This window comes from Pinus tabuliformis, chromosome 1_1 (assembly GCF_031772625.1).
Source record: "Pinus tabuliformis cultivar Carrire ecotype Pingquan chromosome 1_1, CPIR1, whole genome shotgun sequence".
In the NCBI taxonomy this organism is placed as follows: domain Eukaryota; kingdom Viridiplantae; phylum Streptophyta; class Pinopsida; order Pinales; family Pinaceae; genus Pinus; species Pinus tabuliformis.
This window is the reverse complement of record NC_142297.1, coordinates 130,708,841-130,853,019: the sequence shown is the minus strand read 5'-3', so window position 1 is coordinate 130,853,019 and position 144,179 is coordinate 130,708,841. Positions and strand designations below refer to the sequence as shown.

General features: G+C 39.4%; 1 protein-coding gene and 1 pseudogene across 2 annotated transcripts; both read right to left on the bottom strand.

Moving 5' to 3' along the window:
• Window positions 1–36,922: 36,922 nt before the first annotated feature.
• On the bottom strand, window positions 36,923–75,260 carry LOC149211986 (beta-amylase 1, chloroplastic-like; annotated as a pseudogene). The gene is made up of 4 exons (XR_016250734.1): window positions 74,475–75,260; window positions 39,795–40,005; window positions 38,384–38,494; window positions 36,923–38,281 (listed from the first exon to the last, which is right to left on the bottom strand). The product of XR_016250734.1 is annotated as a beta-amylase 1, chloroplastic-like (transcript).
• A 32,849-nt stretch (window positions 75,261–108,109) lies between these two features.
• LOC149211985 (calcium uniporter protein 5, mitochondrial-like) lies at window positions 108,110–109,067 on the bottom strand. Its single transcript, XM_089388526.1, has 2 exons — window positions 108,588–109,067; window positions 108,110–108,478 (listed from the first exon to the last, which is right to left on the bottom strand). The coding sequence occupies exons 1-2, from the start codon at window positions 109,065–109,067 to the stop codon at window positions 108,110–108,112; spliced, it is 849 nt and encodes a 282-aa protein (XP_089244652.1).
• Between the last annotated feature and the right edge of the window lie 35,112 nt (window positions 109,068–144,179).

The following is a 144,179-nucleotide window of genomic DNA, read 5'->3' as shown; positions in this document are numbered from 1 at the left end:
TAAATGGGGACCTGGTCATGTTGGGAGAACAGGCCCCAAGATCTAATGAATCAATCATAAAAAGAGGGGCCACATCACATTATTAAAATATTTTAGAAAAATTGGACCAGCATGTTTAACACAACAATCCAAAGGGATGTCAAACAACTCCCCAAAAACATCAATGTTCTTGGTGGCATATTTCACCTCCTTCCAAGTATATGGTCCTCTAAACTCCAACCTCCTAATCCTATGTATGTTATATAGGAGTTTTATTTGTGAACCCACCCTCTGGTACCTCTTGATCAACCTATTTATGTTATCCAGCATTATAGATAAACTACACCTAATGAGAAAACTAGCAGAGATTTTGTCCAGCACTCATGGGATCAATGTTTGTTGGGCCCAAACATCCTTAATTGTGATACTGATTATATCATCGTTCCATGGAGGGATCGACACTATGCTTTTATCCTCGTCTTCACCCTATTGAGGGTTTGCAAATCATAAACACAGTTTAATATATATATATATATATTATATATAGATATATATATATATATATATATATATATATATATATATATATATATATATATATATATCTACATATATAGATATATATATATATATATATATATATATATATATATATATATATATATATATATATATATAAACTAGAAGCATAATAACATATACATTAAATTCAAACACATCAATTGAAGACAATTTAAAAACTAAAGTCAATTTCAAGACATAAACACATAAATTTTAAAGAGGATTTAGAATGAAAGATGTATACCTGCAATAGGTGAAGAAGGTCCATTATCTGTAGCAAGATCATCAACAGAGACATAAACATTGCCTCTGACACTCCAACTGGTGTCAGAGGGAGGATCTATGAGTGGAAAAAACACTCTCGTATGGCTATATTATCTAGCCCGACCATGTATAATAAATCCCCCAACACTCTGATGGGATGCAGTTGGGGGGCGTATGGGATATGGCTCTGAAAATACATATAAACAAATCCAAGAAGAAAATGTTGACATAGAAATATTGATGACAAGAAAACTATTTATAAACTCAAGTATAATAATCTAGGCTGAAGTCTAAACTAAATAGAGTGTATTTTTCGATAAATTATCAACCAAAGTATTGAGTTCCATGTAAACACAATAAAAAAATGTGATCAAATCGAACTTACACGTTCTCTCATTTATAAATAATGCATTTTATTCATAAAGCAAAAATATGTAAATATATGTAAAAAAAAATTGAAATAAACCTATTTGCAAAATTAATAAAATTCATGTCAACCAAATACTCCATAAGACAATTTCTTATAATGTTTGATTTTGACACAAGACATGTACTGGGTGCAAGCACATGAAGACAATGTTTTTGGTACGACACACTAGATAATGAAACAATATGGCATAAATTAGAAAATACTCAAAATGCTAATATATTCACTTTAAATTCACTTTTAATGTATGTATCAATGATCCATTGTTGAAATTTGAACATATATATGTATATGATATGTTGTGTTATATAGTTAAATAAATATATAGGAAGTGTAAGTTACAAAATCATTACTCAACTAGAAATTTTAATAAGGGTGGGAACTAAGAGATATATAGTTATAATTGAATTTAGGCTTGTATGATCCATATCTTTTTTTCCACTGGAAAAATCTGTAATTTTTCATTAAGATTGGAAAAATTACATATTGTAGATGCTTTACGCATATGCGATTCCCACTGTGTGTATGGCAGTGTTCCATATTTACATAAATATATCAAGCAGAGCACTGTGTAGCTCTCCGAGAGATAGATCTGTCATTATAAGACTGTTCAAATTTTGCCTTAATGGCACAAAATTATGCAATTTTCTGATCATCGTAGGTAGATACTGTCTGCATGACAAAAAACAAAAATCCTTTCAGTAATTAAGATTTTGGTGCATGCTGGTATTCTTGGTCTATGTATGGCTGGTGAAAATATCTGTATTCGTTTCGTCCCTTCACCTCTGCGATCTCCCATATGCCTCTGTCCATCAGCGCAGCCTCCTTGGATAGTTTGTCAGCATGTCCGTTATGTTCCCTGTAGATATGGGAGCACGAGATGTTGTTAAAAGCTGCCTTGAAAACTAAAACTTCATTTAGGATGATGCTGAGTGTGTGTATGTGACAGTCTGATATGCCATTGAACCAATTTATTACAGTCTTTGAATCCCCAAAAATATTAATGCTGGTGCAATGGTGGTGTAGAGCAAAATGGAGTAGATGTCTCAAGGTTATGAGCTCAGCAAAATTATTAGATCCTGTACCCAGGCTCGATTTTACAGTGAAATAATGATGCTCATTTAAATGTATTATGAAACCAAAATATGATCCATATCATATGTGTTAAGAAATCATTTGGTGATAATCGCATTAGATTTCATAAAAATATTTCTTAACCCATAAGATATATAGTTGCCATATCATTATATTAAATAATTCTACAAATATTAATAGTGAGAATTTTAAGGAAAATTATAGTTTATAGATCAACTCGAGTCTTAAAAAATTGTTGAGCATCACCCATCTTATGTTATTATCAAGAGAACAGTATGCTAAATAATTATAAAACTATGTTAAATGTTTGATATATATTTGTGTGTCACTATAATTATGTTATAAATAATATATGTTACATGTTATGTTATGTTATGTTATGTTATATATATATATATATATATATATATATATATATATATATATATATATATATATATATATATCCACGTTAACAAAATTTAATAGAATAAAAATAAAATAAAATAAAACATTTTGGATTTTTAATATAGTTGACATTTTATTTAAGTACAATTAGTTTTTTAAAACAAATTACTATATTTATTATTAAAAAATATTTAAAATATAAATTTAAAATAAAAAATGAAATAAAATTTCTTATTTGATTTAATAGAGGTTCACCATGAGCAACCATATTCATTATGTCAATTTAAAGCTCCTAATTTATTTATTTATTGGTTATAGTTTAATTGTTTTCTGTTTTGAAATTTTTTTGGGCATATTTCTGGTCAAATTTGTTTGAAATTTAAAATGCATTTTTAATAACAAAAAATCATTTTTTTTGAAAAATTATTTCATTAAATTCCTAAAAACAAATCATAAAACTTAAAATAATTAAAAAATAAAGTTTTATCATAGAAAATATTTATAATAAACATGCTACCATTGCAAATAACTTATACAATGAAATTAAAAATAATAATAATAATAATAAATAAATAAATAATAATAATAATAATACAAACCTAAATTATAGTTTTTTTTGTTCTTTTCAATGGTTTTCTTAGTGGTTTTATAAGTTATTTTTTGTCATTGAAGGTTTTCTTGGTGGTTTTCTAGGTTGATTTTTGTGGTTTTCAAGAGTTTTCTTAGTTGTTTTTGGTGGTTTTCATGGTGGCTTTCGTGATTGTTTTTTGTAGTTTTGTGGTAAGTTTTTTTTCAAATTAATTTATTTTATTTTGCAAAAAAAAATTAAATAAAAGAGACAAAAATGATAGGAAACCTACCTTGGCTTGAGCCTTTGGGTCATTGGCGAGGTTGATGGGTAGTTGGATTGAGTTTCTCTATCGGCACAGAGATCTTTGCGCGGAGCCCTTCCAACTCTGCTCAAATTGCGGCAAGGTCGACAGCGCACTAAGCTGCTGCCTGCTGGATCTGCTACATGCGTTGTTCCAAGACCACTATGTCGAAAGTGCTTCTCTGCATCTGTGCATGTATCCCTTGCATGTGTGTGAGCTTGCCTTTAATTTCAGCTATGATGGTAAAGGCCTCATCGATCAGTTGGGTGTTGGCGCTTCAACTGTGTTGACGCGGTTTGTGATTCCGTGCCTCCCTTTCTTCCTCTGTTTCCTGCCCATGTGAAGGCGACGTTTGGCCCTCGTGCGCCTTCGCGGCTACCTCCTGCACTGCTACTGTTGCTGCGGCCTTTTCCTGTTCAGTTGTTGTCTGTGCAGCGTCCCATGCCACCTACGCTTCTGCTGTCGCTGCCTCCTTCCTTCTCTTTTCTTCCAACTGTGCGATGCGCAGTTTGGCCTCTTCTTTATTTCTCTGTGCCGCTAACTTCTCTATCTCCGCGATGTCTGGGCGCGCCACTCCGACGACCATGTCTCTAGGATGTTAAAAATGACATCATTTGTGGCTACAAAGGGTAGCTTCCTCCATTGTTTGGTCGGGTCCTTGCACGCTCTAATGTATATGCTATGGATGTCTACTTTAAATTCTGCAAAAGTCTGCAGGTTGTTGTAGACAGTGGGCGACAACTGTAGCTTGCAGTTGATCCCCATTCTGAGGTTCATCTCCATGAACACCCAGAATATTTTATTGTCGTGAATATTATTGGCATCCTTTGTGGCCCATAGTGAAACGTACTTCGCGGCCTCTGGCAGATCCCAATCAATTGTGGGGAATTGACTATCGTCCAGCAATTCCCCTGCCACAAGCACTATGGACAACATAAGTCATGCATAGTGGAATGTTTTTCCCTATTCCTAAGCTTCGCAACAATTCTCCAGAAATTCCTTGCAGAGGAACTCAGACCAGTTAAACTGGACCCCCTCTACACACTGTTCAGCCAGTGCTACCACCAACACGGGTACCTCGTTTGCCCGGCATTTGCACATAACTTTACCAACCAGTATTTGGGTCACCAGTTTCACTGCTTTTTCATTGATGTTGGATATGGCGTAGCCCCTCTTCTTCTTTTCTAGCTTGTACTTCTTCTTCATGGCCTCCGTGATGGCATCACTACTCTTCCCCTCCGAGATGTCTGCGAGGTCCTCTCCTTTACGCAGTAGCCGGGTAATGCGGTGAATCAAGTCTTCTGTGATGGGGATGGGCTCCTCCCACCACAAACATCCATCATGCACCAAGCATAGCAGCTGCTTGATGACGAAAATGGTTATTGGGGCGTGGTGGAAATGCGGCACCCAGAGCAGGTTAAGTAGCCCAGCCTTTTCCACTCTGCACAACCACTTCCGCAGCTCTAATTCTGTAACCCCCGCCACGGTGTTCTGCTTGGGCTTCATGAGGTGCAAGGTCTCAAGGTGAGGGAAGTTCTCGTGGTTAGTGAGGTCCCAATCTTCGAATTTTAAGCTCGACACCCGTCCCACGTGCATGCCCTAAAAAATAATGTTGTCTGGGAGGAGCGGGGTCTGGAGTGAGCTCTTGGTATCATCAAGGTCCTTGGGCACTTTAGCCTTCCCCTTCCGCAGGGGGACATAGGCGGGCAGCCTTGTCGGGGGGTGCACAGGCTCAGTTTCCTCCTCCATGCCTTCGTCCTCATCCTCTTTGATAATAAGGTCCTCCAGGTCTTCTTCTTCTTCATCAATCTCTATGGTGACGGCTTTCCTCTTGTCCTCCATTGACAGCTTGGTGCATAGCAGGTTCCATGGGGACACACGTATGGGAACCATCTCTTGTTTTTCCTTCTTTGGTCTTGGCATGCACAGTGATTTCGGGATTTCTGCCACAATCCCGACACCTTCCAGAGCATCCCCCGTAGTTAGGGCATGTGCAGCCTCTTTGGTGTTCAATTCGGTTATTTCCATAACTTCCTCTGTTGTTGACATCGTGTCTATCCAGAAATCTATCACTCGTGAACTTAGGGGCTCAATCGACACTTGGCACAAAACAAACAGGGCTTTGTTCAATCGCTCAATTCACAAATGACCAAGTGTTGTTTGCTTGGAAGCCCCTTGTAATTTATAGCATTTTTTAAATTTCAATTCGACCGCTCCCCCCAAATTCAGTTCATTAATGCTCCCTTGGCAGTAGATTTTCCCAAATATTACCCATAAATCGCATCTTAAATGTCTGATACCCGCTCCATTTGGTCTCAAATCGAGCATCCCATTGTGAATAGTGACTTCAACGATCACTTTCTGGCCAACCCGCATGGCAGCACATCCCCCCATGCACGGTCATGGTCTTTGTGACTGTTTTCTTCTACGTGCAGCTCCCAGGCAAAATAGTTTATAGTCTCATACTTCCTTTCAATTGCCTGGAGCGCTAGGACTATACTTACCTTGGCTAGTCAGGTGGTTGCACCACCTGTGTAAAGGTTCGTCCTGTCATCCATCATGTTTCCTTGAAAATACCCACCTTTTATTGTTACTGGCGGCATTGCGCACTTTATCATTGGCAATGCACTACCCTGGTCGACTCGCTCAGTAATGTGCATTCCAAGCCAAGCTATCAGACTAATCAATTCGCGGTGATAGGCCTCAAATTTCTCCTCGTGATCACGCGCATCCTGCCTTATCACCTTGGTATTTTTACCAAGAAAATTTTCCTTTATCTCATCCTCCAGCTTCTTGACTTCTGCATCTACGAGAGCGTTTTTCTTCCTTAATTGTACCCTTTCTTCTTCAAGTTCTTGAAGCCTAGAGTTTCCCTGTTGGATTTCTTCTTCCAAGGTTTCGAGAACCGTCATATCTACTAGTGCTGTCATGCATGGTCTAAGATTTTCATGTGTAGGAATTTACAAGGTAAGTTCCTCAGAAAGAATACCAAAAGGACACCGCTCACAACCAGATCTCAAATCAATACACCAGTATTTTTGACGTGGTTAAAACCCTCAAAGTGCAAGGAGGGAAATAGTCCACGGCCTGTCCCAACGTGGGTACTACAGGCAATTTATTAATCAAAGAATGAAAATTTACATAAGCTTCTCTCATGCACGGATTACCCGAACAATGACCCTCCATGCGCTTTAAATAGAACTCATGGACCAATCGGGTGTCAAGCCACGGATCAAGTGTCGGTAATACCGAGGTGAGAGTGAACCGTCGGATCACTACATATCGTGACCGTCGGATTGTAAGTTACAAAATGTACAACGGTAAAGAAACACACTTTACCTAACTCTAACCTAACTCTATACTAGACCAAGTTGAACTTAACTATATCCTATGTGTCGGAATATCCTAACATCCCCCCTTAAGAACAACTTGGGATAGGATTGAAGGATTTACAAATATGACACAATAGGAGAAGGAAGGAGGCACTAGAGCCTATCCCCCCTTAGTAACAACTTCCTGAACTCCAAGCATATATCGAAGTTTAGTGAACTTCGCCTCTGTGAGAGCCTTTGTGAAGATGTTGCAACCTGATCATCTGTTGGACAATATTGCACTTCAAGAACATGGTCATGAATGAGCTTTCTGATGAAGTGCATGTGTAGTTCAATGTGTTTGCTGCGCTGATGCTGAACTGGATCTTTGCATAGCTGAATGGCACTTTGATTATCACACCAAAGTGTGGTTGGATGCTGCTGCTCAAAGCCAAACTCCGATAGGATCTGACGAAGCCACAAGGCTTCCTTACTAGCTTCGACGGCACCACGATACTCTGCTTCTGCTGATGAAAGAGAAATGGCAGCCTGTTTCTTACAAGCCCATGTAATAGGTCCTGAACCAAGAGTGAAGACATAACCGGCAGTAGACTTCCGATCATCAGGGTCACCAGCCCAATCAGAATCAGTGAAACCAACTAACAGAGGAGCTGCTTTGGCACTGTAATGAATCCCAAACTGTATTGTACCTCGAACATAACGAAGTATTCTTTTAGCTGCTTTCCAATGACTTTCACGGGGGTTTTGCATAAAACGAGCAACAAGGCCAACAGCAAAGGAAAGATCAGGACGAGTATGGGTTAAATACAAGAGTTTTCCGACAAGTTGACGGTATAAGGTAGCATCAACTTCAGGAGAAGTACAAGAGACTGAAAGTTTGACTCCAGACTGAAAGGGAGAAGGGGCTGGCTTACAGTCTTCCATGTGAAAATGACGAAGAATATCACAAGCATACTTGGACTGGGAAAGGAAAATACCCTCCTGGGATTGCAAGACTTGAAGACTGAGAAAATAGTGTAAGTGTCCTAAGTCTGTCATTTCGAATTTCTTTTTAAGGCTGGTCTTCACATGGTTTATAAGGTTGGGATCACTACCAGTAAGAATAAGATCATCAACATAAAGAACAAGGATGATAAGAGAGTTGCCCACTTTCTTGGTGTAGACAGTATTGTCAGAATGACACCTAGAAAAGCCAGATTCTAAAAGAAAGCTATCCATTTTGGCATACCAAGCCCGAGGAGCTTGCTTGAGGCCATAAAGGGATTTCTTAAGTCGACAAACAAGGCTGGAGTCTGTTTGTATGAAGCCAATGGGTTGTTCCATATAGATTTCTTCCTGCAAGTCCCCATGCAAGAAGGCAGATTTAACATCCATCTGATGGACTTCCCATTTTAAAGAGGCAGCAAGGGAAAGAACAAGGCGAATAGAGTTCATTTTGGCAACAGGGGAGAAGGTTTCAGTGTAGTCAATGCCTTCAACCTGTGAAAAGCCCTTAGCAACGAGACGAGCTTTATGTTTATCAACTTTCCCATCTGGTCCATACTTGGTTCTGTAAACCCATTTACATCTAACAAGTTTGCGTCCCTTTGGTAGAGGAACAAGATCCCATGTATCATTTGTCATCAATGAATGATATTCTTCATTCATAGCTGCTTCCCAATGTGGATGGCCTGAAGCTTCTGCAAAAGTGTCAGGGTCATGATTTACTGGAGCTTGAGCCAGTAAAGAAGTGGCTCTTTTAAACTGAGAACGTGTACGTCGCTGATCTGTAGGATCACCGGCAAGATCACCTGCTGCATCCCGAGTAGCACGGACCCATCTTGGAAGTTGAGGATCCTGAGAAGGTGGGGGAGGATTATCATCCTCGCTTTCATCATCTGAAGAAGAAATGTTTTCAAAAGTAGAAGAGATAGGAAGAGGTGGCACATCCGCCGGACTAGGCTCGCAGGCCGATTTATTTTCATCAAACTTTACATCTCTTCTAATGATAACATTTTTGGACTTAAATGGAATAAGTCTATAACCTTTTACATCTTCAGAATATCCAACAAAATTACATTTCTCACTCTTAGGTTCTAAAGCTTTATGCTTTTCATCTGGAATATGGGCCCATGCTTCACTTCCAAACACACGAAAGTGACTTACATCTGGTTTAATGGAACTCCAAGCTTCTTCTGGAGTGATATTCTCTAGAACCTTAGTAGGAGTGCGATTGATTATATAATTTGCACAATTAATTGCTTCGGCCCAAAAACTAAGACTGAGTCCTTTAGATTGCAGCATACAATTAGCCATTTCCTTTAAGGTGCGATTTTTCCTTTCAGCTACACCATTTTGTTGTGGAGTGTATGGAACAGTATGTTGCATTTGAATTCCATTTTCGGTGCAAAATTTGATGAATGTGTTTTTAACATATTCTCCACCATTATCAGTTCTTAGCTTAAGAATTTGATGTCCAGATTGTTTTTCAACAAAGGCTTTGAAGGCCAAAAAAGTGTTAAATACTTCGCTCTTGAGTTTTAAGAAGTATACCCAAGTGCGTCTGGAGAAATCATCAATGAAAGTTAAGAAGTACTTGCAGCCAGAGAATGAAGCAACAGGAAGAGGACCACATAAATCACTGTGCACAAGCTGTAAAGGGGCTGAGGTGTGCCAAGAGGCACATTTGTCAAAACTGTCTCGATGATGTTTTCCGAATACACATCCGGAACAAACACCATCTCTGCAAGATACCATAGGAAGACCTGTCACCATATTTTCTTTACATAGATGCTGAAGGGAGCGATAGTTTAAGTGACCAAATCGCTCATGCCAAAGTTTGCTCACTTCATCATTATGAGCAACAAATACTGAGGGAAGTTTTGATGACCCAAAGTTGTGAAAATTATACAACCTTTTGGAATCATCAGCAAGACCAGTAGCTAGAATTTGTTTAGGATCTTTTAGATCCTTGATTACAACATCATGAGGTGAAAACTCAACAATTTTACCTTCACCTGAATGAGTTATTTGATAGACAGATAGAAGGTTGCAGGATAAGGTTGGAACACATAATACATCATTAAACTGACCATTGTCTAGATGAACAGTTCCAGTCCCTACAACATTAAGAGATCTATCATCACCAATATATATATATTTGGTGTTACAATCATTTAAAGAAGAAAACATGGCTTGGTTTTTGGCCATGTGACAAGAGGCTCCAGAATCAATGAGCCACTCATGAGAAGGAGAAGAAGAAGAAGATACATTTAATGCATAACCAGACTGAGATGATTGACAATGACATGCAGAAAGTGCCATTCCGGAAGTTGAAGTTGAAGTAGGCTCCACATGGATGTTATGTTTCTTCATTGCGGCTTCCAAGGCTTCCATCTTCTTAAAGCATTTAGATTCTAAGTGGCCATCTCGATTACAAAAGTTACAATCTCTATCAGTCTTCTTCCATTTGTTTTTATTGGTCTTATCATTTTGCTGAAATGATCTTTCATTTTGAGGCTGAGATGGTTTAGGACCATTCTTTTGAGGATATGACTTCTTAGGATTCTTTGAATTTGGTTGCTGCTGGGCGGCTAACGCTTTCGTGGAAGAGTTTCCAAGATTAAGAAGACCAAGGTGTAAGAGTTTTTCTTGTTCTCTTATTAAGGAATCACAAAAGGAGTCAAATGAAGGGGCCTTGTAGTCTTTTCCTTGACAAATGAAAGCTTCTCTTGTAGAATGGAAAGTGGAAACAAATACAGAGTAGGATGGTCCCAATTTAGTAAGGATGGAATAAATAAGGTTACCATCGTCTTTCTTAACTTTAACACCTTCCAGGAGATATCTAAGGTTCTTGAATTTGGACAAGAAATCTTCAATGCAAGAAAAATTATTAGGATCCAAAGTAAGCAGCTCATTTTCAAGTTGATGGGCTCTAATTTCATTTTTAATCCCAAAAACTTTAGCAAGTTTTTCTAATGCTTCATGAGGAGTCTCAAGTTCTGCAATGTGGAATCTAAGATCAGGAGAAATAGACATCCCTATCAAACCACGTGCTTGATCTTGTCTGTTTTCCCATTTTGCCGCCTTGTCTTCATCTTTTGGTTTCTTCTCTTGGTCTGTGGCTATTCTGAAGAGACCTTTACTTCTAAGTAAATCTTTGATGTAGGCTACCCATTGGAAGTAGTTAGTGCTGTCAAGAATGACTAGACATGGGCTTTCCATTTTAAAAAAAAACTGAAGCTGAAGATGATGAAAGTAAGTGTTCCAATGGATAGATCTCGGAAAAAATAGGCGGTTTTAAAAAAAACGGCTCTGAAAAAGGCTTCCGGATGAAGAAGTTATGGCTTTTTGAAAAATAATTGTTGAAGTTGTCGGCAAAGTGCGGGAATGAAAAAAAATCCGCCCCCACAAAATGGAGACTTGAACCCAAGACCTCTACTCTCTTAAAATAGCTTTGAACCAATTGATCTATACAAAAAATTTGAGAGAGAGAGAGAGAGAGAGAGAGAGGGGGGGGGCCTTGGTTTGCGTGCTTGCCTTGAGAAACCTCTTTTTCCCTACAAAACACAAAACACAAAACCCAACACGAATATGCAAAGAAAAACGAACCTTGCGGCTCGAAGTTAGCTTTAGCCAAAAAACTAGAAATTTAAAAAAAAAAATCTCAAAGTTAGCTTTAGCCGAAAAACTAAATATTTTTCTCAATGTTTCTGATTTTCCGAGATCACACTAAGGTGCAGGGAAAAGAGCATACGCATGAGAAAAATCCTTCCTTTCTGTTTCTGATTTGCCCAGATCGCACAGAGTCGCAGGGCAAAGAGCATACGCAGAAATGAAAGGTATAGATCCGGTTAAAAAAAAGGCTAAATAAACCGAAACCGAAATAAGCAAAGAGAAAATAACAGTAAACTGCAAAAAAACAGTGTATACCTCCCGATCTGAAAAATGACGCAGCTAGGGCTACCGGAAACCTTTTCGCGTGAAACGAAAGGGGTTCCTCACTGGAACAGATGCTCCGAACGCAACAGAGCAGTCCTCTCGGCCCGAAAGCAGTCAGAAACAGCAGATCTAGGAAACGACAGCCGCATGCAGTTCTACCGGCTTCAGATTTGGATCACCAACGGACGCGGCCCTCAAATAGCTCTGATACCATGTAGGAATTTACAGGGTAAGTTCCTCAGAAAGAATACCAAAAGGACACCGCTCACAACCAGATCTCAAATCAATACACCAGTATTTTTGACGTGGTTAAAACCCTCAAAGTGCAAGGAGGGAAACAGTCCACGGCCTGTCCCAACGTGGGTACTACAGGCAATTTATTAATCAAAGAATGAAAATTTACATAAGCTTCTCTCATGCACGGATTACCCGAACAATGACCCTCCATGCGCTTTAAATAGAACTCATGGACCAATCGGGTGTCAAGCCACGGATCAAGTGTCGGTAATACTGAGGTGAGAGTGAACCGTCGGATCACTACATATCGTGACCGTCGGATTGTAAGTTACAAAATGTACAACGGTAAAGAAACACACTTTACCTAACTCTAACCTAACTCTATACTAGACCAAGTTGAACTTAACTATATCCTATGTGTCGGAATATCCTAACATCATGTACTATACGGCTTACAGTGTTAGCTTTATACTCCAACCTTAGTGACGCCTGCACGGCCAAGTTCTTGCACACGGTCCTATAAGCCCATAGAACCGCTAGTACGCATAGGTCCTAGTCAATTTGATTCGCATTGTGGACCTTGTTCAGTTCTTCGCGTAGTTTGTTAAAGGCTTCTACATGGATATCCTTCTACACACTCGGTCTTTCCATACTTCATGGTCCCAACCAGAGGGGTTGTTCGCGCCATTGACTTACCCGCACTTGCTTACTGATCGTGTCTCCTACCATGAGCACTATGTGCATTCATGTAGGTTTCGCACCATTTTCCTGTATCCACCTGGATAGGTGGGTGTGCGGGTCGTTTCATCCAACCATCTTGTCTCTTAATTGCATCGGAGGCTTCCCAAATCATGTGTGCATTATTCTTTGGCAGTTGCGCCAATCCTCAAAACTCCTTTGGTGCATACCCCACCACCTCGCGGGCATAGCACGCAGTACCCACTTTAGAGCGTTGAAGTGTTTATGTTTCGGCACTTCTCTTTCAAATCTCTTCAGAAAGTCATCCACCTCACTTAACCCATCATACATAGGTAGATCTCTTATCTTTGTTGCTATGCAGCGTAGCGACCTCGTCATCATGTTATAGTTGAGCGTGGTTAACTCGTGTAACCGGTTCTGCCATCATTCTATCTCCTCATCAAAATATGATGTGCGGGAGCTTTTCCGGCCATCCACAGTGGGATTTACCTAGTCTTTCTCCCGCGCGGTTATCCTGTAGATGTAGTTCAAATCATCGTCAATGTCATAGTCGTGCACTAGCTATGTGTAGCGCGATCCTTATACAGGGTCTAAAGGTACCACTACGTGTAGAGACTTTTTCTCAAAGATAATCTTGCACTTCTTTAGATTTATTGCTCCATTCATGTCAGTGACCCAATCTATTCCCAATAGTGCGGGGTAGAGATTGTTGTCATCAACAATCTCTATCACTTTGAAATATGCTAGTGCACTTGCTCCTTCGATATCTACTATGATTCCTTGCAATCTCCCCATAGGTAGGATCTTTTTCTAGTTTGTCATTCGTAGTTGGATAGGAGACATTGCAATGTAGGCCTACCCATGCACTCCCATGTCTGCTTTGGTAGGATGTTCGCATCCGATCATAGATCCAGAATCACTTGGTCCATCTCATATTCCCCAAACTGTGCGGTCAATCGCATCTCTCTTCCTGTTCATGTCGTGTTCCTCTCGAGCTTCCGGACTACGAACGGTTCTCCTAGCTCGATCCTAACGCATATAGTTATGAGTTCTTGCAGCCCCTTTATAGCCTTGTTGTCGTGCAATAGCTTCATGCATGTCTCCAAGAACGTAGTGAGCATCGATGGGTCCATTTCTAGCTCTAGTCTGTCTTTACTTTCTAAAGTGGAGGCATCAGTGAAACTCCTCATAGCTTCCATGAAAGTCTCCTTAGCACACTCCAAATCAAATTTTGGTTCCTTCGTTGGAGCCTTGCGAACCTAGGTACTTTCTTCAGGCTTCTTTCCTTTGTCATCCCCTATTTTAACTCCACTTCGGAGCACGATTTTTACGTTAAGGTCTTCCTCATGTGGCTCAAAGCTCATAATTTGCAGGTTCCGAGTTAGGGGAGGTTGGAGTGCTCATTTATCACGCAACCTCGCTATCAGTGTGCGGTAGTCCTCCATCTCATGATAAAACAACATACAATACAAGCATGATGGTCGCGTTGGATTCATACAATTGTGGGCATAATGCCCTCGCCCTCCGCAATTGTAACATATCAACTGTTCACGACCTCTTCCCGGTCCCCCTCCACCTCGGCCTCGTCCACGCCCCTCAAATCTAGTGTGTGCCATTCCTGTATTTTGATTAAGGGGCCATGTTTCAGCCTGAACTCTATAGGAAATCCATCAACAACTCATAACTTCTACATGTACGCTCATCATGTCCTACTGACCTACTAAAATTACAGAACAACTGCTGTGAATTCTGCGTATACTTCTGTAATAGATGGCAGTTATCTGTAGCATGCTTTCCTCCTATCTGACAAATCGTGCACCATAGTGCAGGCGCCACGCTTGGTCCTTCTTGTGCCTCCGGTCTTAGTGGCATTGGCCCTCCTCCCCCAAGGTAATTCGCAAACACCAGGTAGTGGTCCTTGTCGTGCCCCTAGACCTTGCATTTTATGCACCATACCTTATTGTGCATCTCTTGGTGGGCTGTCATGTCTTGTTTCAAACTCTGCATCTCCAGGAACAAGGTTTTCAACTGTGCATGAATTTTTTGCACTCCCAGGTTAGGATCTTGTATCGGGGTCTCGTGCAATCTCATCGCGACTTCTAATGCCTCAGCCTGAGTGCTTACCCTCTGTTGTGACAGTGCGTTCCGTAGATGCGGTTTTAATGATGCTACAAACCATTCATGGTGTTTCCCATCTATCAACGTCATGTTCGCTTCGTGAATTGTGCACTTTAGTCTTTGATCCAATTCCCACAGAGTCTCACCTGGTAGCATTATGATTTCCTCGAACCCAATGATTGACTGTGCCTCCAACTTTGGCCTGCTAAATTCTTTGTTTAACACCACTTGGATATCCATGATCCCCACATTCGAATTGTCATTTGAATGCTTAATGTACCAGGTCAGCACGTGATCCTGCAGAGCACTGACCAGCATTTCCTTCTTTATATTTTCATCCATGACTCCCTGTGCTTCCCATAACACTTTTATCACAAACCAAAACTGATCCGGATCTTCAACGCCTACTCCCTTTAACACTGGTAGCTTTATCGTGCTTGCCATATTGCTTTGCGGTGGTGGCGGAGGTGGTATGGGCGAAGACAGGGGTGAAGACGGTGAAACTGGTGATGGTGTGGGTGGGGGTGTTATGCGCGGAATTCTCTGTCTTATCATATTGATCGCACTTCCTGGCGAGACCTCTGCAAATGCTTCTTCGCCCCTTTGTGGAGGTGAAATCAAGGGGCTAGTTTCTAGTTTTGTGCTACCTTCGCTTCTATAGATTCTCCCACTTTGCATAGCCCCAAACATCAATTTATTCGCATAACCCGCTTTTCACACAGTAGCATTTTAATCTAAGTATTTAAAGATTTAACGTACTTACCTCGCAGTCCTTTGAGGAAGCGTCATTCTACCTCGCTATAACTGACTGAAGTATCTACTGTGAATTCTGTGATGAATCCTCCTATGATTCGATCGAGCCAGTGATCGACAACACGCGCGATCTTATCTTCCAATGCTTCCAGTGTGCACACCAATTCTTGAGTCCACACAATAGGTTTGTCGAGTTTACACCTTCCTTGGCTAACTACTAGCTTCGTGATCCACTCGTACAATTCAATGGGGAAGGATGCAAAGAAAATTTTGTGGATCTCTATATATAAGTAGTAGTCTAACCACTTTTCATTTGATAGTCATGGATTCCTATTTTCCTACACTACGAACTCGTGAATATTTTTGTCCACCAATCTTCAATTCCTTTCTTTGTCGGATTCCAGTGATACATATCAGACATCTCTATGCAGATCCCAGTCTCGATAGGGCTTTAATTGGCTGCCATTCACTTTTCCTAGGAAAGGCTCTCCTTTTAGTTTGACTAGATGTATCACACCTCTGTCTATAACCTCCTTAACAACATATGCTCCCAGCCAATGCATTCTGAACTTTCCCGGAAATTTATCAAACTTACTGTCATATAGTAGCACTAAATCATTTACCTTGAAGGTGCGCAACTTAATATGACGATCGTGCCAAGCCTTCTCATGTTGCTTTTGCACCTGTTGATCAAATCTAGCCAAGAACCGTTCCTCCTCAAGTTCTTCCAACTACGCGAGCCTTTCTTCCAGGGCTTCACAGTTCGTCATACCTATGAGCGTTGATAGGTGCAAACTAGGTACAATATACTCCATTGGCATGGCAGCTTCCATGCCATAAACCAACCAGAAAGGTGTCTATCCCATCAGTTTCTTACACATTGTCCTATAAGCCCATGGTACTACGGGTACGCGCAGGACCCAATCACTCCGATGCACGTTGCAGACTTTGGTTAGCGCAGTTTCTAGTATTTTTTTGAATGATTATACTGTCCCATTTCCTTGTGGGTGATACGGTGTGCTTCTTTGATGATACACCTTAAAATCTTATGTTAGCGCATTGATGGTTTCATTCAAGAAATGTGTACCGCGATTGCTCATCAAGATTTTTGGGCATCCAAATCGAGTCAACATGTGTTCAAACAAAAAATTCATATCCATGGTGATCGTGCACTCTTTGACCAGCTGTGCTTCTACCCAATGAGTTAGGTACTCTTTCGCGGTGATGATGTATCTCACACCCGTTTTTCCATGAGGTTTGATATGTCCTACAAAGTCGATTGCCCATTTCTCGAAGGCCTGCAGTGTCATTTGTGGATTCAAAGGCATCTCATTCCTCTGCAATGGTTTACTTGTCCTTTGAAATATATCACAGGCCTTACAGTGTGCTTTTAAATCCTGGTGAAGGGTTGGCCACCATAACCCTACATGGAGAATATTTTGTGCAGTCGCTCATCCTACATAGTGTCCTCCTGCAGCACCCCCATGCGCTTCCGCGAGGATCTAACTTCGTTCAAATTCAGGTACGTACCTTCGCAATATCTCATCATTGCCCATTTTGTATAGGTGCCCTATGATGATAGAAAAATCAACCGCGCACACCACCAGCTCCTTCTTCTGCTAGATGGAGTATTCCTTCGGCGCAGTTCCTGTTGTCAAAAAGTGGATTATATCTTCAAAGTGTTTGTCCGCTACTCGCACAGCAAAGAGTTGTACGTCAGGTAATCCTTCCTCCAAACTAGTAGGTTCCTCTCCCATCTCAGTACGCGACAAGTGATATGGCCCCGCGTTTAGGAGTCCAAGCTTCACCACGACATCAAAGTCATATTCTTGGAACAATAGGAGCCACCTGCATATGCACCCCCCCAACATAGGCTTGTTGACTAATTATTTTAGTGCGGAATGGTCTGTATACATCTTGAAATGTCCCCCTAGCAAATAGTGTCAGTATTTTTGGAGTGCATACACCATAGCCAAGCCCTCGCGTTCGGTTGTGGAATAGTTCTTTTCTGCTTTAGACAATCTATGACTTGCGAACATGATAGGGTGGTCCAAACCCTCTCCACCTTCTTGAGTTAGGACTGCTCCCACTGCTATACATGATGTGTCAACATGGACATGAAACTCCACATCCCATTTTGGGAAGACCAAGATTGGGGCAAAGGCCAATTTCTCTTTTAGTACATCTAGGCTCTTCATGCAATCATCATTCCAGCAGAACATGAAATCCTTTTTCAACATATTTTCCATTGGCGTGGTGATCTGGGCATAGCTTTTGATGAAGTTCATGTAGTACCCCGTATGTCCTAAGGTAGCGCGCAACTGTTTAATACTTCGTGGTGCTTCCAAATTCAGAATTACTGCAATCTTCATGGGGTCTACCATTAGTCCCTATTTACAGACCACATGTCCCAACAGGTTCCTAAAGGGAACGAGGAATGTACACTTTTTGAGGTTCAGCATGATTTGGTGTCATCAGCAAGTACCTAGCATCAAGCGTAAGCTCGCTACATGGTGCTTAACTAATCCAAATACAGTCTAATCATCCATATAGACCTCCATGAATTTGTGGATATACTCTTTGAAGGCTGCAACAACTATGCGCGAAAAGATGGCCTGTGCGTTCTTCAACCCAAACGACATAATGGTGTATTGAAAGTAGACCCACTCAGTTGCAAAGGTGGTCTTTCTCCTATCTTCTAGTGCGATTTTGATCTGGTGGTATCCTAAGGACCCATTAGTAAAAGAATATGCTTCTTGCCCGCTGACATTTTCTAATACTTCATCTGTGAACAGAGTTAGGAATGGGTCATGCACACAGGCATCATTCAATTTCCTGAGGTCCACACATATTCTTATCTCTCCCTTCTGCTTCTTCTCTTGCACTACCATAGGGATTACCTAGTTGGATTCTTCCACGGGCTCAATGATTCCGGTTGTGAGCATTTTGTCTAGTTCTACACAGACATTTTCCTTGTACTTCGGATTCAAGTGGTAAGGCCTCTACTTAACTGGCTTCATGTCGGGTCTTAGGGTGATCTTCATCATACCTAAATCACCAAAGATCCCTTTTAAGTTCGTGATCTTGGTCAGGAATAAGTCTTTGTACTCACAGAGTAACTTAGCGACCTTATCCACTATCGCATCATCCCAGTAGTCGCCAAGCATTGCATACTTCAGTTTAGCCTCTGTACCAATGTTTACCTACTTTGTCTTTATCGACACGGTTAGGTCAGGGTCTCAATCAATGGCCCTTGAACCTTGCAGTAGCCTTCAGTTTCTGGAATGTTAACTTTTCGCAGAATTTCATCATCTTCTTCCATATTTACATTGTAACACTCCAACGCGTAGCTCAGCTAGGTCGCCCATTTAGGCTAAATTACTTCCATTGGTTCCTGTGGTACTTTAAAGATAGTTGCTTTTACTGCTTGTAGCGTATCATCAACAGTATCCCACCAACAATCCTCAAATGTGAAGGTTAACAAGAATCCTTCATGCAGGATATCCCATTTGCTTGTGCGATGGTAGAGCTCCATCTCTATATACCAATTCATGTGTATAATATCCAGGGTATGACAGAACAAGTGCACCCACTCAGGTTGTGGCTCTTCCCCATAGATCTTTGTCCATTTTGCGAGGTGTGCACATGGATTATCCCTTCCATCATACTTACCTTTTAATCGCATTTGAGGCCTCCCAAACCACATGCGCATCATCCTTCAGTAGTCGCGCCAGTCCTCAAAACTTCTTTGGTGCATACCCCACCATCTTGCAGGCATATCTCGCAGTACCAATTTCAGAGCTTCGAAACGCTACTGTTCCAGCACTTTTCTTTGAAATTTGCTGAGAAAGTCATCCACCTCGCTTAACCCATCATACATAGGAAGATCTCTTACCTCTATTGCTACGCATCGCATCAACCTCGTCATCATGTTACAGTTGAGCGTGGTTACCTCGTGTAACCGGTTCTGCCATCGTTCTATCTCCTCGTCAGAATCTGATGTGCAAGAGCTTTCATGCTCCCATGAGATTTGGCCATCCATGGTGGGATTTACCCAATCTTGCTCCCGCGCAGTTATCTTTTAGATGCAGTCAAGATCATCGTCATTGTCATAGTCGCACACTGGCTCTATGTAGCGCGATCCTTCTGCAGGGTCTAAAGGTACCACTACACGTAGAGACTTTTTCTCAAAGATCATCTTGCGCTTCTTTAGATTTATCACTCCATTCATGTCAGTGGCCCAATCTATTCCCAATAGTGCGGGGTAGATATTGTTGTCATCAACAATCTCTATCACTTTGGAATCTGCTAGCGCGCTTGCTCCTTCGATAGCTACTGTGATTCCCTACAATCTCCCCATAGGTAGGATCTTTCGCTGGTTCACCATTCATAGTTGGATAGGAGACCATTGCAACGCAGGGCTGCCCATGCGCTTCCATGTCTACTTTGGCAGAACATTTGTGTCTGATCCTATCCAGAATCACTTGGTCCATCTCATATTCCCCAATTTGCGCGGTTAATCGCATCTCTCTTCATGTTCGCGTCGTGTGCTTCCCAAGATCCAGACTACGCACAGTTCTCCTCGCGCAGTCCCAGCACATCTAGTTATGAGTTCTTGTAGCCCCTTTATAGCCTTGCTGTCACGCAATAGCTTCATGCATGTCTCTAGTCTATCTCCAGCTTGAGCATCGATGGGTCCATTTCTGACTCCAGTCTGTCTTTACTTTCTGAAGTGGAGGCATTAGCAAAGCTCCTCTTAGCTTCCATGAAAGTCTCCTTAGCGCGCTCCAAATCAAATTTTGGTTCCTTCATTGGAGCCTTGCGAACCCAGGTACTTTCTTCAGGTTGCTTGCCTTTGTCATCCCCTGTTGTAATTCCACTCCAAAGCATGATGGTTACGTTAGGGTCTTCCTCCCATGGCTTAGACCTCTTCATTTGCAGGTTCTGAGTCGAGGGAGGTAGGAGCACTCCTTTATCGTGCAACCTCGTTATCAGTGTGGGGCAGTCCTCCGTCTCATGATCAAACAACGTACAATACAAGAATGATGGTCATGTTGGATTCATACAATCGCGGGCATAATGCCCTGGCCCTCCGAAATTATAACATATCAGCTATTTGTGACCTATTCCTGGTCCCCCTCCACCTTGGCCTCGTTCGCGCCCCTGAAATTCGGTGCGTGCCATTCTTGCGTTTTGATCAAGGGGCCATGTTTCATCCTAAACTCTGTAGGTAGGAGTTCGATCCAACATCAACTCATAACTTCTACAGGTGTGCTCATCATGTCCTACTGACCTATAGAAATTACAAAACAACTGTTGTAAATTCTGTGTATACTTCTGTAATAGATGACAGTTATATATAGCATGCTTCCTCCTATCTGAAAAATCGCGCACCATAGTGTTGGCGTCACGCTTGGTCCTGCTTGTGCCTCCAGTCTTAGTGGCATTGGCCCTCCTCCCGCAAGGTAATTCACGAACACTAGGTAGTGGTACTTGTCATGCCCTTGGCCCTTGCATTTTACACACCATACCTCATCGCGCATCTCTGGGTAAGCTGTCCTGTCTTGTTTCAAACTCTACATCTCCAGGCACAAGCTTTTCAACAACGCGTGAATCTGCTACACTCCCAGGTTAGGATCTTATATCGAGGTGTCATGTAATCTCATTGTGACTTCTAAGGCCTCGACCTGAGTGCTTAGCCTCTGTTACGACAGCGCGTTCTATAGATGCGGTGTTAATGATGCTACAAACCATTTGTGGTGTTGCCCATCTGTCAATGTCATGTTCACTTCACGAATTGTGCACTTCAGTCTTTGATCCAATTCCCATGGGTTGCCTGGTAGCATTGTGATTACCTTGAACCCAATGATTGACTATGCCTTCGACTTTGGCCTGCTAAATTATTTGTTTAACGCCACTTCAATATCCGCGATCCCCGCATTCAGATTGTCATTTGAATGCTTTATTTACCAGTTCAATGCGTGATCTGGCAGAGTACTGACCAGCGTTGCCTTCTTTATATTGTCATCCATGACTCCCTGTGCTTCCCATGTCGCTTTTATCACAAACCATAACTAATCTGGATCTTCATTCCCTACTCCCTTGAACACTAGTTGCTTTATCGTGATTGCCATATTGCTTCATGGTGGTGGCGGAGGTGGTATGGGCGAAGACGGGGGTGAAGACTATGAAACTAGCAATGGTGTGGGTGGGGGTGGTATGCACGGAATTCTCTATCTTATCAGATTGATCACACTTCCTGGCGAGATCTTTGGAGCTCTTCTTTGCCCCCTTGTAGAGGTGAAATCAAGGGGCTAGTTTCTAGTTCTGTGCTACCTTCTTTTCTATAGATTCTCCCACTTTGTGTAGCCCCAAACATCAATTTATTCACATAACCCGCTTTTCACACAGTAGCATTTTAATCCAAGTATTTAAATATTTAATTTATTTACCTCGCGGTCCTTTGAGGAAGCGTCATTCTGCCTCACTATAACTGACTGCAGTATCTACCACGAATTTGGTGATGAATCCTCCTATGATTTGATCGAGCCAGTGATCGACAGCGCGCACGATCTTATCTCTTATGCTTCCAATCTGCACACCAATTCTAGAGTCCACACAATAGGTTTGTCGAGTTTACACCTTCCTTGGCTATCTATTAGCTTCGTGATCCACTCATACAATTCAGTGGGGAAGGATGTAAAGAAAATTTCATGGATCTTTGTATATAAGTAGCAATCTAACCACTCTTCCTTTAATAGTCGTGGATTCCTATTTTCCTGCGCTATGAACTCGTGAATCTTTCTGTCCAACCAATCTTCAATTCCTTTATTTGTCTGATTCAAGTGATGGGACATCAGACATCTCTATGCAGATCACGGTCCCAGTAATGGAACCATTTGTTGGCTTGCTGGGGCCTGACCCAGTTTCGGAGTTAATTAGCCAAACAAATCCCTGTACAACTGGAAATTTTGGCAACAGTCCATGGAGCGCGGACTCAGGTCTCACTCGAAGTAGTATGGGGGGGTGCTAGAACCAGGTTTCCGCACCCTTGAGATGTCTTAGAGGTTCAATTGGTCGCATTGTTTGTCCCTGCATGTAGGTCACTTCACGCACTTCCTTATTCCTCATGCCCTCATACATTGACTTCGCACAACCCTAGCCAGGGATTGTGGGGCTTCTGCGCTGCTAGAGCCACACTCTGCGCTATTACCCGAGATCTTACTTATCTTCCTATACCAGTTAATTACCTTCACGTGTTTGGATGTATTATGTTATAATTAGTTATACACAACATTCATATAAGTTCACGCAGTAAATAAACAGTATACTTGCAAATTATATCCAATCATGCATTAAATTAGGAAAAGATTACACAAAAATATAGTAAAACTTCTCTTTATTTATTCTTTCAATGGTTATAGACTCGACCTGCCCTGCGCACTTAGGTGCAGGGGTCTGTGCACTCAGCTGCGGACTACTAGGCCTTTGCGCACTCAGCTGCAGAGCCTTTCCCTACTCTACGACCCAAAGACACACTTTACACTTTCAGTCAATCACTTAGACTTCTCTTCCTCTCTTCTATTCCATATTATCTATATGTTATCTTATACACTTAGTGCCTCGCTCTATTTATACAATCCCATGGTTTGTGGACCATGGGTAGGTCTATCCAGCCAATATTACATTAAAAAAATTAGGGCGGACAACCCTATGACTCTATTATTATTTCGCGCCCCATGCCTGCAATTCGCAGAGCTTTTACAAAAAGATTTGGTCAAAACTTGGGCTTTAAGCCCCAAAACCTGCCTTGGGGGGATTCCATGCCCAACAATTGAGATTAGAAATTTCCATATGACTCCTTTTCCTCCCGTGGTCTTAGCAAAATGAATCACGCAGGTTGTGCCTAGTGTTTTTAATAAGAAATAATTCTCGATAAAACAAAATTTCTTGATCCAGCCATAGGCTCAACCGAAAAATATAGCTCAATTGAGCCATAACTCTGATTTAGCCTTTAACTCTGTTTAGGAAACATCTTGACCAAGGCTTTGTTTAAACATTCAATCGAGCTATTTTAAGTGCCTAAACAACTCGATCGAGTGCTTAAACACTTTTGATTGAGTACTTAAAATTATTCAATCGAGCATCTATTTTTCACCAAATTTCACCCTCACTTCGCCAAAAAGTATAGCCAAACTCCATGTTATCACCCATAGTTGAGTTGATATATGTCTCCATTTGCTAGTAGGCTAAGTGTTTCCATTAAGTGTTCCTTGACTCCTCATAGTAGGAACAACTTCAAGGAATTTACAGTTGTGCACTCTTCCATAATTCAATTGAAATCTTTCATCAAAATGTTCAAAAGATTCATCTAATTCTTGATTTATTATGAATATCTTATCTCTAGTGTCTCTTGCTCTGCAATAATCTTGGTACTTCGTGTTGAAGGCTTGTTGTATTTTCTCCCTTGAAGTGATAATATCCCCTTCTAGACTCATGAACCAATGAAGGGTTGCATCCTTAAGAGTGCAAGGAAACAATTTGAGCTTCTTCTCATCATTTGGGTAATCATAATTCCTACAAATTAAAACAAAATCAAACATAAAAGTGACATGATCTTCAATAAACAAACCATATAAGAGTGGAAGGAAAGATGGATTAATGTTCTTCATTTTGAATTCTCCATTTGTTTCTATAATGGGGAATGTGAATGCTTCAAGTTTCCTATTTTCAACCATGGTATGGGTGGGTTGTGAAGGTATTTCTCCTTATACAAGCTCCTTAGATATCCTCACTTGCTCACATAAAAGGGCCTCAACAGTCCCTGAAGACAAGGTTGGAGACTCACAGTCAACAAAAAGAGGTTGATTGTTAGTGGAAGTGGGTATTTTTTATAATTACTTTCATGTTTTATCCCTAACTCTTCAAGGCATAAAAGAAAAAATATATTTTTCCATTTTTTAAATTTCTTTTGGAATGAAAATGCTAATGCAATGCAATTTTTTTGTTTATAAAATGAAGAATACTTAATGCACTTTTTTTTCTTTTTACAGAAAGTGAAATGAGAGAAAGAGTAGATCAACTAGGGAGTAATACAATACATACTTTGACACCTCCCTAGCAACAATGCCAAAAAGTTACCTTAAGTATTACAACAACATTGTTGCAACTCCCAAGGGTCTCAAATTTAATTTTCAATCTAGGGTTCATAAAAAATTAAGGGGGGTCGACACTATGTGTTCAATAAGAAGTATCATTTTCTCTTTTGAAATTTTATAGAGGTGGAAGTACTAAGAATATATTCAGTTACACAAATACCATTCTAATTTTTTTTATGTTATAGGCAAAATTCAAAATTGCACGAAATGAAAGAAATTAAGAAAACCTATGATAATTACAATGAAAGGAGGAAAACCATATCAATTATTATGAAATGGAAAAAAATCTATTCTACTATTCTAAGAAAGAAAACTCACGAATAAAATAAATATTGCAACTAACAAACCCTAATTTTGCAGGAAATAGACAATTTCTACAACAAGATAAGTTGAAGAATCGACTTGGTCTCTTTTCTTCTAAATTCCATATTTAGGGTCCTAGATATTTGTTAAGACGTCAAAGAAGTTTAATCATGAGTTGGATGCAAATTTGGGTTAGTTTCAGAAGAAAAATGCAAACTACTAAAAGAGTCTTTGTTTTGCTACATGAGACAATCCAACAAGCAATAAATTGTGTTAAATACATGGTTGGAAAGAAAAAGGGGCTAAGAAGAGGATAATAAATGATAAAACACTCATATGCATGTCATCACATCAGTGGTTAGTCTCCTGTAGTTGCAGAAGTAGGGGACTATGCAGTCCTAGTAAAACAACAATCATGGACAACATATAAATATTAGCAACAAAAGTGAAATCAAATGCATAAATAAAGGTGATAACTTAAAAATTCAATCACTACCAATGCTATCATATAATTCTCAAATAGTTTCCAAGAAAAGACTATCAAGAAACAAGCTAATTAACCTTGCATAAAAATGATATTCATAAATGAATTGTAGAAATGAAAAAAATGAATAAAGAGTAATGATATGGAAGGGTTCTTGAGCACATGAGGTCGGCCCTAACCAAAGGAAGCTTAGATCCCTAAAGGGGAAATAGACTAAAAAATAAAACCAAAGTTTCCTTTCATTAGTTGAGAATTGCTAATAAATAGTAAAAGGTCGTAGAATTTTAAAACTAGACTTTCTACACTACTATCTTATTGCTTATATGCACTGCTAACGTCCTAATGGGCTACTCAGTCCCTATGTTTATGCAACTTGAATGAGGGGAAGGCTCCTTGAAAGGAGGACATTTTTCCCTCCAAAAATCCTAGAAAATTGAGTCATGCTCCTTGAGTGACCTCACAACTATAGGGAGGATTATTTATTATCTCAAACCAACCAAGTCTGAATCTTCTGTAGTTAGGAACATGTTCCATGAATATCTTTGATTAGATATCCTCATAATATATGAAAAATATTCTCAATATCCTGCAAAATAATCATATTAGGCACATAAAGTATGATAGATCTCTTTAAGCTTCATAAGAAATCATTTAATCTAAAAAAATGGCATTGCATCAAAAGTCCAACATCACAACTCCCCTAATGAATATAATTCCAACCCTCTTCTCCAACTTAGTATATCAATAACTTTGGTTCCCTTGGCTCTAATTTCATTGAATGGAAAGTGAAAAATAAAGGTTTAATACATCCTTTATGTTCTTAGGAAAGGCTAGATTAGCCTTATGCTTTACCTAATTGGGAGGCCCGTTAACTATGTCAACTATATGCTTAGCCAAGTTGAAAAATTGTGTCTTGCCCAATTATCTAACCAATAGAATCCAACATGTTGATTTTATTTTTTAATGCTCAACCAAAATTGGTCCAACATAGGGTAATTATAATGCATGTTCATTTGGTATGTTTCTTTAGGACCTGATTGATTACTAGCCTCTATGGTTTTTTTTGTAATGACGTGTCTTAAAAATTGTATCCATAGAGATGAGTCGCTAGTCTTAGGGTTAATATTTATCTCAAAAGTAATATGCTCATGGTTAATGTATAATAGTGAAGTTACAATGGTACAAGTAGATACAGTTTCCATATGTAATAAAATTCGTAAAATGCCAAAATCAATAATTGTTATAGAAACATTGGTTGTTATAGAAGTGGGCAAGTGTTAAAATTGGTTTAACATTTTTGTGCATAATGGGGGCATATGAAGATGGATGAAGATGAATTCGAAATAAGAAAATTTTAAGGATTCATACTTATCTTAAAGTGTAAAAACCTTGAGAATTATATTAATTATTAAAATCCCAACCCTTTTTTTTGTAGGCAAATAATTTATATTAACAAAAGAGATTTACATAAAGTATAGTCAAGAGTGTAGGAGAAATCATGGCCCAACAGAACCTTAGAAACCTACATAGGGAATTCAATCTACTCCTAGAGGAGGAAACCAGATGACCTATGCATAGAAGGAAAGTCTACTTCCAGGGTTACATATAAAATGGAGACCAAAGTCCAAAATAAGAGAGATGGGTAGTGCGTGAGATCTATCACAACTACCACTAAACTGACATTAATCTGAGAACAAAGTTAACATTGGAACATATTAAAACAAACAACCAAGGGAACCTAGTCAAACTAGGTCAATGTCGTGAAGTCCAGAGTGAGCCTAGGAATTTCGTTGTTGAATACAGTCTTCATTTGAGAGGTCTTCAATGTCTATGATTCCAGAACCTAACGAGATATCATCGATTTTTTCTTCCACAAAGTATAAACCATAAGGACTAGGATGAGGAAGAGACATTATGTCATCTTCAGGTTGTATATCCATTGGACAGAGAAAGGGGTCAAGAGAATCATGAGTTAGGGGATTTCATTTTGCGTTAAATATTGTGGAAGGTGAGGAAGAGCTGAGAGGGATAGAGATGGATGTAGAGGGGTCAGGAGATGAAGAGGAGGGAATTTTTGAGGGGAATCAATGCCCAAGTCATGGGAGAGGAGATGAAGGGAGGAATAGAGATGTATTGAATGAGAATTGGCCTCAAAAATCCATAGAGTTGATCTTTATTTATGAAGGAGTGAAATGAAATATAGATATAATGAGAAACAAAGAGCTACATTGAAAACATAACTTCAATTCATTAATAACAAAGTACTGAAAATTGTTACATGCATAATGGAAATAAACTAGCTCGAGCAATGGTAGCTTATCTTTGAGAAGAGTTGTGGCAATTAAATGCCTTCTAAACTTTGTTACAATGAGGATCAGAGGCATATTTATTATTTAGAAATAATGGAAAACTCTAAACATCCAAATACCTAACCCTAGGAGATGAAGCACCAGATAAATTGGTACGTCAACTTCTCGGGGTCATAACCTTGGCATACGATCTCTTTTTTATGTCTATAATATCTCATTAGGAAGATTTATCCAATGGATACAACTTTTAATTGCAAACCCCTACTACAAGATATGGGTTTGCCCATTTTATAGTGCCTCAAAATGGCTTTAGAAGTTAAGGACCCAAAAAATTCCAAAAATAGTAAATTACGCTACAATTAAGGAAACTGAAAGAAACAATATTGGGGGTCAAAGTGGAAGAAGCAGGTGGCCACCAATATCCACCTGGATCAGTCCCCCCCCTTAGGAATCAATGGTCGCAATTGCATTGAGTGCCTCCATGAGATGGGGAACTTCTTTTGAACTTGGTCCCTCGTGAGCCACTTTCCCTGATGCAGGAGTTGGCTAGCTTTGACAACTCGATACAGTTGGATCTTCTATTGGCAATTCTTCTTAATCTGTGTGTCCATGATCCTATTAGTTGTGGCATGTTCCATGCAGTTTGGGTTGAATTATGTTGGTGTTAGTTGTTCTACAATGTTTGATGTGTCTAGCAATGGTGGAAAGTATGGCCGAAGGCAGTCCACATTGAACACTAGTTGCAGGTCGAGGAATGGGATATGGTTGAGCTCAAAATAATTGTCTCCTACAGCCTTGGTGATGGTGTAAGGCCCATATCGGAGTGGTTTGAGCTTCCAATGGCTTTGAAAAGGCATTCTTTCTGTAAATAACCAAACTTTCTCGCCCACATGAAATTTATGTGGCACCGATGTTGATCATGTCGTTGCATATACTTGACATTGGACTTATCCAAGATTTTGTACACCTACTAGCCGATGTGTTCGATGCATTCTATAAACTTGGTTTCTTTATCAACCTCAGATTGTACATGTGTGGATTCTATCTGTGTAGCTGCATGAGGCATGGTAACATCAATCAGACACAATGATTGAAATCCGAAACCCACTTAAAAGGGATTGTAGCTAGTCAAGCTATGGAGAGGTCTGTTATATGTTAGGGTCCAACCCTAACCCCTTTATTTATGTAATAAGCCCAAGGGGCCTAGTTAGAGTAATAGTTAGTTAGTTGAGTCAATAAAGCATGTAAGCGGTTATTCGCATTAATAAAAAAAATATGTGGTTGACCCGCATTATAGAAAAGGGACCAAAATTAAATATTAATGTACCATAGTTAATAAATAAAGTGGTTAACCTTTATTATCCAAGGGACCACTAGTAGTTAGGATTTTTGATGTCATAAGCTATAAATAGTCATAGATAGAAAGGGAAGAATCATTGAGTCTTATTGTAATTGAGATCTGGTCTGTTGGAGGTTGCCCCCTCGAAGAGGCAAGTGAACATTATATTATGATACTGAATAATAAAATATCTTTGTAGCTTGTCTCATTTCATGTGATATTTCTATATTTCGAGCCATATTGTTTCATATTTCTAGTATTCTAGTTTTCTTGCAAGGAAAGTGCATAACAAGTGGTATCAGAGGACTTTTCAAGTCCATTTGTACCTCCAATTTTCATAGAATTGTTTTTAGGCTACAGATGTGTTATGACATCTTTAAACCATGGGATTTGTCGTTGAGTGCATAAACCTACGAATTTGGGGAGGCATTCACACAAGAACTACAAGAGGTGGTCATGCCTATTGGACACCCTTCTAACCCTTATGGGTACCCCTTCGAGTAGTAGTGCATTAGAAAGAACCAATACAGACTATACCTCCATGTACCCTTGGGTATATCAGAATCCCCCAAGGGTAACCTAAAACCTAACCTTAAAAAATTCCTCGGTCATCTTGTTACTACAATACATTGAGAACAACACTTGAGGAGATTACTCACACGTAAAATAGGGTAGTTGGGTAGTACGAGTAAGGGTATAGATGATCCTCCTTAGTTCCATGAAATATTGGGCAAGTTCTATTGTTGGACCTAGTGTATATTGCGATGTGTAGCACCTGACACTCCTTTGAGAACATAGTACCCTCAACTATCTGAATATCACCCCCTGCCTTTTCATCCATATCAGATCCAGTAGTTGGGGTTCGGTTGTCGTTGTCCATATCAAATCCAGTAGTTTGGTTTCGGTCATCGTTGTCCATATCAGATCCAGTAGTTGGGGTTCTACCACCACCATCTAAATAATATTTAGTAGTTTGGTTGTGCACAACACATATTAGACTCTTTGCAGAGTGAGGGCTTTGGCCACCATATTCCATATCAAATTGTCGTAGCACATTCGGCGGTACCAAGACATTAGGATTTCTGTTACTACAATCCAAGCCTAATTTTCATAGGACATTTGGCAATATCAAGAACTCTCGAATTTGGGTACTGCATGATTGATCAGTTGGGAGTAAAATGTCGTTCATAGGAAAACAAAAATGTCTAGGGCCATCTTAGGGTGCTTGCAAGAGACCTGTCCCATAATATTTAGGACGACGAGTTGATCGCAGTGGTACGATTCACCTATGAGCCACCAATTTTCATGAAGTCCCAATTTTTTCCCGACACAGCTTCAAGTGACCCACATCACTAGAATCATGAGCATTCCCTCTTTCCAATCATACTACTCTTAAGTAAGCTCAAAATTTGACCAGGGTTAGTGTATGTCTAGTACCAGGTCTCAAGTTATGGCTACAGAGAATGCATTAGAGAGAGTCAAAACTCTCAAGCAATGACTCGATAAATTCTAGGCATCCATCAACAACATCACAAAAAAAATTGACTTCTCTGCAAATGTCTTGCGGACCCATAAGGGAAAAACATAGTGTTGATGCACACGTAGAAGGAGAATCTAGCCATCACATTCATTTCCATGGAGGTCACCAATATTCGAGCCACCAGACACCTAAGCTTGACATGTACAAATTTGATGGTTCTAACCCAGTGGTATGGGTGGCACAAAAGGAACATTTTCACCTTAACAATATTGGGGAAGATGAAACTAAAATAAATGTGGGAGCTCTTTACTTGGACTAAGAGCGATGGTAGTGGTGGCAATGGCATCAAAAATACTATCCAGTGAAGCCAACTTGGAACATGTTATCCAAATCCATTTGTGACCGCTTTGATCAGGAATGTCACTTTCTGGATCATCTCACTAAGCTCAGAAAATCAAGTACAATATAGGACTACATTGCAACCTTTGAACAATTGGCCATCCGGATTGAAGGACTAGGAGATGCATTTTACTTGGAAGGTTTCATCAGTGGCTTAGAAGAAGTTATCCAAGCCTATGTCAAAATTCATCACCCATCTATTTGGTCGGAAGCACGCAACAATGCCTTAGAGGTAGAAGTCACTTTAAATGCCCAATCCAATCATCCAATTTCGTAGCATTAGCACGTCCCACCCCAGCTACAGGCCCCACCCAAATACTTTAGTTTCAAAAAGTGTCACAGAGAAATGGCCGAAAGAAGGAAACAAGGACTCTTCTACTATCGTGATGACAAATACTCCTCGGAACATAAATTCAAGGAACCAAAATTCTTTCAAATTGACGTTATTGAAAACAGCATTGCCGATGAAGCTTAGTCCACTAAAGTGACTGAGTAGTAAGAGGGTGAACCCCTAACAGACCCAAACACTGATACTCCAGCTACGCCAGATGAGAAGGTTATCTCACTCCATGCCCTGGTTGGCATTTCCTCTCTCCATACTCTCAAACTCTAAGGTTTTACTAAATATCAGTTGGTAGAGGTGTTGATTGATAGTGGAAACACGTATAACTTTGTCCATAAGAGGGTAGGAGAAGCAGTTCATTTTTTTCTCAGGGTCGTATCTAATTTTCAAGTCCTTATCATTAATGGGGGGACCACGAAATGTGAAGGCCGCTGTGAAAATATTAAGATTAAAATGGGGGATTATCATCTCAAAACCCACATGGTTTCCATTTAAATGAGTGAATGTGACATTGTCCTTGGTGTTGAATGGATCTGCACATTGGGCCCTATCACAAAGGACTTCTAGGAGTTATATATGAGCTTTAAGCAGAACAACCACACTCATACATTACAGGGACTCCAGGCAGGTGCTCCTACTATCATCAGCTCGCATTGAATGGAGAAGCATTTAAAAAAGGGCCATCATGGGATAATAACAAAATTTAATGTCATTCATGCCATTGAGACCACTCCTCCTCCCATTCATTCTGATATGAAACAGGTGTGAAATCGCCACCAACAGGTCTTCAACAAACCTAAGGAGCTCCAACCCTCTAGGGGTGAACAAGTTCATAACATCCCTTTGCTCCTAGGTACCCAACCGCCAAATGCCCACCCCTATCGATATCCTTTTACCCAAAAGAATGAAAATGAAAACATGAAGTTGGTATTTCGACCCAGCACCATCCCTTATTCATCTCTGGTGGTGATGGTTCTAAAGAAATACGGTGAATGGCACATGTGTCCAGACTTTAGGGCCCTTAACTAGCTCACCATCAAGGAGAAATTTCCTATCCCAGTAGTTGGTGATCTACTTGATGAACTGCATGGTGCAAATGTTTTTACCAAATTGGACCTTCGCTCTGGCTATCATCAAATATGAATGAAGGAAGTGGAAATTCCCAAGACAACCTTTTGAACTAATGAAGGCCATTATGAATTCCCAGTCATGCCATTTGGTCTCTATAATGGCCCATCCACTTTTTAGAACCTCTTGAACCACCTTATAAAACCGTATCTCAAAAAATTTGTCTTGGTCTTTTTTTATGACATTCTTATCTACAGTATAACATGGGACAGTCACCTTCAGCTTGTTAATGAGGTATTGCAACTACTCCAAGATCATAGACTATTTTTCAAATTATCAAAGTTCTTTGGCATGGAAGAAGTAGAATATTTCAAACACATTGTGGGTCATAAAGGAGTGAGGGTTGATCTGAAAATGATTCAGGCAATGCAAGACTGGCCCCAACAAAAAACCTTGAAGAGTTTGAGGGGATTATTGGGTCTCACGAGCTACTATCACAATTTTTTCCACAATTATGGACACATTGTCCGACCCCTCACTCATATTCTCAAGAAAAAACCATTTCTTTGGACTGACACAGCTTGTCATGCCTTTTTAGCTCACAAATAGGCCATATTCTCCACTCCAGGATTGGCCCTACCAGACTTTACAAAACCTTTTGTGATTGAATGTGATGGTTCAGGTACATACATTGGTGTAGTATTAATGGAGGAAGGTAGACCATTGGATTTCACGAGTCAACAACTTAGTGGCAATCATCTGGGTCACTCTACATATTAGAAAGAAATGATAGCAATCTTACATGAAATAGACACGTGGCGACCATACTTATTGGGGTGTTGTTTCCAAATCTACATTGACCATCATAGCCTAAAATATTTCCCCAATCAACGTCTATCATCGCCATAATAAAATAAATGGATCGCAAAAATGTTGGGATATTATTATGAGATAATTTACAAGAAGTGGTGTGACAATGTAGTGCCCAATTCCTTATCATGCCAATTTGAGGATGAGGGCACCCTTTAATCCCTTTCTCTACCCATCCCCGATTGGATTGAATAGGCCTATCATGACTGGGTTCCCACCTCTCTCTATGCCATATCATTAATAGATTAAGATAATATCTTAATTCCTCATTGGACTACTCGTGGAAGGATGAGGTTCTTTGCAACAAGGATCCGGTAGTGCTATCCCCAACCTCCACCCTCAAAAATCGCATCTTGGAAGAGTTTCACTCCTCTCCAGTCAAAGGAAATTAAGCTTTTTAGAAGACCTATGCATAAGCATGTCGCTCTTTCTTTTGGACTAGTATGAAGAACAACATTCTTACTTTTTTAGTTGAATGTGATGTATTCCAATGCACCGAAGGGGAAACAACCAAGCTACTAGGAACTTTACAACCATTGCCACTCTCTACTTCCATCTAGATAGATGTTTCCATGGATTTCATTACAAGTCTCCCAAATTTAGGAAACAAGACAATCATCATGGTGGTTGTTGATAAACTTTCCAAATATGCTCATTTTTGCATGCTACCACACCCATTTATCCCAACATTGGTGGCTCAAGTTTTCATGGACCAAATATTCAAACTGCATGGCATGTTGACTTCCATTGTGTTAGATTGAGACCCCACTTTCATTGAAAAATTTTGGCAGGAACATTTTAAGCTAGAGGGCACGCAACTCCAACTAAATATTGCTTATCATCCCCAAACTAATGGTCAAATAGAAGAAGTTAAAAAATATTTGGAGACCTATCTACGGTACTTTACTTCAGACAAGCAACATCAATGGGTATATTGGTTTCCTTTAGTTGAATCATGGTATAATACTAACTATCATAAAGCCACCAAGGTGACTCAAAATGATGTTTGTCAGCCTATTGCTTCATTCTATTCTAAACTTGATGTAGATTATCTTTGTTGAAGGATTGAACAGCCAAATTTTTATCTACTTTATGCATCTATAGCATGTAACGTTTACTATTTCTTATAATGAAAATTACGATTTTTCCTGGGGAAAAAAAATTGTTATTAGTAGTTCTATATATATATATATATATATATAGTGTTGGAGAAATAAAATACATAATTACAATTGAACAAAACAAACTAAAATACTTGTTTGATCAAAGGAAACTGACTAGCTTATGAATGTTCATATATCATCTCATAGTATTTGGAGCAAATAAATCACTTAAAGAAAAAAGAAGGAAAAACATAACCTACTCATAGTGAAACTAGGTTATAAAAACAAGCATCATTGCAATCTGAAAGTATGTTGTTAAAAAAGAAACTATAATATTTTCCCATATAGGAAACCCGAACCTAAAATGATAGTAGAGTTAATAATTGAGTTTAGATAACAAGTAGACTATACCATATAAGAGTGAAACCAAAATCCGTGTCAGAAAAATATGAAATTAGGGTTGAATTCATCCATCAATTGCATCCTTGGAGGAGTGAATTTGAATAGTAGAGTCCTGGGAGAACCCAAGTAACTTAGATGGAAGAACCTCACCATGCTCTTTCACGATCCAAGAGCAAATAGTGTGAACAAGGTGATTTGGCTATTCTAAAGTCTCCACTTGCTTACGAAACTCCTACCTACCCACCTTTTTCGATAACAAAGTATGCACCATGAAGGATTTGATGTGTCGGTAGAGCTCCACAATTCAAAGAACTTGGTGTCTCGACAATGATTGGTTCCTAAATCAAGGACAAACTCTTCCACTAGCAAACCCACATCCTTATCTTCTCTATAAGCTTGTTCAATCTTAACATCTTCAATTTCTTTAATAAACTGCTAAATGTAAGGTAGTGTGTACTAATGGAAGGTTGAGGTTGTTGTAGCAACCAAAATATCCACCTTTGTCCTATAAGTAGGGGTTTTTTTATGATGGGAGGTGCAGGGAAACATTTTTAAGACTAGGCGACTAGAACCAAATAATTGAAAGGATTGTGGGTGAGCCAAAGGCAAAGTATAGACTCGTAAAACCAATACATATGTACCAATTGCAAGAGAAAATTTAATCATCAAGATGCAATATAGGGCTTGGAAAGTTGAACCTCTAGGATAGATCACAGCGTGTCAACATTAACTTCCCTTGTATTACTCATGATTTGCATTGTCACAAGCTTCATCATTCAGCCAACACTCCATCGTAAAACCCAACTTGTTGTCGTAGGCCTATCCTGCTCATTAATATTTCTCACCGAGAATGCATGGCTCAAGGTTCTCTCTTTTGCAACATGTGGTTGGCAACATGGAATGGCTGCTATACCCATGCGTAGGTTTTCCATCCAAACCCTCCCTCAATACACTCGATAAAAAGATATATATATATATGCATACATATATAGGTAAATATGTATATAAGGGTAGGTATATAAAAGTATATGATATATAAGTTTAATGGATTAGTTTAATTGATCACTAATGCTGCTAGGTATTTCATTAATTATGTGTCAATAAGTACTTAAATCAAAAATATTTTTGGCTTAAATATTGATAAGTTTACTAGAAATGCTATCCACTTATGTAGGCAACAAGATTTTCCATACATATATATATATATACATCACCTCAATTTGTTAATGGCACTATTACCAGAATATTGTCAACAATATTTTCAATACTCCAACATGCTATACAGATTCCCAATTCTATTCCCACAAGGTTAGGTTGCATTAAGTCCATGTCCTTTGATTTACACTCAATACCATTGTCAAAATGGGAGGATCCGGATCCATGCATTAAGTCCATATCATTTGATTTACACTTGATATCATTGTCAAAATGGAAGAATCCATGCATTAAGTACATGGTATTTGATTTACACTTGATACCATTGTCAAAATGGGAAAATCCACTTGAGACCATTGTCGGAATAGGAGGAACTATCTGAGAGTTTTTGTAGAAAAACATACACTTATGCACCATCCTCGAAATAAGGGGACCATCCTCGAAATAAGGGGAAGTGGGAAAGTGCTTATGAATTTATCAAGAATTATTTCATACAACTAAACTTGCATTAAGACTATATTATTGATTTTTCAAATAATAGTAAAGCTAGCAAATGAAATGACCCGTGGTGTTGATGAAATGGTAAGCTGGTTTACTCTTTTAAAAAAATGACTAAATTCTTCACATCAACCCAAGCAAGAAGCAACTGCTCTCTTTGAGATTTTCAATAAGGTATTAAGTATCTCATCAACACTGAATACGAATAATTATTCTGCTTGAGTCACACAAATCTTGCACCTGCACCTTGGGCCGATAGCTATCACAAGCACTGGCATGTAACTATCGTCAGCACAAGCATGAGTGTCTAATTGGATAACAATTCATAAAGGTAAAAAGTTCTTTTTTAATTAAAAAAAGCATTCAATGAAACAATTTATAAGGTTTTTCATTACACCTTACTGAATTTTTTGCAGTTCCATTTTACAAAACTTCTATAAAAATGACAAGTTTACAATAATAATCAAGCATGTATTCAATGGTCCATCATTTCGAATTTGAGCAACTGAAGCTTATGGTTCTAGCATAACTCCATGCTTAATCTGCACCTGCCATTTATATAGAGTCTTAACATCAATCTGCACCTGCCATTTATATAGTCTTAACATCAATCTGCACCTGCCATTTATATAGAGGCTTAACATCAAGTAGTTGAGCATTCAGTAGAACCTTAACCTCCAAGGAAATTTGATTGTAGCTCAATGGACGGGAAATCCGTTCTAAAAGCATGGTTTCCATGAGCACATCAAATAGCATATAATAGAATGCCTTAATAGAATAGATTAAAGTAGGATTGTTAATTGGGCAAGTAACTTTGAAAACTTCAAAATTCGGGCAAAGTTCATAAATTTTGGACTGAAAAACTTTAACCACTGCAGTGCAAAACCACTGATTAACTATCATTGCAAAGCAGTCCTGGTTGGATTTCATACTTTTGACTTATTTAATTAGAAGTAGCCTCCTGGATAAGAGGTCTAGTACCTCTCTGCTTTTCATCACTTGAATTCGAGACAGCATTCTGTTGAGACATTCTTTTCACAAAAGATACAAACCTACTCCAATTCTTACTTTGGAACAAATCCTGACTCATCCTCAAATAAGTAAAAGCACACATAGGTTCAACCTTGTCATCTGGGCTATCTTCTTCCAAACGAAGACTGGAAGTATTAAGAACTTGTGTGTATGCAGCTTCATCAAATCTAGGAAGAGCATTTTCCCCAGTCAGAGGAATCCTGGCTTTTCGGGTTGCCTGGATCACTTGCTTTATCAACTTCTCCGGAGAACATTTTGCATCCTCTGGTTGCTCTACATCTTTCATCTCAATACAAGTAAAATTAAAAACTACTCCATGTCTCCCAAACATTTGTGCTATCGGAAGATAACCATCTCGGTCTCTAGTATTGTAATACCCAGCAGTGAGCTCAGGTGCATGAGATCTGGTTAAATAATGCCAATGAATACCTGCCACTTTGCCAGAGACTTTGGTACCGGAGTTGTGAAAAATGGATTCAGCTTCTGCTAGGATCCTTTCCCCATGATTCAGAAGCATGTTAGAATACCACTGCAAAAAAAACTCACCATAAGGTGAGTTCCAACCACCTTCACGACGAAAGAACTCTGTCTCCTCTGGCCAACTGTTGTAGTCACCTGCACCATTTGGCCCTCCATAACCCCATTCTTTCTTACCAGTAGTTTCAGCTGTGGCTTTAAGGTTAGCCAGCATATACTGCAAGGATACATACAGAACAGAATGATCATTAAAGGATCTAAAAACTCAACATAGTATCCATGAGGTTGGAAATGTTATAGTTCCAACTTCCATCCATACCTTGTCATAGCATTGAAAAGCTCCAATCCCAGGAAATTTCCATGTACCATTACTCTCAGGATAAGAAGGATACCGCAGCTCTCCTGCTGGACCCATTCCTACTTGAATTTCCTGCATCATCAAGCATACAATTCCCATACAAAAGTATAAGCACTATGACCATGAAAAGCACATGCACAACTGAAAAAAATAATCAGATAAGACAGTTCAAGCACTAGCTTATTATTGCACCCAGAGAAGTGGTTCTTTACAGCCCAGGTGGGGTAGATATTTACCACGTGACATTTGTGTGACTAAAACTAAAGAAATGAAAGTAAAAAAAGGTGGATGCATTATTTATCTATCTTACCATATTTAAAAAGCGGCAATAAATAAATTGGCATAGATCCATCTTAAACTTGGATTTGGCATGGATCCATCTTAACCTTGGATTTATTACATGTCAATATGTCAAGAGGGCTCAAAATATTAAGATTTGCACCTCCAGTTTTTTAATCCATCTCAGCATTTAATAAATATGTGGCTAAGACAGATCTGTGCTAATATACAGAAATTTCAGACTTGCCTTGGGCCATAAAGTCTAGGTTCCATGCTTAAAACAATCAAGAGGTGTGCAATCAACAACTGGGCCATAAAGTCTAGGTTCCATACATAAAACAAGCAAGAGATGCATAATCAACAACTGGTTGTTATAAAGCACATGCCAATCTAATCTCTTTTTCATAAAGGACATGAGCTCTGGACTCATGCAAATCAAGCATTCAGTCGCAATTTCCTAAAGTCACAATTTGGGTCATAAAAATTTAAATGGATGAAAAAGCTTGGATCCTACTTATTCCATGCTAAAAGTAATGTCTGGATCTTTAAATACAAGCATTGGCCCATACAGAATCCAGATTTATATAAATAGCAGGCCATAGGCCATACAGTCATGAAGGGATCATCATGAAATTCCCCTCACCACTTGGGTCTCACAAGTCCGTTAGAAGACAATTTTGACACCTGGATCAAGGAATTTCATACAAAAAGTACATGCTTAGATCAAAATCCCTAGTCAGAAGAAATGAAATGTTTATATTGCGGTAGTTTCATCTAAAAATTTTAAGCATTGGGTCCTAAAAATCAATTTCTTGACCATGGCAACTCCTTACAATCTGAAGTTACTGACTTCAATCAATCTTCACAGAAGAAAATGGATCCTTGTGCCACAAATTCCATACAGTAATTAAAGTCTTGGATTATCTACATTACCAAGAGATTACATATAAAAGTTCAGACATCATGAGTTAATTTAGGCATCCATCTTACAAGAAGTTAGTTTTGTAACACTAGAGTTAGAAAATCCATGAAAAAAATAATGCCTCTGAAACCCCTTCAATGAGCACAAAAACCAAATTTTGAGAAGCCTTACCACAACAGTTTCACTCATAAGATCATTAAAGCTCTCCTTGAAGCTTCTCATGAAATCAGCATAGCATTGAACAGGGGTTCTCCCTTTTAAGACAGGAAGATTATCACAACCCAATGAAATGTACTCATAGTTTCACCTTTTCCACTGGTCGGTGTAGGCCAGATCATTATCACGGTCTATTTCTTCAACCACCCATTTTGGCAAAGGAATACTGCACATATACAATCCCAAAAATACTAGATCCTTGGTTATGTTAGAAATAAAAAAAAATGATTTGAATACAAAATTTATTGTTTCATTTTTGTTATGTGAGAGGTCTTGGCACCACCAAAAGTCTTGCTTCGTGGTTCTTGTCTGCATGATGCATTTCTTGATTGCATGCTTCACAGAGAAGTTGTGATATATTCCGTGTGAAGGACTCTAACCAACATTTATACCTCTAATTTCAAACCTTCAGCTTAGTGTCTAAAGTCATTCATATACCTTTTCCCCAGACCAACTATTTTTATTATAACACAATAGCTGCTCTTGAAAAACACAAGAAAGTCACCTCCATAAGACCATTGCTGGTGCCAAGCTAGAACTAAATGTTATCTTCAAAATAAAAATATAATAAAGCTCATAAAAATGATGTAATCTACTGAAGCAGTAGATGATGCTAAAAGATTGCTTGAGTATTCTAGATTGGCAAAGATTTTGGTGTGTGCAATACCTTATATACCTCCTTTATCCCAATCTATTAGAGTAAATTTGCCAAGAAATACAAAGTAAATTGAAGAATCTTCAAATATAGGATGTAATCCAAGCTAACAAAATCCTACTATGCTATAGGAGCTAAAGCTAGCCCTCTCCAGCAATTGTTGGAGATCGGAGTCCACATTTTGGTAGCAGACCAGTATGGGGTACCTGCCCTGAAATATGCATTTAACTCAATGGTAGAGTGGCCCATTAGCCAGGGGAGCATCTTGGGTTTGATTTCCAGTATGTCCAACTTTCAACATGATATCAGAGCCAGGGATTGAGTCTGACTGGCAGTCACTAGGAGGCCTAAACCAAAATGTGGCCTGAAGGAGGTGTTGAAAATAGAAATAGGCACCTTGATATTGAACTGGTAAAGATACTTGACATAAAAGGGACATGTATCTGAGTATGATAGAGCAGCCCACCTGCCAGAAGTGGGTGCTGGGATACTCCTAACCTAACCAATTTTCAACATGGCATAGTGCCAGTAGTTGAAGTGGAATAAAAATCTAATAAAGCAAATGGAAATTGTTAATTTTTGTAGCTTTGGTTGGTATTCAAGTCAGCCCAAAAGAAAGAAATTTAAATTTTGAATTTTCGCCTCCAAAATACAAGTTGGCTCCATATTGTTCAAGTGGGCCAGCCCCAAAGGACACACCTATTCGAGCTTATTAGATCACCATATAAAGACAAATCGTCCTCCTCCTCTTGGCACCAATTCAGATCACTCATTCTCATCTTCTTTTCACACTTGGGAGTCTAAAAGTATGATTTCTGAGGCAGAACAAAGTTTCTCTAAGGCAGACCAAAATTATCTGAGGAAAGTGCAGGAGGCCGAATTTATCAAAGTCTGACCAGGTTTGACCTGGGTTTGGTTACTGGTCAGTTTGACTTTATTTGACTGGAAAGTTCAGATTGTATCTCTTGTTGAATTGGACTATTTCTCTAAGAAAAGGTTGCTGGGTTTTTCCCTGGTTAGGGTTTTCCCAAGATAAATTTTGTGTCTCTTGTGTTTGGCTGTCTTTTTATGATTCTACTGCCATTATTGTCTTTACTGTTGAAGATTTTCTACATATAATTGCTTAATGATGAAGTGACACAAGAGAAATAATGAAGAAATCATTGGAAGTAATTATCAGTCTAGGGAATCTTGAAAAATCAACATGGTATCAAAAGCCGAGATTTAAGAGCAGCCATTAAAGAGACTTGCAGAAAGCCAAGCCACTTGCTTGAAGAAGGCTAAATGTTGAAGAAAAAGCTGCCCAGGTTTTATCTTTGTCTACCTAATAATTCGTCCTGTAAGGGCTAAACAATACTTGTGTCGAAGTCTGGAACAGACTATGTTTCATAGGCTCTCATCTGAATTCCATTATGATTGAAAGGAGTAAATGATGATTTTGAGAGCCAAGCCCTGTTTTGTGTTTGAAGAAAGAGGGCCAAAGCCGTAGAAGGAGGCCTAAAGACCTCAGGTTACTATTCTAACTGGACCGAGATAGTAAGAGGCCTTAAGGATTAAGCCACAGGTTAAAAAGAAAGGATTGAAAGGCCTCAAAGGTTTAAGAGCAATTTTGAAATTTGTGCCCCAGAGCTGGCCGAGATTCTGTTGATGACCTCAGCCCTAATTGCAGGAAGGCTGAAGGGCCTGAGTCCAAGATCAAGGTGGCCAAGAAGCCTCAGTTCAGAGGGCAGAAGAAGATCAACTTACCCCAGACATGCAAAGAAGCCAGTGAAGTTATCTTTCTGTCTACTAAAAGGAGGTTTTGAATAGCATGGTTTGTAAATCCTACTTATAAACCTCAAAATTTTGCAAGTCTGCTATGTATACAGGTCACAGAAAAGAATAGTTGACTGATACCTTGAAAATAAGTTATACAACTAAGGTGTCATTACTTAATTCCTGCTAGAATGGACATTGGATACACTTGCTTCAAGCGTCTTGATCTGTTGGGACATTGTTGATTGAATTCAGACTACTAGCCTCATGATTCGAATTGGAAAAGAATTCATGCTTTTCATGCACAGGGACAGTATTCAGTTTTTGAAAGGGCATTCATAAATGAAAAAGAGGCCGAGCTCCTCATCAATTTTGGAGACCAAAATTTTCTTGGAGAATGAGTCACTTTCAGAACTGAAGTTGTCCTTGTAAAGGACAAATTGTTGCTCTTACTACAACTGTTTTGAAGAGACCGAGCTACCTAGTTTGAAAGGGCCGAGAACAATCATCTCTGTGAACAAATCCTGTGGACAGAACTTGCTAATAACTCTGAAGGAAGTCTGGACCTTGCCCATGCCACTTGAAGATTGTTTTATTAAGAGTTGCTTGATCAAGCAAGTTCTCTTATAAGATGCTATAAAGGACATTGGAATGCCTTACCCTCCTTGAAGATTTATATCTATGACTCAACCTGCTACATTTTGTCCTTGATGATAGTTGGAGGATGTTGTTTCTTTACAATACTAAAAGGAGGCAGAATACAAGCCCTACAAAAATGGACCATTAATCTTGATACATTACCAAGATGGAACATCCTTGATTGATTGATGACATGATGGATTTCACCTCATATGCAAAGGCATGGGGACTCTGATTTTGGACATTTGGATATGTAAAGAAAATGTGCATGTTACAAAGACTGTTGGACTTACAAAAGGTGCAGATGAAAACTAGAAATCTAGAGTTTGTAAACCCTAGAAGACTAGAAGTCTTGAATAAGAAAACCCTAGGGTTCGTGGATAAAACCCTTGAGTTGGACCTAAAATCGAAGTTTCCGCTGAAGAAGAAACCCTAGCTCATGAAGGAAAGGAAAGCCACACACTAATGATGAGGACAAGGATGATGAGTTTGCAGATAGATTTCAGCGGTTTATGCAAATAGGCAAGGAGCAAGAGGGAGTTGACAATTCCGTACAATCCTCAAAAGATAAGTACTCTATATCTGCCTTCCTTGATTATGATTGTTTTTCTATTAGTTAGCCTCTTGTCTTTGTTTCTTTTGTTGGGTTATAATCATTCTTCCATGGGCCTCCTAGTGAGGGTTGCAGGTACATCGTGAAGGTTGGCAACGCTCTAGCAATAGGTGGAAATATTAGAAGAAAGAAGTAAAATTTGTGGCAAGAGGATTCTCCCATGGTCAGTAATTCGTGGAGGAAGAAATTGTATTGACATCGTGCCTGATGACCGAAAGACCTCCTAGTTCAGATGAAGTAGGCAAGGCAACAAGTTTGAAGGATGTCATTGTGCTGAGATCTGTGGAAATTCAATAGTGATGGCAACATAGAGAAGTACAAAGCAAGGATTCTCCTAGGAAGAGGGAGAGGACTATGAGGAATCATTTGCTCCATCTACGAGGTACACTTCTATTAGAATGATAATTTTTGTTGCCTCTATTATGATTTGAAAATTACATCAGGTGGATGTGGAGACCATTTTCCTCAATGGAATAATTGAGGAAGAAGTGTGCATGGAAAAACCTCCAGATTTTGAGGTACACGGAAGGAATCTCATGTATGCAAACCCAAGAAGGCTTTGTACAAACCTCGGGCGCAGCGTTTTTGGATGGTATGACTTGTTTTTGATGGACTCACGTGACAGAAGGAGCAGCAGTGGCAGGAAGATTTGCTTTCGTGATAGAGGGAGCAGTCATGACAAAAGGAGTTGATCTCTAGGATCAAGATGAAGGATCTTGGTTGGATATATGACTTCTTGGGACTAGAAGTGTGGCGAAAGTCGGGTGAGATCTTCCTTGGTCAAAGGAAACCCATTATCACGATCCTTCAGAGATTTTGGATGATGGATAACAAGTCCATGGGCGTTTCCCTGGTATCCAATCTGATGAAGCTAAGTGGCAGCGGGAGCAACCTAGATTGTCTCAGCAGAATTTGTTTTAACGTTAGAGGGAACACCTAATCAAGGTGACTGGAAAGCAGTTGTGGTGATGGATTCAAACTAGCTAGTTTATGCTTGAGCCAAGGCATGTGGCACAACATGTGTTGAGGTACCAGCATGGTACATTTGGATATGGATTGAGGTTTGTCTCATATAGTTGTAGGGATTCATGCAAGAGACAACTGTGATGACAGGTCAAAGCATGTGGTACAAAAGGAGCAATGCAGCTCCTATGTATTTTTATGGTTGAGTTGGTTGCTGACATTCTCTCAGAGCCTCTGTCCCTGGATGAAGTTGGTATACTTCTGGGACAAACTTGGAGTGATTGAGAATGCTTCCCTTAGTTGAAGGGAGTGTTGATGTTGTAGCATCAAGGGGCGGATAATCTCCCTTGGGTCATGTGTTTTGAACGGGAACCATGGAGTTTGGCTAGGGAGATTGGCCCAGTAGCATCAAGGCCTGGATTGCTCCCTCGGTCGAGGGTGGTTATCTAACCATATTGCCATGGGTTTTGGCTAGTGGGTTAAGCTTGTGACTTATAGCATCGGGAAAGTATTTTTTATCATTCAATAGCATGTGACAACATGTGGGAATGGTAAATGGAGTTGTCTTTAGTGTGACTTTTTGGACTTTCCGGTTCTAAAATCCGGTGGAAAAATTTGAGGCGAAATCTTGATTTGTGTTATTTAAACTAGCTTTTTGACTGTATATATGGATTCAACACGCTGGAAAACCCCTAGGGCACTTAGATTGCACAGGATTACTCATCAATCTTGTGATTTCAATAAATTCCTGCCGGATTTTAGAGAAATTACACCAAAAAAACCCACCGTAAAAACTTCCAAAAAGTCGCACTAAAGACAACTCCATGGAAAATGGGCCCTAGGTTTCACCATGTATTAAGGGGTGATTGACTCTAAGTAAAGAATTTTTGGATTGGTGAAACAAAGACTAGTCCTATGTTAAGGGGTGCCTACCTGACCAGCGAATGGGTAATTGGCTTGTGAGTGACTAGATACTTTGAAAAGGGGATATGTCTAGTGGGTGACTAGATTCCTTTGCATGATGTTGATGCGGTATGCTTTCCACGTGGTTCTAGTATAGAACATGAGGTGGATGGATTCATCAACATAGCTAGCTCATTCAACCTTTTCTCGGGAATTGGGATAAAGAAACTTTTCAGCAAGAGATCATCTAAAGAAGTCAAAGTGAATACCTCCTAGCTAAGAGGAAGCATTGATTTTATTGTAGCTTCAGTCAGTATTCAAGTCGGCCCAAAAGAAAGAAATTTAAATTTTGAAGTTTTGCCTCCAAAATTCAAGTCAACTCCATATTGTTCAAGTCGACAAACCCCAAAGGACACACCTATTCCGCTCATTAGATCACTATATAGAGACAATTTGTCCATCTCTTTGCACCAATTCAGATCACTCTTTCTCATCTTTTGTTTGCATGTGGGATTCTAGAAGGATGATTTTGAGCCAGACCAAAGTGATTTGAGGCCGAACAAAATTTCTCTAAGGCAGACCAAAATCTTCTGAGGAAAGTGCAGAAGGCCGAAATTTCAAGAGGCCAATATTTCAGGAGGTCGAATTTACTACAATTTGACCTGGTTTGACTTGGGTTTAGTTACTGGTCAGTTTGACTTTATCTGACTAGAAAGTTTAGATTATATCTCTTATTGAGTTGGACTATTTTTCTAAGAAAAGGTTGTTGGGTTTTTCCCAAGTTAGGGTTTTCCCAAGACAAATTTTGGGTCTCTTGTGTTTGGATGTCTCTTCATGATTCTACTATCATTATTGTCTTTATTGTTGAATATTTTCTATGTCTAATTGCTTAATGATGAAGTGAAACAAGATAAATAATGAAGAAATCATTGGAAGTAATTATCAATCTAGGGAGTCAAGTCCCACTAGCACAACCGGTGAGGATGGGCCTCGTTAGCGACCCAAGATCAAACCTCACAAAGGTTGTTGCGCCCGTGCTAGGGGGAGGAGACACACTAAAATCCAGTCAGCTTAGGACTGGTGTGGCCCAGGTCGGGTAAGATACCCAGGTGACTTTGACAGCTTAGATGTCCCCAGGTCATGGTTTCTCAAGCCACAGGTCAAGCCTGGAAGAAAAAAAACAACTGGGCAAACAAACAAAAAAATTATCAATCTAGGAAATCTTGAAAAATCAAGAGAAATGACGTTAGAACTGAAGCAAAATATGATGTTGAAAACAACTTGAATCTTCTAGATTGGTAAAGCTTTGTATGTGTGTAGTACCTTATAGACCTCCTTTGTTCCACAATTTTCATTAGAGCAAATTTGCCAAGAAAGCTTCAAAGTAAATTGAGGAATCTCGATATAATGGATGAAATCCTGCTATGCTATAGAAGGTAATGGCAGCCCTCTCCATGACTTATTGGAGATATTTTTTTATAGCAAATGGTACAAGTTGCCTGTCATGAAATGGGCATGTAACTTGATGGTAGAGAATCTTGTTGGACAGGGAAAGGCCTTGGGTCCGATTCCTAAAGTGTCCAGTTTTCAACATGATATTAGAGGCAAGCATCGAGTTTCACTGGCAGTAGCAAGGAGACTTAAGTCCAGCGTGACTTGAAGGGAAGTTTCGGATATAGCACTCTAACCCATGATATTAAATCGATAAGGGCGCTTGACTTGAAAGGACCTTACACAAACCACCAACCAGAGGTGAGTGTTGGGTTTGATTTCTTACATGACCAATCTTTAACATGGTATCAGCACCAAGAGTTGAGATTGATTTGTAATTGTGAGCCTGAGCCAAAATGTGCCTTGATGGGTGTGGGTTGGATATAGCAGCTCATGACTTGATATCAGATAGGTAAACATGCATGTAATGAAAGGGGCATGTAGCTTAATAGTAAAGCAACCCATCTGCCGAAAGCAGTTCCTAGGTTTGAATCCTCACCTTTCAATTTCCAACATGGTATTGAAGTTGGGTGTAAAGCTTGATTGATAGTGGCTAAGAGGCTTAAGGGGATTGTTAGAGATAGCAATCTGCGCCTTAATATCAAATTAGCAAGGGCGCCCATCATGAAATGGGCATGCACCACAATGGCAGAGCAAGACCCTTCTACCAGTAGGTCCTGGGTGTCAATCCTAGCCTATCCAATTTTCAACATTCTCTTAGAGCTATGCATTAAAGCTTTAACCATGGTGAAAAGGAAGCCTAACCCAAATTGTGACCTGCAAAAGGTGTTTTGGAGATAATAATCCATATCGTTTGATATGGCACTAGTAAGGGTGCCACTCAAGAAAGTGACTTATAGCTTGGTGGTAGCGCAGCTCACTTTTCAAGGGCAAGTCCTGCATTACGGTTCCTAGCCTATCCAATTTTCAACATGGTATTAAAACCAAGTGGTTGATGTTAGGGTACTTCAAGTAAACTTGACTTAGTCATAGAGTCAATTCACCGTTGGTGGTTTTCAGCCTCCAGGTTTTGATAATCCATGGTTTTTCCCATGGTATTCTAATGTAATGTAGCCTATTTAAATGCATGAAGACTCCATTGTTATTTTCCTTTGGGACATCGAATAGTAGATCTATAATTTGGAGCTAGTTTTCCCATAAGAGTTTCCAGGGTAAAATATGGTGTCCATGTGTTAGTATTGCGATGTGTTTATCATGTATTTATTTCTCCTTTTTTATCTTTAACAACTCGTATCAAAGCGACACTAGCCTGATAGAGATAGATCCAATGCTTGGATGTCCATATCTATAGAGCGAGGTTATCAAATTCGTGAAGGTGTTAGCTAGTGTGTTCCTAGAGTTGCAGAATCGAATCATTGTGTGTTGGGCCTACAAGGCAAGTCCCAAATGAAAAGCTTGCAAGAGATGCAACAAATGTAGATCAAATAGAAGTGACATGTAGGATCAAACTTTTGCTACTAATGGACCCAACCAAGAAGCAACTAGTGAGATCTAGTTGTTTGATGCCTTGGAGACTACCATAAAGCACCACAGCACTAAAGGCAGTGGTAAGATTGAACCGGCCCTAGATGAGTTCTTTTATGGGATTTGGCCAACAAACAAGGCATGACTAGGCAAAGCAGTGATTATCGACCTCAGTGTAGGGAGGTTGAGGAGGGACAATATAAAAGCGCTTGAAGGACTGACTACTCTATTTTAATTTCTATCCCTAGTCAAAAGTAGTGTAACATATGAGGTTCATACAGATGATGAGAAGAGGTCATTGTATGATTAGTATGGTGAAGTTGGAGTTAAAGGTGTTGCAACTAGCTCAAGCACTTATACAACAAACCCTTTTGATTTGTTTGAGACATTCTTTGGATCAAATGTGAGAGGTTTTATGGGTATGGATCAAATCGGATTTGGAGCAAATAGCCGTCAGACAGTTCAAGGTGATGAAATTTGGTATAACATGATGTTGGAATTTTTGGAAGCGGTTCTAGGAGGAGAGAAAGAGTTTGAGGTTTTTCATTTGGAAGCATGGAAATATCGCAATAAAACTGAGTGGAAGTAATAGTTGGTTAAGTTTCCCACCAAGCAAACAATAAATATTTATCAAACAATTCAATCCATAGCACAACAATGGCCATGTCTTCCATGCCATCTTTGGCCATTTTTTCCTGCAAGAACAATGTATCAACTCCATGCTAATGGCTAGTATCATAGTCAGAAAAAGTAGCTCAAGGGACATTTAGATTACAGTACAATTTTTCAAACTTAGGGTTAGGTTCTTCTCCATTCTTTAATCACGGGCAGGGTTTGTGGAGGAACATGAAGTTTTCATATGACTTCAATTGCAATAATAGTCATAGGAGGGTGCATCGATTCATTTGTATGGTAGGTGATTACTATGTAGCTCTGGGAATATTGAGGTCTAGAATCACCAACGAGATCAAACGAACTTACAGAAGACTCACTTGCCAGTATCACCCTAGTGTGAACAAAGGCCATGAGCAACTAATAAATTCAAGGAGATTAGAGTTGGCATGTGATCTGAAGGTGCATGGATTTTTAAATAGATTGATCTGCAGTCTATAATGAGGAGAGAGACACAAAGTGGGTGAAATAAAGGAAAGAGGGGGATATCCGAGAGTACTCAAATTTCTAAGCCACCAGGGTTGAGTGTGTGTTAGGATCAACAAATCAAGTTTTGGAGGTTGTTGAGAAGCCACCGAGGAGAGAGTGTGCATGTGCAGCTAAAGGCTACTCTGGCTATGGTAAAGGTGAATGAAGCCCACTAAAAGGATGCAAGCTAAGCCAATGAGAGATCATGTTGATCTGGTGAGTGAAAATGGTGTTGGTAGGCTAGGTCAAGGTAAGGATTGGCACAGGTTGGAGATATAGTGAGAGAGAGGTCACATCACTACATGGATGAGAGGACATAGATGGAATCAATGGTGTCGAAGATTGGTGAAGGAGTGGACAGATGATGGGCAACCGCTGTGGTGCATGAACACCCTAGAGGGTTTTGGTCCAAGCTGTAAATCCTAGCCATACGCGAGTTGTATTTCCAAGGTTGTTGTAAGACTTGTTGTTCAAGCATGCATATAGCACAGTAGCACATGATGTTTCAAGTTGTGGAATAAACCACTTGAATAGGTACAAGGGTGATTGGTGTACTCGTAGCTAGCTTGAAATTAGTTTGTTGTAAGACCTGTAATTTAGGCATACTTGTTGCAATGCAGTGCAGCATGGAGTTATGTATGATCAAGTTGTGGAATGGACCACTTTGTTGAAAAATGCAGCAAGAAATTCTAAATTTGATTTTGCCTTGATTAAATTGAGAAAATTCAAGTTTTCCACATCAGCAAATAACTTGGATGTAGTTAACTTGTGTGACATGGCTTGTGTCACCCAATTTACTCAGTAAATTCGAGTTGGAGGAGTTAGAGTTCAATTCAACATGTGTGATTGCTAATTTGTAGTAATCAAGGTTAGTTATTTCAAGTTGTTTTCAGTTAAACTAGTTCCAGTTGTTGGAAGAACTAGTGGAAGGTCAGTTGTGCAATGAGACTTCAGTCTAACTCAATGATCATCTAGTTAACTGATCAATCAGCCCAAAATAGCTAGTGAATGTTAATCTAGTTTTCATTGATGTCAATATATTGAAGAAGGAAGGGACTTGGTGGCAATCAATGAAGGAATCAAACGATGGAGAAGCCCAACACTCAAAGACACTCTACCCTACCTCCATTTCTACACTAATAATGATCAGTCACATTAAATAATATTTTTCTTCAGCTTAGAGGAAGAATATCATCATGAGACCGATACCATATTTTAGAGCATATTTTTAGCATTCTAATGAGCTATCACATGCCCCAAAACTCCAAATATTTTAGGAGATATGAATTTTTTAAGAAAAGGGTATAATTATGGTCAGCGAGCCGACCTGAACTTGTCAAACTCATGTCGGCTTAGCTAGGAGACACGACCTTTTGTTTTTCATACGCAAACAAGTATATATACAGAAGGAACTCCGCATTTTTGAAGCACAGAACAATTTGGGGTGAAAAGATAAGGATATACAGTTCACATCTCGTGAACTAAGGACAGAGCTAGCCACCTTAAGAACTGATTTGCGGATTGTTGTGCCTAAAAACTGAAGTGCGGATAAGGGGTTTGCACTTATACTTCACAAGGGTCTACTTAACTGTGGGTCTGTCCAACTATGGATTAAATCAATGGACTGTGGACTGTAAGAGGATGTGGAGAAGTATTTAAGGACTGCGGACAGAGACATCATCTTAAAACAGAACTGTATATAGTTTAAGCGGTGGACCATCTTATTCAGTGTCCGACTGCGGTGCAAAAACTCTGATCGTGACTGATACTTAATCACAATGGTTAGGCTCCATTATTGCTCGGACTGTGGAAAGGTATTTCAAATAGAAACCTGGACACTCTTCTTGGACAGCGGTGATAGTGGAGGATTCTCTATGATGCAGTGAAGTGAAATGACCAATTTGTATAGTGGCTTGGAGCTTGTTATGTAGCTGAGCTATGGTTTATGAACTGAGATTGCAGCAACAGTGAAGTCTAGTGGTGGACAAGGTACAGTGAAAAGTAAGTGAAGTTAATCTCAAGTATTTCTAGAATAAGAACATGCAAGTAAGTTATATTTATATTGTCTATTAAGAACAACAGGATTGGTGTCCCTGGAGTCGGTGCTCCTAAACACAAGGTAGGTGCCTTGGATTAGATAGGCTCGAAGCCCTAGAGGTCGAAGCCTCATCAAAACCAAGTTGGTGCTTGGGAATAATTATCATACATTTTATTTATCCTTTTATACTCAATAAAATTATTCTTATATGTTTCTCTGATTAAATTGTGAAGAATCTAACTGGTAATAATAACAATTGAAAGAAAATATTGATTCACCCCCCTCTCAGTTTTTCCAACATTGCATGCAAAAAATTCGAGTTCCCTAGCTGTGGTGGAGATTCTAAGGCAGTGTAACAACAGTTGTAGACTAGTCTTGAGTGTATTGGTGTTGCATGCAATTAGATGATCAACCTTGGGAATTGCGCAAGGAAATAGAGGCTCACGCAGAGGCGGAAATTGACTAAGTCTGGGTCAGAGTTTCTCAATGAGCAGAGAGATAGGTTATTCACTTGCAAGTTGTGCTCAGTTGAGCAAAGCAATTGTAATACATCTTATTTATCAAATTAATGCAAGTGAGCATAGGGGTTTTTAGCAGATTGCTTTCCCCTAGAAAAATATTGTGCATGTGTTATTTCTCATTGCATGTTTGTGATTGATGTTCTAAACTTTAAATTGTGAATTGAATTCTGCGGAGCAGTAGAGTAGGTTTGTGTCATGTGATTTTGATTAAAACTTCATGAACAGATACAAATCTCCACCATAATTTCTAGATGGTATCAGAGCAGGATTCATATTAGACCAAGAATTTCGAAGTTGTTTCTCACGAGTTTTGAATTTGCAGCTTCAGTGTAGCAGGATCTCTTCAGAGTTGGGAGAATGGCCATCAATGGACTGAGATTAGAGTATGCCGTGGAAGGCAGCTCGAATTTCATTGCATGGAAGGATCGCATGGAGGCGGTGTTGGATGACAATGGATTGCTAGAATACATCAAGAGAGATGTTGCAAAATCAGCGGAATCTGATGCCCAGAACCTAGCCTAATGGAAAAAAGATGTAGGCAAGGCGAAGATAATAATCTTGAAGGGAGTGCGAGACCACATTGTCACAAATATCCATCAGAAAGAAACTCCTTATGCAATGTGGCAGGCATTGACAAATCTGTTCCAGAATAGCAATGACCATAGGAAACTAGCACTCAAGGATAAACTTCGAAATATCAAGATGCAGAAGAAGGACACTATTCAGCGGTATCTGAGCAAGTTCACACAAGTTCGTGATGAGCTTGCAGGAGTTGGTTTTATTGTTTCAAATGATGAATTGGTAAACCTAACCCTTCTAGGTCTTCCCAAGAGTTGGTATAGCTACCAAGATTCGGTGAACAGGAGGGATAAACTACCAAATTGGGAACGCTTATGGTCCGATTTGGTACAGGAAGAAATAAGGCAGAATATCAGAGATGGAACTTCATCCAAGGGCGAGGATGAAAAAAACTTTGCATTGGTTGGAAAGGAAAAGAAGGGAAAAGGGAAGAAATCTCAAACCAAATCAAAATCCAGCCAAGGGGGCAAGAAGAAAATTTGTCCAAAATTAAGTTCTTCAATTGTCATGAATTCGGTCACTATGCCATGAAGTGTCCACACAAAAAATCAAGCAAGAAGACCTCAGGAGGAGCAACAGGTGAAGCTTTGACTTCACCCTTATCGCATGCATGGCTAGCACAGTGATGGTCAGCGTGTGGTACATGGACTTTGGTACCTCATTCCACAGGACAGGGTGTAGAGACCTTTTCAATGACATAGAGAAGAAAGATCTCCAGATGCACATTGATTTGGGGTACGACAGAAGGTACAACGCGACCGGGATTGGTACAGTCACCTTTCAGAAGGAGTCAGGCTCCCCTCTCAGACTCAAGGATGTAATGTTTGTTCCAGGCCTAAAGAAGAATCTCATCTATGTTGCAATTTTGGAAGACCGTGGTTATGATGTGTTCTCGAACAAAGGGAAAGCATTCCTGAGACACATAGCCATGGGACAAGTGAAGCAGATTAGGGTTCATGTGAAGCACCGGTAGACGGTAAATGTGGAAGATTGTGTTGCATTAAGCACTAAGGCAGAGAAAGTGCAGAGCCACGATGTCAGTGAACTTTGGCACAGAAGACTTGGCCATTTGCATCATGGCGCCTTGAAGATTATGCAACAAATAACCACTGGCCTCCCCAAAGGAGCACTTGAGCAGTAGGATGTATGCAAAGGATGTACTTTGGGGAAGTACACAAAATCCACATTCCATGATCGGGACAGCAAAGCACATGCAGTCTTGGAAAGGATCCACTCTGATGTCTGTGGACCTTTCTCGACAGCCTCCACTACCAGACACAAATTTTTGTCATTTTTATTGATGACTTCTCAAGGAAGTGTTGGATCTTCTTCATGCAAAAGAAAGATGAGACATTCTCCAAGTTCATAGAATTCAAGGCACTGGTTGAGAAAGAAACCGGCAAGAAGGTGAAGGCTCTCAGGAGCGATAATGGAGGTGAGTATGTTTCGAATGAATTCAAAAAAAATTGGCGAAAGAAGGCATTCGAAGAGAGCTGACAGCACCCCACAATCCACAGCCGAATAGGGTGGCTGAGAGGAAGAACCATAGCATTGTGGGAGTTGTGAGAGCTATGTTACATGACCAAGGCCTACCTCTGCATTTGTGGGTTGAGGCATGCAACACAGTAGTCTACTTGCAAAACTGGAGTCCTCATCGAATTCTTGGTATGATTACACTAGAGGAGGCTTTCTCGGGGAGGAAGTCGGATGTGTCGCACTTCAGGATTTTTGGAGCCTCTATTTACTGCCATGTCTCCAAAGAATCAAGGAAGAAGCTTGAGCCGACAGCAGAGTTGGGGGTATTTGTGGGTTACACAGAAACTCCTCACAACTACCATGTGTACTTGCCATCCCTCAGAATGACAGTTGTGCGAAGGGATGTAAATTTTGATGAGGAGAAAGCGATGTGGTGCTCTCTTGAGAGGGAGCTTCAGATCCCACCAAAAGAGGAGCTTTTAGCTCCAAAGGAGGAGCCTCAAGAAGTTGTGGAGCAGCCACAAATTGAGGAGCAGAGAGTGGAGACATCCACTCAAGCAGAACCATCCAAAGAAGGCAGAAAAAGAACCAGGGAAGCTAATAGACTTGTGCAGGATGCAAGGGAGAATGTGGGAGCTCCTTCAAATTTGCGCAGGCAGAGAAGGTCACCTGAACGGTACACTAGCTACATGGCTCTAATGACTGAGATTGTAGAGACTGAGCCATCCTCTTTCGAGGAAGCAGTAGAGAAACCTGTATGGGTTGATGCAATGGTGGAGGAATACGAATCCATTGTAAAGAACAGTGTTTGGGAAGCGGACGCAAGATCGACAGATAAATCAGTTTTGGTTTCGAGATGGATCTTCGAGGTTAAGCACAAGGTTAGTTGGGAGCAGGAGCGGGAACGAGGAGTGACATTTTCAAAAGCTCCTGGTTTGGGAGAGAATTTTTATATAGTATATATTTTTATATATTTTGATGCATATATGCGAACAAAAGCATGTAGAATGATGAATTAGATAAAAAAATCATAAAAACATGGATTACACCATATAACATCAATCATCTAGAAGTTGCAATCTTTATCAACCACGTCCACAAGTTACAAGTTCTCATTTATATAGCATGTAAGAGTGCACATAACCAAAATAGCATCGACTGTAATCCATCTCTGAACTGAAAATACATCAACAAATAGGCTCTAGATGGCCTCTAGCATCCAAAAAAATCATGCTACAACAAATAGCTACATATCATCAAAATCATTGTCTATCTTGGGATCTTTGTCATTAATGTGACCCTCTAAGCAATTAACATAAGATAGAAAAAATGTAGCATGTCAAGTCAAGATTTTGTTTGAGCGATAGGTACATTTTTAGTAAGGTCATGACAGAGGAGTTTGACAACCAATGCCACTAACATGAAGGTACATATAGGGCTTGGTGCTCTTGATTAAATACGAATTCCATACCCTAGTACATGACAAAATCCAATGGAAACATTGCAATCCCCCCAATCCTGAAATCTTGAAAACTGATAAGCCTGCTGAATTTTGAGTGAGATCTAAAATTCTACTTTCTCCATATGAAATCCAATGATGTTGGAATCAATCTCAAACATCCTAAGTCATTTCATGGTAATGTTAAAATTTAAATAAAATGATAAAAATGAAAGATAAAGGAAAATGTCACTTTTACTTTAAGAATTTAACATTACCATGAATTGCATATCAATACTAGGGCCATAAGCTTGAATATTAGGCTTCCCTACTAAAAAAATCTTGTTTGGAACATCTTTGTGACAAAAAAATTGTGAAAAAAACTAGGGAGCGAATTTTTTTTTTGGGAGCGAATTTTGAGGGCGCGCTCTCGGGTCGCTCTTGATTCGCTCCCGCTCAGAACGCGCTCTAGGAGCAATTCAAAGGGAGGGGAGCCACTCCCCACAACCCTGGTTAAGCATGCAGCAGACAAAAGCATAGAGAGGTATAAAGCCAAATTTGTAATAAAAGGATTCTCTCAAGTTGAGGGAAATGACTATGAGGATACCTTTGCTCCTGTAGCAAGGTATCCATCCATTAGAGCAATTCTTTCTCTGGCTGCACAGATGGGGTGGAAGATCCACCAGATGGATGTAAAAACAACATTTCTCAATGGGGTTATTGAGGAGGAGGTGTACATTGGGAAACCAGAAGGTTTTGAGACATTTGATCGACAGACTCATGTGTGCAAACTCAAGCAAGCATTGTACGGTCTCAAACAAGCACGTGCTTGGTTGCTCCAGGTGAATCTCCATACACCAGTGGCATGGAAAAGGCTCAAAATTCAAAGTGGCGGAAAATCGATTAACTTGACATCAGATCGAAGTGCTCGTCGCTCTGATTCCAACGGTGTGAATGACACTCCAAACCGAGTCCGAATGAGGAAGATGGATGCAGTCAAAGTTTTGGTTGACTTTTGCTAACTGGGCAGGGTTAATGGAGACACAATTTGGAAGTTTTCCGGCGGACGAAATCTGGCCAACTCTGGCTGGATTCCAGGCGAAATTGTCACCTTGTTAAAATGTCTCTTTCGGTCCAGATTCCGAATTTTCAAAACAGGCCATATTGTTATACAAAACAAAAAATATTTAAAAAAAGGGTGGCGGGCCATCAACCCTGCCACCCCAATCCTTATCACATGTATTTTGGAGGGGCGGGCCACTACCCCCGGCCCCTCCCACCATACGCAGCCATTACCGTTGGGGACCCGTGGTTTTTAGGCGGGTCGTTACCATTGTACACACGGAGGTGGGTTGGCCCTTGGGGCACAAACTCAACCACAAACCACTGCCCGTTAAATGAGTATGGCGCAGTCGACAGGTGAGGTGGGCGGGCTGCCCAAGGCGGGCCCAACCCGACCTCCCTTTTTAAAAATAGGTTCCGTTGTATAAAATGGGAGGGGGCAGGGTTTGACCACCCGACCCCCTCCACAATATTCGGATCTTCAACCATTCCGCCAACAGAGATTTTGAAAACTCCGCACACCTTTTTTATATTTAAACTCATTCATCAGTGCATCGAGGGGCGGAGGAGCACGCACATAGTTCGAGGCAAGCTAATTTGCAAGTGGCGGAACCATGATTTGGGCAATTTCTCCAGGGGGCAGATTTTCACTTTGTCAGATTTCGACAAATTTTATATGGTTTCAGCATTTCTCGACGCCACGAACGCAATGGTGCTGTCCGTTTCTCCAACAGAGTTCTGCATTTTTCGGCCATTTTTCAGAATGGAGGTATAAGACTCCTTTTTGTAAATGATGATTGTACTCTTCTTTCTCATGCCACTTAATGAATGAAGGCCTCCCCATTGATCGAGCAGGGCCTGGAGACGTAGTCCAAATCGGACGAACTCCATTATCAAGTTTCTTGTCTTCTTTCATGCTTTATGTGTTTCTCCTCTTCTCTCATGTGCACATTAAATTTCTATGTTTAAGCTACAATTTATGCATGTAATTCTTTAATACATCTATAAGAAAAAGATCTTGGATCAAGTGGTATCAGAGCAGGCCTTTGTAGATGTGAATTGCATGTTTGTATGCTAACAAGAAACGGGCTCCGAAGAGGCGAAGGGAAACTAAATTCTTTCGATCCCGAAGTGGGGCGTGCATATTTAAGGAGAAACATGGCAGATGAAGAGGCTTGTTATGAAGAGGAGCTCAATTTCCGCAAAACCTTCTATGGAATGGCAGAAAATGTCGGTCAGTTCCTTTCAAGGCTAGAGAAAGCAGAAGGGAAAAAGGCAGAAGAACAAGGTTCAGTGCATGGAAATGGTGAAGAAGAACCCCCTCCTTCTCCTTCCACGAGTGAAAGTTCTTCTTCCTCTTATCACCGTCATCATAGAAATTCAAAGGATGCATCTAATGTTGGAAATAATACTGAGAGGGGGGGTGAATCAGTATTATCAAATCAATAAAACTTTTTCATTTCCATACTTAGATACATATACGCTACTTCAATTAAGGGAACCTGCGTGTATACGCAATTGTGTCTAATGCAACTAGCGTATATCCAGAATACTTATGATTCAGTTAATCCATTAAATGTTGATCTTTAGTTAGTGCATCAGAACTTCATTAACCATATGTACAGTAAGCAGGTGTAGTAAAACAGATCATCACACAAGAAGCACACATGAACACCATGATATAAGGTGGAAACCCAATGTGGGTGAAAACCACCTACTGCAAGTCGTCTCTATCTTCTTTTAATAAGAAACTTCATTTTACAATAGTTCTGTACTGGTGCAGTCTTATACCAGTACGCAGGCTTCTACCTGCAAAGGGCTACAACCCTCTCTCGTTTTCCAGACTCTCCTGGATGGGAGCTACAACCCCCTTAGCTCTTGTACTAGCTGATCCATTTACTAGTACGTAGGTGCCTGCCTACTGAATGCTCCAATCTTCACTCGTTCTCTGGAAGGGAGCTACCACCCCCTTTGCTCTTGTACTAGCTGATGTACTAGTACGTAGGCGCCGACCTACAATCTCCTTTCATCCTCCAAGGACCACATTTCATACATTTTCAGACTGGATACTCCTGAAGCACAACACTATAATCTGAAGGCCACGTTTCATCCAATTTTCATACTGGACCCATCAATATCATTGAAGCACAAAACAATCAATACTAGCATCATCAATTTCTGAATCACTGAAACACTGAAACCCTGTCAATAAGACAGTCACCAGAACACAGAGCAGACAGCAGAACTGTGCAATAACAATCAGACCCAACTGCAACTTCAAATATCATACTTCATAATGTATACGCTACTACGATGAACCAAACCCGCGTACATACACGCTTTCGCCAAAGCCAACCCGTGTACAGATCTATAAATATTCAATCATGACTTGCAGCTATTTCAAACTTAAGTTATACTCAGTTCAAAACATTACATGCGTCAGTATACAGATCTAGAATAAGCATAATCAACCACATAGAAATAGTTCATTTCAAACCATTTGGTCCTGATCTATCCTTAGATCTTGTTCTCCATCAACCAGTGAGATCCCTCCTTAGCTCAGATCAAGCAATGCCTCATAACCCATATCCTGCATACTGGATCTCATACTTCATCAGATATTCTAGACTTTTTCCCTGCCCTTGCCTAATGATCTTCTTCTCCTTTTATAGTCTTAGGCCTTACTCAATACCATGGTCCAAAACCATTGAGAACCAATACTAGGGACCCAATACCTGGGTTCAACACTTCGAATGCAATACTAAGGACCAAAACCATAGGTCTAAATACCACGGACCCAAAAATAAGCTTTCCCACATGTACGCGCTTTTCCGTGCATGAAAGTGCGTGCATACGCATACGCGACTTTTGATCGGCAATCCCGCGTGTATACGCGCCTTTGTATTAGTGAAGCTGCGTGTATACCCTACTTGGTATATAGCGAACCTGCATATATACGCGACTTGGTACATAGTGAACCTGCGTATAACCTGCTTGTATACCCTACTTGGTATATAGTGAACCTGCGTATGTACTCTGAACCTGCATATATACTCTTCTTTCATCATTCTTTGTAGTCTGATCATCAAATCTTTGCTACTGATCTGCTGCAATATGATCTGTCATCTATGTGAGTTGCCATCAAGGACAACACTTGTATCATAATGCCAACAATCTCCCCCTTTGGACTTCATGGCAAAGCTAATTTGTCATTCTGAGAACTGTCATCTAATTCCTTTGAGCTGTCCTGCATCCCATGTATTCTGTCACATCTGATATCTCTTCTGTAGATTCATCTGGTTATATATATAAGTGAGTTGTTCTTCTATGAGTGGGTTGCCATCAAGTACAACACATGCATCATAATGCCAACAATCTCCCCCTTTGGACTTGATGGCAACAACACCAAATCACTCTCCCCCTTTGACATCAAGGGCAAAGGGCGGACCAAGATATTCTCTTTCCTTGATAAACATTCCGTTGTCCATACTCCCCCTAAGTACCAGTTGAATTCTCTGAATGAGCTCCCCCTTTGTATATGCCAAGGTGTACCAATCTGTCTATGCTCCTTCTGAGTACATGCTGAAGTTTCTGCTCTGCTGAAGTGTGTTGTTCATGCTCCCCCTGACTGCAAGCAAGGTCTGCAAAAAGATGTTCTTCAAGAAGAACATGACTCTATACATCATAAATGACCTTCCTATCACTAAGGACTCATACATACATCCATCTCCCAACCAAGTGGGAATTGACTCATCTACCCAACCAAGTGGGGATACATGATAACACGAGTATAACATCATCCATCCCAGGCATAGTGGGGAAACCAACATAGGTCGTTACATGACCTTGATAATAAAAAAATACATGACTGAAATATTTCATCATCCTTCCTATGCATAGAGGGGGTACAAATTACATCAGAAGAGATTTAATCAAATGACTATAATAGATAGAGACACACTATTACATCATGAGTCTTGATATGACCTTTACATCTAAATAAGACCATGATAGTCATCAGCAACTATCATACACAATGTATGATCTACTCCATAAGCATCTGTCAACAACATCTAGACTAGCAATCATGTTCTCCCTCTGCACCTGTTCCAGATGGTCTCTGTCAGACCCATAACAGACTTTTCTCATCCTGAGTCTGGCCCACTGATTTCCAAAATATATGCGACTGTATCCACAGAAACATGCGTATATACGCGGATCCTCCTCATGAAACTCGCATACAACCACTTCCAGATTAGCAATTTGTAAAGGTATGTCTGCATATAGATATCCACTCATCCTTTTGAATAAAATCATTCACATTATATCATATGTGTAAAATACCATAGTCATCTCATCATCAAGAAGATCTGCATGATTTTATATACCATCCATGTAACATTACACGGGAATATCCCTTATCCGACAATCATCAATCAACATATGTGAGTATCAACCTATCATCATATAGGTAAGAACTCATCATCATATCTCCAACTATGCAACTCCATGTATCCAGCACTATGTATCTAGAGCTCAAGACTTCTTGATATCATCAAGAGCCACAATCCTCATCCATGTAAGTGCCAGGAATTATAGTAATCCTGCATCATAACTGTATTGTATGATCTTTATGCATATGGCAACACCAGCATATGAGTGGCCCATCACCAAGTACTTTGTACTTCTCCTTATCCTTATGAAGATCACCATATAAGCACCATATATGCATCATCAAAGAATCAACCACAAATCTGAATTAACACCAACTATGTAACCCCAAGAATCATATGAGGCCATATCATAGCAAGATAAATCATTTAGCCATATAAGCATCATTATCAAGGACATAATGCAAACAATGCATTATTCAAAACATAAACTCCCCCTGAACTTGTGCCATCTGTTTACTGTCAGATCCTTTTTCTGAGCCTGTCCCTTCTGCTTTTCTTCAGACTGACATATACGTGACTGCGCAGTGTCTAACTCGCGTATATACGCGACTTCCCTTTATGAAACTTGCGTATGAGATTTATGACACTGAAGTTTTACACTTTCAGCTCCTCCTGAGTCTGTTATGTCTGAGTTGTGCTATGTTTGAGTACATTGTGCTGTGCCACATATTTTTGACTGTACTTCCTTCTTCTTCCATATCTTTAAGCGTGATGATGTTTTCTCCTTTTGGTATGGTGCCCGTACTTTGTTCCTGCATTCCTTTGCTATATGTCCAAGCTTGTTACATGCATAACATCTTACCTGTTTCATATTCCTCCTGTAGCAATCAGCAGCTTTGTGACCAAACATATTGCAAGAAAAGCAATATCCATTAAAGTACCTGGAATGTGATGATCTTTCTGCATGACGGTCTTGAACCATTCTTCTTCTGCATCTGGCTGCAACATGTCCAAGATTATGACATACATAACATTCAACATTATTCATTGGAGGAGTAAAAGATTTTCTTTGAAGAATTTCTTTCCTTGGCTGTTGATGGGGTTGACCTCTCATCTCCTTGTTGAGCATTTCAGATTTATCATTAGATTCCCTTGTCTTACTTTGTGAACTAGATTCTTCTTCAACAGATTCATGAAAACCAAGACCAGCTTTGATAGCAGGAGACCTTTGACTACTAAGAATATCATCCAAGATCTTAGTACTATCTTGAAATCGTAAGAGCTTATCTTTTTCTTCTAACTTTTCTTTTAGAATATTTACCTCAACCTGGAGATGCTCTTCCTTTTCATGATATTGCTTTTTCATGTTTTCTTCAACATTTCTTCCTTCTTCCAACTGATGTCTTAGATCAAGAACTTGTTTTTCATGAGCATGGAGTAGATCTTTATTCTGCTTCTTTGATTCTTCAAGATCTTCCTTTAGCGAGAGGATCGTAGCTTCAAGCCGTTCATAGTAACTGGATCTATCTCTGAGTTTCTTGATTGTTGTGCTTCTTTCATTTACTTCATTTCTTAATGATGTCACTTCATCCTGCAACTTTTGATATTTTTCCTTGAATAGCTTCCTTACCTTGTTACCTTCCTCTAATTGAGCTTTTAGTCTGGTAGCTACTTCCTTGAAGGCACATTCCCTTTTGTTCAATAGATCTTGTTGATCTCTAATTTTGTTTGTTAGCCTTTTAAATTTTGCCTCTATTTGATATCTTTCTTGCTCACCCATAAGAGCAAATTCAGTGGTTTCGCTATCACTTTCATCGCCTTCAAATGGATAAATAGATGTATCACCAGAGGATAACACATTCATACCTGATAGATCTTGTTCATCTTCATTCTGAAGTGATTCTGAATCTGAAGTGCTTCTTCCACATAATCCCCAATCGATGCTCCCACTGTCATAGTTCTTCAGAGATGTCTTCTTCTTCTTAGGCGCTTTCTTCTTAAGCTTCTTTCCCATTGATCTACGGATCTCCTTCAAGCAATCAAGCTTCTATCAAAGGACCTGCTTTGATACCAATTGTTGGAAATAATACTGAGAGGAGGGGTGAATCAGTATTATCAAATCAATAAAACTTTTTCATTTCCATACTTAAATACATATACGCTACTTCAATTAAGGGAACCCGCGTGTATATGCAACTGTGTCTAATGCAACTAGCGTATATCCAGAATACTTATGATTCAGTTAATCCATTAAATGTTGATCTTTAGTTAGTGCACCAGAACTTCATTAACCATATGTACAGTAAGCAGGTGCAGTAAAACAGATCATCACACAAGAAGCACACATGAACACCATGATATAAGGTGGAAACCCAATGTGGGTGAAAACCACCTGCTGCAAGTCGTCTCTATTTTCTTTTAATAAGAAACTTCATTTTACAATAGTTCTGTACTGGTGCAGTCTTATACCAGTACGCAGGCTTCTACCTGCAGAGGGCTACAACCCTCTCTCGTTTTCCAGACTCTCCTGGATGGGAGCTACAACCCCCTTAGCTCTTGTACTAGCTGATCCATTTACTAGTACATAGGTGCCTGCCTACTGAATGCTCCAATCTTCGCTCGTTCTCTAGAAGGGAGCTACCACCCCCTTTGCTCTTGTACTAGCTGATGTACTAGTACGTAGGCACCGACCTACAATCTCCTTTCATCCTCCAGGGACCACATTTCATACATTTTCAGACTGGATACTCCTGAAGCACAACACTATAATCTGAAGGCCACGTTTCATCCAATTTTCATACTGGACCCATCAATATCATTGAAGCACAAAACAATCAATACTAGCATCATCAATTTCTGAATCACTAAAACACTGAAACCCTGTCAACAACACAGTCACCAGAACACAGAGCAGACAACAGAACTCTGCAATAACAATCAGACCCAACTGCAACTTCAAATATCATACTTCATAATGTATACGCTACTACGATGAACCAAACCCGCGTACATACGCGCTTTCGCCAAAGCCAACCCGCGTACAGATCTATAAATATTCAATCATGACTTGCAGCTATTTCAAACTTAAGTTATACTCAGTTCAGAACATTACATGCGTCAGTATACAGATCTAGAATAAGCATAATCAACCATATAGAGATAGTTCATTTCAAACCATTTGGTCCCGATCTATCCTTAGATCTTGTTCTCCATCAACCGGTGAGATCCCTCCTTAGCTCAGATCAAGCAATGCATCATAACCCATATCCTGCATACTGGATCTCATACTTCATCAAATATTCTAGACTTTTTCCCTACCCTTGCCTAATGATCTTCTTCTCCTTTTATAGTCTTAGGCCTTACTCAATACCATGGTCCAAAACCATTGAGAACCAATACTAGGGACCCAATACCTGGGTTCAACACTTCGGACGCAATACTAAGGACCAAAACCATAGGTCTAAATACCACGGACCCAAAAATAAGCTTTCCCACATGTACGCGCTTTTCCGTTCATGAAAGTGCGTGCATACGCATACGCAACTTTTGATCGGCAATCTCGCGTGTATACGCGCCTTTGTATTAGTGAAGCTGCGTGTATAACCTGCGTGTATACCCTACTTGGTATATAGCGAACCTGCGTATATACGCGACTTGGTACATAGTGAACCTGCGTATAACCTACTTGTATACCCTACTTGGTATATAGTGAACCTGCGTATGTACTCTGAACCTGCATATATACTCTTCTTTCATCATTCTTTGTAGTCTGATCATCAAATCTTTGCTACTGATCTGCTGCAATATGATCTGTCATCTGTGTGAGTTGCCATCAAGGACAACACTTGTATCATAATGCCAACAATCTCCCCCTTTGGACTTGATGGCAAAGCTAATTTGTCATTCTGAGAACTGTCATCTGATTCCTTTGAGTTGTCATGCATCCCATGTATTCTGTCACATCTGATATCTCTTCTGTAGATTCATCTGGTTATATATATAAGTGAGTTGTTCTTCTATGAGTGGGTTTCCATCAAGTACAACACATGCATCATAATGCCAACATCTAAGAAAACTTTTTTTAAATTAGATGTCAAATTTGATCTTCCCATGTTTAACGGTGAAAGTAATGCAGAAAAGCTTAATAACTGGATTAGGCAGATTGAAATCTACTGCAGGATTCAGCAGATCGAAGAGGACGAGGCAAAGATTCAGCTGGCCTCTCTTCAGCTGAGTAGCACCGCTCTCGTCTGGTGGGAGAGCAAATTGCGAAGCAGTAAGTGTGGGTAATATTCTTTCCTCATGGCCTAGTTTCATTTCTGCATTAAAGGAACAATTTTATCCCTTGGGTTATAACCAAAAAGCCTTAATGGATTGGCAATACTTAAGGCAAGGCAGAGGCCAAGATGTTCAAAGCTTTACAAAGGAGTTTAGAAAACAAGCACTTAATTTAGGCATTGCACTTGACTCACTTGAAGTAGTAACTAAGTATATTGGATCATTGCATAGTTACCTTAGACATTCATTATTATTGTTTGAACCAACTACTATTGACTCAACCAGTGTAAAGGCCATCCATCTTGAGAACAGGGGCAAAAATGAAAGAGATGATCATTTTAAGAAACCACCTTTCAAACCTCCAAATGGCAAACCCAAAGTGAAAGGAAAAGGAATGGAGAAGAGGACGGCATCAACCAAGAAAGATGAAGGAAAAAGGCCTTATTGCACTCACTGCAAAAAGGAAGGACATGACGACAATCATTGTTGGAAATTGTACCCGGAAAAGAGACCAAAGAAGTATGGAGGAAAAGACAAGCAGAAGACAGTGGCAACTATGTAGCAAGACCTTGGAGCCAATTCCGGAGATGAAGCATTGGTCACAGCAGCAGGAACAAAAGGTACTCTTACACCTCATGTTAATTCTGAATCACATGAAGGCACTAGTTCAATAGATGAGTCTCTTCCTAATGAACCAAAGAGAATTGAGCTATTTCATATTAGAGTCATTATAAATCATACAAAAGTGGAAACTCTGTTTGATACCGGATCCCAAGCAAATCTAATTTCAAAGTCCTTGGTAAAGAAGCTAGGCTTAGAAACCAAACCACATCCAAAACCTTACCCACTTGGATGGATACATGATAAAGCAAAATTGAATGTAACTAAGCAGTGCAAGATTAAATTTGTGATCGCTTCTAAGTTAGTGGATGAGGTAGAACTTGATGTTAGACCATTGGATATCTGTGGCATGGTGTTAGGGAGTCCATATCTATATGATAGAAAAGAAATCTTCTTCCGTCATGAAAACAAATACCAAATCACAAAATATGGGGTAGAATATATTGTAAGGGCTCATCAAACTAAAATCAATGCCAGCCTTGTAAGTGCAGGACAAATGAAGAGGTTGGTGAATTCCAGTAAGGGTTGCATGCTTATGGTTGTAAGGGGGAAAGATGCAGAATTATCCGATGCTTTCTAGGGTTGTGATCATGTGCATAAAAAGGAATTATGTGAATTAATTTCTAACTATGATGAGATGTTTCAGGAACCAAGGGGATTACCTCCGAAGAGGGAAATCCAACATGAGATCCATTTGCAGCATGACACTCCTTTACCAAATATTGGCATGTACAAGATGTCGACCATTGAGATGGAGGAGATCAAAAAGCAGGTGCAGGAACTATTGAACCAAGGGGTCATCAGACCGAGCACTTCTCCATGCGGCTCACCGATTGTCTTAGTGCCGAAGAAAGATGGCACATGGAGGATGTGCGTGGATTACCGAGCGCTAACAAAATCACGGTGAAAAATCGTTACCCTCTTCCCCGCATTGATGACTTACTAGATCAGTTAAAGAATGTTATCTATTTCACCAAATTGGATTTGCGTAGTGGTTATCACCAGGTCCGAATTACAGAGCAAGATGTGTGGAAAACCGCCTTCAAGACCAAACAGGGGTTGTTCGAATGGATGGTGATGCCATTCAGACTTTGCAACGCTCCAGCCACTTTCATGAGGGTCATGAATGATATCTTTAGGCCTTTCATTGATGAATTTTTTCTTATATATCTAGATGATATTCTTGTCTTTAGTAAAAGTTGGAATGAACATGTATGCCATGTGAAGAAAGTGCTTGATGTATTGAAAAAAGAAAAACTCTATGTAAAATTGTCAAAGTGTGAGTTTGGGAAAACCTCTTTGGTTTACCTAGGTCATATTGTTGGTCATGGTCAGTTAAAAATTGATCCTTCTAAAGTTGAAGCAATTGTAAATTGGCCTAAGCCTACTAGTGTAACCGAGGTTCGCAGCTTTTTGGGTGCAGTACAGTATTGGAGGAGATTTATTGCCAATTTCTCCATTATTGCAGCACCTTTACACACATTGACAAGTGTAAAGCAAGTCTTTCAATGGGGAGGAAAGCAGTAGAAGTCCTTCAAAACATTGAAAGAAAAGATCAGCACCACACCGGTCTTGGCCTTACCAGATCTCCAACAGCCATTCGAGATCGAGACAGATGCCAGCGGATATGCCATGGGAGTTGTACTGATGCAGCAAAAGAAGCCGATATGTTACCATTCAGAGAAGTTCTCTCAAGCTGTGATAAACTATCCCACTTATGACAAGGAGTTATATGCCTTGGTCCAGAGTGTGAAAAAGTGGAAACACTACCTGATTGGCAAGGAGACCATCATCCATACGGATCATCAGCCCTTGCAGTATCTTCAGTCACAAACCAAGTTGCAGCAATCTCGTCATTTCAGGTGGATGGGTTTTCTTCAGCAGTTTCATCTGGTAATAAAGTATAAGAAGGGAACTAGCAACAAAGTGGCCGATATGCTATCTCGCCCTCCTATTTCTGCTTCTGTTATTTTGCATAATGCTTCGTTATATTTTGAAAGTTATGCTGAACAATATGCTAACGATGATGACTTTAAGGAGATTTATGCAAAACTAACCCATGGTTCACAGGTGGACAACTATCACTTGCAGGGGAAACTGTTGTATCACCTTGGTAAATTGTGCATACCCACAAGAGAAAGGGTACATGTAATCCGGGAGGCCCACACCTCCCTTGTGTCTGGTCATTTTGGTGTTGAAAAAACTTTGTGTCATGTACAAAGATTTTGTTTTTGGCCTCATATGAAGAACATTGTGACTCACTATGTAAAGGGATGTGTGATGTGTTCTGTTTCAAAGCCCTCTAATAGAAAACTCGGGCTCTACACACCACTCCCTATTCCGAGTCGTCCATGGGAAAGTGTGTCGATGGATTTTGTAGGAGGTTTGCCTTTGTCTAGAAAAAGTCACGACTATTTGTATGTCGTCATTGACTGTTTTAGTAAGATGTGTATTTTAATGCCTTGTAAAAAGTAGATCACTGCAGAGCAGACTGCTTATCTTTTCTTTCAGCATGTTTGGGTCCATTTTGGGTTGCCCACATCGATTGTGTCAGATCGGGACTCTCGCTTTCTCAGAGAGTTTTGGACTAGCGTGTGGAAGATGATGGACACCAAGTTGAAAAGAAGCACAGCATTTCATCCACAAACTGACGGACAGACAGAGGTTGTCAACCGCACCGTGGTACACTTGTTGCGAGGCTATTGTGGGAAACATCCTAAGTTGTGGGATGAGCATCTTCCATATGTGCAACATTCCTACAACCGAGCAGTGCACTCATCTATGCATCGTTCACCATTTGAGACATGTTTTGGCTACCTGCCAAAAGACCCTTTTGATATGGTCTTTGGAAGGGAAGATGACTCCAGTGGACGTGATGACAGGGACAAAGTGCAGCAGTTCATTTAGCGGATCCAGTTAATTCACCAAGCAGTACAGGGTCAGTTGGAGAAAAGTCAAGCCCGGTACAAGGCTCGACATGACAAACACCGAGTCGACCATCAATCTCAAGTGGGCGACAAAGTGTGGTTCCATATCAGCAAGGACAGGATGAAGGGAGAAGGGAAGAAATTGTGACCAATCCGGTATGGTCCATTCACCATCTTGGAGAAGATTCGAAACAATGCCTTCCATTTCGATTTGCCGATATATATGCAAATGTACTCCATAGTGAATGTGGAAAACTTAAAGCTATATGAGCCACCATTGATTATGGACACCGAAGAGGTGGGCATAGTTCCTACAGTTGATGACTTTGCACCAGAGTACCTCGATGAGTTACCTGAATATATCATCCTTGACAGAAGAACCAGGACTTCACGACGGGGAAATGTGGAATACCTTCGAGTTGGTTTCAAAGGGATGCACCCTAGCAAGGCAAAATGGTTGGAAAAAGAAAGAGTGAGGGAACAATTCCCTCACTTGCCAATTGACTGATAAAGCTTTTGGCGGTCCAAAAGCTCCTCAATGGGGAGGACTGATCCAGTGGATCTCCAGACACCAGTGGCATGGAAAAGGCTCAAAATTCAAAGTGGCGGAAAGTCGATTAACTTGACATCAGATCGAAGTGCTCGTTGCTCTAGTTCCAACAGTGCGAACGGCACTCCAATCCGAGTCCGGATGAGGAAGATAGAGGCAATCAAAGTTTTGGTTGACTTTTGCTGACTGGGCATGCTTAACGGAGACACAATATGGAAGTTTTCCGGCAGACGGAATCCGGCCAACTCCAGTCGAATTCCGAGCGAAATTGTCGCCTCGTTAAAATGTCTCCTTCGGTCCAAATTCCGAATTTTCAAAATGGGCCATATTGTTATACAAAACAAAAAATATTTAAAAAAAGGGGTGACGGGCCATCAACCCCGCCACCCCAATACTTATCACACGTATTTTGGAGGGGCGAGCCACTACCCCCAGCCCCTCCCACCATATGCGGCCATTATCGTTGGGGACCCGTGGTTTTTAGGCAAGCCGTTACCATTGTACACACAGAGGTGGGTCGGCCCTTGGGGCATGGACCCAACCACAAACCACCGCCCATTAAATGAGTATGGCGCAGTGGACAGTTGATGTGGGCGGGCCACCCAATGCAGGCCCAACCCGACCTCCCTTTTCAAAAACAGGTTCCGTTGTATAAAATGGGAGGGGGCGGGGTTTGACCACCCGACCCCCTCCACAATATTCGGATCTTCAACCATTCTGCCAACAAAGATTTTAAAAACTCCGCACACCTTTTTTATATTTAAACTCAATCATCAGTGCGTCGAGGGGCGGAGGAGCGTGCACGCAGTTCGAGGCAGGCTAATTTGCACGTGGTGGAACCATGATCTGGGCAATTTCTCCAGGGGGCCAGATTTTCACTTTGTCAGATTTCGACAAATTTTATATGGTTTTAGCATTTCTCGACGCCACGAACGCAATGGTGTTGTCTGTTTCTCCAACAGAGTTCTGCATTTTTCGGCCATTTTTCGAAATGGAGGTATAAGACTCCTTTTTGTAAATGATGATTGTACTCTTCTTTCTCATGCCACTTAATGAATGAAGGCCTCCTCATTGATCGAGCAAGGCCCGAAGACGTGGTCCAAATCGAACGAACTCCGTTATCAAGTTTCTTGTCTTCTTTCATGCTTTATGTGTTTCTCCTCTTCTCTCATGTGCACATTAAATTTCTATGTTTAAGTTACAATTTATGCATGTAATTCTTTAATACATCTATAAGCATAAGATCTTGGATCATTGGTACACTAGGATCAACAGTTATCTCACAGTTTGGGCTTCACCAAAAGTGAAGCGGATGCAAACCTCTATCACATCTTGGTAGAAGGTAAATTGCTTATTCTTGTCTTATATGTTGATGATCTAATTTTAACTAGTGATAAGCCGTTGATTAGATCTTGCAAGGACGACCTTACAAGGGAATTTGAAATGAAGAACATTGGTCTCTTGCACTACTTCCTTGAGTTGGTAGTATGGCAAGCCGATGGGGAACTATTTGCGTCTTAAGGCAAGTATGCAAATGGGATACTATAGAGATTTCACATGGAGAGTTGTAAACCCATGGAAACACCTCTAGTGACCAATTGGAGGAAGGAGTATGCCACTTCAAGTGAGGAAGTGGATGCTACTATTTATCGACAGTTAGTGGGTTCACTAATGTATCTTGTGAACACACGACCAAATACGTGCTATGCAGTGAACCAGTTGAGCCAAGCTATGCTTAAGCCAACCAAATTATTTTGGAAGGCAGCTAAGCATGTTTTACAGAATCTCAGAGGCACTACCTAGTTTGGACTATGGTACAAACGGATAGGGGGAGTGAAGTTGTGTGGCTTCACAGATGCATATTGGGCAAGGAGTCCATCCGACCGAAAGAGTAGATCAAGTGGAATTTTCAGTGTTGGGTCCGCAGTGGTTTCTTAGTACAGCAGGAAGCAAATATCTGTGGCGCTTAGCTCTGCAAACGCAAAATACATGGTTGCAAGTCAAGCAACAGGTGAGGCAATCTGGATGAGAAAGATACTTGTAGAACCGTTTGGTCAGATGATGGATCCAACTGTGATCTATTGTGATAATCAGAGTTGCATCAAGCTCTCTGAGAATCCTGTATTTCACGATCGATCAAAGCATATAGATATCTGGTATCACCATTTACAGGACTGTGTGCAGAGGCGGATAATGTTGCTACAATACATTCCGACAGAGGAACAAGATGTTGACATTTTGACAAAGGTTTGGTCAAGAGGGAAGTTCGAGTTCCACAGATGTAGGATAAGGGTGATTGATAATCCCTTTCTCGCTGAGAGGGAGTGTTGAACAATGCAGCAAGAAATTCTCAAATTGATTTTGCCTTGATTAAATTGAGAAAATTTGAATTTCCACATTAACAAACAACTTGGATGCAGTTAACTTGTGTGACGTGGCTTGTGTACCCGGTTTACTCAGTGAATTCAAGTTGGAGGAGTTAGAGTTTAGTTAAGAATATATGATTGCTAATTTGTAGGAATCAAGGTCAGTTATTTCAAGTTGTTTTCAGTTAAACTAGTTCCAACTGTTGGAGGAACCAATGAAAGGTCAGTTGTGCAATGAGACTTCAATCTAGCTCAGTGATCATATAGTTCACTGATCAATCAACACAAAATATCTAGTGCATGCAGAGAATTCGAGTTTCCCAATTGTGGTGGAGATTCCAAGGCAATGTAACACCAATTGTAGACTAGTCTTGAGTGTATAGGTGTTGCATGCAGTCAGATGCTCAACCTTGGGAATTGCGCAATCAATTTGAGTAATTTCCTAACTAATAGGGGCCTAATTTCTCAAGGAATTGCACAAGCAAATAGGGGCTCAAGCAAGGGAAGAAATTGACTAAGTTTGGGTCAGAGCTTCTCAATGAGCAGAGAGATAAGTTATTCACATACAGGTTGTGCTCAGTTGAGCAAAGCAATTGTAAGACATCTCTATTCATCATATTAATGCAAGCAGACATAGGGGTTGTTAGCAAATTCCTTTCCCCTGGAAAAATATTGAGTGCATGTGTGTTATTTCTCATTGCATGTTTGTGATTGATGTTCGAAATTGTGAATTGAATTCCACAGAGCAGTGGAGTAGGTTTGTCTTGTGATTTTGATTAAAACTTCATGAGCAGTTGCAAATCTACACCATAATTCTACACATTTGAATAGGTATGAGGGTAGCAGGTGTAGTCATATGCTAGTTTGTGGGGGTTGCGAATGTGAAATCTCAAGATGTGAGATGTTTATAAACCATGTACAAGAAAAACTTAAAAGTATCCTAGAAATTTGGTGGATACGGAGGTTGGTTACCCATGTATTCCAATGGATGGTAATATTTTATATGGACTTCAACACTATTATTTGAACTAGGTTAATCTCCCCAAGTCAGGTTTAAGGGGGGATTGTTAAGGTAGTTCAGGACCTCAGGTAAACTTGACTTGGTCATAGAGTCAATTTAACGTTGGCAGTTTTCAGGCTTCGATTTTTTATAGCCCGTGGTTTTTCCCATGGTATTCTAATGTAATGTAGCTTATTTAAAGGCATGAAGAATCCATTGTAATTTACCTTTGGGCCATGGAATAGTAGATCTATTATTCGGAGCTGGTTTTCCCATAAGGATTTCCAAGGTAGAATATGGTGTCCATGTATTAGTATCGTGATGCATTTATCTTGTATTTATTTCTCTCTTGTTTTGTTTTTAAGAGTTGATTGGTCATGGCTATAAGACCTGAGACAAAGCATGGCTTGGCCCTTCTTAGTCCTCTTTAGCAAACTCAAACAGAGGTGACAGTTGCCTCCTCGACCATGCCAGTAAACAAGTGCATGAGAGATACAAGTACAAGAGGAGTTGGTCCCAAGTGCTTTCTTGCAACGACAAATAGTTTCCAACCCTAGCCTTGACCATCTCTAAAGGGTTGAAACTTCCAGAGCCTCTCACTGATGGACGGGTACTTGTACAGCCTACAAATGTCAAATGCTCAGTTACTGAATTGGGCCCTACTCCAAATGACCATTACCACACTCCTCCCAACACTAGCATGATCGCTTTTTAGTATGTTTCTGCTTGGGCTGTAGCCCTTTGTTGTTGTTGTTATGACTCCTTGATCTATGGACTCTTAGCTTGCAACCAGAGAGATGAGAGTATTGTGGCATACGCCAGCCTGCGATTTTGAGGTTTGGACAGCATTTGTTTGTGCTTGTGGAGCAGTTTTTCTATTAAGCTATGTACACATTGTTCATATTAATAGTCAAAGGAAGCTTTATTCAAAAAACAGTGGCTTTGGGGGGTGTGTTAGAGATAGCAACCCACACCTTAATATCCAATCGGCAAGACTGCCTATCATGAAGGAGGTGTCTCAAACGTACAACCCACTGGCTGGACAGATCACAGGTTGGTTGCTTATAGATTGTCCAATTGGCAACATGGTATTGGAGCTGGGTGGTCAATTGGTCGTGGCTAGGAGAACTGCGGCAAAGTGTCTTGTAGGGGCTGTTGGAGATGGTAATCCAAACCTTGCTATTGAACCAGTAAAGGGTGCCTAGCAGATAATGGGTTAGGTTCCTCGATTAACCCATTTCAAACATGATATCAGAGCTAGGTGTTAAGTTTAAACCCTAGCTTGTTCAATTTTCAACGTAAGTGTCTGAGCGAGTTGCTTAGGCTGATTCCTTTCCTGTCCTATTTTGAAACATGGTATCAAAACCACTCGTGGGTTCGATCCCTGGCTGGTCCAATTTTCAAAGGGTATTAAAGCCGAGTGTTGAGGTCAACTAGCGGTGGGTAAGAGGTCTGTGCTACAGTGTGGCTTTAATCCGTGAAGATTCCCATCATTAAATGGGCATGTAACTGCGAAAGCAGGCCTCCTTTCAACTCCATAGGGCATTTTCCAGCTAGGCAGCCGAGCCCCCGTGACGACATAATATACCTCTTGGGCAATTCATTGGGGCATAGAAGAAGAAAGGAATCTCTCAACTTCAAGTCCAAGCAAGCTTTAAAATATCACAGATTAAAACTATTTGGTTTAGTTTACATTTTAAAATCATTCCGTGTAATTGCCAATTTGAAAAGTCATACTTACCTGACAGAATCCCCAACATTTCCTCCACACTTATGGAAGGACATGACTGCCTGCACCTTCAATCCCCTTTTCCTCACCATCTCCAAGAGCTCTCTGTATGCACTCCAATTGTACTCTCCAGGGGCCTCCCTCTCAACAAGTCCCCACCAAATATCCACCATAACTCCCTCAACACCAGCACTCTTTAAGGCCATGAGACTAGCATCCATGGCCTTCCTTCTATTAACAGTATGCTTAGACGTTACACTATCCAGAGGAAGCATAACAAACACTGGAACCCCACCATGATCCCTTGTACTGATCGATGGCAGAATTCGCCCACATTGTTCAACAAATCGAAGACCCAATTCCTTCTTCAGAGCCGAATCAGACGAAGCTTGAGTTTGGCTTCCAAATGTCTTATGGAGAACTGATAAATCCGATCGAATTGAATAATCAACTTGTGATTGAAGAACCCCTCTGGACCAATCTTCGTTCGGAGGAGAAGAAGCAGAAGAACATTGAGTAGCAGACGGAGATAGGAACTGACGATCGATTCTGTAATTCGGGGCAGTGGGAGGTTTCCAATGAGAAGGAGGTTCATGGGTGTATGAGACCTTATTGGATTTAGAAATACTTCCAGTCAGATAATTCGCCATTGTTGCAGAAAGATCTAAAGGGAATTTTACAGGTTTGTAGTACTGAAATGATGAACTAGACGCGGTTTCCTTTGGCACTGAGGGCTCTGCATTCACTTGTCATGTACCACTTGTCATGTATTGAAACGAATGATAAGTGAATTGTGTACTGTGAGGATTTGTTGTACATTTGAATATTTGTTTTTGTTCGATTATTTACAGCCATACAAACAAATGTCTCTGATGGTTACGCCTCCTCTGGGAGGCATGCACGTCCTTGAGATTGAAAACCACTAACTTTCGTCACGTGTAACACAACGGCAACCGGTTACGTTTACACAGTTTGAAAAATTCCATTGTTAATTAAGTTTAAAATCTTTTATAAATGTTCATATAATTTAATTTGGTCGGTTGTATATTCAGTTATATATTGATCGACTAACTCGGGAGGAGGTTATCTTGATTTAGTTTGGTAGAGGTAGGTTATCTTGATTGAGTTTGGTAAAGTTTTTAAAATTATTTTTGTTGGGTTAAGAGTTATATTTTTTTAAATTTAAATTTAATGAAAATAAATTTACAAATTTCAGAAGTATTTCGTATGAATAAAAATCATTTGTTGATAAATAGTTTTAAATTTTCATTTTTATAATTTTATATGTTAATTATTTTTTATGGGGTATTTTCTCGAATGTCAAGGTTGTTAGGTTGCTTAGAAGTGTGTGTCATCTACACAATTATCTCTTTTTTGTGAGGGTGTGACAGAGAGTAGTTAATATGGATGTGATAGATATGTTCTGGGTCGTTGTTTTAAATGTTTGGTTATGGAGAGGGGTTGGTTGAGGTACAAGTTTTGTGTGGAAGGAAGTAAGGATATGTCCTTGTCCTTCATTACTTGTCTCTTCCTTATGGTGTGTCATTTCATTCTTTTCTTTCATCGGCGAATTTTTTGGATCTTCTCTCGTCTGGAATGCGCTCGATTATTCCTCAGTGTTATGATGAGTTTAATTTTGTTTGTCTCGAGTTTACAGTTTTTGTTGTTTCTAGGTCATGAATTTGGCACGACTACTTCTTTAATTCGCTCGTCTGGGTCTTTGAGGGCAATTTCTTAGTTCACTAGTTTTCTTGAGTCCTTGAGGAATTTTTCTTAACCTAAGTGGGTAATTGTTGTTATTGGGGTTTCTCTGTCTCAGAAGAATTGTGTCTGAAGCTCTAGTCCTTAGAATATTGTGTCCATTCCAATTTGCTCGAAGTGTTTTGTCTCCTATGCTTGCTAGTCGAATTAGGAGTTCAGGGCTTTGTTATAGCATCTTTGTGTCTCATGGTATATTTGAGTGCAGAAGATTCAAATAAAGATATTTTCTCATTTATCAACTGTCCCGATGGATCAGTATTTTAGTTTTAAGGAATTCCCACTAGTTGTCTATGGGTCGTGTCATGTTGTTGCGTTGTGGTGAGCTCGAAAATTTGTTGGAATTTGGTCTTGTAGTGTGGCATGTAAGTGATGATCTAGTTGTCTTCAAATCTGGGGTTCAAGGCTTTGCATCTCATCCTTTCTAGTTTATTGGCAGAAGTTATTCTTGTATTTGCCCTCAATGTGCATTTGCAGCTTTGCTCATGCCTTCTAGGTAGAGAATGAGTTGTAGAGGGATAGTGGAGGTAACATTGGGCACAAAAGGGTTCGTCCTTTTGCCTATTGTTGCTACCTTTTTTTATGTTGTACCTTTGGAGGTGACAAAAGAAATATTTCTTTTGGAGATGAAAGAGATAGGGCAATGATCGTATCACTCAAATTCTAAGTTGATGGTGGAGGATATGAAATGGGTTCCTAACCCTAGTAGGTTCAAGAAAAGGTGGCTCAATTTTATGAATTCTTTGGCTCTTCATCAACAAATGGCGACTATGTTGCACCTTATTTTTAAGGACAAACAAGTGGAGAACTGCAATGTTTTCTCCTCATTAGAGGACATCAAACATATGCTTCGTAACCAAAGATTTTGCTTGGACAATGTGGACTCTTGCTTGGCTCATGTAGAAAGCTTCCTTGTGAGTGACTCTGCCTCTGGTGACCTCACAGATCCTCCAGTTGATAGTGCCTAGACACCTACTCTAATTTTCTCTGATCATGACTAGAAATGGAAATTTCATATATTTTTGTCATAATTTTTTGCCTGTGTCCTTCACATCTGGATTCTTCAGGGTTTTTTGCATCTTATTTTCATTCTAAAGTATATAGCTATGGTATTTTTTGTTCGTAGTCATGCTCCACTTCTTTTGGATATCATAGGGACAAAGTGGTTTTGAATATTGCTCTGGGGTTTCTCTCGAGGGTCTTGAGCCTTTATCTTTGATTTCTTTATAGCCACTCAGGTTCAGAGATATGTGGTCATGGGCATCAATGGTATGATGATGCAACTATTTTTGCATCTTGTGGCAAAATGGTGTTGTAACATGCTGTTATAGACATTTTTGTGCCTTACAGCTCTAAGCATGAAATGTCCATAAACCAAGGGCTCCTAAGTCCCTAAAAGTGTTGTTCTAACTCTTAAAGGAACAAGGTCAACAAATTACAGCTTCTCCCAGAAGTTCTCCACCAGAAACTGCTCAGAACTAGTCAAATCAGGATCATTTCAGCTGCTCCACTAGCCAAGTGCGTTGCAAAGCACCTACGTCCACTAGCTAGGTGCGTTGCAACGCACCTAAACGCACTACCAGGGTGCGTTGAGCGGGAAATGACAAGTGGCAGAGTCATTCCACGAGGTGGAGAGACAATGGAAGCTTCCAGAATCTTCTCCAATGACACTTGCCTCACTAAATTTGACCAGGGATGAGTAAGAGGCTCTCAGTCTCCAAGTGGAAGCAAGAACTGACAGAGAGAAGCCACTAATCAATTCATGAGCTGACTCATCCTCCTTGCATACATCTATATATGGATCCCTCATCCAAGAGATCCAGGAGGCTGGAATATTGTACATTGCAAAGAATTGTTGTTGGTTTTGAGATAGATATCAGAGTATTGGGTGATTTATGCTTTGTTGGAGGTGAAGAGGGGATTCTTTGCTAGGAGGTTGATGCTGGATCAGGAATCATCGGTTGTAACTCCTCCTGGATCTTCTTGTTATATCAATAAAACTATTTGAGTTTCTCCTACATGCTTGTGTATCATTGATGCTTGTTACATTTGTATGTTTAGCTTAAATCTGATCCTAAGCTATTTATGAATATAAATCCATGTCTTTGTGTAGTTTTCTTCTTCTGTGATCTTACAGGAACTTGGTGAAGCTGGGCAAGTAAGGAAGCAGGTAGCTGGAAGCTGTCAAAGAAGAGAGAGATTGGATCAAAGGACTAGCGCAAGACACAGGTTGGTTCATCCTATTCCTCTTTGTTTATAGTTCATAAAGAAGAATACAAAAGTAGTTTTCTCTGTTTGTTTCTAAGGTAATTGTCACACCTTAGTGGGATAGAGTCGTTCTGAATAGACACTTATCCCGATAACAAAATGGCGACTCCACTGGGGACGATTGTCTAGTTAGTTTGTTTGTATTTCTCTTGTTGTTTGTTTCATAAACTTAGAAGTAGCAAATCGAACTGCATTTGCCATTAACAAATGCAAAGTAGACATCTGTTGCTTCAATCCATTCACTGGATATGTTTATGATTTAAACAGCTGATTCACAAATGATCTGATTGCCCTTTGTGATAGCTCTTAGACCTTCTTTAAATCTACCCTCTGATTGTGCATTACTGATTGCTTTTACTCGGCCAAAAACCATAGATTAAACTGCAAACCGTGACCCAGAACCCGGATAGAACTCTCGTTTCTGCCCCAGCGCAGGCCCTGTGAAGAGGTTCTGCATTTCAACGCACTTCCCGAGAGGGCTACCTGCGCTGAAATGCAGTTTCTCTGTGCAACAGGTGCGCTGATCAGCCTAGCCCTGTGCAGCTGAGGTTCTTTGCTTCATTTTTCAGTTTTGTCTCTGTTTTTTGCTGCCTGTGATCAGTATTTCACTGTTTCAAACCCCTTTTCTTTACTGATATTCCGCCTCAGTTGTACAAAAGAAACTGTAGATGTTTTTGTGTGTTTGTTACGTCATTTACAGTTTTCCATTGCAAAAGTAGAATAGTCGTACTGTCGTCCTTTGATTTAGATCTGTCGCAAGTGTCGATTTTGATCATAGGAGAAAGTTTATTTGCTGTTGATAGTCGATTATGCTTTTACTTTTGCCTTTGGCTTGAATTTGTCACTTTCTAGTGTCGAAACGAGTATTTATTTCAAAATCTTAAAGTGTCGTAATCATCTCTACCTTTTGATTTCGAAAAGAAGCTTGTTTGTGTTTGTCACTTGAAAGCAAATTCAGATTTGTACAACAACTTTCTTTTTAGGCATCAATATTAAGAAAGTGAAAAACAAAACACATGCATGTGCATTTGCATATTGGCAGTCTGTTTGGCTTGATTTAGGAAAAGTGCATTTACAGTGTGCTCTTTGCTCTTTGCGAAAAGATTGTGTCTTTCTTTTCCCTTAGTAGCTAGGATTTTCATTGCTGAAAAGAGATAAAAGCTTGTTTATCATCTTTAGATTGCATTTTAGGAATTACATATACATCTCGTGGTGATCCCAAAAGGCAAACTTCATAAGAAAGATCAACCTAAAATAAATTCAATGAACTTAACAACGCTTTGTAACTTAACGCACAACATTTAGAGGTCTAGGCTAGAGACGTATTCCGGCGTCGTAAAGCCTGGTAACTGTTGTCCTCACTGATGGTTGGGTGATTCCTCCACTTTGAGACGATAAGTGCCAGTACGGACTTGTGCTCCCACGTACCGTCGAGTATATATTGGGAGACCCCTATAGGCATAAAACCTTTATCCATAGGAAGCCGTGTCGGTCGCCCTACTGATCGCAATGCACCGAACACAGCATTCGGGAAGATCGACTGTCGTACCGTAAAAAGTATTCTGCAGTTTTGCGATTGGTTTGGTACTCCCTCTACCTAGACCTCCAGAGCAGTCCCTTTCGTTCCTTTTCAGACTCCTTAACGGAAAAGGTCCATCTGAGCACTTGTCACTTCAGGCTCATTAAAAATCGAAGGAGACTAGAGTCATCTTTTGTTTTTTCTCGACTCTTAAAAACTGAAAAAACAAGTTGTGTCAAAAGCGTCTAAAATTCATTTGATTTGGAAACATACCTTCCCTTTATTTTAGTTGATCGAGTAATCCGCAATCGTGGAAGAAAGTCAATTGAAACCCCGTCGTTCGCGGAGGCTTACGAGTCAACTGTCTTTGTCTCCGAAAGCGAAACCAGTACGGACAAAGCGAACTCGTTTAACCGGTTCCAAGTCTCCAATCAAAGTTAGAACAAGTGTTCCAACGACATCAGAGACTCCGGTTACTCCAAACATTTCTGGAATCCCTGCCTCAACAGAAGAAGTTCAACAGCCATAGAAGGACAGTGGTACTGATCCTAGTTTGAGAATAAACACTTGTGTTACTAAACCAGTTCCATCTATAACCGGTTCAGAGAGTCTTACTCTTCAAACATCTGTCGCTGCTTCTTCGGCACTAGAAATATTTTACGGACCTGACGGTCTTCCCCTTCCACCTGGTCTGATTGCGATAGAAGAAATTGTAGAAGATCCTCAAACAAGTACTCCAACGCACTTTGGAGTCGGGATCACTCTATATCCTTCGACATCAGAAGTTAGTCTACCACCAGCGGAAGTTCCTGTAGAATCGCTAGGTAATCTTTTGGATAGACTACAAATGTCTGAACAACCGTCAACATCTAGGACTGTGTCTTCTGACACAGCGACGGCAGAACTCCCTGTTGTCACTCCGACAATGTTCGCCGGCATACCATCTGTCCCGACTAGCTCACAACCGCTAGAAGGAGCCCACCCAGGGGCTATTTCGATAGTCTGGTCCGTTCCTGTTTGTTCATCCATAATTATATCCGGAAACTCTTATGTTGAGTCTCAACAAATTGATCCATTTGGAGGTCAATTTGGGCAGTCCGGTCCCCAAGGGCAAACAATTCCCTTGAGTTATGGATTACCACCGTATGGGGGGCAGTATGCCCTGTCATTATCCCCTCCGGGAGGATATCCATACAGGAGTTCACAACAGCATTCAGGTTATACTGGAATTACTTCAAGTGGTTGGGTACCTATACTACCTCAACAACCAAGAGTTGTGTATTCAATGCAACAATGCGTACCTATGTCGAACATACCGACTACGCCAGCTATTGTGACGGTGTCGCAAGTTCAAGCGCTGCCTGTTGTATGCCAACCTCAAGTTTCTCAGGTTGTAATGCAACAGCCCCTTGACCCTGCAACTCAACCACAATCGTCGACTAGTGGGTCGACACAGGTCCAGACGGGTACAATTACCCCTCACCTTGGTCAAACGGTTAGTATCGGGCAACAGCACATGGCTTCACAACCGTGGCTGGTGCAATACCAACAACCACAATTCCAACAAGTATACCAAGGTGCTGAGCAGCAGATCTTTGCGAACAGTGGACAGTCGTACATTCAAAACGGTCAAAATCAACCATTTTATAATGGTCAAGTCCACCAACCTTACCAAACATACCAGCAACAAATGCATTATGCCGGTGTGCAAAGACCAACTGCTCAGGCGATTCCATCGTATCCTGGGTATGCTTCACCTAACCTAAATCAACAATTACCATTCGTGGCAACTTTAGAGTTACCTGATTTAAACCGGTTAACAAACGATCCAATTTCTTACGCCCCTTGGTGGCCAGCGATTCCGCATAAACTTCCATCAGATATTCCTAAATTTAATGGAAATCCGGGTGAAGATCCATTGAATCACGTGATGACCTTTCATCTATGGTGTTCATCAAACACCCTAAATGATGATTCGATAAGACTTCACCTCTTTCAGAGGACGTTAACGGGTCCAGCGGCAAAATGGTACATTGAATTGCAAAGAGCTTCGTTCGACAACTTCAGTACCTTAGCCACAACCTTTTTAACCCATTTTCAATTACCAATAAGGTATGAAACGGGAACAGAACTGCTTACCAACTTCAAACAGACAACGGCCACTCACATATCTGATCATATACATGAGTGGAGACATCGTCGTAGGATGGTAAAAACGTACGTTCCCGATCAGCTATTAGCTGAATGGTTTATCAAGTCATTACTGCCTTCCATCACGGAAGATGTGGAAAAGGGGGGAGTCGTAACGGAAGAGCAAGTGATCGCTCGTGCACAATATCTGGACTTGATTTACACTCAGTCCGGCACGCTCTACGACAAAATACCTGACGCCCCTAGACCGGAATTCTCAATTCCTCCTCCTCCTAAATCGAACAATGACTCTCATGCCGGCGATGGCGTGATTGGCACGACAGACACGAAATCGACAAAGGCTACATCCAAGAAAGCCCGTAAGATTTCAGGTCAAAATGAAAAAGACGAACTTCTTGCTTCGGAAGTAAATGCTGTATCGACAGATAAGGGCAAAGAAACCAAACAACCAGGAAGCAAGAAGAAAGGCAAAGGGAAGAAGAAGAAACAGGATGAGTCATCTCCTGAAAAACCTTCTGCAAACCCTTCTGGGCAAAGGAAACCCCCTGCAGGGTGTCATATATGCGATGAGGATCATTGGACAAAAGAATGTCCATACAAAGCTGAGCTTAAGAGATTCTTTAAAAGTTCGAAAACCTCAGCAGTGTTAACTGATCCGTTTCCAAACCCAGGAACGAATCTGGTTGAAAGTGGAAATGCTTCCCCGTCTCAAGTGCTAATGTTGTCGATTTCAAAACAGCAGAATGATGCTTTGATTTCGACAAGGAACAAAGATTACGGGAATCCGCAGCTGTCGAACAACAAGGATAAATATCAACCAAGTAGTTCGACAACAACTTCAACAAAAGTTGTACCACCCACCATCCCTGAATTGACGATAAAACCGCCAAAGGGAGTAGTACACAAGTCGACATTTAATCCCCGCGCTAGAGCAGCGCAGCATTATAACATAGTGGAAGATTTGGCCCAATCGCCATCCGCTATGTCGACTCTTGAAGTACTACAAAATTTCCCATCCCAAAGGCAGGCTTTATTATCGGCCATTGGTGGGATTGATCCAAAGGATTCCAATCTTGTATCCTTCGACCACAAAGGGTACGATCCTCAGTTACCAGCTCAATTAGCTTTCCTTGTTCAAGTGAAAGCCCTCAACAAAACTGTTCACCGAACGATTATTGATGAGGGGGCATCCACATGTATTATGTCGATGAGTTGTTGGAAAACTTTAGGATCTCCAACCTTGTTGCGATCTGCGACAACATTAAAAGCATTCGACGGAAGGACATATACCCCGTACGGTATCCTAAATAACTTGAAAGTTGAACTAGGAGGGAAAACAGTAGAAATAGATGTTGAAGTCATCGATGGGAATCTTGATTACAACATCCTACTGGGACGACCATGGATATATGCCATGGCAGCTGTTGTGTCGACCTATTTTAGAAAGATTGCATTTCCCTTTCAAGGAGGGATTACAATCGTCGACCAACAAAACTTCCTCCCCAATGGTTCTCAGGTTACAGGAAGCATTCCCATGATCCATGGAAGCCCCCATTCGCTTCAGAATATCGGAGTAGGCCTACTAAAAGATCCTATACTAATGGGAACTTTCGCTCTTCCACCTCCAATTAATCTGGCGGAAGTAGCATCAATAGGAACCTGCAACATGATATCTTCTACAAAGATCTCAAAAAACGATATCAACATGGATCATGCAATGGTTTTGCCCCCGAGCCCAATGGAAATATTATAGCAATCAATGTTTCTAGCATGGGAGGCAAACCCAAATCAACGCTCATCAAGCGTTTGGATGGATAGGTCTAGAGAATATGGTACTCCTTCAGATCCTTGGTCGCAAGTGCATAGCACCGACGAAGGAATTCTCCAAGCTATGGTAATTGAAGGAGCACCATGGAATGATTCCCATCATTCGCTTCTTCCGAATTATGAAGAAGATGCTCAAAATGACCTTTACCATCCTTCAGTAGTTGATTTTCTATCAAATACTGTAAATACGGTGGATTCCGAGCGAAACTTGTCCAACATTGAAGAGACTATAGCCATAAATATCTCGACCAAAACAGATGTTGTAGAGAAAATTTATGTCAGCAAATGTTGTTCTCCTTCAGAGCTGGAAATATATAACGCTCTTTTTCGTGAATTCAGAGATGTCTTTGCTTGTTCATACAGTGAAATGCCAGGCATCGACTCGAGTATCGTTGAACACGAAATTAAGATGTATCCAGATTTCAAACCAGTACGACAACGGCTAAGGCAGGTGCACCCCAATAAAGCCGTTGCCATTAAGGCAGAAGTTGAAAAACTTCTCCATGCTGGTTTCATCTACCCGGTTCCGCTAACCGATTGGGTATCGAATATTGTCCCTGTTATGAAAAAACAAGGGACAATTAGAGTGTGCGTCGATTATAGGGATGTAAATCAAGCTTGTCCAAAAGACAACTACCCTACACCCTTCATCGACCAGATAATTGATGAATGCGCCGGATGCGAAATATTTTCATTCATGGATGGATTCTCCGGGTATAATCAAATAAATATCCGCCCACAGGACCAGTCAAAGACTGCATTCATTTGTCCATGGGGCACATTCGCATATCGAAAATTACCCTTTGCTTTAAAGAATGCAGGGGCGACATTTCAGAGGGCAATGAATTATGCCTTCCATGACATCAAAAACATCGTTCAACCATACCTCGACGACCTTCCGTCTCATTCGTGAAAGCGGACTGATCATCTGCAGCATTTAAGAGCGATATTTCTACGTTGCCGACACTACAAGATACGACTCAATCCGCACAAATGTGTATTTTGCGTCAGTTCTGGTCGTTTACTTGGCTTTGTAGTCTCCAAGGATGGGATTCGTCTCGACCGTGTAAGGTCCAGGCAATCATAAATTTGCCTCCACCTTCGAATTTGCTTCAGATTCAGAAACTCCAAGGGAAAGCAAACTTTCTGAGGAGGTTCATTCCAAATTACGTTGAACTTGCTAAAGGTTATACTCGTCTCTTGAAAAAGGAGGTACCCTTTATCTGGGATCAGGTAGCGCAAGCTTCCTTTGACGCTTTAAAAGATTCCCTAATGAAAGCATCATTAATGTACGCCCCTGATTATCAAAGAGATTTTAACCTGTATCTGGCTGCAGTAGATACGACCATCGCAATGGTTTTAGTTCAAGAAGTCGATGGAATTGAACATCCTATTTATTATTTAAGTAAAAACTTAAATGATATAGAAAGCAAATATTCTTATGTTGAAAAGCTAGCGCTTGTAGCTGTTCAAGCGATACAAATATTTCGACACTATGTCCTCTTTCGGAAGACTACCATTCTGTCAGATTGCAACCCCATGACTTATATATTGTCGCGACAGTTGCTGGGGGGCAAATATTCAAAATGGATAGCAATCCTTCAAGAGTTTGATCTGGAATTTGTAAAATCCAAGTCAAAGAAAGCTCTAGTTTTCGCAGAATTATTATGCGATCTCCCATCGTCGTCCAACGATGAAACATCCGAAGAATCAATCATGGATGAAAGTTTGTTTCTGATATCTACAAGCAATGAATGGTATGGGGATATAATCATTTATCTCCAAACCCAAAAATTTAGGCCAAACACCACCCACTCTGAACAAAAACGTATTAGATACCAAGCAAAAGACTACATGATCGTCGGTGATACACTTTACCGTCGTGGTATTGATACGGTTCTGAGAAGGTGCCTCACCCATGAGGAGGCCGAAAAAGTCCTGAATGAGTGTCATTCAGGCGCGTGTGGGGGGTATCAATCTGGATATGCTACAGCACAAAAAATCTTACGAGCAGGATACTTCTGGCCAACAATGTTCAAAGATTGCATAACCGCAGTCAGAAGTTGCCATGCTTGTCAAATTTTTGATAGCAAAACCAGAAGACCACCCGCACCTCTACAGCCAATAGTTGCTTTTGGGCCATTCGCCAAATGGGGCATCGATTTCATGACATGTAACCCCACCTCGATCGGGGGGCATGGGTATATCATAGTCGCAGTTGACTATTTTACCAAATGGGTCGAGGCGATGCCTACATTAGATAATACTGGTGAAACAGCTGCCCTTTTCTTTTTCAATCATGTAGTCGCCAGATTCGGCGTACCACAGGCTATAGTCACAGATCATGGATCGCATTTTCGCAATCACATGATGGTTGAATTAGCTGCCAAACTAGGGTTGTCTCACGACAGCTCTACTCCATATTATCCGCAGGCCAACGGACAAGTTGAAGCAATCAACAAGGTCCTGAAACGCATGCTGCAAAGGATGATCAGAGTTCACAAAAGAAGATGGCACCTAATCCTGTACTCAGCTTCGTGGGCTTACCGAACATCGGTAAGGAATGCAACTGGGTTCACACCCTTCCAACTGGTATATGGCCTGGAAGCAGTCTTACTTGTCCAATGTGAAATCTCGTCTCTCAAACTCGCAATTGATCTCCTCCCCGGAACTTCAAAAGAAGAGGCTCGTTTCTTGGAATTAATCCAATTGGATGAAACCCGTCGTGACGCCGCGTTGGCTAACGAAGCCCATAAGAAACGAGTCAAGGCGCAGTTCGACAAAAATGTCAAACCCCGTGTCTTCTCAGAAGGTGACTTGGTCTTGCTTTACGACCAAGAATCCGATAAATTGGGAGCAGGTAAATTTAAGTCTTTATGGATGGGCCCCTATATTGTTAAGCGGGTGTTAGCAAAGGGAGCCTACGAGTTGATGGATTACGACGGAATTCCACTGGCGCAACCTCGTAATGGGTTGTACCTCAAGCGTTACTACGCGTAGTAGTAACCAATATGCTTTTGTTATATTTTTGTTTTCGCTAAAGTGTTTGTTTTGGTCGAGTAATCCACCTTTTTACATTTATTGCAGATGTCAAACCCATTGGAGCCATGTGTTGGATATGCCGACGGAGCGAGTCGTAGTTCGCAGAACCTGTCCTCCGCAGCCTGGGCCATTTTTGATCCAAACGGCGAGTTAGTAAGTTTCAGAGGTGTATGTATTGGTCGATCAACGAACAATATCGCTGAATATAGCGTGTTGATAGAACTTCTCTCTGATGCCATCACTCATGGTATACGCCGACTAATCGTCAGGCTAGACTCACAGCTCGTAATACTACAACTCAATGGTACATATTCCGTCCGAAACCCAACTATTTATCGCATTTTCCTAAGGGTTAAGATTTTGGAAAGACAATTTGATCTTATTCAATACCAACATATTTCCAGAAACTTAAACACATTAACCGACTCACTAGCAAACTATGTGTTAAATAGACATTTACAACATTTATAAAAGGAAACACATCATCAATGTTTTACATGTGGATCATATAACTCAACCAGAATAAAACTCCGAAAATCAAAAATATATATAGCTGTTTATGGTTTACATATAATGTTCTGTAACCAAGACAAAATCGGTCACGCGACCCAAAAACTCAAAATGCTAGGGGGCACCCTAGTCTAATGATGCTCGTGATAGCAAGTCACAGCCTGTGCGATCATGCGTAGGAGACGAGTCCATCGTCTAGGCACACCAGTAGTATGCCGCTATAACCGCAAAGGTAGCTCGTCAGTCCTCACATCTGGTATACCAAGAGTGAGGCCCTCAACCTGCTCCTGCAAAGCTGTGAGAGTCTCGGCCACATCGAGGTCGCGAAGAATAGCCCTTCCGACGGCCTCTCCTGCTGGGGCAGCAACTGGTACTCTCAGGCGAACTACTGGACGAACAGGACCAACATCTGCATGTACACATGAGTTTGATTAGAGTCTTGATAGAACAAAGCACAATGACATTATAAACAAAAGCAGTAAATAGAAATATGGTCAGAGATTTTACCAATAGCACCCCACTGCTCGCCATCCGGCAGTACTAAATCTGGATCACCCCGGAAGTCCATGCCAGCATATGGATACTCGGCATAAACCATCTCCTGACGATCAAACCACCTGAAGAAGGTATCAGAAAATGAAATCCGAGATTGGGCAGCATGCCTAGACATATGGTCAACCCATCTCTGCATACGTGGTTCGGTAGGAGAAGGTAAGTCAAGTGCAATGTACTGCGGCTGCATCAGTGGCATCTTGCTCCAAGACCTCTGAAAAACAAACAAGAAAGGAGTTAGGTCCTGATTTTGGTGAGAAACAGGCAAAAATTCCATGAAAAATTGTGCAACAAATTCCCTTTCTGTGCCCAACGCACCTGCAGCAGTGATCTAGGTGCGTTGAATGTCAAACTGCCTTCATACAGACCAGCATTCAATGCAGGTTTCGATGCACTGAGGGTGCGTTGATGGCACAACGAATCCCTCAAACCCCAGGGGCTCAGAAAAGCAGGGAATAAGCCACAAAATACAAAATGGAAACCATGAAATGAAAGAGCCCAGGTTTAGCTCCTACCTGGTCCAGACGGCGCCGAGAATCTTCCACAGAATCTCCCGAAATCAACTGATGAAAATCAAGGGGGAAAACACCTCCAAAGCTCCAACAAACCAAGTTCAAATGAAATGGTAAAATGAGAGGTAAAAAACACTTTTTAATTACTTTTACGTAGTTCGAAGTAAAATATTAGCGTTTTAATCTCGTTTTCAAGCAAATATTATTCATTTCTAACTAGTTTGATGAAGCAGTTGAAAATACAGTACGATCTTTGGAAGGACAAAGCTATCTATGGTAAAAATCAAAACAAGACCATCTAATCGAGCAGTTTTAGCACATAGTTCAAGCTCGTTAAAAAATAAACATAAGACATGAGCAAATGTTTCCACCCGCATTTAAGCTCGTTAAAAAATGAACTATCCCCCCGGTAAATAACCACCGTGAATGAAACATTTCAGCCATTAAAGCCTTGGTCGTGTTTGCACCGTCACCTCCACTTTTCCATTGGCCGATCATTCACCTCCATTTGATTGTTTACCCATTTTGAGGAACAGCTGCAAAGAGTGATTTCACTAGCCATCCTTGTGACACTGCCGTGATTGGAAAATTCCAAACCTTACCTGGAATCAGCTGCTACCCATTTTATCACTCGTTCCTCAAAAGACGAGTCTTCTTTAAGCTCTTTTCAACTGACTCGTAAAATATGAAAAGATTGCCGAGTTTTGGCCTTCCAGCTCGTTAAAGCGACCGGAAGTGCTATCCCTCCTCTAGATTTTAATCTTTTTGGACCTGAGGGATTATTGCACAAAAAGATCGAGCGCTTGTTTTGTTCGGCTCGTTAAAACGATCGAAAATCCATCCCTTCTGTATTGTTTTATACTTTTTCGGACTTAAGGGATTAGATGATGAAAAAGGAATTTCGGAGTTACCTTTACGTACCTTTTCAGACTCTCTAAAAATGAAAAGGACCGAGTTATCTTTGTCATTAGACTCGTTAAAAAGATTAATAGCGACAAACTTGTCTTTAGACGAGAACAAGTTTCACTATCGCTAGGCTCGTTAAAACATAGCGATGGGTTTGCCCGAAGGGCAAATTATAGAACAAGCATATGTTATCCTCCTCAAGCTTGACAAAAATAAAGAGGTACTGGTCAGCAATGACTGGGGAAAAATTGGGAAGAAAACTCAAAGAAACTTTATTGGTAGCAAGTCGCTCTTGAACATGACACTTCCGCTCTGTGCCTGAGTCGGGTTGGGTTGTTTCATTCACCGGTCACATCGCCATGGTCTCACCATACCATCCACATTTGGGGTAAATTCTACCAATCCATCACATAAGTGTCGCCAACATGTTCAAGAGAAGTCATCCAGAGAAGTCACCTGTGTCCCATCCACTACCATACATCATACTTCATTCTTTCACGACCGCCACCCTGAACCATATATCATCAGATCGTTTTCACCTCCATCAAAATCATTTGCTCCGTTCCGTGTCATTGATGTGGGATTCATTAAGGCCCTCCTTTGACGGATCACTTCTTGTCGACATCAGCTCATTATCCAAGAAGTTGATCTAGGAACACCCCATTCAGTACTTTGAAGCTTGCATGCCTCAATGGCAAGTTTCTCACTTCCGGCGACAGGTATACATTAATGACCTTCGACCGAAATATTTTGCGTGGTGTTCGACGCCAAGTCCTTTATTCACACCACGTGAATTGTACTGCATTACCTTGAGGGTCATTATCATTATCGGTGATTCCTCTCGTGCTTGTTAACAGTTCACATCATTGACTGGTAATCAAGCGATGTCTTTCCATGTTCGACTTCAAAACATTTCTCACATGGATCGACTTGTACTTCGAGTGAAGATCGGATGAGATTGAAGACCCCGGATCTAGTTTCATCCATCCGAGCTGCGATATATATTCAGGAAAATAAAGACATTGAAATGTACAGCATTGCAACACAGATAATCATCCTACCAAAAGGATGATGGCTCTATCAGAATCATCAGTCTACCATCAGACGATTGTCTGTCCTATGTACATGAAAATGAATTTATAAAGCTGAGCATGGGAATGCCCGCCTCAGCTAGATCATGAAAATAATATGAAGATAATGTATTGTATTGTATCTTATTACAGGTCTCCTCCCAGCATTGAAAGAACTTCGGATCCTCCTAATAAAGCATTTCACCCGATAAATGGCCTCATACTTTAGGGGGCAACTGTTATAGACATTTTTGTGCCTTACAGCTCTAAGCATGAAATGTCCATAAACCAAGGGCTCCTAAGTCCCTAAAAGTGTTGTTCTAACTCCTAAAGGAACAAGGTCAACAAATTACAGCTTCTCCCAGAAGTTCTCCACCAGAAACTGCTCAGAACTAGTCAAATCAGGATCATTTCAGCTGCTCCACTAGCCAAGTGCGTTGCAAAGCACCTAAGTCCACTAGCTAGGTGCGTTGCAATGCACCTAAATGCACTACCAGGGTGCGTTGAGTGGGAAATGACAAGTGGCAGAGTCATTCCACGAGGTGGAGAGACAATGGAAGCTTCCAGAATCTTCTCCAATGACACTTGCCTCACTGAATTCGACCAGGGATGAGTAAGAGGCTCTCAGTCTCCAAGTGGAAGCAAGAACTGACAGAGAGAAGCCACTAATCAATTCATGAGCTGACTCATCCTCCTTGCATACATCTATATATGGATCCCTCATCCAAGAGATCCAGGAGGCTGGAATATTGTACATTGCAAAGAATTGCTGTTGGTTTTGAGATAGATATTAGAGTATTGGGTGATTTATGCTTTGTTGGAGGTGAAGAGGGGCTTCTTTGCTAGGAGGTTGATGCTGGATCAGGAATCATCGGTTGTAACTCCTCCTGGATCTTCTTGTTATATCAATAAAACTATTTGAGTTTCTCCTACATGCTTGTGTATCATTGATGCTTGTTACATTTGTATGTTTAGCTTAAATCTGATCCTAAGCTATTTATGAATATAAATCCATGTCTTTGTGTAGTTTTCTTCTTCTGTGATCTTACAGGAACTTGGTGAAGCTGGGCAAGTAAGGAAGCAGGTAGTTGGAAGCTGTCAAAGAAGAGAGAGATTGGATCAAAGGACTAGCGCAAGACACAGGTTGGTTCATCCTATTCCTCTTTGTTTATAGTTCATAAAGAAGAATACAAAAGTAGTTTTCTCTGTCTGTTTCTAAGGTAACTGTCACACCTTAGTGGGATAGAGTCGTTCTGAATAGACACTTATCCTGATAACACATGCCACCCCACATTTACCCAATTTCACTGGCCTCCTAAGGTAAACATGAGACGAAGAGTTACTATGACATGACCCGACCTCCAAGCTTCAGTTATGGAAGTGGGGCTGAAAACTGACAACTCATAATCATCCCTCAAGGCTTACAGGACACTCAAGGACCAAAAAACCATCCTAGGTGACCAAACCCTGAGATGAAGTTAATTTTCCCTAACTTGGGCCCACAATTGCATGTACAAGCCTGCAAGGGTGAGGTTATGGCCCTCCAACCGCGTGCACGAGTCTGCAAGGGTGCGGTTATAGCCCAAAATCTCCAATTCGGAGGGTGTGGTCCCAAGATTTGAGCCACCTTTCCAAGCTAGCCTCCATATCACTGCCCAGAATTGCGTGTAACTTCTTAGAATTATAAATGACATAATGAAAATTCTATTCATACAATACGCGAACAAGAACTTGACCTAACCAGGTCTAACCATGATAGTCATTTCATCAAACATATGGTGAACATGTAAGCTACAGGTCATGAATACATATCTTATCATATGATTCTGAAACTTATCTGAGAATCACCAAGAAGGTATAATGCCTTCTCATAATAGCTGCATTAACACTTGGTAGCCCATGTATTCATTAACCATCAAATACTTATCAAATCCTAAACAAGTCATAGCTAGAGCACATTAAAATCCATGCTTATAACCAGCATATAACTAGATTATTAACCATGACAAAACAACCATCAAATCACCATAATAACAAGTACAAGTTCTCATAGATTACAATAGTAAAATAGCTCTTATTAACTTATGCAAAAGCCAACCAAGTTAGGGACTTCCATGTACCACCCAACCATAGATTGGGTTGAACTAAATCTTTCTTCCAATCAATCACCCTTGTCCCATATTCCAAGCATGAATGTGGGATCTCAAGACATAAACAACCAGGGCTTCCCGGAGATTAAACCACCTCCACCCTTAGGCTACCACGATCTCACCAAAACCGGTCAAGAGATCACAAAGCCCAAACAAGCTTGGATGCCTCAAAGTTTCTTCACCATTACCTTGAGGAATTTTCTTGTCTCCACCCACCTATCGAGGGCTTCCCGGAGATTAAACCACCTCCATCCCCAACCCTTGGGAATTTTCTTGAGACCACCTCACTCGGTTCCAAAACCTTCCAGCAATCCAAATATTAACTAAGAAAGGAATCCCATCACTCCATGGCTATCCAGGAAATGGCAAGGCAAGGTTAAAACCATTGTCAAACCCAGAAAAACACATGTCAATGACAACAAATGAACCAAATGAACCAATGCATGTGCCATGCATTCACACCTTAGCTAGGAAATCACACATGCAACTTGTTACCTACAAAATCCTCCTATTGAAGTTGTTGATCAAACCTTCTCCTTGCTTTCCTTGTCCCTCCTTTGCTTGCTTGTCCAAGTGCTTGTTCTCTTTCCTTTGCTACACATGTTCTAAAACTGGGCAAAATTTGTCAATTGATTCGTTGATGCCTTTTTATTATCGATGCCTCTAATTTCTTCATTTTCCTTCATTTTTCCTTCAATTTCCCTCTCATGCAAATTTGTGACCCTTCATCTCCCTTTTCTCCTATTTTCCTTTATTTCCATAATTAAATGTCAATTAATTCCTCTTTGCCTTTGTCAATGCCTTCGTTAATTTCTTTAGCCATAAATAAACCAAAGTGACACCCACTAGGATGTTTTTTCCCAACATTAAGCTTGGAATACGTGTCCCATGACTTTGGTCTTATTCTTTTGCCTTTATTATACTTTATTACATGAACTTTTAACCCGGGGTTGTTACAAACCCCTCCCCCTTGGAGGAACATCGTCCTCGGTGTTCTATGGCACCTAAGACCAATAAACCGCTGGAAAAAAACATATTGCCCATGGAGCTTTATAACCAAACTTGTTGCAGTATTTACAATAACCATTGTTGAAAACATGACAAACTGGAGCTTTATAACACAACCCATTCTCATATTTACAATAACAACCATGTATACTTATGAATATTTGCTTCAACAAGCAAATAATCATAATGTCTATGGAGCTTTATGAATCCAGCTCGATACAATATTGACAATAATATACACATATGTACATTTGTTTTAACCAACAAATGAAAGGATATGAGATATGCATCAGCAACAAGGGAATCCATAGGCTCACACCTCCACCCTCAAAATAATACCAAAATTCACCTCCTTCCCTGGAAGTCTAGAATCCACTGCCAAATTCAAACCTGCAACCAATGTCCAGTGCTACAATCCTCTCACTTCTTGTTCTCGAAGTGAGAAGTTACTGACTCATTGTTCTGTGGCACACTCCCAATGTGTTTCTGATTCCATATAGCAATGCTAATGGCAAAAAAAAATTCATTTTCCAGCCCTCCCTTCTCCGCTACATAGTCCCTCGAGAAATCCAGTCACCCCCTTTCATGTAGTCACTCACCTTCCAAGTTCCCCAACATCCCTTTCCTTGGAAATCCATCCCTTGGCAAGGTTTCCTCACATCGGAAGATCTAAAAACCAAGGCATATCCCTGCCTCAAAACCATCATATGGGTCATAGCATGCTCATGTAAATCAATGGACATTATTGGGTACCAATGTCCCACAATGTCCCTACTCCTAAATGCTTTACCAACATATTGCTTCCTGTTCCAATTCCTTTTTGTTGTTGCTACTAATTCTTGCAATCAATATCAACCACCCAATCGAGCATTTCCTGCTTTACTACACCAAACACATATTTGCCATTAGACTAAAAAGGAATTGCAATAACTTCAAATCATACCTCATTGGTGTCCCATCAATAAGGTACACTTGAAATTTTGTTTACTCCCTGTCACAACAAGTCAAACTAGCTCTTTGATCAAATCATCATGTATAACATATCACATCTGGTTAGCTCAAAATGCAACCATCATAAATCAAAATCATAATTCACATGCAACCATCATAAATCAGAGTCATAGATCTCATGCATATTTAAAACTGAAACAAAATATTGATACTTATCTTTCAAATGGTTCTTTTCTTATGCCTTTGTTCTTTATGCTTTCCGTACACACACTGAATCGGTTTCCAAACCCGACAATCACTCAATGCCTTCTCTTCTCTTCAATCTCGTACACACACTAGATCTGTTGCCAAATCTAGCAAGCACACAATGCCTTCTCTTCTCCTTAAAGAAACAAGGGAATCCAAAGACTAAACTTCCTCCTCCCTCAATATCAGCAACAAGGGTATCTCAAGACTAAACCGCCTCTACCCTCAATAGCAACAAGGGTATCTCTACACTAAACTGCCTCAACCTTCAATAGCAACAACAAGGGCATCTAGTTACTAAACCACCTCAACCCTCAATAGACACAACAAGGGCATCCACAGACTAAACTACCTCAACCCTCAATAGAAAAAACAAGGGCATCTAGAGACTAAATTGCCTCAACACTCAATTGCAACAACAAGGGCCCAAACAATTCCATACCTACATGTTCCATCACACTGTATAATGCATACACATACACAATGTTCAACACAACACATACAACTACACCTAGTGTAAGACACGACACATACACTTACACTCTGTGTACAATACAACACATACACCTACACCTAGTGTACAACACCACACATACACCTACACCTGGTGTACAACACAATACTATATATACACACCATACGATGCAATGAATACACATGTCGTGACACAATGACTACATAATACCCATAACACAATACCACATATACTGAACACAACATCTATGACATGTGCACAATACCACATGTACGCAACACCACCTGCACAACGTGTACACAACACCACTTGCACAATGTGTACACAACACCACATGTACATAATAGCACCACATTCACAACATGTACACATCACCACATGTCCACAACACCATATGCATGACATGTACACAACACCACATGCACACAACACCACATGTACATAGCACCATATGCACAACATGTACATAGCACCACATGTACACAACACCACCTGCACAATGTGTTCACAACACCACATGTACAACATGTACACAACACAACATGTATAACATGTACACAACACCACATGCACCACATGTACACAATAGTAGTATGGCACATCTAGTGACTACACTGTCTCTAACAAGCAACCTTGCTTTTAGTGTCTTTCCACTATCCATGCTTGTCTCAGCATGTCATAGATCGCACTGCTTTCATTCTGATGATGTATCCTTCAACTTTACATGTTGTGGCATAGACATAGACATAGTATAAGCTCATAATATCAATTCATATCCACATGATGCTAACATCGTAAATTTGTTAGGGCTACTATGCCCACTTGATTCCTCATAAACCAAGAACCTCTTCATGTCAATCACCTACATAAGCAATCATTCCTCCACAAGCATGATCCCCGACGATCCTGTTAGACAACAACGCATATACATACATATATACATATAAACATTAGCATAAATCAATCATGATCCCTAACGACCCTATCAAACAATGACATACATACATATATATATACACATATATAGACATCAACATAATCATAATCAAAACGCAATTACCAGATGTCATAAGGTCAAGGTTAAGAGAACTCCCTTTATTTGTGCACATTATGTACAACATTGAGAACAACATTTCCCAACATATTCAAGGCATCTGACGCCTCAAATCCATTTACTTTACCTTTTCTGTTACATTTATCATGATTGTTCTTCCATCGTCCATTTACCTCAATGGACCCAACCAATCCAACTAGTTGTCATACTCTTTCCTTAAGTTTCCATTATACATGCACCGAGCTTCATGCGTGTCTTACATCACTTGTTGGGCTTCATTCAACTCTCCATGAGCTTCATTAACTTTCCTCTTTCCCTAACTAATACCCAAGACCCTTAAAACATAAAAGGAAATACAAGAAACAAATAAGAAGAAATCCATGGAAAACCAGTAGCAATATGACACCACAAACAAAGTGGCATGACCATGCACTAGACACAATCAAAACCATAAATCAAGTGCAAACAAATCACAAAATACTAAAGGCACAAAACTAGCAAAAAACACCATGGATCAACTCCATGGGTTCCCAATGCTTCGAAGGGAAATCTCAACCCGAGCCTTCTTCAAGATTTCTTGGTAGTCTCTTTTGCCATGCAATCTACTGCTTACTTTACCTTTCCTATTACATTTTTCATTATTGTTCTTCCATCGTCCATTTACCTCAATGGACCCAACCAATCTAACTAGTTGTCATACTCTTTCCTTAAGTTTCCCTTATACATGCACCGAGCTTCATTCAAGTCTTACATTACTTGTTGGGCTTCATTCAAATCTCCCCGAACTTCATTAACTTTCCTATTTCCCTAACTAATACCCAAGACCCTTAAAACATAAAAGGAAATACAAGAAACAAATAAGAAGAAAACCATGGAAAACTAGTAGCAATATGACACCACAAACAAAGTGGCATGACCATGCACCAGACACAATCAAAACCACAAATCAAGTGCAAACAAATCACAAAATACCGAAGGCACAAAACTAACAACAAACACCATGAATCAACTCCATGGGTTCCAATTCTTCGAAGGGAAATCTCAACCCGAGCCTCTTCAAGATTTCTTGGCAGTCTCTTTTTCCATGCGATCCACTACATCATACTACCATAAACACATAATTATCAATGCATAAATAAAGGTAACAATATACTTGTTACCTTACCTTGTTGTAGCCAAGACGCTGCCCTGTAACTGAATTCATACATATATCACCTCTCAAGGGACTCCAATTCCTTGACAAATCTAGCCATAACTGGAAACCAACTGTTATACCCGTCAATTACATGTTCATGAATATAACACATATCCACATATTGTCAAATAAAATCAAGGTTAAGAAGACTTCTTGTATTCATGCAAAGAACTCATTCGTTTAGAATTGTGGTTTCCAAACATAGCCAAAGGAATTCTCACCCAATTATTTCCTTTTACCTTATTCCTTGCTACAATTGAGTATTATTATATGCTATCACATCAACCATTTATTATTTATGTAAACAAATCAATTGTTACCTTGTCACGCTAATGCCAAGCATGTTGTCCTACAATTGTTCACACATGTTAGTCACATGTTCCAAAGATCAATACATCATGTCTATTAATTTGAAATCAGCCTTTACCAAGACTAACAAACATGTCATAATCAATAATCAACTCACAATCATTAGTCATAATACTACAACTAGCACCCACTTCGCACTCTAGTGCATATCAACTGTCTGAGTACATGTTGTGTTTGTACAATCATCTTAAAACAAGATCATTCCTTCATGCAATCTTATAGACACATACTCATATCATGCAATTAATCAAACATTCAGATAACATGTAAACATACCATGTTAGATAAACCAAATAGACGACATAATCAAACTCATACCTCAATGTATCTCAGGGGAGGCTATCACATCTGCACAAGTCAATCCAGATTAGTACGACACAATATCACAAGTATATCGACTCATACCTGAATATCATAACCATAACCATCTGCACAGGCCAATCCAGATTAGCACGATACATGTAACATCAAGATCTTAGCTACAATGACCATAATCACCATGCATATGATTGCAATTCATATAAAAACAAGTTACTATCATTCATGACTATCTGACGCATGTGCATATGACTGCATCGATAAACTAGCATCTATCACACAAGTAATCACAATAGCAACAAAATGATTGACATGCATATAGCCATAATGCATAAAACAACCATTAACCATCATACTTGCATGCCAAACATACAAACATGTGTGACGATATGATTTTACCCTGAGTTCCAGTGTTGCAACCTCACTCTAATAATCTGCATCTCCTACTCCATCTCAGCCAACATATCAACATCATAACATACCAATAACATTATGATGACATAAACTGCATATAATGACCTCATGCACGACAACCTTAACCATGGAAATGCATGCATAACAACATGCATCTAGCCCATCTAGTCCAAGTGTTTTAACCATGCTCTAGTACTACCCTATAACACGCCACCCCACATTTACCCAATTTCATCGGTATGCCAGGGTAAACATGAGACAAACAGTTACTATGACATGACTTGACCTCCAAGTTTCAGTTATGGAAATGAGGCAGACAACTGACAACTCACAGTCATCCCTCAAGGAACACGGGACACTCAGGGACCAAATAACTACCCCATGTGACCAAACCCTAAGTTGAAGCTAATTTTCCATAACTTGGGCCCACAACCACATCCACAAACCTGCAAGGGTGTAGTCATAGCCAAAAATCTCCAGTTCAGAGGTGTGGTCCCAAGATCTGAGCCACCTTTCCAGGCCAGCCTCCAGACCACTACCCAAAACTACCTATAACTTCTCAGAATTATAAATGAGATAATGACAATGCTATTCATACAAAACTTGAACAAGAACTTGACCTAACCAATCCTAACCATGACAATCATTTTGTCAAACATATGGTGAACATGTAAGCTACAGGTCATGAATGCATATTTGATCATAGGAGTTTGAAACTTATTTGAGAATCACCAAGAAGGTCTAATGCCCTCTCATAATAGTTGCAATAACACTTGTTAGCCCATGCATTCATTAACCATCAAAAACTTATCAAATCTCAAACAAGTCATAGTTAGAGCACATTACAATCCATGCTTATAATGATCATATAACCAAATTATTAACCATGATAGAAGAACTATCAATCACCATAATAACATGTACAAATACTCATATATTACAATAGGATAATAACTCTTATTAACTTATGCAAAATCCAACCAAGTCAAGGACTTCCATGTACCACTTGACCATAGATTTGGCTGAACCAAATATTTCTTTGAGCCAATCACCCTCATGCCATGTTACAAGAATGAATGTGGGATCTCAAGACATAAACAACCATGGATTCCCAGAGATTAAACCACCTCCACCCTTAGGCTACCATGACCTTTCCAAAACCGGTCAAGAGATCACGAAGCCCAAACAAGCATGGATGCCTCAGAGTTTCTTCACCATTACCTTGAGTAATTTTCCTGTCTCCACCCACCTGTTGAGGGCTTCCCAGAGATTAAACCACCTCCACCCCCAACCCTTGGGAATTTTCCTGAGACCACCTCACTCAGTTCCAAAAGCTTCCAAAATCCAAAGCTTAACCAAGAAACAATCCCATCACCCCATGGCTATTCAAGCAAGGCTTGAACCATTGTCATGTTAAAAATAGCAACAAGAAATTCCAATTTAATTTTTTCCTTGAATTAAATTGTGAATTAAAATTGTAATTATATTCTCATAACAATTTGTAATAGTTAATTAAGTTAAATTGACTTAATTGACTTAGGAATTTCGAGTTGGAAGTCTATCTAGAGTCATGTAGAGTGATCTCTAAATTTTAGGGGCCTAGGTTGAGTTCTTTGGAGTTGTAATTAGATAACACAGTCTAACTGAGTTATAGTCAGTTAAACTAGTTCTAATTGTTGGAGGAACTAGTAGAGGTATAGTAGTGGAGTATTGCATCACCAATACCACACCAGTTAACTGAAGATTCACTCATAAATAAATCATGCATGTCAGTTCAGAGGAAGACTGAGTTGAGACTAGAGTGCAAGGACATTGTACTATCAGTTGTATAACTTTTCGAGTTGTACATATGGTGCATGCAATCAGTTGAGGACCTATGTTTGGATTGCGCAGTTATGGAGGAAGGATTTCCCAATTAAATATGGGCTAATTCTCTCAGGAGTTGCGCAAGGAAGTAGGGGCTTGGCAGGCAACAGAATTGGCTAAGCGTTGGCTTGAGCTAGCTTGTGAGGCAGAGGGCTAGATCATACTTGTGCAGGGATTGTTTCAGTGTGAACAAGCATTGTATTTTCTTCTGAGATTCTATGGTTAATGCAATATAGATAGCTAGGGTTTTGGGCAGTTGCTTTCCCCAGAGAAATATTGTGTTATGTGCGATTGATATTCTTCCTCTTTCTGTTTATTGTTTTTATTGATCATTTTTTATTTCGGATGAGAAGAGTAGAGTAGATTCTTTTCTTGTGTTTTAGTATATCACATGTGCTGTTGAATCTACTGAAAAATTCTAAATGTTAAACCTAGCAAAACCCATGCCAATGACAGCAAATGAACCAAATGAACCAATGCATGTACCATGCATTCACATCTCAACTAGGAAATCACACATGCAACCTGTTACCTGCAAATCCTTATGTTGAAGTTGTTGATCCAACCTTCTCCTTGCTTTCCTTGTCCTTCCTTTGCTTGCTTGTCCAAGTGCCTATTCTCTTTCCTTTGCTACACATGTTCCAAAACTAGGAACAAGCTGTCAACTGATTCTCTGATGCCTTTTTATTATTTAAGCCTCTAATTCTTCATTTTACTTCATTTTCCCTCTCATGAAAATTTATGACCTTTCATCTCCCTTTTCTCCCGTTTTCCTTTATTTCCATAATTAAATGCAAATTAATTCCTCTTTGCCTTTGTTAATGCCTTTTCCAATTTCTTTAGCCATAAATAAACCGAAGTGAAAACCACTAGGATGTTTTTCCCCAACATTCAGCTTGGAATATGTGTCCTGTGACTTTGGCCTTATTCTTTTATGTTTATTATACTTTATTACATGAACTTTTAACCCGAGATTGTTACAGGTGTTTATGGTTTCTTCTTGGAGAAACAATTTCAGTGCTATTTGATGTGATCATGCCTTTAACTTCTACTAGAATTTGCTAAAGATGTGGGTACAACCATGCCTTAAACAGAGGAAGAAGCTATCGATAAATCTCAACAGTTTGAGCTCATTTACACTCATTCAGGGTACCTTTACTCCATACTCCCTAATGCACCCTGATTACACTCATTTAGACAAGATAAACCAGGAGCATCAAATGCTGCAGATAGTTTTATTGGAACCATTTCCCAAAATCAACCTGTAAACATGTTCCAATAGTTCGGAAACATGTACAGTGGACCACCCCATTTCTAATCATTTGGGGGTCCACCCATAGCCCAAATTCTAACCAACACAAGATATTATCCCAATCATCCTGTACACTCTCAAAATATGCCCACACAAGGTAACTGATACCCTACGATACAGAGTAACCAATACCCTAGCATTCAGGGCAACCAATATCCTCCGACGTAGGTTGGCAAGTATCCTCCATGCATCGTAGAGACTGTGTCAACTTCCTAAACCCCTTACACCAACCCATGACAAGGGTATCCTTATTTACCTTTTCCTACACCTCAACAACTTAACCCCCACCTTAGCCTAACACAAGGGTTAATTTTGTGCAACCTTCTTTCCTTCAACAAGAACAGGCTTTTAAAAGCCTCAACACTGCTAATCCTCCAAACACCAACAAGAAGAAAGGAAAGAACAAACAAAAAGGGGAACCTAGGCAGGGGGAAAAAACCAACTTCTTCGTGCACCAACTTGGGGAAATCCCCTCAATCGAAAGCAAACCTAAAGTCAGGGTACCAACAACCTACAAAAGTCGAACAAGAATGCTAGTCTGAGGACCAACCATGCATGCACTATTTGTGGGGAATATGGGCATTACACCGATCATTGTCCTCAACTCCTAGAGTTGAAATGAATGAGAGAGGCTAGGGGGTAGGATGTAACGATTCAACAACTTGCATTAATGCAGAATCCTTTCCCTCACCAGGAAGATGTGGCCATGCAACACAAGACCGCACCTCCCCCCTACCAAAATCCAACTGGGGGAAATTCTAATGACCCAACTGTTGTGGTTCCTAGAGATAACCTCCAAGTTGAGGAGAGGTTTGTTTCTAGGACATCTTAATGTGTCTTAAAGAAAAATATGTTCCGCTCAAGAGCTACATATAAAATGAATAAATCTGTTTCAATTACCCTACTCAGAGCCAAATTCAATTTATACATAGACAATATGTCATCCCAAAGAGTTAATGCTTAGATCTAGAGCCCTACACACAGAGAATGTAGTTTCATTGATTGTTGTAGTATAGGTGAAAGAGGAAATACTAGCATTTGCATCAGACGTTGCAAAGAAAACGCCGTAAGGCAATGGATAACATATAACACTATGTAAAGCCATCAATAACATATGACACAAACTAACGCTTCTTTGACCCACCACCTCCGAGCTGGCACCCGCTGCGCTGGCAACCAACACCCGCGCAATTTCAAACGAGCCCTCGCGCCAAACATTCATTTGCACAACCGGAACAGGTCCTCTCGAGCATTCATTTCTCCCGCTCACAGTGCTTGCTGATTTGACCCATTCGCACAACCGGAACAGGTCCTCTCGAGCATTCGTTTCTCCTGCTCATGGTGCTTGCTCACCTCGCAGGTCCGCTCGCGGTGTTGAATCCCAGCAGGCTGTGCCCCAGGCGCAAGGTAAATTATACTCTGTGAACAATGACATCCACCATTTTGGCAACCAACACCCGCACAATTTCAAACGATCCCTTGCACCAAACATTCATTTGCTCCATTAGCACAACCGGAACAGGCCCTCTCGAGCATTCGTTTCTCCTGCTCACAGTGCTTGCTCACCTCGCAGGTCCGCTCGCGGTGTTGAATCCCCGCAGGCTATTCCCTAGGCATAAGGTAAATTATACTCTGTGAACAATGACGTCCACCATTTTGGCAGGTGCCCGGAAGACCCATGCATACGAATCCCACCTCGTGCTGCTATAAATTGTCTGCATTGGCATCTCCCAGCGTCTTGCGAAACATATACATTCAAGGTCTCCATTTGGGCGCAGGTTCAAGCGACACTGAAGGTGTTTTCCCATTGCATTGTAATCAGTTACCAAATTTATAACGAACCACTTAGCCATCCAGACATCTTAAATAGTTTTTAGGACGTGGTTTAATGGTTAATAGTTAAGTAGGGAGGTCTAATCTCAAACAAAATTATATATATCTGAAAATTGCTCCAAACGCGGTCCAATCTCAAGCAAAATTATATATATCTGAAAACTGCTCCAAACACAATTTTTTTAGTTGAAAAAAAAAAACAATAAACCATCGCCATTACAATTGCAAACTCAAGCTCCTGCATCCAGTGTGCTTGATTGTGTACTACCCACTTAGCCATGGAGGCCATGAAAATCAGATAATCCTAAACCACCACCATTGCAAGCTTCCTGCATCCACTGTGCTTGCCTGTGCACTTTGCCAGGTGCATGGTTTATTTGGGCTTTTCATTGGGGTGAGATTTTGAGTACAAATATATTCAATTCTGTGAGAGGAATTTGGTGCACATTAATTTTCACATGCTTGCTAGGAAGGATGACCACGGAAAAATGCAAGGGCGCCAACCGGTGGAGCATTGATGTAAGAAGTAGGCTCAGACTACCTGAAGTATGTTGCCACATTTGCTTTATCCTCCTTTTCAACTGAAAACACTTTCCAATGCTCCTTTGGTGTGGTGCCATTGCTTTCTACAATAAATGAATTATACCTTGCTATTTTAGCAACAAAAAATATAATTGCAAGTGAATCTCATTTTCGTGTCAGATCAACAACCTTTTTCTCGAACTTCTTGTTCCTACTTGCTGAAAGAAAACTGTGTTTTTTGTTATCAACCTTGAATATTTCTTTCATGTCTTCTCTTGCATTATTATGGCGATTTGGGTTCTATGTCAAATGAAGTGACTAGACTGTCATAAGATTAGGCTAGTAATGCAAGCAAGGCGATGATTGCATGTACATTTTGAATTGGTGCCTCAACAGGTGCTAGCATTTCTAACAATTTTTTGAAGTGATTGGTGTTGTTGGCCACATCTTATGTTGTCATCTTTATTTGTGAAATCTTCCTCAGCTATATCTTAGGATGACAGCTTGATATTCATAAATGTTAAACATCTTGAATTTCAATTGATTGTTGTGTTTGGCTACATATTAGGAGCCTCCTCTTTATTTGGTGAAGTTCCCTCAGACAAATCTCACAGTTTTGGTGTTTTGGCACTGCTGATGTGAGTCATTTGATCATTAATTCTCAAAATGCTACAAGTAAGAGTCCTGTGATTATTAGTTTCCCATTTGTTGATTCTAGCAGTTCATATGGTATGTTTGACTTCATCTTCTTCCAGAATGCTAAATGATCTTGTTCAATAATGGAATTCCCATTTGCAGCTTCCAGATGAAATCCCATGTTGTTAAATTGTACAACCAGATCTGTTTTAGACAAAGAAGAAAGTCAAGCTAGCTACAGCCATGGTTCTGGTGTACTTTGAGACTTCTAATTTGCATGGGTGTTTGTTGTATTGCTTGTTCTTTTTCAAATAGGTAACCAACCTGAAAATTAAAGTCTGACCTTCCTTATGAACAGACCATTAGCTTTGGTATCAAATATTGGAAAAAATTCTAGTGATCAAAGAGAGATATTGAGCTTCTGTTCGCAACACTAGAGTGCTCAGCAATTGGAATCAAATTTATTGATTAAGGCATGAATGTATAGCAAATAAAAGACATACCATCCACTGAAATATTTTAATTTTACCAGAAAAAATGATGTATTCACAGTGGACAAATATTAGAGAGAAAAATATACGATAGAGAATTGCAGTGCTTTGGAAATAAAATGCATGAGTCAACCTTACATTATCTTGAATTCTCCCACACTTACAGAGTGTGACTACAATTTATCTATTCAAGTTGTTCCTTGATTATCATGTTGTCTTCTCTGTTGAATTCTCCTCTGTCTTTCTTTTTTTGTGACAGTTTTTTTTGCCTCATTATATATTTTTTTATTATTTAATTAAATGTATTCAATACTTCTCTATAGATAAAGGCTAAAATGATTTTTTCTTCCTAAAGGGCTATTCATAAAGCAAGGGTCAGTTAACCTTCCTAAAGTACTATTCAGCTGTCCTTACATAGACAGTAAGACAAAACCTTGCTTTCTAGGAGATGCAGGTCCAGAGGATATGTGAAGATTAACAAAAAATCTAACATTCAGTATATTCATCTTGCATGTTTTAGTTGATGTATTTCCTGCATTTGCTATCCCTGATAAACATGATTATTTGTTTGCCTCTTGTTAGAAAGGGGTAATTCGGGGATAATTGCTGCACAAGGCCTTGGGCTAACTTGGAATGTGTGTTACTCAATTTAAAATTCTGTTGTTGTTAACTCAATGTAGCTTAGTGTTACTGCCACCTGATTCAAGAAAAAAACGAAGTTGGATAAATAAGCTTAGAGTGTATTGTTTGAAGATCCAAGGCCCAAATTATTTGTTGAAGCCTGAATTTTATATTACCATGTATTGACTGAAAATATAGAAATATATGGTAGTATTTTTTTTCTTGAGCTTTACTGCGTTATCAAAAAGCCCTATTTCTTTTCAACTTGTATGGATGTCTGGGGCTTGGCATGGTTTTTTGGATGGATGTTTACACAGCAGTTGTGTGAAGGCAAAACACTCTTCTGCTTTATATTTGTTGTAACTTGTTTTATGGTGCATCTATAGGCTGCAATAGTCAGTATATGTTGATGCAAACTTGGAACCCCGACGTTACCCCTATTAATACAGAGTTGGAAATCCATGTTAAAATGAATTACTGTATTGTGTTAATGCTGAGTTGGGGTCCATGCTAAAATAGGTTACTTTATTATATTAAGTTGGGTGTTAGGGTTCAAAACTCATTACACATCAAATAAATATTAAAAACTCGTCCAAAAGCCCAAACAAGAAGATTCAATCCGTAACATATGAAATAGCAAATTCATCCAACAATGTACAGAGGAGAATGCCACTGCGAAAACATATACCCACCATAGCACACAAACTATCTACAACCTGATACCATCAATCACAAAATCCATGAAGAGATGGCATATCTGCAACTGAAAATTAAAACAGCAGAGAAAAATTCTTTTAGTTCTTTTCATGTCCCTAAATGCCCCTTACACAGGTGAAGGCCTAATATCTAAAAGCCTAAGGTGAAAGCCTAATCTCTGAAAACAACCTTAATATTAGATTTCAGCCAAAGATACAATTCTGATATATACCATACAATGACAAGAAGCACCTTTCACCAATGCAAATAACCCAGAACTAAATAATATTGCATTTTTAATTTATGAGCTGATATGCCAACCAGTCTTCAACCAACAACTAATATACCATGCAATAATATGAAATAACACCATTCACTTATCACCTATTGACCGATTATCTGATTCAGATGCTTCAGTCACAGGCCCATTGTCCTCGGATCGTCCATATTTTTAGGGGGAGATAACTATGTCCACACTTTTTCTTTCGCCTCATTTTTTCTTATACTTTCTTCTGTAGTACTTATCATTAGTATCATTTGGTTCGTTTTTCTTGTTGTTATTCCAGAATTTGTCCCATCTTATTTTTATTAGATGTGGCATTTTGTTAAATTCTTCTAATCTTTTGTTCCATTCTGGGAAACTGTTGATATTTTCTGCTTGCTGCTCTTCCATTTTCCTCAAAGACTATGTTGTTCTTCCGGCTTCCTCCAAGATTTTGCATATTTTTGCCAAAAAACTGCTTCCGGTGGTTCCATCTTTAATGATCATCCAAGATGGCACGAGTTCTACTTTGTTATCACTAAAATGTTATGGGGAGACACTGTAATGTTATGGGAAGACTTTTAGGGCCCAAGATTTTGCATATTTTTGCCAAAAAATTGCTCCGGTGGTTCCATCTTTAATTACCATCCAAGCTGGCACGATTTCTGCTTTCTTATCACTGAAATGTTATGGGGAGACACTGTAATGTTATGGGAATATTTTTGCCCAAAATTTTAGTAGATCACTAAGGTTTTTTAATTTTTTACATTTTATATATATATTTTTTTAAACTTCCTTTTTGTTCAAATAATAAGATAACAATTCTAGCATAAAGGTTGTCTGGTATTTCAATAGCGCAAACAGTCTTACAGTGCAGAACTAATCATTCAATAATCAAGCAGTAACAATGTAACCCATATCCACTATTCTGGTGAACCAATCCATTTCATAGCATTTCCAAATAATTCTAAACAAATCGTCAGCATGAAAATGCTAAAAAAATTACAGAGTTAGGGATCTTAGATATCATCATAGTTACAGAGACGCCTGCGACAATAAGGGGGCTTCAACCCAGGCCTGGATAACCTCCGGAGTTCTCTAAAGCGTTCTATGTCAAAAATTCATTTTCTTCATCAGTGTTCTCTGCGTGGCACCGAAGCGAATGCTGAAGAAGCTCTGGAATGAAGGATTTCTGGATGTGTTCAGGAAAAATACATATCCAGCCATGAAGTAAATTGATGTAAGAAAGAAGCAAATGGGCTCCATCACATCCCATGACACTTTCCAGAATGTCAACCTCATTAAACCCGCTGTCTGAAGTCCAAAAAACCCCAACCCCAACCGTAATTCTGTCATGGCATGACTCTGAGCTTTCTGATCAATCTCCTCCTTTTCTTTCTCCAGTCTCTCCAGCTCTTCCTTGTAAGGATGGCTCTTTGTTGCAAGGGGCGTAGGCATGATCTTCTCGAAAGCTCTTGCTATCTGAAACCACACCAAAGAAAAAAGAATATCAGTGAAACCACAACTAAAAATCCCAAATCAGTGAATCCGGAGCCTCAGAGATGCTAAAGAAGCTCTAATTTAGATATACCTTGTAAGGACGAAAATAGACAGTCTTTTTCAATACAAGAACATGGCCCGATTCGTCAAGTAGCTTCGCTATTCCTTTCGCTTCTTCCTCTAAAGTCCCCTCCAACGACTCCACGTAAACTCGCAGCAGCTCGTCATATGAAATGCGGTCGTCGTGAATCCACTGTATTCTTTTTTTGGCATCCTCCAACCGGATGAATCTCAGCAATCTCCTGCCGTCCTCCGCAGATATCTGCCCGGCAGGAGGGCGGGCGTTCAAATACTGCAACTGTTCCTGCCATTGGAAGAATAGTTGGGAAGGAGGGAAAAGGTGGGACTGAAACTGAGATTGGCTCACCTTCGTTTGTTCCTGCCTGTACAAGAAACGGGAAGGGGGGCCACCAAAGTTGGTCTGCAATTTAAAGGTCGAAACTCCGCGGAAACGAAGGGCATCAAGGGCATTGCAGAGGTATGCGCAGAATCTGCGATTGGTAATAACCATGAATTCAAATCACAGTGACCACTCCATTCTGCCCGTGTCTCTTCCCCTTGCCATTGATCTAACGCTTGAAATTTGTGTAATCGTCTAACATCTAATCGTATGGTGCACAAAATGACACGTAATCAAGGAAGGGAGTTGATTCCAAAGGGAACGCCTTACGGCGTAAATATTAGAGTTTCCAAAATTTTGTAACTACCTTAATATGTGACAATTTTATGACGACGTGTGATATCACATAAATCATAATATAAACCTGAAATAGTGGAGAAAGTACAACACCAAACCACTATCAGTTTGTTTGGATAAGTACACATTGTAGTGGGATGTGTCCCACTACATCTAAATCGGAAGCATGATTTGTATTAGATAATCTTCTTACATTGCTATTGGTTTGGCATCTTTAGTGAAATACAAGTTTCACGATTCAACTTTTTCTCACATCTATCTTTGAATGTAAGCGCAACTCCAAACAATAATAATTTTAACATTCGCTGGTTCCCAAAGATGATAGAGTTCATGTAGAAATAGATGAGGTTTTCTCATGTATCACGCATTCGCAGCTGTTAGTGCGGTGTGTACTGTAATTATATTGCCCCCGTTTATTGAAATTGTGGCCCCATTATTTGAATGAAAATTTACAAATTTAATAGCCGCAGAAAATTAGAAAGCTATGTAAATGATTTTATTTATTTATTTATTTTTATAGAATTTGGAGATAAAATTATTTCAATTTAAGGTGAGGAAGATGTGTTGAATTTTTAAAAGATTTTTAATTGATTTTTAGATTAATTTTTGGGAAATATGTTCATCTTAATGTTTTGTATTGATTTTATGAGATTGTTCCAATTTTAATATGTTTATATTCTATGGAAATTAATATTTTACAATAAGATGTGCAATTCTTTTTATTTTCTCAAGTTAAATTGGATTTGTGCCAAGTGACTTGCAGCTCACCAATTTTCTATGAATTTGAGATTATTCAAATTCTAATAAACTCATATTCTAATTAGAGGGGAAAATTAATATATAAGAAAATTTTATTTAGCAAAATGGTCCATTTTACAATAAGATGTGTAACTCCTTTTTTCCTCAAGTTAAAATTGACTCACAAACTTTTTATACATAATTAGTAAAATAAATATGTACATTAATAAAATTATATTTCTGCAGCCGCTGCCACCAATTTCCTAGAGATCTGAGATTATTCCAATTCTAATATGTTTATATTCTAGGGAAATTAATGTATAAGCAAAATTTATCGAGCAAAATGGTATATTTTACAATAAGATGTGTAATTCTTTTTCTTTTCTCAAATTAAATTAGATTCGTGTCAACTGGCTGGCAGCTCACCAATTTTCTAAGGAATTGAAATTATTCAATTCTAATAAGTTCATATTCTAATTAGATAGGGAAATTAATATAAGCAAATTTTATTTAGTAAAATCATCCATTTTACAGTAAAATATGTAATTCTTTTTTTCCGTCCAATTAAAATTGACTCATAATCTTTTTATAAATAATTAATAAAATAAATATGTACATTAATAAAACATTCTTAATATTACAATAATTATTTTTATTATATTTATGAATCTTTCAATAAGCAGATTAATATTTTTAATATAATTATATTAATAAATATATAAATAAATTCACCACTTTTAGGGAGAAAAAAACTACTCTATTCGGATAATTACATCACTTAAACTTAGTGTTCCATGAAAATTTCCCATAATTTCAATCAAAATAAAAAAATAATTGGCCGAGAAGAATAGTGAAAACATCTACCATCAAACCGTTAGAGAACAGCCACGAAAATGTTTGCCAGTTATTTCGAGAGAATTCAAGCGTAAAGGAGAATCCGAACGACATGATATGACGTATCTGCAATGAATTCAACCGTTGCTTCGATTGACATTTGGTGTTTTCATTTGAAAATAAGATAGAATGTCGGCCGCTCCCTCTCAACTGTGTCGAATGCTCTCCACTTTCTATGAGAATCCTTGGCCATCTGTTTTGATATTATGTGGAACTAAACATGACGCTTACATCAACTAAGAGCACTAAGACTGCATGTTCGTCAGGTGTACGTTTATTTCAATAAAACAAAATAATTGTACTAACAATGAGCGCGCGTGTTTCGGATGCCAAATTCAAGATTGACTGCGTTCAAATGACAACCGTTAGATTGCCGTATAAGAGTCCAGGATTCAGATATTTTGATTATAACGTACATAAAAATAATTATTTCAATGCATGATCACCTTTTTTTAGGTGTCGTGATCATCCCGTGTTTAGCAAATTCACACCTTTTTTTAGGTGTCGTGATCATCCCGTGTTTAGCAAATTCACAAGTAAATTTATCAATTACTGGAGCACTATGGTGCACGGATGTGAAACATTCAAACAAGAACAATTACCGGAGCAATAAGCAAGGACCTTGATAAAGAGCACTCAAATCGCTTTCATTCTGGTAACCTTAAACGGAATCCAGTAGGCAACAACTTCCTGAAGTAAATTGATTAGTTGCCCCATTTGTTACTGTGTGTAGAGATCACATTAACCTTCATAGTTGGGGATTGCAAATATGGATGGTTGAAATTACCAAATTTTAAGGAAACATTCGTGCCCTAAAACTAATCAGTAACAGTTCGAGTACCCGTTATCAATGTCAGCAGCCGTGGCTCCGATGCTCTTAAATTTATGCCCGGATTAGAGAAATTTAACTCACTGTAGCGCAGTAATTTTGTCAAATGGTGACAAGAAATTTGATAGTAAACTGCCGAAATGAAATCCACTTCTGAAATTTGGCCTGGGGATCCATTTCGGCATGACCCACATGCTGCAAAGTGCGCTTTCGGTATTACAAATTATGCAAACAACGTACACAGTGCTATCCCACTATGCCTTAGTGGACATAAATAATCTTTTAAGTGGCCAAATTTCTAAAGCCACTAAATGGATTCTATATAAGAAACTCTGCACTCAAAATACTTTCAAAGCAAATCGTCTCTCGAATATTCAGACAAGCTTCATAGAATTGCTGGTGCTGAATCTTTTTCTGATCAATTCGAATCGCTGTGATGCATTGCACTTGACAATAGTTTATATATAAGTTTAGGACCCCAAGTTCTATTGTATCAAGGATTGTCCTTCTGGTTTGTCAATGGCGGATCAAAAGTCCAGCGAGTGTAACATCAACATTGAAAGTAGCAGAGCAGAAAATTCTGAAAGTAATTTTGCTGAGGAGCCCAATATACTTACAAGATCAAACAAAATTCCAATCTGGAAGCTCGTTCTGAAGGATTTTTTTAGAAGAGTCTGGAAGCCCAATATATTTACAAGATCAAACAAAATTCCAATCTGGAAGCTCGTTCTGAAGGATTTTTTTAGAAGAGTATGGAAGATGGGGAAAGACGGGCTTGCACTGTCAGTGGTATCTCTGTTCTATCTCATGGAGCCTTTATTTAATGGTGTGGGTAATAATGCCATCTGGGCTATCATGACCGTTGTGGTGGTTTTTGAGTTTACTGCAGGTAATTGCTAACACTTTTCGTTGATTATTCGATCAATTAGTTTAATCGATGCAAATCCTTGAATTAATACTATCGAACTTCAACAAACCTTTGTTCCGGTTCAGAATTACTGTTTTGTGTTTTTTCTTTTATACGTTAATGTAATTATAAATGCAGATGCGTCCATGTTTAGATCTTTTGGCTTTATAAAATTGGACTTAAAATGTCCTCATCTCAATAGGTTGAACAATTTTGTTAAAACCAAAGGTAATCGTAAGATATGACCTAATATTTTTGATTGGATATGCGTGCGAGTATAAGATTTCTTGTGAAATATCCTTGTGCAGGTGCCACTCTTATTAAGGGCTTGAATAGAGGAATCGGGACAGTGCTCGCAGGATCTCTTGGTATATTGGTTGGATGGGTAGCCCAAAGGGCCGGGACAGTAGGAGAACCCATTCTTATCGCTGCTTCGTGTTTCATTCTAGGTTTGATGATGTGCTGAACCTGTTTTTTGAAAATTAAAAAATTGTATGATACACCTGTAAAAAGAAGTAACTTCCAAGAATATTTAGGAATTTACGGGGTGAGATTAAACTAATTATTATTTTAACAGGCATCTATCTAACATTGTTTTTTAAAATATATTTTTAAAATTTACAATAATATGAAAATAATAGAAATTTTGGTATCTCTGAAAATAATAAAATTTTTGATAAGATTAACAAAATTTTAAAGGTCTAAAATAAATTTGGGAGGGTGCAGAATCTATTTCCACCGCTTAAAAACTATTAAACTGATTTTTTAAATTCTTTAACCAGATTCCGTAAAAAAAAATCCTATTCAAACTGATTTTTTTAATTCTTTAACCAGATTCCGTAAAAAAAAAAATCCTCGTGATATCGGTAGGCATGGCCAAATTAAATTAAAAAAGCTTGGACATTTTACTTTAGATATCGTTCTTACCATAATTTTTTTTACAGGGGCATCTGCAACATACCTTCGGTTTTTCCCCAAAATAAAGCGCAAATACGATTACGGCGTTGTGATTTTTATCCTGACCTTCAATATGATAACAGTCTCCGGATACCGGGTTGACAACATATTTCGCATGGCTTACGAACGGCTTTCTACAATAGCGATTGGTTCCGCTATTTGCCTCGTTATAAGTTTATTCGTACTAATGGATTGTAGGTAAGCAATTTCAAGAATGAGGCAATGATTGGAATTTCCACGGATTTCTCACATTTCTTACCCAAGAAAGGAGCCAAATGACCTGACTGAGGATGAGCTGCGAGTTCCAAATGGAATTAGCGTTGCAGTGAAGAAATGAACACAGCTGAGCAGAGACTCGGATTGGAATCCTGCAACAAATTCATTCACTTGAGCAAAGGGCGCGGCAGCACAGACATAAAAATCGAGCTATCGTGAGATTTATATGGGTAAAGCAGCAGGGATGGTAGATCTTTGGGCATTTTGGTGTAGATCATGCACCGGTAGGTTTGCACAGGGCAAGGTAGCCGGTCTCCGTTAAGTATACAGTGCGGTATCTTTTTCGGGTGTCTGTTCGCTGCACCATGATTATAACAAGCCCATATCAGCTGCGAAACGAGCCGCTAAAACGAATGGCTCGCTGGCGGTGGGTCCGTTCTGCTTCTTCATTAACCTTTCAGTGTTCCAGATCAACGATCACACTTCATTCCATCGTCTAACATCATAAATCTACGGTCAACAATAGGACACAGCAGCACCTGGGGTAATTCATTTCAAATGGAAACGCCTTACGGCTTAACAAGAAAACAAATTAAGTGAAAAGGGTTGAACACAGAATCCTATGTGCTAAATCCCAGAAGAATAGTGGATTAAATTGAAGAGATGAAATGCAGAAATCATGGAGCGCATTTTAAGGTCTTCAATCCCACACATTACATGTACCATTTGACATATGTTAACTTAGGTAAATCTGTAACTTAATATTGAATCCAATAGCTGCAATTACATAATTTATGAGAGGAAAGAATCACGTATGAAGTGAGAAACATAGATAGAAACACATACTACACATCTCAATGCTTGGAATCACTAAGAAAATCTTCATTAATCTTCAAAATGATATATATTTCATGGATCCAAAACTTGTTTGCAGAACAATTACAGCCTTTGGAACAAAAAAATTGAACCCCTACTAATAAGTCTTTCTTTCCTCTTTATAGGGAGAATCAAAATAAGAACAATTTGCAAAATATCATGGAATTCTACAACTGTCTAACTATTCATCTGTGCAAGCGTGCAACTTGTTTAGTTGTCCTAATTATTACATAACATATTTGATTCTCTTCTTGAAAATGAAATATTTACAAAAATTTCAGAAATGGCATGAAAATGCCATGAAATATCTTTATTGTTGACTTCTTTGACCTCTTGAAGTGGATCTTGGATCCATTGTTCGAACCTGTAGTGGATTGATGAACTAATCACATTTTTGCCACAATTTTGGGTCTAGTGAAGGAGTGTAAATGAGTGCATTGTAGGCCATCCTCAAATTTGTAAGCTCAATGTACTTAGGTTTGGCAATAGATAGGGTTTTCACCAGACATAACAGTTGAAAATAACTTTGCAGATAATTAACTATAGTCCTATCCTTGAGAGTGGCTATCTTTTCATGTGAGAAATCCACCTTGATTTTGGCCTCAACTAATAGTTTCTCATATTGCTCCCATGGAAGCAAGTTCCCTTGAAAGTCTCAACAACTAGGCAACCTTTCCCTAGTTATCTGATCAAAATTTGAATTGAATGCAGCTACCATATTAGCCAAATCATTCACACATTCCTCAACCCTATCCCTTGCTACCTTTCTGTGTATCATTTTAGTAATTTCAATAACCATCGTTGTCATGTCAATGATATCTATTGCTCTTAGGTCATCAATTGATTTCTCATTGAGGAACCCGATGAATTTCTCTGCAGTGTTGACATTTTTAGCATTCTCATCCTTGGATGACAAGATGAAGAATTATATGGTATTGAGTGCGGTTTTTTATTCTGCAACTAATTCATGTGCTCCCATATCTTCTTCATTTCAGAAATGATATAGTCCCATATTAGTTGCCTAGCTTTAATGAGGGACATATTACCTTTCAACTTGTTTTTTAGCGCTTTGATTTCATCCTGTGCCACCTGGAATTCATTATTGATTTTATCCACACTTTCATGTGTGGACTCGAGCTATTTCTCCTTGTTTGCAAGAATGTACTTGGTGTTGTCTAAGTCAATCTATATTTTCTTGAGCTTGCTCTTTGATAGCTGAAAATCAATGAGAGCCTTGCTCAACTACTTTGTAGGATTTTGTGGATTGTTTTCCACAATCACAACACAGATGTGAGAGTCAATTATCTGTTGAAGCTTTGTAACCTTCAATTTGAGGGTCACCACCTCATTATTTGTCTCTATCAACTCTTTGGCCATAATTTATACTCACTTTCTACCTGGGCCAACTCCTTTGTCTGTACATGTTCTGATGCATACATTTTAAGATACCGCCTCAATGATTGGATCTCATATTTTGAGCCTTGAATAATGGAATTTATGGCAGCTTTATCATTTGGGTCTACCACCAAGTTTAATAAGAATCTCCTTGAAGGCTTCATTCTACAAATGAAGGGCTCTTGAATTAGCTTTTTCCTGCTTTATTTGGAGGAAAATTTCTCCAATAGCTTCTCAACGTTGCTAATAGTCAAGGCTCCTTTGCTTAGTTCACTATAAATCATCTCTCCTGCCTGCCTGTGAAAATTTATTTTGTCCTGCAAGGGGACACTAGCGATATCTAATAATAGATCTATAATCCTAAATTGTGATCTAGATGGGAGGGATTGCACTGAAGGATGATACAATGAGAATTTCATCTGATTCCTTTCCAGGTCCGTGGCTGCCAATAGCCTAGTATGATATGGTACTAAGTGAGATACTAGTTGTGATAGCATTCCTCCCTAATCTTCTTGTTTTTCTCTTCTGTCATATATGTCCTTCCTCCCATTTAGGGCTTGTTACTGATGTGCTCCTCAAAGAGCCAATAATCGCTACCTCAGTGGAACTAGAGGTGGCATCTTATTGAGGATATTCCAAGAGCACTTGAAACCTGGCTGGCCTAGATTCCTCTCAGTCAGTTTGACCTCAATCTCTTCATCGTTCTGCTCTTAGAGTTTGGATTTTTTAGTTGATGTTGCATCCTCATCACTGTATCTCCAGATTCATCTACATTTCTCTTCTGAGCCTCATGTTAGAGCCTAGATTTGCCTCAGGCTGAAAAGACAAGGTTCTAGGTCCACATCAAACCATGCTCAACCTCGTAGCTAGCCCTACGAGGACAGGAGAAGGCTCTCTCCGGGTCAATCTCAGTGAAAGATGACCTATGGGGCTTGAGATGACTGAAATATAAACTAATTTTAGGCTAGGTATGAATTACAAAGATTTGTTTTGAGTTCTTGGGGGTTTTGTTGGAACTTGGGAAAGGCAAATTTTGGGTCCGGGATGAGGCCAGATTTTGGCAGATTTCAGGTAGGGGCAAGATAGGCAGTAGTTTTGATGCTTTGGATTGAATGAATGGATGGATCAGACCAGTGAGGGGCTAAGGAGGGCAAGAAAGTCTCAAGAGTCTTCCTCAAACAGATGAAAACATGTAGAATTAAACAAAATATCAAGGCAGAGTATAACAGTCTAATGAATTCTACCTTAATCACTCATTTGTTTAATTGCAGAAGACAAGAGAAGGGAAAATGATACACATAAACATCAATGAACTTACAAATACATAGAGAAAAACACCATCAAAACACAGAGCCACATGGATCCCAACAAGTGTTGTAAAACCCTGGTCTTTCCTTTGCCAAAATTGCAGAAATGAAATGTACAATAGAGTGCCAAGCAATCCCAAGTATCCAACCCTGAAAATGACTGAGAAATTACATGATATAGACAAGCCTAACTCCTTCCCATGCCTCTAGGGGTCGAGCTCATCATTCTAGGAGCTGTTTGAACCAATTCTAAACAAGGAACTAAAATCTAGGTAGTCAAACAACTTACCCCTATATGCTAGGAAACTGATTCATTCATTTAATTTTCACTTTTTAGTGAATGAATCCTCTAGAACAAGTAAAAATGTGCCAATATTACATCATGGTTATCAAATTACATCATGAAAGATCAAGAGTAACATCAAAAAGCAAAACTGGTCAAAACTGGGTGAATTTCTGAGCTGAACAGTGAAAAATAGGCAAAAATCCTCTATGCGCCGCGCTTGATTCTCTATGCATCGCGCCACTTTGGAGCTGAATTTGAGGCCCTTCCTGAAGTCCAAATTGATCCCAAGATAGCTTTTTGGAAATCCCTGCCTGTCTACTTTCCAACCCAAGTGGAATTTCTGAATTTGGATGTCATTTGCCCCTCCAAAACTTCAATCTCCCAAGACTGCTTCCTGTGTGTCAAAATAGGGGCAGTGAGGTCATTTTTTGAGTGTTTTTGGCCCCTTGAGGACTCAAAACCTGCCCAAATTTCTTGGCCATGCACAAGAAACCATAATTTATCATGCCAAATCAAAAAATGCAATTTTTTTTGGATTTGGAGCCCTCTAGCAAAAGCGAGCGCCATGTGGCGCAACGCATAGGGAGACAAAACCTGTTTTTTAGTGCAAAAAATTTCAAAATGTCAAAAATTGCTCCAAATTTCTTGAAATTTGGGCTGGACCTTCTCTATCGAGTGTCATGCTGGGCTAAATAGTCTTCGGCCAATATCCAAAGACGATCATGCTCCTTTTGCCTCTTTTGCTTCCTTATTGCCTTCTTTAATTTTGCCTTTAGATTTTTTATTCGTGCTTTGCAAACCTTGTTCCGTGCCATGTAATGGAAATCCATGTGTCTCAGCAATGCTTTGTCCCTATAGGCCTTGTCCAGTAGTCCCTCTAAGTGGATGTTGACTCTTTCAAGCCAAGACTCCTGATCATCATTAATCTCTTGCTCCAATGTAGTGAGTTCAATCCTCCTCCTTTGTGCAGCTTGACGACTCTCCCTGATGTTTTGTAATTCCATAATCGCCTGTTGATCTTCAAGCTCCAAGTATTTAATATTCCACTTAGCCCTCTCCAGGTCGAGGGACAAGGCTTTGATCTCTGTCTGCTGCTCCTGGATGATATCTCTAAGTTTGGCACTTTCCGGGCTCATATCTGTATCATCATCATGAATGAGAATGAAGTCGGTCTCTCGTTCACCTGAAGGCACCTCGTCGTGCATTGGCCTCTTGCCTTTTTCCTGTACCTATGGCGCTGATGTCAAAAGCGAGGCCCCTTCCACACCGGGTGGAGATAACACTTGCTTCGCTGCTACAAACAAATGTTTAGTGCCCCTCTGATATGTGATGAATACCGACACACTAATGGTCTCATGGCGCTCATACTGATGAGAAGGTCCACCTGTCTCACGCTTAACCTCTGATGGTCCCTGTAAAGCTCTGAAAAACTCACGTGATGCCCTACAATCCCAAGCTGATGAACCACCAAAATCTTGATAAGAGCAAAATGATAAACACTGTTAAGTTGCTGCTGAGGGGTTTTGTGTTGCACAAGGGTGGTCATCCTCTCTATGTTCCGGCATATGAAATAAGGAATGTTCATCATCCGTACCCGGGTGAAATGCATGAGAAACCTTATGTGATAAGCATATAAACGAGAGAACCGTCCCTCACAGTTGAAATACTTCATGTTTAATTTCATTAGTGGAGCATATTCATCTTTAAGATATCGGAATGGAAACACTCTTTTGAGCTGCCTCAAGAAACCGGTTTTAATATATGGCTCATAATGCTGCCGATCAATCTTCTTCCTCTTGTTCCATGGTTCTCCAATGTTTGGTATGTTGGTTGCCAGTGAGATAGATTCTGGTGTAAGTGTGAAGGTGACACCAGCCAAAGTAACCTGATCTCCATGTAAATGCAGTACAAATAGATGAGCCAACTCATGATGAAATTGAACATTAGCCACCTTCTCACAAAACTCATAACATGATTGATGCTGAAAACAAAATATGGCTAGAGGGCAGGCCTGTAATTCAGTGAGGGTGATTGGTTCTTATTTGATATGTCTACCACCTCTATGAGGCCTACGGGGTGCATGTTCCTCCATGGCTGAGTCACTTTGGGTTTCCACTTCATAATTAGATGAATGCTCGGATGCCATAACTGCTGTACAAAATTCCTTGGAGAAAACTGATTGCTGATGTATGAAAACTGTGTTGGGCTGCTCTTTAGTAATGTGCCTAACCTCTGCCACCAAGGGGAAAACAGTGAAACAGGGACTGTTAGGAGAGAAGAAAATAGTGAGGGATTAGGGGCTATTGGGATAGATTTTTTTAGGGAAATATGGGAGAGGGTTTGGGTTTTATGTGTGGGAATAGGGTTTAGGGTTTTACATTTAGAAGTTTGGGAAAGGGAATTTGGGATAGGGGTTTAGTAATTTTAGGGGATAGGGAACAATGAAATCAGGGGAAAATGGAATAAGGGAGAAAAGAAAATGATGGAAAGAGAATAAACTTGGTGGCAAACAGTTGTTGAAACCCTAGGCAGCAACTTTTATTTGAGGAATTTAAGATGATAGGGTTTGATCATTTGTTTAGACACTCAACACATCAACCATCATAGCATAACTACCAAAATTTGATGAACATGAGAATTGGAGCTCAACCTACTTGAAACAAAGGAAATTTGTACGTTTTTGGCGTTTGGAGGCCATTCTGGAACTTTTCGGGCCGCTCAGCTATATGCGCCGCGTAGCTTTCCCAATGCGCCGTGCCTTCCCAGTGCACCACACTCGTTAAAAAATGCACTGCACGTTTGCTCCCAGTGCGCCGCGCCTTCTGCCTAGTGCGTCGCGCACACTCTAAACTCAGTTTTGGCTTGGAAAATTACAGTTTCGCCCTCTCACCACTAAACTTCGACCTTCTTTGATCTCTTGGATGCAAATGGATGTTTCAAAACAATGAGAATATCTTATAGTGATGGATTTGATTTTTGTTTCTCACAAACCCACTTTGTAATGTTTTGACTTGGCACTTTTTTCACAATTAATACAACTCTGTCTTTTTGTTTCCTCCTTGATTTTTTTGGCTTGAATGATGTTTTTCTTTTGGCTATTTTTACAGGGGTAGTGGCATGTATTGACAAAGGAAGACCAAGGCTACGCTTGGAGAATTCAACAACTGAAAAAAATTTGACAATTACATGGCGATTTATTACAAAACGAAATGACGAATTTCCTTCAAAACAAAGTTTTGAAGAAAAGTCATAGTCCAGCAATATGACGATGAAAATATTTGAAATGAAAACTTATTGAAGACATCCTCATGACCTGTGGGCATTATTTGACATTTTGAAGACCAAACCCTAGACCTAGAAACTGAAAGACTCTTTTTTGACCAAAACACCATCTATGATTGTAAATGACTGAAATCAAATTTGATGATCTTTGAGAAATTTTTACCAACCCAGCAGGTACAACCATGAGGGAAACAGGTGAAGAGACCCTTCCGTCAGACATTGGTATGACCCTAATGGAATGCAACTAGAAGAGCTGAATGAGACACCTAAAAATGAAATGCAATAAGAGAAATGATCTCTGATGGAGGGATGACCAGACCGACTCTGACACCTTATACTTTGTGGATGGTTTCTCAATATCCATATCTGTATTAATAGGCTAGGAATCTATATTAAACTTCCATTCTAGCTAAGGTTTTGATTCACACTCATAATTAGATGCATTTATTTCTCTCCTTCTTTTTGATATAACACTATGGGGATCATAGTGTCAAACTTCTCCTATCTCAATGTTAAATTACTTTAGCATTACTTCTACTTGCTAGAAGGCTTGCTTGAAGTTCACAACAAAGGGGCCCATAGTTCTTGGAAGCTTGTATATATAACCTTTCTTGGTAGGGACAAAGTGGAAATGGTCAGCATTTAAGCTTTGTCTGGTTAAATCTAGAGCAAAGATCCTCATGGGCATAAACACATGCAATTGATAAGGAGGAAGTTGAGGCCCATAGACCCTAATTTTAGTGTAGTCTTAAGACAAGAACCAATCATCTACGATGGTATATTTACTAAGCTGAAGAATCTCTCTCTGTTGAGGAAAGAATATAGGAGGAGGAACATTTTTTATTATTTTATATGCAGTGGGCATGAAAGTGGAAATAATCTGGGAAAATTCCTCATTACTGGGTTTCTTCTTCAAGGCACTGTTCCAGTCAACCACATATTTTCTTTGTTTATTGGAGTCTATAATACTTAAACCTAAGTATTCAAATTCCTCCATGTGAGTATACAAGAAAAGGTAGACCAATGTGGAGTAGTACCTGAAATAAGAGGTAAGGTAAAAGTGGTTGAATTGAAACTTTATAGATTTAACAATGAATGAAGGTATGTCAAGAATGATGCCAGGCTTCATCATGGTGTGTAAGAACCCTAGGGATGCCTTAGTGACATTGTTAGTCTCATCCTCTCCTAGTAACAACAAAATAGTGGCCAAGATGGGTTGTACAACTTCTGAGAATAGGGAGATAGAGAATGTTTATGAACTTGTGGACAATTGGGTGTTCGGGGCTACAATCTATTGGAATAGGGTTTGTTTTTCTGCGACTAAGATTCTATTGTAATTGGAAACAAGGGTGGTATTAGGGAACTTCTTTAGGTTTGGGGATTTGGGGTAGATAAAAAGGATTCTGGATTAATTCTGGGGTAACTTCTAGAATCTTATCCCCTACAGACTGTTAGGAAAATACTGAGAGCAGGGGGGTGAATCAATATTTTTAATTCACTTTAACTTTTCATTTAATATTCTAAATTATGCATGCTATTATTATTTATGAAACCCATGTGTGTACGTGACTCTAGTGAATGAAAACCAGGTATATCTAGATAACTAATTATTCATGTGATCCATCAGATGATTATCTTTAACCAGTGCATTATTAATTTCATCGTTCATTTAGTATGCAGTAAGAGTAGATAAATCACAACACAAGCAACACATCAACACATATGAACACCAAGATTTTATGTGGAAACCCAATGTGGGAGAAAACCACTGTTGTCGTCTTTTCTATCTTCTTTGTTATTATATAAAGAAAATATTCATTACATTTTGTACCGGCACAGACTCTTACTAGCACAAAGGCACCCACCTGTAGGAGGCTACAACATCCACTTTTTCTCTAGCACCCACTAGGAGGGAGCTACAACCCCCTGATCTAATTTACTGGCTCCTACTGGAAGGGAGATCCTACCATGTCACTGAATGCTACAACCTTAAGCACCTTGTGGACCATGTTTCATAATGTTTCACATTGGATGCATGTGTTTCAAATAAACATCAAAACTTGTTGGCCACCTTTCATCATATTTTAAAACTGGACCCACATCCAACATTATGCTCAATACCAAAATGAGATACTAAATCTCAAAATATGAATCAGTAAAGAATTGTAAACCAATTGAATACGGAAGCAAACCAGTGTAATCTAACCATTGTAACTAGCTCAAATCAATGCACAACCAATCCAATTAATACCGCCATATACAAAAAGACATCATTGACAGACAACAAAAAATACAACAAAACTTATCAAATGATATCATCAAGCAACACTGCAAACCTTGACCAAATATAACTCATAATATATATGTGATTGTTATTCAACTAACCTGTGTATATACACTCTTATAATGTGAAACACCCACATACATATCTCAAAATACTAAAAAACAAATCTTAGAATATATATGCGAATCAAAATAAACATATATTCGTATGTAATTGACTATTCAGAAGAAAACTAATGTACAAATATTAAATTACTGAAGCATACCTTCACTGCAAGCACAACTCACATTCCACAACCTTCACTCTCAAGATCTCATATTTCTATAAGCACATTCATATCATACCATCATTATAACTAGAGATCTAGCATTATTAACTACACAACCATAAGTACATCAAGAAAGTGTTGTCATTAGTCTTCACTATACTTTCAAATCTATCAGATCTGAGCCATCTCCTTACTTCCTAGTGCATACCTCTTTCAAATCAAATCACACATGAATAACTTATAACTTGCACACCCAACACCTTGAGCTCCATCTCCTTATATAGTTTATGCCTTAGCCAATACCTCAAGTAAATCCCTTAGTAATGTCGTTAGTATTCTTTGAGGGGATTAAATAAACATTGCCACTTCAATTTCTATGGGAAAATACCATGGTAATGACCCCTTGTATCTATATTTCCATAGTTCAAATTATGTACATGACTTTTACTCATAGGACTTGCGTATGTATGTGATCTTTATTCATAGGAACCACATATACTTTCTCAAACTTCACATTTGTCGTCCATCTATCACTGAATTACCATTTCTCCACCCATAGCATTTGTACTAATCTGCATGAGTTCCACAATCATCATATTATCATAATGTGACATCAAGTACATATTTTTCAAGTAGGTTTCCATCAAGGACAACACATTAACCATAATTCCAACAATCCTCCACTTTGGACTTGATGGAAACCATTTTGGTGTTTAGACATCGCTTGCAAACACCTGGACACACCAAGTCTTCTCTACAAACACAATCTTCTCTCTAAACAAGCGCCAAGCTTCTCTCCCCCTTTGACATCAAGAGAAAAGTGTTGATCTAGGCTGAATGAAGTACTTCCATTGTAGTTATGATTGCTGTAGGTTTGATATATTAAATATGAATCATGAAATTTGCATATTTTCCATTCTCCGCCTGAGCATATGCTGAACCTTCTGAAGATATTCAATAGGGTACAAGACTTTATGAATCAACCAAATATTACCTTTCCTATCACTAATGAAATATGATGAAATCAAACAACTAACATATTGGGTTTACATATTGGACCCAAATTTTACATCAATGTCCCAAGATAATGGGATTACATACATAATATGACTTGATCCCAATGGCCCATATATGACTGAATTTTACAATGATTTACAACATGGGTATTTACATGAAATTTACATCAAGAGACATATATGACACATATAACCAAAAACAGGGACCTCAAAGATGAGGTAGCAAGATCATGATAGTCATCAACAACCACCATGCACCATATAGGAATCTGCAACATTAACATCTAATAACAACAACATAGACACCAACATGAATATCCTCAACATGTAAGATAAGATAGTGTAGCATCAATTTCTCCAGTATCATCAATATGTAACCAAATGTGCAGTGCTTCCAAACATCATCAATCAAATATGACAAAAACATAAGATAGTGCAATAAATCTTTGTCAACAACTCATCCCCTTGACCTTATGTCATCAAGGTCAACACACACTCTCCATATATACGAAGAGTCACAATCCTCAAGCAACAATATCAATCTCTTGAACCAAAATACCATAGGTAGCATATACATGAACCAATGTGCAGATAAGGAGTACCTCAAACATCACAAATCATAGGACTAATCGGAAACATCACCAACATCTTCAGCATACAAATCTTCCTCATTAAGTGTATCAAGTAGGATGAACACACCATTAACAACTTCACCAAGTGAAACTCAAGAAACATATAGACATCATCCATAACTTCACCACATTCAATTCATTCATCATTGATAGCTCATGACATAAGGACAACAACATGTGTTTTCAATAGATATCAATAATAACCATGTACTCATCATAGGCAACACCATGCAAACAAGGACTACTTAAGAGGACCATAATGTGAACGATGAATCATTAGAAGCATAGAAAATGCTCCCTCTAAACTTGTACCAACTTTTCACCATAAATTCTGATCACATTATATCCATGTCATCAACTAACAAATTCACCAACAAACTATTTCAACAACAACAATAACATTTTGTAACAACTCATGAACCAATATTATTCTAAGCAACATATGGGCATTATCAATAGACTGTAGCAAATCAATATCAGAACCAGAAAGTCAATAATAACTGATGGAAGCATATGAGAAGCTCCCCTTGAATCTGTGCCTTTCATTTATCACCACAAGAAACCGTACGCAATTGTCTAAGTCATAAACCGTGTATCCATGCGATTGTCCTTCTTGAAGAGCGTGTACAAAATGTAAAATGTTTATTTTTCATAATCACAGCTCCCACTGAATATGACATGTATGTTTCTATTCACTGTTACTTCATCAGATGCAATGCCAGTAATACACATATCACCAAAATAATATCAAAACAACATAGGAAATTAAGATACACATGCATAACTCCTACTGAGATCATACACCATTGATCATGTGGACCTGATAATAATCACCTATTCCTTATGAGGTAATGTACCTCACATTCACTTTTGTAGCCATTGTTAGAAGTATGCTTTTTAAGAGTAATGGACTACAGCAGGGACAATATTCCCTACATCTCTCACTAATGTTCTTTCTTCTTCCAAATTTGTTTGCAATTTCTAATCATGTGCTCAAACTTGTGGAACTTATCCCACCTTTTGATTTTATTCCATATGCTTAGCCTGCAATCAATTACCTTATGCCCAAATGAGTTACAAGAAAAATAATATCCATGAAATAATCCTTTATTCCTAGGGACTGATCTTGAATTTGATCTAGGAGATTTCCTTTCAAATGTGTGACTTGAATTAGTTTTCTTTTGACAAATTTTATGATGGTTGTTCTTGTCATTACAATGTGAATCCAAAGCCATGTGGTTTTATCCAATGCATGTATTGATTAGAGGGGAGAACTATTAATTGATAATCTTCTCTAGAGATTCAAATGCCATTACCCATTTTCGACTTTCCCATAATCTTTCCATAGAGTCACAACTTCTGATTCTAATTTTTCACAATGTTTTTGCTTTTCTTGAAGTTACTTTGCTAATATTTTTGTTCTTCTATTGGTTGCCTCCAATTTCATCCTTAAAACGCTTATTTCCTTGATCATACTTCTTTCTTTTGTTTCCAATTCTTTGTTTGCACTCTTAATTCTATCATTTTCTTTCAATGCTTTCATTAAATCATATTTTTCACAACCATCTGATTCATTAGTTGATTGATCTTTAAGAGCCATAAGTATTTGGTAACAACTATTAGAATTAGAATTTGAATCTTCTTGATCATCAAATGTGCTTTTACTATCTTCATTAGAATAAAAAACTTTTCTTGGAAGAAAACTTATATTTGGCATTTTTCTTGTCATCATCATTTCCTTTTTATTTCTTATCATGATTTTCTTTATATGGAAATTTGGATGCATAGTGACCTACTCTTCCACAAGCAAAACATTTAAAGGGAAGCTTACCTTTGAATTTACCAGTTCCCACTTGCAACTTTCTTACGAAATTTGTTTCTTCGTCATCTGAAATGTAGCTTGTGTCTTTGACCTTTTATTTTTCTTTCCCTTTGTATGTGTCTTTGAATTCTACTTCTCTAATACCTAATGTACCCCCTTTTCTCATGTCAAAGGCTGTCAAGATCCCATGGATTTGTTCAAGGGTAAGGTTCTTCAAATTCTGCATTGCTTCAATGGCAAAGACTTTGGAATCAAACTTTGGGGTTAGTGATCTCAAAATATTTTCAACAACAATAACATCCTTTATTTCATCACTGATATTTTTCATTGAGTTAAAAATCTTGTACTGTAAGTAAAAAGCTTGCAATGATTTCATCAACATGCATGCTAAGATTCTCATACTGAATTCTATATGTTTGAAGTTTAGCACGTTTTACCTTAATGTCACCTTCATAGCTTTGGAAAATCTTATCCCATATTTCCTTTGCAGTGTTCAGCTGCATGAATTTCATGAACTCAGACTCAACCAAACTTCCCAAGATAACATTTACAACATTTGCATTAATCTCATATTGTTTCTTCTCTTCATTATCTGTGGGAATGGAGCCTAGGTATTGATATCCACCTTCAACAATTACCCATACATTAGCACCTAGTGCCTGCAAATATGCTCTCAATCTGAATTTCCAAATTACAAATTTAGTTGCATTAAGCAAAGGTGGTCTAATAGAAGATACTCCCTCTTGACTACTCATATTGATAGATCTCCCTTTAAGCAATCGAGCTTCTTCTGAGGGACCTGCTCTAATACCAATCGTTGGGAAAAATACTTGGGGGGGGGGGGTGAATCAATATTTGTAATTCACTTTAAATTTTCATTTCATATTCTAAATTCTATATGCTATTGTTCTTTATGCAACCTGCGTGTGTACGCGACTCTAGTGAATGAAAACTGCATATATCCAGATAAATAATTTTTCATGTGATCAATCAGATGTTTATATTTAACTAGTGCATTATTAATTTCATCCGTCATTTAGTATGCAATAAAGAACATATGAATCACAACACATAAGCAACACATATGAACACTATGATTTTAGGTGGAAACCCAATGTGGGATAAAACCATCGATGTCGTCGTCTTTGTCTTCTTTCTTTTTTATATAAAGAAAATCTCCCTTAAATTTTATATTGGCACAGACTCTTACCAGCACATAAGCACCCAATTGTAGGAGGCTACAACCTCCTCTTGTTCTCCAACACCCACTGGAAGGGAGCTACAACCCCCCAATCTCATTTACCGGCTCCTACCAGAAGGGAGTTCCTACCCCCTCACCGAAGGATGCAGCCCTTAGCACCTTGTGGACTACGTTTCAGAATGTTTCACATTGGATCCATCTGTCTCAAATAAACATCAAAACATGTAAGCCACCTTTCATCATATTTTCAAATTGGACCCACACCCAACATTATGCACAATACCAAAATGAAATACTAAATCTCAAAATATGAATCACTAAAGCATTGTAAACCAATTGAATACTAAAGAAAACTAGTCTAAACCAACCATTGTAACCAGCTCAAATCAATGCACAACCAATCTAATTAATATTGCCAGATACAAAAATACATCATTGACATATGACAATAAATACAACAGAACTCATCAACTATTATCATCAAGCAGCATTGCAAACCATGACCAAATATAACTCAGAATATATACACAACCATTATTCAACAAACCCGTGTATATATTCTCTTATAATGTGCAACACCTGCATACAAATCTCAACATACTGAAAATCAAATCTCAGAATATATATGCGACTGAACAAAAACAGATATGTGTATGTATGCAACTATTCATAAGAAAACCATTGTACAAATCTTAAATTATTGAAGCATACCTTCGCTACAAACACAACTCACATTCCACAATGTTCACTGTCAAGATCACATATTATTGTAAGCACATTCAGATCATACCATCATTATAACCACATATCTAACATTATTAACTACACAACCATAAGTAGATCAAGAAAATGTATTCATTAGTCTTCACTATACTTTCAAACATGAACCATCTCTTTACTTCCCGGTGCATACCTCTTTCAGATCAAATCACACATGAATAACCCATAACTTGCACACCCAACACCATGACATCCATATCCTTATATAGTTTTTGCCTTATCCAATACCTTAGGTAAATCCTTTGGTAATGTCATTAGTATTCTTTGACGAGATCAAATAAATGTTGTCGCTTAAATTACTATGGGAAAATACCATGGTAATGACCCTTGGTATCCAGATTTCCATGGTTCGGATTATGTACGTGAATTTTACTCACAAGACCTGCGTATGTATGTGAACCTTCTTCATAGGAACTGTGTATACTTTCTCAAACTTCACTTTTGTCATCCATCTGTCACTGAACTGTCATTTCTCTATCCATAACATCTATACCAATCTGCATGAGTTCCACAATCATCATATTATCATAATGTTGACATTAAGTACATCTTTGTCAAGTAGGTTTCCATGAAGGACAACACATTAGCCATAATTCCAACAATCTCCCCCTTTGGACTAGATGGAAACCATTTTGGTGTTTGGACACCACCTGCAAACACCTACACACACCAAATCTTCTCTTCAAACACAATCTTCTCTCCAAACAAACACCAAGGTTCTCTCGCCCTTTGACATCAAGGGGAAAGGCCTAATTTAGGCTGAATGAAGTACTCCCCTTGTAGTGCTCATTGTTGTAGGTTTGATCTGTTGAATATGAATCTTGAAATATGCATATTGATCATGCTCCCCCTAAGCATATGTTGAACCTTCTGAATATATTCAATAGAGTACAAGACTCTATGACTCAACCAAATATGACCTTTCCTATCACCAATGACTTATGATGACATCAGACACCCAACATATTAGGTTGACATATTGGACCCAAAGTTTACATTAATGTCCTAAAATAATGGGATTGCATACATAGCATGATTTGATCCCAATGGCCCATGCATAACTGAATTTTACAATGGTTTAAAAAATGGGTCTTTACATAAACTTTACATCAAGAGACATATATGACACTTATAACCAAAAACAGGGACCTCAACAATGTGGTAGCAAGATCATGATAGTAATCAACAACCATTATGCACCATATAGGAATACACATAAACATCTGATAGCAGCAACATAGACAACAACATGAATATCCTCAACTTGTAAGATAAGTCAATGTAGCATCAATTTCTCCAATATCATCAATATGTGACCAAATGTGAAGTGCTTCCAAGCATCATCAAGAAAATATGTCAAAGCATAAGATAGTGCAATAAATCTCTACCAACAACTCATCCCCTCGACCTTATGTCATCAAGTTTAACACACTCTCTCCATATATAGGAAGAGCCACAATCCTCAAGCAACAAAATCAAAATCTTGAACCACAACACCATAGGTAGCATATACACACATCCAAGTGCAGACAAGGAGTACCTCAAGCATCACAAATCATAGAACTGATTAACAACATCACCAACATCTTCAACATACAAATCTTCCTCATTAAGTGTATCAAGTAGGATTAGCACACCATTCACAACTTCACCAAGTGAAACTCAAGCAACATATAAACATCATCCATAACTTCACCACATTCAATTCACGCATCATTAATAGCTCATGACATAGTGACAACAACATGTGTTTTCAATAGACAATAGTAATAATCATGTACTCATCATAGGCAACACCATGCAAGAAATGAGTACTTAAGAAGACCATAACATGAACAATGAATCAATAGAAGCATAACAGATGCTCCCCTTGAACCTGTGCCAACTTTTCACCATCAATTCTGATCACATTATATCCATCTCATTGACCAATAAATGCACCAACGAACTATTTCAACAATGACAATAACATTTTGCAACAACTCATGAACCAATTTATTCTAAGCAACATATGGGAATTATCAATAGACTGTGACAAATCAATATTAGAACTAGAAAGCCAATATTAATGGATGGAAGCATATGAGAATCTCCCCCTGAATCTATGCCATTCATTTATCACCACATGAAACCATACATAGTTGTCTAAGTCATAGTATCCATGCGATTGTCCTTCATGAAGAACACATACAGAATGTAAAATGTTGATTTTTCATAACCACAACTCCCCCTGAACATGATGTTGGGAACATGTTCCCCAAGAGCCAGTTTTTGGGCTAAAAGCCCATGTTTTTGGGTAGAAGGCCCAAATTTTGTACGAAATATGTAAAGTCTCTGCATTTTGTGGTCGCGGAGCGCAAAGATGTCAAAGGGTTGTCCGCCCTTGTTTTTTAAAGTCTTATTTCGGCTATATAGATCTACCCATGGTTTGTGGACCATGGGATTGTATAAAAAGGGAGTCTTAGAAGAGCCTAAGAGGAGGAGGAGAAAAGTTTTGGGTAAGAATGTTGGGTCCCTATAATACTAGTGATTACCCCATTACTATTGTAGTTGTACCCCTTATTAATATTACTATGCCCCTATTATCCCCATATTGTTATTACTATGCCCCATAGAATCCCTCTATTGTTATTTTTGTGGCTTTATATTATTATTGTTAGGTCGGCTAGGTTATATTGTGACTCCTTATACTCCTATATATAGAAAGGAGGTTTTGTCATTTGAATCATCCAAGAATCGTTCATTTATGTAATGTAAAGGAGGTTGCCCCCTCGAAGAGGCTGAATTATAAGGCGTTGATCTATCTTTTCTATCTTTTTCTTGAGATGGTTTCATAACATTTGGTATCAGAGCTTTGGATTCTAGGGTTTCGCTGCTCCAAACAGGTCATCGTGGCATTTTCACTAGAACTTTTTTTCTATGATGTTTCAGAATCTAAAAAAAAACCCATTTGAGAAGACTTCGCGCTGAATCTTGGGTCCAAATTTTAGAGCTCTTCGCGCTATATTGGCAGAGATATGATATGAGGAAGTTGGTCTTTCTACAGACTCTTGAATTACATTCCAAACAGGTGACCTGGGGAAAATCGTCATAACTTTCTCTCTGAGCATCAGATTGAAATTTCGTAAGAAGATAAAGAAAGAGGACAGAGTTTAGTTTCTTTTATATCTTTTTCAGAGCCAAAGGTCGAAAAAGGGACATGTGGCACATCGTACAAGTTCGCTCTACTGAACTAGTCTATAATCAAGTCACTGTGGGAGATTTGACATAACTCTTCCATGGAGAATCCAATTGGGATCAGACTGGTGGCATTGAAAAGAGGACACAGAGGGCTACTACAGGTCGCAATTTCAGAACTAGATGATCAGAAATTACAAAGATACATCAGAGGCAATATCGAACTCCTACAAAGTGAAAAAAGATGTGTAGATTTTTTTAAATTTTTGCTTAAGCTTGGTTTGAAAATTTATTTTGAAGGAATTCAAAGGGCATAGTAGAGAATTCTTATCGGTAACTGATGCACAGAGGAAAGAAAATGCGAACACCTAGTAAGCAACCTGAAAGCAGTAGCATGACTCATGAAGAAGAGGAAGAAATGCTACATGATATATCAAAATTACAAGACCAAGTGCAACAAATGTCAGTCTCACAAAATCTAATAGAAGCTAAGATAAATGGCATGGAATCTAAGATAAAGGGCGTGGAAGCTAAGATGAATGGCATGGAAGCTAAGATGGACGATTGGAAGACAGATTTGAAGACAAACATGGAAGAATTGAAGATAAATATGAATAAGTTGCTACAAGAAATGGTCACTAATGGTGAAAGGGTAGCAAAGGAAACTCATGATGAGAACAAAAGAAATGTTAATCATGATTCCATAGACCCTAATGTTGAATCGAAGAACCACCATATTCCAAAAATCGATATGAGGAAATTTGATGGCAAGGATCCCGCAACATGGATATTACAGATGGAGCAATTTTTTGATCTCAATAATGTGCAAAACACACAAAAGGTACGTATTGCAACTTTATATTTGGAACCAAATCAATTTGTATGGTATCAATGGCTTTTCTCTCGTAAACAAATTATCACTTGGGAAATTTTTACGGAAGAATTGACAACACATTATGAGGATACAAAAAGCAACACTTTTTTTAGCCAATTGATAAGTCTCAAACAAAAGGGTTCAATAATGGAGCACATTGAGGAGTTCCAAAAATTGAACATAAGGGTAAAAAATATTCCAGAGGAGCATAGGATTGATGTGTTCATAGGGAATTTAAAGGATAATATCCAACATGATGTTCGCCTTTGGGAACCTGATTCATTAGAGAAGGCATTCAAGTTAGCAAGAAAAATAGAAAGCAAAATTATGGCAACCAAGAAGCACACCACTCACAACTATAAAGATGGAAGTGTTGTTGCCCCTAGTCTTCCACAACCTATAAGGTTGACACCACAACAATTGGAAGAAAAAAGAGCAAAAGGGATTTCTTACAGTTGTGATAACAAATACACTAAAGGTCATACGTGTGTTGAGAATAAATTATTCTACATAGATTGTGAAGAGGAAGAAGAAAACGAGCAAGAAAGGTCAAAAGAAGAGGATATACTCCATGAACAAAGGCTAGATAAAGAAGAAATGAATCCGACCATATCTTGTAATGCATTGGCGGGAATTAGCACTCCTCAAACCATCAAGATAGAAGGACAAATCAAGAAGAAAAAGGTAATAGTGTTGATTGTGTTAGGTTCCTATAACAATAGGTGTCATATTTCATGATTGACTGTTGAAATGCCAAATATGATCATCCTTTCCATGCTGAAAAGGTTCCATATTTTCCAAAAATCAAAAAATTATAAAATAAAAAGAGGGTATGCCCTAAAAGAAAAATCAAAGGGCAAAAAGAATGAAGTGGTCAAGAAAGAAAGAAAATGAACCCCAACGAAAAGACCAGGAAAGTGTGCTAGTCAAAATGCCACTACTATCCTATTTTTTGCAAAGAAGTTCAAATTGTGCAATCAGTGACTTCTGTCACACCTGATGGATGGCCAAACAACTCAATCTTGGCCAGTCCATGTTTAAATTTCTTGTTTTAGCATTAGAGAATAAGATCTGTACAAACAGTTTAAGCTTGGCAGATAAGTAGTTAGGTAGAGAAGCAAGGGTGCTCAACAGCTGAATCTGAGCCCCTGGAAGAGATAAGGGCAAACTTAGATAGGAGGGTAGTTAAAAGAAAACGAGAGAGAAAGGGTTTGCTAGTTCAAATGCACCCAAGGAAAAAGAAGAAAAAACATTAGGTGTATTAGGCTGGGTAGGCAGTTTTGATGTTGCAGAAGCAAGTTTATGAGCAGTTTTGTCTTTTTGAATATGATCTATCTCATGGATATCACAAGTAACATGGCAAGGTGGCTGCAAAACAGTTAAAGCATCACTAATTTCCCCTCTCATTCCTCCAATAACACATACTAACATCCCCTCAAGGACATTGAGATCTGCTCAGTGCTCCTAGCTTACTTCATTTTATGAGAAATACTAAGTAAAACTTTGTGTTTACTTGGGCAAGGGAAGCCACATTTCTTGTGTAAAAATGCTTTTGTTCCATTCTATTAAGTTTTCCAAATTCATAACCTGGAGACCTTTCACTCCCCTAAGCCTAAGTTTCACCTTTTACTTAGTGCTTTTGGTCTATAAATACTTCTCATTTTAACCTATTAACACTATTATATAGCTCCTACATAATATTTCCCCTCCCATACTATGTAAAAATACATAAAACCCCAAAATTCTTAGATATCCCACCCCAGGCTTATGTATAGCCATATGCTAAGGTTTTAAGGGGGTCCAAGGTTTATCCGAAACCTTGTGGACAACCCTTCCCCGCACGCGCATATAATACTGGGTTTTATTTAACATCCGGTTGAATAAATAATCGCGCCCGAACACTTAACCAAAGTTTCAATACACTGCCTGAACATTATAAAACGTTAAAAATTAATGTGGGCCACCACACTATATGCTTCCGCCAACTCCACCCATTCATCAACCGTCCGATCCGGGCTTTCCCATTGGACGATCCACGTCGATATCGGAACCCCTCCGATGACCGAACGATAGCCTTCGGGAAAATGGTGGTTTTACCGCCGTACACAATCCACGTGTCACCACCTCGTTTTATCGCATCCCCTCCGCCCAAAAGCGCCGTTGTCGAAAAGTGGTGCGATAATACCATATATCGCCCCCGCTTCCCGCCACTAACGTCGTCACCCACGTCAGCACTCACGTCCTTTGCCACCTCACCACTGTATCATCCGCCATGTCCGCCATGTCAGTGCCAAGTCAGCTTCCGTACCCCCGCTACACGACAAAGATTACGTCATACTGACGTCACTCAACCAAAGCGCGCCAAAAACCTGCCAAAATCAATTTTTCGTTAAAAAGGCATGAATTTCAACTGCACAGTCCGTCACCCAGAGAAATTCAGTCCACAGCGCGGCCCCTCAGCTCAGTCTGCCACCTACATTTTGCACAGGGCGTCCATTAAACAGGTATTTACCCGAGTTCTCCTCCTAAACCCTGTTTTTTCCAAGTTTTCTCTGTAAATTTTCTCGGAGCACCCAAATTTGAATTAGGAACATTGTGCTGCCTTCAAACTCGTAAACCATAGTCGTTGTTTTACCCATTTTTTCCAACAAATCCATTGAATCCTGTCTCCCACTGCAAATTCGCCCAACAAGCTAAATTCAAACTGGTCTCGGCCTGTAAAATTCTCTGAGAAACCTCCCGAAAACTGTCATTTTACCTATTGTTGTTACATAAAGCCCAAATTTTAGATTCAAATATCACAAAAGATTGAATAATGGAGGCTCTAGTGGCCATGAATGTTGCCCCCCTGAATGCACCACACAAAGAATTGGAATGGTTGCCCCTTGCTGACAGAGATTTCCAAATTAATGATATGATTGGTGACAAGCCTCACCTCCAAGAAGTTTGTGAAATTAGAAATAGTTATCACAACAATACTGATGTCTATGGAATTTGGGAGTCGAACATGCCCATCTACTACCTCCCTTCAGTAAATGTGCTCCCTGATATCATCCATTTGTGATGTGCCAATTATGACCCCACTCAAAGAGCAGTTTTGGCTCCATCTAGGGCTGTCTTATTTCACATTACCCCTGAATCCATAAATGAGATGCTGCACTTTAAGCCAACTCAGCCTCTGGCCCCTCTCTCCATGGGATTCTTGCTTGACCAAGGTGCCAAACTGCCTAGTTCAGAGATAACCAGGATAGCCCAATTATTCATGAAACCAAATTGCCAGCCCCAGCAACCTCCTCCTTATCTGCATTCTTGGTTCAATGAAGCAGGGAGATTCATTGTAGACATGATATCCTACATCTTAGGTTTCAAAACCAATGAGTATATTTATGAGACAACCTTAGTTTTGATGTCCATATTTACTCCAGGACAACCCCTTGCTACCCAATATGATTTTTCCACCTTCATAGGTAATAAAATCCATGAGAAATTCATGAGCCTGGACAGAGAAAGAGTGCTCAAATACACATCATACATATACCATTTGCTACTGTATAATCAACCTGATGGTTTTCAAATTCCTCTTAGAAAGTTGGATCTCAAAGGAGAAAGGAGGTCTGTGATATTCTAGACCTCGGTATTCCATGTAGTCCATAACTCTCCATATACTTATTGTGAGTTCATTGACCTGTTCATACATCCAACCACTTCTTTATTGGTTACAACTCCTCCTGCCAGGCTCTCTGCTGAAATGCAGAAAATTCTACATCTCTCAAAAGACTACAGTATAGGTGACTCGTACTTTTACCAGAATCACATAGAGATCCGGATATATGGTTGTGAATTATGCCTCTACAAGCTGCCAAAGTATGTGCCTATGAGACTATTTGCCCTGGAATACTTCAGGCAATTTATTAGTTCAAATTTGACTCATTTCCATGGTACTAGGAAAAAGGCACAGCTCAAAATAAGAAATCAATTGGGCCCTTTTATCTTCAATAAAAGGGAAGCCTGGGAAGAGGTTGATAAGATTTTAGGGGAGCAACTTAAGTTGAAACAAAGTTTATATTGGGCACCTTATGACCCTGAGCATTTCATAAGTTATAGAAAAGTGAAAAACAATCTTACAACATATGTTCACCACCAAATCCCTAAAATTCAACAGTATGCAAACCAACAAGAATGGTTAGAAGGCACATTAATAGAAGAGATTTCTGAGGAAGAGAAATTGGAAAAAGCCATGAAAGAGCTTGAAAAAACACTTGACCTGGACTCTTTTGGGCAGGTACCCTTCAAGCAGCCCTAACACATAGGAGGTGATACATCTTTTGCCGGGACTTCTCAGCAACCCACACAAAAAGCCAGCACCGGGTCATCAAAAGGCAAGGAGGTAAGGTTCAGAGCAAGATATAATGACAGACCAGCTAGCTACATCAAAGGAACAAGGCCAAGGGCAGGTCCCCCCAGCACAAAAAAAGGCCCCAGAAATCCCTATACTACAAATTTCTCTAAATGAGGAAAGAGGCAAGAAAAGAGATAGGAAAGAAGACACACCGATCAGCGGTCCGGAAGAGCAACCAGGGGAGAAAAGGCAGAGATTGAACCCCCTATCAGAGGAGGAATTTATTCAGGAGATCACAGACAGTCCAAGGGAAGAAAGAGTGGTCAGCCAGGATACATCTCCGGTCACAGAAACCTCGGCCAGTTCACACAGGCAGGAGATTGGAAGACAACACAGTGTGGAATTTTCTTCTACCAGATCACAAGGCAAGCAAGGCTCAGACATTAAGAGAACATTCACTGAAATAAAGGCAAAGAATGAGCCAATAAGAATTCAACTTTATAATCACTTGCTGAAGATGGCCCCCACAAATCAACAAAGGTTAATGTCAGCGTATGACATCCAAGAAGGAAAGATGATCCTGAGTCACTTCAAGCCCAAAATGTTGCAGCCACAGTCAGCTGCTGATTACCTCAGGACCAATCTAGAAGTATTAACCAAGGATATCCAACCAATGGACCAAATTGAATTACATAAGCAAACCGGGGAAATGGTATACTCCACATTGGAAAATAAGGCATTGCTGGCCCACAAATTGCAGAATTATTTAAATAATACTTCTGCCCAATTGGAATTGGAAAAGGCTTCCTCTTTGGCTAAGGATAATAGAATTAAATCCTTAGAAGAGATTATCATAGAGCTGGGACATGATCCAAAGGATCCCAAAGGCATCCAAGCATTAATAAAAAAGAAGGAATAAGATATTGCAGCTCTCAGGAAACAGCTCAAGCTACCCATTACCATGCATCCCAAAACTACAGAGATTGTTGAACAAAAATCATAGGAAGATACAATGGACCTACTGATGAAAATGAATGGAAGGTTGGCAGAAACAAAGAAGGCATTGGAGGAAGCACTACAAGGAAAACAGGGAGAGTTGGCCTCTTAGCCATCTCAAACAGCCCCAATAGTTACAGCTACTCCTCCTATAATTACAACAGCAGTCCCTCCTACTGTCCCGGCATCAACAAAACCAAGTACTTCAACAAAAACAGCAGCAGGCAGCAGCACTACCATGACTACTGAAGAACTGATAAAGGCCATGGAGGATCTAAGACTCCAGGTGTCAGAATTAAAAGGTGCAAAAGAGGAATTGGCAAAATTGGAAGTAAGTTATGATAAATCCAAGATGACTGTAGCAAAAAAAACAAGGGAGGTGAAAGCATTGGAAAACAAAGTAAAGGCATTGGAAAAGGACCTATTATTAGACAAACCTCTGGCAGAAATTAGGAGCATTTTATGGGCCAACATTGGCCAATCCATCACTGATATGTGGAAATTAATACAGATAATCCATGAGCAGATTGATTTGGTGGCAGCAGCTCAAGAAGAAATTCAAAGGGTCAGGGATTCATTGGGAAACATGCCTGAACAGGCCAATAGGCTAATACATTTCTTGAACACCCACACCAAAGAAGATCTGGAAAAACTGGATATCAGGGACAGGACAGGCACTATTTTAATAATTAAAAGGGTCCTGACCATGAGGAATTTCATACAAAATCTGGAAAGGAAGTGCCAGGAGATGCAAATGGAGATAAATGCTTTCACACAGAAGTTTACAGCTTTGGAGGAAAAGGGTCTGCCCAGTTTGTTAACTGATGACTATAGACTAATGACACATGCAGCCTATGTACACAGGTTAAATACATATGTGGATAGCCAGGCCACAGCATCATCAAGTTCTGCAGGAGAAAAGGCACTCCCATCTGGACAGAGCCTATATGACAATTTGGAAAATCTGTCTTTTATTGAACATGAAGTGAGGAATCTTTTCACATTCCAGCCTACTTTCCTCAGGTACACAGATGCAGATGAAACTCTAATTAAAATGCGCAGACACCAATTACCAGATGACAAATGGTGGTAGAGTATGCTGGAAATTTTGTAAGCAGATATAAAAGTTTTGTTTATATTCCCAGAACGCTACATATGTTATAAAGTGAAGGAAAGAACAGATAAAAAATCGTGCTGGGAAGTCGAGCAAAGCGCAATCAAAGCACCCAGGAAAGCAACGCCAGCAGCGCAGAGTTTCACTAAATATCCATCGGCCGACTTGCTGAGCAAATAATCAATGCATCTCACCAACAAAACGGTCAGCACAACATTTCTTACTTCTGCATTCATTTCTCTCTGTTCCCAAGAGCATTTATTCCTTCTGTAGAGTAGGTGAAAGAAGTTATTGCAAGATATTATCTCTTTGAGATATTTTGGAAACATTTTTGTACAAATACCTCCCCAATCTAAGTACTAGGGGTTGGTGAATATCAATCTGGGACTGCGCTGTAAAATTGAGAACTCTTCTGAATAAAGATTGCTGGAATGCTTTGTTGATGAACTCTCTGGTTACAAAATTGATGGCAGAAGCCCATGTTGCAGAATTCTTGAATTGTTTCATGGATCAATAAGTCGTTTCTAACTCATGTTGTATTGTTTCTATGTTTTATATATCATTTACATATCATACTCTAAATTGCAGGAAAAAAGAATAGCTCAGAATTTACTTAACTGTACTCTGTGTTCAATTCCTGTCATTTTTATGTTTTCTTCAAGACTAGCATAGGCAGGAATTCTTAACTGCTCCTGTTTCCCTGGTTCTTACACCCTGAATATAATTAAGGAATTCTTAACTGCTCCTTGGTAATATTTACCCACTTTCCCTCTGTTAGCATGATGAAAGATTCTTAATTGCCTTTCATCCCCTGACTCCATTTCACCTGATTCCAGCTTGAAAATTGTTCCATGATTAATTATCTTGCTTTGTAGTCCCTCCTTTTGTCAAAGAAACCATACCCAGAAATTTATTTTCATTGACTCCATTAACCCAATGGTCTGAACTTCTCATACTTTGCACCCCTGTTCTATTGAAAATTCACCATCCAAAAAATCAAACAAATACTTGTACTTCATAACTAGCCTAACATACAGCAAAACAAAGCTAAATCATATAGAGAGAGCCCTCTCTGGTTGCAGATTGGCTAGAATTTGCATCTAAAAGATTGGTCAGTGTTTACCTCGGTCGTATTCCATTTTCTCACAGCTTTTGGGGAACAACCTGAGTGATAACATCATTGGCGACTCCACTGGGGAGCTAAATGACCGTTTGTTACTGCTGTATAGTTTCTAAAGCTACAGATGGAGCCTGAAGTTAGCCAGGCAGCCTTTGAAACTGTTTTGCTGTGCAGTTCAGGAGTAAATAAAAGCTGCTTCAGTCTATCTCCATTCTAGCTTTAGGCTTTAAACAGCTGTCTCAAAAATTCGATCAGTTTCCTTTTTTAGGAATCTTCAAGAAATTTCAAAGTTCTTATAATTCATAATTTCCTAGAAAGATATCTTCAAAACTTGTATTCTTAAAAAAAATTCTATAAAAAACCCAAAAACAGATTTAGAAGCTGGCTCCAAAGAAGAAAACCCGTTACACTAGATCAAATCCAAATCCGAATCCTCCAGCTATTTTTGAAAATCCTAACTTGATCTCTAAAAATCTTAGAAGACAAGAAAGTCTAGAAAATTCTGCTGATTTAAACCTTGATACACTTAGGAAAAACCTTACCAAATCTGAGCTTACTCACGGAAAAGCATCAATACTTTCTACTGTTGCTGCAACTTCTTCTAGTCCACCATCATCACTTCAAAGCATCTTTTCCACTCCCCCATCCACAACACTTATCTCAACTGTTATCCCTGTGCTTCCAGCTGTCCCATTTATACCTGCAAATATGGCAAACCGATATGCTCCTCTGCAGTTGCTTGCAAATCCAGGGGCTATGCCTCAAGATTATCAAAGAAAAATCACCTATTTTGATGGTACTGGCACCTACACAACCCAAAAACATACTAAGAAAATGATGGATTATTTTTAGAACTATGAAATTGATGATAATGATGTCAGAATGAAAATTTTTGTCCAAATCCTAACAGGTGATGTAAGGACCTAGTTTAGGGCACTCGCTGTAAACACAATTGCTGATCCAGATGCCCTTTATCAAACCTTTTTGAACAGATGGGAAAAGAAGAAGGACCCATTACATATCCTATCTGAATATGAAAGCTTGAAAAGAGGCCCACAAGAAACTATCCAAGACTACTGTGCCAGATTCAATAATGTGTACAATGCTATTCCTCAAAACCTTAGACCTCCACCTGACTTAGCCTTGGTCAAATTCCTTGATGGATTTGATTCCGACATGGCATATCAGCTAAGGGAAAGAGCTCCTCCAAGCTTAGAAGACATGTAGAGCATAACTGTTAGTGTAGAGGCCAATCTGATCTCTAAAAGAGCACGAGCTAGAGCTGAAAGAAGGGCTCCCTTCAAAGAAGAGCCTTCTGCATTTGAGCTAAAACTAGATGCAATTATCAAAGGAATGAATAGATTGGGTGATAGAGTGGAAACCATTGAAAGGAAATCTTCTTGGGAAGGTAAACCAAGTAACACCACAAGAAATCCAAACTTCAGGAAAAATCAAATCCTAACACCGGGAAGGCTGGTCCTTACCAGAACATCAGACCTCCGTTCCAAGAAAACTATGCTGAAGCTTCAACCTCTAGTGAGCCAACAGAGGATACTCAAATCAACCTAATGGGTCTAAACAGTGAACAACAAATCTTTTTAACCCAATATGACCAAGAGGCTCATACTTTCAACCAATTTCAAACCAAATCGGAGAATCATTTGATTTCAGAGAGGGGTATGATGCAGCTGTCTATGAGCTTCATAAAAAATACAAAATGAGAAGTAGAACGATAGATTTTCCTGAACCCAACAAGCCGAAAGATACCAAGCAGCCTAAAAAAGCAAAGGATAAAACTTCCCCTATAGAACTCCCTGCTAAAACAAACCTCAACCCTGAAGAGCCCACGGTTGAGGACATATCAGATTCACAGCCGTCAAACAATCAGCCATCCACCTTCTTCCCTCCAAAAGAAAACACAAACAGATCTCCTGAAATTGACTTCAAAGCAGATGCAGTTCATAACAACACTCCTGATAGAGGAAAAACCACTGAAAACACAGTAGAAAAGGAAAATCTTGTTTCCCAGAATGCAAAAATTCAATTGGAAAAACCTTTCAACCTGGAAACTGAAATTGGCAAGTTAAAAATAGCCATTCCATTTTCCGAATTGGCTAAACATGAGATTTATAGAAAACAAATCAGTAGGTCACTTCAAATATCAGAGAATAGAGACGTAGTGAATGTCTTAGATGACCAACCAGAATTGATTTTTGGCCTTGAAGTAAATGGTAAAACAATAGATGGAGGAGTCCCTCCATTCTATGTAAGCCTAAACATTCATGACAAAGTACTACATAATGCAATGTTTGATTCATGAGCTTCTCATAATCTAATGCCTAAGTCTGTGATGGAAAGATTGGACCTGGATATCACAAGGCCATATAAAGACTTGTTTTCATTTGATTCTAGCCAGGTCAGGTGTCTAGGCCTAATCAAAGATTTATGTGTAGCTCTAGTACAATACCCTGCCAAGACTATTTTAATGGATGTAGTGGTAGCTGATATCCCACCAAAGTATGGAATGCTTTTGTCCAGATCTTGGTGTCTGAAGCTCCAAGGATCTTTGTAGCTAGACATGCCTTATGCTACCATTTCAGTCTTTGGCCAGCCAAAGAGGCTGTACTGGGAAACTTTGATGAAATATGTGGTCAGCAGTGAAGAGAAACCCCAAAATTTCCCCATTTACTCCATGCATTCTGATATGGATATGTTCATCTTATACAATGCTGAAATGTGTCCCAAAATTGATCACAAGCTTCTAGAATCAACATAAGGAAGAAGCGTTAATGAACAATCCACTGCTCAAGATCTAGAAATTGTTGAAGTGATTGATGTAACACACACATAAGGCAAACCATATGAGTTACAAAATCCAGATCTGCCCACTGAGCAAGTTTTCAAAACTCCTAATGCTAGTTGTAATCAAGAACTCTTATGGTACTTAGAGTTTGATGGATCAATAGATAAACTAGGAGCAGGGGCAGGGGTTTGGGTACATAATATGCAAAACGATCATGCTGAAGGACATGCATATAGGCTGAATTTTAGATGTACAAATAACATGGTTGAATATGAGGCCCTTTTGCTAGGTCTCAAATTGATTAAAAGTCTAGGGGCAGCTAGGATTTCAATTTTGGGAGATTTTGATCTGATTATCCAGCAGATGAAAGGAAAATTTGTTACAAATGATCTCAGGCTAAGAGTTTATAGAGGGGCAACAATTGAAATACTCAATACCTTTCTAGAATCACAGCTTACCAAAATCTAAAGGAACCACAATTTACACGCTCATAGTTTGGCAACATTTTCCAGCACTTGTAAGCTGCCATTTGAGCCTAACCATCATTTTACTGCTGAAATTAAACACAGACCTGCTGTTCCAGACGATGTTAAAAATTGGCAAGTATTTGACAATGACACTCAAATCAATAATTTCTTGACTTTGAAAGAGGAATTTTCAAGCACAAACATAGATACAAGCACCATTTGTGAAGAACAACAAATAGACAAAATAGAAACTAATATATCAGCCGAAACAACAAATCAGATTTTGCATCCAACAATCTTTACCAGCAAAAATTTACAAGAGCTGAAGCAAATGGACTTTGATGAA

Excerpts from the sequence above, each read along its gene's own strand:
- LOC149211985 (XM_089388526.1), bottom strand. The coding sequence starts at position 109,067 with ATGGTTATTACCAATCGCAGATTCTGCGCATACCTCTGCAATGCCCTT. Across the intron at positions 108,479-108,587 it reads TCTATTTTCGTCCTTACAAG|ATAGCAAGAGCTTTCGAGAA; the intron begins GTATATCTAAAT and ends GTGTGGTTTCAG.